This window comes from Euprymna scolopes, chromosome 5 (assembly GCF_053919585.1).
Source record: "Euprymna scolopes isolate OS-2025 chromosome 5, ASM5391958v1, whole genome shotgun sequence".
In the NCBI taxonomy this organism is placed as follows: Eukaryota; Metazoa; Mollusca; class Cephalopoda; order Sepiida; family Sepiolidae; genus Euprymna; species Euprymna scolopes.
This window is the reverse complement of record NC_136486.1, coordinates 71,274,348-71,418,526: the sequence shown is the minus strand read 5'-3', so window position 1 is coordinate 71,418,526 and position 144,179 is coordinate 71,274,348. Positions and strand designations below refer to the sequence as shown.

General features: G+C 33.8%; 1 protein-coding gene and 1 long non-coding RNA gene across 2 annotated transcripts; one reads left to right on the top strand and one right to left on the bottom strand.

Annotated features, from left to right (window-relative positions):
* Positions 1–28,550: 28,550 nt before the first annotated feature.
* On the bottom strand, positions 28,551–45,604 carry LOC145276837 (uncharacterized). Its single transcript, XR_013868037.1, has 3 exons — positions 45,082–45,604; positions 32,038–32,363; positions 28,551–29,698 (listed from the first exon to the last, which is right to left on the bottom strand). It is a non-coding gene; the product is annotated as an uncharacterized LOC145276837 (long non-coding RNA).
* Positions 45,605–45,614: 10 nt separating this feature from the next.
* LOC145276836 (uncharacterized) lies at positions 45,615–110,610 on the top strand. The gene is made up of 3 exons (XM_080128200.1): positions 45,615–45,637; positions 89,872–89,963; positions 101,912–110,610. Exons 2-3 carry the CDS (start codon positions 89,874–89,876, stop codon positions 102,785–102,787), a joined length of 966 nt encoding a protein of 321 aa, XP_079984326.1. The 5' UTR covers positions 45,615–45,637; positions 89,872–89,873; the 3' UTR covers positions 102,788–110,610.
* The last annotated feature ends 33,569 nt before the right edge of the window (positions 110,611–144,179 follow it).

Genomic DNA, 144,179 nt, shown 5'->3' with positions numbered 1-144,179 from the left:
CCCCTTAAAATTTATTGTTTAGAGCTCAAATCAAGTTATTAAGTTAGAGCCGTGTTCAAGGAACTTATATCTAAAATTTCAAGTGTGTAGACTCAAAATTGTAGGAGTAGTTTGGTAGAGTTCTCAAAGGTCAAATCGTTGAACTTTGACCCCTTAATCGCCAAATTTCTGGCCCGAAAACCGATCACATCGATTTTCCCAAATCTCAGTACACTGTATATCAAATTTCGAATCTGTAGGCTTAAAATTGACAGAGTTATTGCGTAGGGAAATGTACACAGATACACGCGCGCGCGTTCACTTTTATATATATATACTAGCATTTCGGCCCGGCATTGCCCGGGTGTTTGGATGTGTCTGTTAAACAAAAAAAAATGTGGAAGTAGGAAGGCAGGCTCGGACCCGTACCGTGAAGGAGGAAAAGAACGGGGTAAAAACCTAACGTCTATGCTGTTACGACCACCATTAAACCGGAAGTAACATTTTTTAAATTAAGGCTAGACAAACTAAAGGAGAGGATAACTTTAAAAAATATCGGCGAAAAAAGTGATTCCCCCCCCCCCTGTAGAAAAGTGCCTAGTTGAAAGAGAAAATGTTAATGTTTTTAGCCAATTTTTCGATATTTGTCGTATGAAAGGTCGAACTTTAAAACGATACTGATTTTGGTCAAATCCGTCGCCTCCATTGAAAGTTTTTTGCAGACATGCAAACATACATACATACATACATACATACATACATACATACGTACATACATTTATATATTGGTAACTAAAAATTTTCGATCCAAACCGATGAAAAAGCTTGCCATATCTCTGAATACACTTTATGTAAAATTTCAAATATTTAGACCAGAAATTGACCGAGTAATTTGGAAGAGACCGCAGAGGTCAATTTTTTTAACCCCTTTTTTTGACCCCTTAACATTTGTTCTTTTGGGCTCAAATCAAGTTATCAAGTTAGATCCATTTCCAAGGAACCTATATCTGTTTGGTAGAGTTCTCAAAGATCAAATCGTTGAACTTTGACCCCTTAACAGCCAAATTTCTGCCCGAAAACCGATCACATCGATTTTCCCAAATCTCAGTACCCTGTATGTCAGTTTTTGAGTCTGTAGACTAAAAATTGACAGAATTATTGCGTAGGGAAATGTACACACACACATACACAGACACACACACACACAGACGCGTTCACTTTTATATATATATATATATATATATATATATATATATATATATATATATATATATATATATATATATATACGGGCGGCAAAAAAAGTCCGCACTTGTAATTTTTTCAAAAACTGCAAATTTAAGCTAAATTTAATGTAACTATTTAAACAAATAATCATTTGATTGGCCTTTTATTCTTCTATAAATGTACCTGTTCATATTTGACTTTTAATTGAAATATTCTAGTGTTCAAGTCAATTAAAAAAATAACTTTAAATTGAGGGGACAAAAAAAGAAAGTCTGCATAATGAAAAATTGTTATTTAAATGTAACTTTAAGACATTTATGCAACACAAATACAACAGGAACACAATGAACTAGTAAATATTTAGTAGCATAACCATTCTACAATTTGACAGTCTGCAATCTTTTGGGGATTCTTTGAATTAGACTGCAACAATACTCCGGGAAAAGGGCATCCCACTTTTATTTCATTTTTGTCCAAAGTTCTTCCAGATTTTAAATTTTATTATTGCGTAGCTGCTGCTTGATGTAATGCCATACGTTTTCGATAGGATTGAGGTCTGGAGATTGTGCAGGCCAATCCAGCCACAGAATATCATGCTCTTCCAGGAACCTCTTGACATTGCCAGCTGTGTGAATGGAAGCATTGTCCTGGATGAAGACGGGATATCATCCAAATTCCAACCAAAGTAAGGTAGAAAATGTTCAATCAACATATTAATGCACTTGGCCGAATTAATTCGATCTTGCAATAATAATGCCCCATACCAAAAACTGAACCTCCACCACCTTGCAGCGTTGAAATTGAACACCTAGCATTAAATTCTTCGTCTTTCTTCCGACGGACGTACTGCCTACAATCACTGTCTAGCCTATTGAACTTGCTTTCGTCACTAAAAAACACTTTTGACCAATATGAAGAGTCATGATCTTCTTTGCATCTGACGAAGTCCAGACGGCACTGTCTGTTCTTTGTAAAGAACAGAAAGTGCCGCCTGGACTTCGTCAAAAATCATTGGCTTGCATCTTGCAACATATCCTCGCAAATTAAATTCCTTTAATTTGTTCTTGACAGTAGAAATAGAGCACTTTTTTAACAAGATTACACTGTTGTTGGGTTTGGGGAGCCGTTTTAAATCTGTTTCTTAGGTTGCGGATCTTGAAAGCATTGTCTTCCCTGTTAGAAGTAACTCTAGAACGAATACTGCCGGTGTTTTGGTGCTTTTGCGCAGTCTTTCGTACCGCTTTCTCATCACATTTTAATCTGCGGCCGATTTCTCGATTGGATAAACCATGAAGGTGATTAATAAGCTCCTGACGATCACTAAGAGAAAGTCGTGGCATATGGATTAAATGTTACATTTTATAACCTGAAACAACAACAATTTCGATTAGAGACGCTTTGTTGCTTGTTGGTAGATATTTAAAACTGATATAGGGGCGATAATTTAAGCTGGTTTTAAGCGAATTTGTTGCTGCGGTCTTTCTTTTTGCCTCCTCAACTTTAAGTTATTTTTTAAAATCGACGTGAACACTAGAATATTTCAATTAAAAGTCAAATATGAACAGGTAAAATTATAGAGAAATAAAAGGCGAATCAAATGAGGTATATGTTATTTAAACAGTTAAATTTAGCTTAAATTTGCAGTTTCTGAAAAAATTACAAGTGCGGACTTTCTTTTTGCCGGCACTGTGTATATATATATATATATATATATATATATATATATATATATATAGAGAGAGAGAGAGAGAGAGAGAGAGAGAGAGAGGGGGAGAGAGAGATGGAGAGAGAGCGAGCGTCGGGATGCGTTGAAAAGAAATCAATAAAGTGATCGATCGCAAATGTGGGAGCTAAAATACAAATAAAATAGTTGGTCATGACCTTTAACCTGTCACCATTAACTTTTGTGGTCTTAAAATGTCTAAATGTATCCTAAAAATAGTCAGTTGTTTGTTGTTTTATTGACACACAAAAGCTGTAAGGTCATTTCTTATCAGCAGAAATTTAATTTTCTGATTTCTTGCACTTCAACGTAGTATTTCCTTTGTAAATCATTTGTATACTCTTATTTAAAAAGTAGAATAATTTGTTAATTTCGAGAACCACAGATGTAGATATCTTTAAAACTTTTCGCTAATTGGATTCATCATTGGTTCATAAAATCCATGTAAGATCCTTGTTTCACCATTTTTTTTTTTTTGAAAACTCCGACTGCATTTGAATTACGATCTTGTCACACTTGCTAAAAATACTCTTATAATAAATAACGAATATATTATTTTAAAGTGTATTGTGTTCCGGTCCTTGGGCGTTGTTACTGATTTTCATTTTGACATTGTTTCTACCACTTTATAGTTAATGCGTAGGAAAATATTTGTCAAATTTCCTGGGGAAATTACACTACTTATTATTTGCATGAGAGAGTAAGTAACTACAATGAATCTAGATTGAATTAACGAACAACGAAAATTGCATTTACAATGACATATTACTATGCCAATTACCAACATCGTAAGTTATTTATTAAGATTGTTTCCCTCTTCTTTCTTTTTTAAAACAAATTTTCAGAAATAGAAATTGTTTTCTTTTCATTAACATAAGAAAAGTAAAATAAATTTCAGTGATATTTTTCATTTAAAATGCGTTCAGCTATAACAAAAACGTAAATCGAATACGTTATTACAAATTCGATTTTACGAAAATAAATAAAAACACATGACATCGTCAATAATTATATATCTAAACAACAGTATGTTTAAACTATAACAAAATATGAATCGCTTAAGTTCTTGTGGTTAACATAATCAAGTGTCATGATAGTGAAGTAAGAATTTCCGGGGTTAAACTGCTGTCAAAAGTTCACTACTCAAAACTCGACACTCTTTTGTCATAAAATTTCAACTCCAACACACGACGCTCTGCTGTTAAAACTTGCTACTCAAACATGCAAATTCAAACTAAAACCAGTCTCTGAAAAATTGGGCTTTTTATTTCAAACCGGTAGCATTTTATTTACATATTTAGTGGTAGTATCGCACGCATATAAAAAGAAAAGACAGCCATTTCTTTTCTTCATTTTTTTAATACACGGCACCTTCAGGTTGCACAAAAAAAGGTTTGTACCAATGTTTAAGGCGTTTAATAATAGAAGAGTATTTTATCTTGCCTTTGGTAGCATTTCAGACCTTACGCCACCTTGTCCGTTTCCCTGACTAAGGACAATATCTTGCAATGTGGCCAAACATTTCACACACCTTACTGTAGGTATCTCCTTGCAGTCTTTAATAAGGTTGCTCTTTGTCATCTGAAACACTGAATGCTTATTGATTCCTTATTTCTCTGTGTATTGCTTGGTGCATTCGCTACCACTGTTTCAGTCTCTCGAATTCTTTTGCTGACTAAAAGCCGTGCAGTCTGTAATAGTTTGCTTACGTTCATTCTCTCTACGCGAGGTAACTGTTGTAATGCTGTGAATTTCGTGATTAAAGCAAGTTTGTATGATCCAGCCGTATCCCTTGATATCATACTAGTCCAGCCAATATTTTGATTGTATTGGCGTAAACATCAACCTATTCTCTTGTCCACTTGACTTTTTTTTACTTTTTCATATACTTCAAAAGGTCTTTCGGTGAACGCCGTCACTAGTTTCATTTTTATCTATTCCGGGTCTAATTGGTCTTCTTTGCTTATCTCAGGGTAGAGAGTCAACGCATCTCCATGGAAAAAGAGGGGAATAAAACTCGTAAGGTAGTACACTTTTCTGTAACTTTTTGATGCACGCAACCACATTACCTTCTCTACTAAAAGGCGGTATCACATCTTTTCTTAATCTCATTAAGTCCTGATTCCATGATATCTTCATACCAAAGTAGTTTGCGGTTATAACAATCAAATGTTAGCTGTTTTACACTTGATGTGTTGTTAACTCTGGTGCGCTTCTCAGCAAGAATTCAACACAATCAAATTCATTACTCAAAACTAAACATTCTGCTGTCAAAAACTCTCAACTCCAAAACACGACGCACTGCTGACGAAACTTACTACCAAATCTAAAATCACCCCAGTCTGAAAATTCAGGCTTTTTACTTCAAACCGAAATCATCTTATTTGCATAACTTATTTTACTCTTAGGTAGCATTTTAAACCACAATTCTCTTGAGAAATCAAATAATAAGATGACTAAAACAAATATCAGTTCCAGCGACAAAAAGTAAATATTAATAATTCGGAGGGGGGTTAATAAATAAAACCAAATGATTAAAATAAACGATTCTGTTTCAGTGACAGCTATCTTTTTAATCCGCCGAGTTCGTTTACAATATAACGAAAAAGTAAATTGACTATGATATTGGCTAATAGATTGTTTCACTAAACCAATCGATATCCACTTTACGATATGTTTTTAATAGAATTTTAAAGTTAAATTCAATTTCTCTTTTTAACGGACAAAAAAAAAATTATTTACATTCTTGCGCGGTCCTAAAATACGCATAAATATTATATTTTATTTAATACAAAAACTGAGATATGTGCATGCGAGTATTATGTTTTTTTTCTAAACAGTTTTTGTAAATAAAAAAATATTCGAGCTGAGATCGATACCAAAACCCAAAGACACTGAGTCAAGTACGATAACCATTAGATCAGCTTGACCCGACTTACAAAGTGTTTTCCAACCCATTAATTTTTAACAAGCTGTCATGTGTCACAGACGCGCATGCGCATTTGTGAAACAGTTGACAAACTTCCACGGACCAATTTTTTAATTTTGACCCGTTAGCAGTTCTTTTTCTGAATGAAAACCGATTAAAATTTTTCCACGTATCTGAATATCTTATATACCAAATTTAAAGTCTATAAATAAAAAATGTATTGAGTGTATAGGTTGAGAAGTGTCCTCACACGCATACACCTTCTCATATATATATATATATATATATATATATATATATATATACAAGCAAAGATAATAGCGCTTCACGCGAGACTTTGCTATACGCTCGGATAGTAAGTGGATGTTGTAAGAGCAACTATTTCTTAAGGTGTTTAAAACATTTTAAAACATTTTAACTTCCTCTGAAATCAAACTATGAATTTAAAGCAAATATAGGCACCGCCAAAACTGGGGGGGGGGGCAGGTAAGTACTTTTTGACGGACCGTCTTTTTAAAAATCTACCAAAAATCAGGTAATTATCCGATCAATACGAAATTTTCAGTGATTATTAAGAGAAGAATGAACTTTATAACAGTGTACTTATTTTTCATAAACGATATTTATATATATATTTTTTACTTACAAACCCCCCCTTGTTTTGAGGTTGTACAAATATGCTTAAAATAATCATCTGAAACTGAACACAACATATTGTGTCGTTGTAAGGGACAGAAATATAGATTTAAAAAAAAATTGTTTGCATACCTTATTTTGACGTCTGAATATCAGAACTTCGATTGTGTTTAATTATCCCGCTTTTGTGTTTTGAAGTGTGATATTCGGTGAATATGTTAAGTAAAATAATTAATTTAAGTTAAGCAAAACAAAAAATTTTTTTTAAATATTTATACGAAAAAAAAACATTTTAAAATCTTTGATAAATAAATTAACAATTTTTTTTTTAGCGAGCCGAATAATGCATGACCAGGGCATGCTTTGAAGAATCGATACAAAAAAAATCGATAAATATTGTGCCCTTTGTGTTAAAAATAGCATCATTTTTTCGATCCCGTTTGAAAACGTTTGCCGCCTTTCGACTACGGTGGACCAAACGCGCTGAAATAAAAAAAAATTTTATTCTGCTTTAAATTGCCCCTCCCCCATTTTTGGGAGCCTGGCCCCCACACACATACACATTAAAAACCAAACTCATACAAATGGTCACCCATCTGGTACTGGCCAGCCTCAGCGTTAATAATACATTGAAATTTTCGTTACGGAAAAATAAGTTTTTTTGGCCTATTTGGTCTTCCATAGTTTGCTTTTTATCGAATACAAAGTAAACAGTGTCGATCTAGACTCTAGATCGACGCGAAGTAACTGGTTGCCTATATGAATAAGTGGAATTATTTGAAATCCAGGTACTTATATTATAATATTTTTGCATATTCTCATAGAAAATCATCCTAAATCTTAGTTAGACAACAAATAAATAAATGAATTATTTCAAAAACCTTTTTTTTTTTTAATATTTATGTACGTTTTTTGTGCAAGACAAAAAATGTCAATTGTTAACTTTTGGGGAAAATTTAACATTTAAAATTTAATTAAAAATAGTAGAAAAAGTTTTACATTATTCCGTTTTCTATATGATAAAATGCAGGGTTTTATCATTCTGGAAAAAAAAAGTTACTCAGAAATAATGGATTTTAATAAATGTAATTTCGTTTTAAAAAACAACAACTTGATTTTTGGTGCCATTTTTGGCGGTGCCTAAGCAAATAGATTATATCAAAATTGAATCTTTTGTTGTTACACATAAAAATTGAAACAATTACAAAGAATCACAATGCTTAACATTTGTTTAATTGATGGGGACGGAGCAGGGTGATCTGATTCAAATTCACAAAGAAGTTGGCGGCCCCCGGGATGGTAACCAACCCCAACTTGGTGTGCATCATCCCCAGATGAAGGAATTTATGAAGAGCGGCACAAAATATAACCTGAACCTTTGATATTGACCTTGAAAAATGGTGTGCACTATCCCTAGATCGGAGACCATCATCATGTCAGGTTTGGTTATGATTGGTCCAGTTGTGTGGGTTGTAGGAGAGTATAATATATATATATATACATAGTCTATTACCTTGACCTTTGACCTTAACATTGAAAAATGGTGTCCACCATCCCTAGGTGGGGGACTATCATCCCAGGTTTAATCTTGATCGGTTGAGTGGTGTGGGTTGTATGAGAGTTGCACACACAGACACACACACGAACGCTACTACTTTAATTATATAGATGAGTGTGTGTGTGTGTGTGTGTGTGTGTGTGTGTGTGTGTGTGTGTGTGTGTGTGTGTGTGTGTGTGTGTGTGTGTGTTTGTGTGTGTGTGATCAGTCTCATTAAAACCTGAAGAGATTTATTTATGTGGTCTGACTCCAGGAAATAATCATATAATAAACAGGATACACTGCGGTTACGGCTCTCGCCACCCAAACACACACACACACACACACACACACACACACACACACACACAAACACAAATGTCTCTGCCTGATCGTCGTCTGCTTCTATATTTGAAGAGAAATCGTTTGCTTGTTTTTCTTTATTTTTTTTTATTTTTTATTTTTGCAACGACGCCGTTTCCACTTCCTCTCTAAGATAAGGGAAGCGTGTGTTTGTTTGTTTTCAAGAAGATCACGTTTTTTTTTTCTTTAGTTATTAAAAATATTATTTAAACATGATGTTTAAATAATAAATAAATAGTTGTTCATGTATTTAAGATAAATTAACTCGATTTTTTTAGGTACGTGCAAAATGAATGCCGATGCTCAAAATGTGTAAACATTTTGATCCCTTCCATTTACTTAAAATTCACCAAAAATCAGGAAATTAACCATTTTTAAAGAAATTTCCAGTATTTATCTAATAATGATCACGGAATATAATGAACTCATTATTTGTACTTCAATCATAGTGGAAATGTATTATTTTGTTTAAACAAAAAACACCTTTACTAAAGCTTTCAATAATAAAAGAAAAATGAATGAATTTATTTGTACGTTTATATGAAAATAAAGCATCGTAAATTGTAACAATAAAAAAAAAATCATTTTTTCGGGAACATTACAAAACCCCCCTAAAGTCCGTATGTTACATGATAAGGGCTGTCCCCTTTTCATGTAAGTATAAAAATAGAGATTAGTTAAAATGAAAATGAAATAGCAATAGACGAAATTCGAACCTCGTAATTTAGGTTTAGAAATAGATTACGTGTGAGAATTTTAAAAAAAGGAATGTTAAACAAAACGATTGTTTAGAATAGAGATAAAATATTTCAAGAAAAGAATGTGCACTGTCAAGTTTGTTATGAAATTTTAAATTGAAAGAATGCAGCTATAAGACAATGTTTTTAACATATTGGAAAAATAGGTTACTGAGTATAGGTTAAAATTCCTTTTGTAGAAAAAGGAAAAGTTTTGGACACGCATGTCCAGAACACGTGAAAGAAGGCGTATGTTTTAACATGTGTATGACGTCACGGAAAATATAAAGTTCTAGTTATAGAGAAAAAACTTTAGAGTAAAAGAAGACAGTCAGAGAGAGCTAGTCAGTGAGAAACTCAGAGAGGGTCTGGGAATTCGAATGTCTAGGAAGCGAAACGATCACTTTGAACTAAAATGTGAAGCTTTGAATTCTTGGTGAGAAAACCACGGCCGGTCGTGTGAAGAATAAACTCATCTGTGTTTTTGTAAAATGTCGTCTTATCTTATGATTCTTACAAAAAGGTAAAGTGAAAATTGTATTATATATCTGTGTTATAAAATGTCTTTGCAGACACATCTCGACATCTCATGTCTACACAATGTCTGAACAGTGAACACTATCTCATCATTCTAAGAGCTTTCTTCTTCTACGCATCTAAGGAATGAACATTTAAAATATAGGAATCGTTATAAACGAACAATCTCTCTAAGTCTCTTACAACAACATCTCTCTCTCTCTCTCTCTCTCTCTCTCTCTCTCTCTCTCTCTCTCTCTCTGAGTCTTACAACATCATATGTAATAAAACTCTCTCAACGACAAACACTATAATAAGACCCTTTAATGAAACAAAATATAACACGTATTAATGGATTCGATATAACTGAAAGAAAAATTAATTTCTCGAACTACTGATATTATCATTAATTAGACATTTTTTATTTAATATTTTCACTCAAAAATTATAATTGCAAAATATATTTCCTCTTTTTCTTAGATTATATGTTTTGTCTTCTTTTTATATGTAAGATTTTAATTTTTATATAATCTTGAAAAATAAAAAAGTTGTGAAATAATTAAAAACAGGAACACTGAAAATAATTGAATTAATAATTAAATTAAAAGATGGTAAAAATTTTACAAACGTTCGCGATAGGAATGTACGGATGCACGACTGGGATAAAAAAGAAAACCAGCACACCCTATCTTCCTCCAATTACCTGATGTCATTTTCAGACAGGCTTTTAGACTTTCTAACATTTTGGGCTTTCGTAAAATCCATGCTTAGACGACTTCGTTTGTTTTTGTTTGTGGGAAGCCAGAATCTCTCGCTTTGGGGGGTTAATTAAGCTATTTTTGTACAAACTAGGTGTTTTTATTCAATTTAATATCTTAGAATTTTACTTTACTAATTAACTTTGAAATAAACCCAGAAAACCAATATTTATATTTCAATGAATTTTTACAATGAACTTATTTAACTTAAAAATTTAACTGAATTTGTCAGTTTCCGAATGTCGCAATGAAAACATTCATTTTCGCGTATACAAATATTTTTCCTTTTGGAAATTAACTTTAGGCTTTAATCTTTCAAATACAATTAAAAAGTAGTGAGAAACCTAAAAAAAAAATTATGATTAATCGGCTTTCAAAACTATGCCTCCTATCATTTTTCATGATTATGAAATATTCCCCCATCCTCCATACTCTGCTGACCTTGCACTCTCTGACTTTTACCGCTTCCCAGCCATGAAGTTGTTTTTGAAAGGAAAGCGCTTCCCAGATGATGCAGCCTTGATTTCTGAAGTCACGTCGTGGTTGGAGAACCAACCTGGGGTGTTCTACAAAAACGGTCTCCAGAGCTGCATCAAACGATGGGAGAAATGCATAACTCTAGGTGGTTCCTATGTAGAGAAAGACTAATAACTATGCGAAGTTTCGTTGCTCTATTCCTATGGGAAGTGGGTCAGGGGCATTACTTATTGTACGCCCCTCATACATTTTGTTTTTAAGTGCAACGAGGAAAACCACTGAGTTGACTATGCAAGATGAAATTTACCAAGTCTTCCTTTTTATGAAGTGTAAAATTAGGTCAAAGGCGATGGAGAATAAGTGAATATTGTTTTGCGCTTTTCACGAGTGAGAAAAACGTTAGGAAAACTAAAAGTGTTTTTTTAGGGTTTTTTTTACACAGGCATTATCAAGGCCAAGAGGCCACTCAAGGATAAGGGTTAAAAAGTGTACAGTAGAACTTGGACAATATAGTAATCATTAGTAATGGAAATTCGGTAAATTTGTTAACTTATATGGAACGGCTCATCAAGAACTTGTTTATGTTAGACTTGAAGACAACCATATTGTACGCAGCTGGAAAGCAGGAAAACGGAAGACAATTCCACAGGCGTGCAGTTCTAAGAAAGAAGCTTTGTTCATGGAATCTACGTTTAGGTTTAGGCACAGATAAAGAGTGGAGGAATTATTGATAGTGTTTTCAGCTAGACGAGTGTTTCTTGTGAAAGTTAGGCGAGGGGGGAGCCATAGACTGAAGCTCAGTCGAACACTTTCCATGAAAATAACGATACATCAGAGACAAACTCGCAACATCTCTTCTGTGAAATAGAGGTTGCAGGGAAGAGAAAATGACATCTCCTACGAGGCTACGAAGTCTATTTTGAACTCTCTCAAGGTAGAAGAAGTCCTTTCTAGCAGCTCCTGCTCAGATGTGGCAACAGTATTCCATCCTTGGACGTACCTGGCTCTTGTATAGATAGAGAATTGCATCAGCAGTGAGATATCTACTGGATCGATAGAAAGATCCCACCATTTTTCCAGCGGCCTTGGCAACAGATTTGATGTACATGTTCCACTTCAGATCAGGAGTAACGGTCAAGCCTAGAAGCTTGTCAAAACTTGAAGCCTCCTGAAGACGAGAGCCATTCATTTCAATTGAAGCCAGATGTGGATCAGAATGTTGATGATGTAAAGAGATAAGCTTGGTTTTAGATGCATTAAAAGTAACCAGCCACTCCTTTCCCCATTGTACCACGTGCTCAAGATCAGAGGAGAGAGAATGAAAGAGAACTTGGTCTTTTACTGTCTTAGATGTGCTACCATAAATGGTAGTGTCATCAGCATAAATGTTGTAAGAAATTTTGTATTTCTATACGTTAACAACTAAGAAATAAATGGAGAAAAATATAAACATTTATATATTTTTCGTATTATTTTTTTATACATACATATGTATACATCACAAGAAATACAATATTTATAACGTTTGAAAACAGTAAGTATGCTGGCATTATATAACCTGAAAATGATATGTCGTAAAACAAAAACAACCAACCATTAAGTATGAAGTAGTATGTGCCTTGTGTATTCACTGTTATAATTAAGCAAGTGTTAGATTTTTAGTAGAACTGTTAAGATGCCATTGAAGTTGCAAATTTTAATTGTATATTATTTTATTTGATTTGCAAATTTCAATAAATGATTAATGTTTATAAAAAACGTATGTTATGTATCTGAAATGAAAGCATTAAATAACTGCAAGAAAGAGACTCTATCTGCCATTAATTATCTTATTAATCAATGAAATTTAATGGTGAATATTTCCAAAATTATTTTCAATTAAATAAAATAAGATTAATTGACAAAACAGCAAAGTGCAACAAACCATGTAAAAATGTAGAGATGTTAAACATCGTCACTTTGTTCCATGGATCAGAAATACAAGTAGAGAATGCTACCTTTCTTCTAATGAGATGAAAACACGTAATGTACATCTTTTCCTTGATCCTTCTGGTGAAAAACACTTTGGAAGGTATATTTAAATTCTGGTTAGATGTTACCAAAAAAGAAAATTAGGTCGGGTATCGTAGGAAATTGATGAAATCGCTTTGAATTGTAAAATTACTGTAAATTACTGGCTAGCCAGATCCAAATATGGTATAGTCAGTTGCAATGATATGTATAAAGTTCAGATTATGGCTGACCTTATATATATGTGTGTGTGTGTGTGTGTGTGTGTGTGTGTGTGTGGTTGTAATGTGCGTGTGTGTGTGTGTGTAGAAATACAGAAATAGAGAGAAAGAGAGGAAAGAAAGGAGAAAGAGATGCATAGACTTTGGATATTATAACGAATGACCCATGTTTTCGCCAAGTGTAATCGGATAAAAATAACGATTTGTCGTCAAGTGTTTTTTCCTCTGAAACAAATTAATGAACATTTTAATCATATGGATGTTGTCAAGCAATACAAGTGGTAAGCATGGGAACGGAAAATAAAGAAAGGATCAGATCTATTTTGCTAGCATGGAGAAAAAAAGAACGTTCGTTGTTACGATACACACTCGTGTTCCTTTTCCTGTTTACCCACAATCATGTAAGTGGTGATGGCGCAATGGCAGCAAATATTGTTTGCTACTTAGTGTGCTATATTCGAAGTTATGACGTCAGAATTATTGAATCACATATACTACATGATGTTGGTAATTTTTACTTAGGCTAACCCTGTGAGTAAGTAATTCTAACATAATCAGCGAAACTAATGGCAACATCTGATTATATATATATATATATATATATATATATATATATATATATATATATATATATTAAGGGGATTAGAACAACAGTCTAAAGAGCAGAGTATATTTTAATGTATTAGTAAATTCATTAATAAAATTAAAATAAAAGAAAACAGTGTTTGTTGTAATGTAGATATATGATAAGCTCGATAGGCATATATATCCTACAACTATTTTAATATTGAGTAAGATGATTATAATCTGTAATTAAAATTAAAAATTAAAAATCGCTTTCACAAGGACGAACAAACAAAATCAATCAATTGTACGATCGTTTCGGGAACGATGTTTTTATTGAGATAGACAATAAGTCTTAGACAATAATTTTATCATTTAGTTTTTTGAAACAAAGTCTCCTCATCAGCAAAAATATTGGGTGGGTTTTTTTAAAGACACCAAAAATAAAATTAGTCTTTTTTTTTAAGTAAGGCAGATGTATCTGGAAAATATTTAAAATATAAAAGAAAACTAGTTACTTTTTTGATGTTGATGAACAAAGTAAGATAAAATGAAAATAATAATAATAAAAATAAATGGCACGAAAAATTACTGATATAACACTAGACTAAATTAATATAATACTGTTAGCGAGAAAATCATTAATTACCTTTGACAACAAATACTGGACCAGAAACAATACCCCTGACCATTTTAACTTTTTAATGGGTTCGACAGACTCAGCTCAGGTCAATAATAATAATAATAATAATAATAATAATAATAATAATAATGTTGTTGTTGTTGTTATAAAAAGGTGTTTAGTAAGGCTACACTAATAATATACGTGTCCTGGCGTTGTCCAGGTAGAATATAAAAGAATGAATTAATTTAATCCACAAGAAAGAAATTTAAAAATAATAAATATTTATACTTTTAGAGTGTGGCATCGTTTTCCTTTATTTCATCTGTTAAATCGATCGGCTCTTAAAATGGATGGCACTAGAGTGACAATCATGGCGAGAATGGTAATAACATGCACGTTGAAACAATGCTGCAATATATATGCTGGCGATACTACCATCTATGGCAACACATCAAAGGCAATAAATGACCAAGTTTTCTCTGATTCTCTCTCCTCTGATCTTGAGCACATAGTACAATGGGGAAAGAGGTGACTGGTTACTTTTAATGCATCTAAAACCAAGCTTCTATCTTTACATCATCAACACTCTGATCTTCATCTAGAAACAATTGATGAATGGCTCTCGTCTTGGGGAGGCTCCATGTTTCGACAAACTTCTGGGCTTGACCTTTACTCCTGATCTGAAATGGAACACGTACATCAAATCTGTTGCCAATGTCGCTGGAAAAATGGTGGGATCCTTTTACTGCTCCAGTAGATATCTCACTGCTGATGCAATTCTCTATCTAAATAAGAGCCAAGTACGTCCAATGACGGAGTACTGTTGCCATATCTGGGCAGGAGCTGCTAGAAGCAGCTTATCCTGCCTTGACAGAGTTCAAAATAAACTCTGTAGCTTAGTGGGGGATGCCCTCTTTTCTTGCCTGCAACCTCTTTCCCACAGAAGAGACGTTGCGAGCCTCTCTGCTTTATCGTTATTTCCATGGCAAGTGTTTGTCTGAGCTCCAATCTATGCCCCCCCTCGCCAATCTTTCACGAAAAACACCCATCTAGCTGAAACCACGGTCAATAATTTTCCCCACTCTTTATCCATGCCTAAACCGACACGTAGATTCCATGAACAAAGCTTCTTTCTCAAAACTGCATGCCTGTGGACCTCTCTTCCGTTTGTTTTTCAGCTGACAACAATTTGGTTGCCTTCAAGTTCAACGTAAACAAATTCTTGATGAACCGTCTCATTAAATAATCCAATTTACCAAATTTCTAATGCTAACGATTACTAAGAAATTATCACACTGACTACTGTACACTCAATAGCCCTTACCCTCGAGTGAGCTCCGGGCCTTGATTAGTGGTGACCCCTTTGTAAAAATAAAAAAGTAGGACGGCAATGCAGTGGCATGAGTCTGAGTGGTGCAGATCTTGGTGGAAATAGCAATTATTTGAATGAGACTATCGAAGACCAAAGTGGAGAAAGGTTTCATACCAACGTGACATCTAATACATGGACAAAAGTATTCCCACAAACATGCTGGATATTTACTTGTAACTTGTGTGTGTCTTCTCAACAGCAACATCAACAAAGGGAATCGAGTTAATTTTCCTGAACTTAAACTCAGATAAGGTCTAGGGTTGGCAACATATTTGAAACAACATGATCAGTGGGAGATTTTATGCTAGTATAGTTTTTAATAGACAACTATATAAGCCCACCCTCCCTATACAAATATACGAAATCATTGTGTCAATAACACAATATTTGATCCACTTAAATCTAGCAACACCTTGATTTTACAATGTTGGAAATTTAAATATATAAATGTTTAACAGTAAATATGTTAGAAAAATTTTTTTACAGATAATAATTTTGCTTAATTCTTCAATATAAAGGCATAAAGAACAGACATTTTGGTTTCAAGATGCTAGGCTTTTTAATGAACTGAAAGATGTTCTGGAGGTGTAGACACGCTATATTTATATAAATAAAACATATAATTTTACAGAAGTTTAAACTACATGATACCATTCATTCTTTTTTGCAGACTGTTATTCTCATCTTCATAGTTGTAATTGGTTTACCACGTTTTGGCCAACACATCCTTTGGCCTTTTTCGGGTGATTAACTACAACGGAATAGGGATGCTGAGTCTTATAACTTATCCCCAGTAATTACTGCCTTCCATAGTTGTTAGTCTCACCATGTTTTGACCAACTACCCCTCTAGCCTGCTTGGGTAGGATTGAAACCGCTATATTCAGACAATGCTCACCTGGAACCATAGTACCTCAACGCCTCTATCCACTGTGCCAGGGGAAAAAATAAAAAATAAAATAAAAAATAATAGATGATACCAGTTTAACGATTTAACAGGTGACAATGTTGACTGATTGAAAAGGATTGATTTTCCATGGAGACAACAAATAAATTCAGATGGAAAAGAAACAAATGGAGACAACAAATAAATTCAGATGGAAAAGAAACAAAAAAGAGAAAGGACAAAGAAAAAGAAAAAGTTAAGAAAAAGTTTGAACTGTGTCAGATGCTTGTAAAGGTTATTAAAAATGGATTGATAAAGAAATATTCTGTTTTTTCTAAAAAAACAAAACTTTCAGTTATTTTGGGCAATAAAACTAAATAGAATCGGATTATAAAGAAAATTATTCACTTCATTTGTGAAATAAAAATCGGCTGACGTTTTGATAAAAAAAGTAACCAGTATCAAGACATGTTAAGCATCTTTCATTGAAAGTGGTCTTGTCAGAAAATCTGCAGTTAGTTGATCTCACGGGAAGATTTGGCTATTCGCTTTTTTGGTTGTTTTATTATTATTATTATTATTATTAGAACCAAAATATATGGATCTTGACTGATATCTGAAACAAGGCGCTGCTGACCAAATTCTCTGAAAATATCAAGTGGTAAGAATTACTTGTTAAAGCCTAACAGGGGCCACACACATCATTGTCGGTGAAACATAATTGTTAATTAAATTGCTGCCAAACTTGGATAAACAAAAAAAAATTGTGTTTAATGCAAATTAAGGAAATGCATTTGTGATTTTAGGAACCAGTCCAAAGGGGAGGAGAGAAACTTCCATTCATGGTAGCATGAAAAATAGATAAAGAAGAAGAAACGATGGGCAAACCTAAAATCTATTAACCACTCAGGGCCTGATAATTTATTCTCCAGAGTTAGGAATTATAGAATAATAGCTGTACCTTGCCACGCGTTGCTGTGGCTCAATTTGGTGCAATGGAAAAATCTAAAAACAAATGCATGTTTCTTATATTCTTATTACAGAATTCGTGAATAAGCCACTCCAAAAATTGAAAAAGAGACGAAATTGAAAATAAAAATGATACTCTTTCAGAATTTGACCCTGTTCCTCAGGATCATGGCTAGGGTTTGACAAGATTAAGTCAAACATTGTTCAAATGTTGAAATGCTAAATCGAGTATTTTTGTTTTGTTTTTTTGTATAAAAAATTTAAGTTTTTAATTAGTATTTGGGTGAGGGGGTATTTTCTGTTTATTTTTTTTAACATTTGTTGACAAAAATTTATTAGTAAATTTGGTGTTTATGTATTTTTTGGTACCGCGCTATTTTTAAATAGTTTTTCCGAGTTAAATTCAAATTTCACGATATCTTTTTTTTTTAATAAATTGTTATTTGGAAGCACAGAATAATTACAAAACACCCTCCCCTCCCTATGGTAAAAATGGCTGAAAAAATAATAACGGTATTATTTCAGCACAACACCAAAATGTAGATGTACCGTAAATTTTTTTGGATAAAACTTTTCTGTACTTTCACCTAACAATTTACGATTTAATAAAAAGCATTCATATTTTCTTATATAAACACAACTTCTGTTTACAAAAACAGGTACTTGTGCACTTTTACCACCGTGCTGAAATAATAACGTTATTATTTTGAAAGCCATTCCTAACATGGGGTGGGGAGGGTGTTTTGTAACTATTTCCAAATAACGCGGTCACAAAAGTGCACAAGTACAAAAAAACATTTACCGCTGATTTTGTTAAAAAAAAAGTTTTCTTGAAAGAAAACTGTACTTTAATCTAACAATTTACTGTAAAACAAAATAAAAGCATTAATCAACTGACGTATACGAATCGGACCCCATTGCTAAATAGACACTGGCTACAATGTTGAACACGCAATCCATGTTGTTTCTAAATGGATTTTGCCACAGTTTTTTTATTTAAGAATTTTTGATAACCGCAGCATGCATTACATGTTCAAGACCTGATTAGAACAGAAATGGTTTTGTTAAAGTTCTGCACGTCTTTGTTTACTTCCAATTTCTGCTCCACAATCAATGCTCTGGAAAAGTCCCTTCTGGTTAATATCTACTCTTGACGTATGTAGGCCAAATTTCTTGAATTTAGCTGCTTTTTTTAAAAAATAATTTTGGCCTTTGTAGCCTTATTTTTAATTAAATTTAAAGAAATGCATGATACGGTTATCAAAAATTCTTAAATAAAAACAACAGTGTGGCAAAATCCATTTAGAACAGCATAGATGGCGCGTTCGTCATTGTAGCCGATGTCTATTTGGCACTTGGGGTTCGACTCGTGTATATTAGCCCATTAAACTTTTTCTTTTAAAAAAATAACTTTTGTTTGCTGAAATAAGGATAAAACACGTGGTATCTGTCCAATTCTCTTTAATCGTCCCCATGTGGACGAGAGCGATCTTACCGTGGAATGATAAAGTGATAAATTTCACGTCTCCTGCTTTTGGAATTCAGCCAATCAGTGCTCTTCTTATGCCAGCGTTTGCGATTGTATAAAATGGACGATTATTGCTGAGAACAAACGATTCCGAAAAACGTTTTTTTTTATATTTTAATATTTTTTCGTTTTAAATATATAAAAACACACTTGGATTATCTAAAAATGCTATCTCAAAATGTCAAAGCAAACGGGTCTGTAGTTTTTTTTTTTAGTTTATTGATTACAAACACACCAAGAGTATCATATATAGATAGATAGATAGATAGATAGATAGATTACCGATAATGTATTATCGAGAATTATGGATTAAATGCTATTGGAAAAGGTGTGGAGCTATATCCTTCTGATTCTTGATGTAAGACGAAACATACTGTGCTTCAGTGATTTCGCTCTGTTCACCCATTGATTCGACGCCATTAAGAGACTGACCCTTGAATTTATGGTTGAAATCACTAAACTTAAAAATCACAAAGAATTTAGCAAAGAGTGCCATCCAGACACGAATATTAAGAGCTTAAATCAAGAATTGTATAATCTTTCCATAAATAATTATTGTTACTTTACCTAAAAAGACCAGTCATCAAAGTGTTATTTTTTCTTCTTTTGGCTTGAAATGACCTTTACCCCACAGTGATACAGACGTTAGTTACTAGGATGATTTTCTCTCTCGATCTTTTTACAACATAGGAGAAGTGGTGATCTGTCGGACAAGACCTTTCAACAGACAGGGTCTTCGTCAGAGTGACCACAAATTACCAAGTGACAAAGTGGGACACAGAACGGCTGAATTTGGTGATGTCACTCACTTGACAACGTTAAAGGAGTATATATATATATATATATGTATATATATATATATTTATAAGAACAAGTAGTTAATAAAACATGTTAAAAAACACTTTGAAAAGAGTTAAAAACATATTTAATCTTAAAAAGGAAACACAAAATAAGTGGATAGTCCTTAATCCGCGGAGGTTACGAAGAAGTACTTTTCTTCTCATCAGAGGGTAGGATTTAGCAAAATGCGGGATCGGATTTTGCTTGCAAACGTATTTAATGAAACTACAAGCAAGCCATAGGTCTTACTTGGGAACAAATAGTGAAACAGATGGAATAGGGTGAACAAAAGGTTATTTCACGTGAATGGATAGTCTGGTGAAGGGTAAAATATCCAATAACAGTAAAATCCAAAAATCAAAAATCCAAAAAAGTTGGTTTCCACAAGTAAAATCCGAGGGAATCGCGTAATGGGAAGATGGTCCAAAGTAATCTAAAAGGCAGAAATCCGTTGAATAATTCACAAATGGGTACAAGGAAAAGAGAATGAGATCAAATAATATTATAAAAAGAAAGATAAGATGTGCATAGAAAAAAGAATTTAAAACGGCTGTCAAGGCTGATTTTAGAAGAATGAGTGAAGAAGAAGAAAAAATGAATGGTGATTGAGTAAATTTTGGAATAAAAAGCCAATGTCAAAATGACTCAGACAAGATGACGTATAAATGGCGCCAAATTTAAAGCAAAAAAGTGGTCAGCTAAAATATACAAGTTATTACTTAAGAATTAAATTATCAGCAGGAGTTATTAAGGGAAGCAAATGAATTGGGAAGAACGATAAGTTAAATACATACACATGTATATGCATACATATATATGAGTATGCATACATATATATGAATACATACAATTACACGTATACTACATATATATACATAACAAACACACCCACACATACACACACATATATATACATACATATAAGTAAATAGATGAGTAAATAAATAAATAAAGAGTTTAAAAAATTTTTTTTAATTTAAGGGAATAAATATCGATTTTAAAAAGCGGCTACCCCTTCCTCAAAATTATATTTTAAAAAATATCTTAAAATGCTCAGGGTTTTTAAAATAAAATAAAACCGATTTTTATAAGTTATGAACAAGCTTCTTTTTTTGTAGGAATTTTTGACACCCCTAACACGAAACTGCGAATAAAATATAAAAAAACTCGTAATTTCTCTTTTAAAGTGGGTTGTTTATTTTCTTTATGGATTATACTTCCAAAATAAACAATTAAAGTTGTATAAAAAGTTATAGAAATATTTTTTTTAAAACAGCAATGAAATTAATTGAATTTTACGAGTTCAGTATTTTTCAATTTTTAAACTTTAAAAATCTATAAAAAATTTTCTATTCATTCTATTTTTACGATATTTTCAGGGTCAATGTGAAATTTTATGCTCTTTCCAATAAACCGAATATAATATTTTAGACAAACGTTTTTTTTTTAAATTCACGCCCCCCATTTTGAAATGTCTATTAAAAAGTAAATAATTAATTTACTAATCAAAGTTTTATATATCATAAATTGAAGATAAAAGATCAATAAATAATATATTCAAATTTAAAACAAAAAAAAGAAGTATTTTTTAGAAATTTACCTGTAAAGTCTGAAGTTTAAAACTTCTTTTTTTAAACCACGTTGTTTTTTGTTTTTGGTTTTTCTTTTTTTTGTTTTTTTTAATGAAACCTTGGTCCTTGCCCCTTTAATTGAAAAAAAAAAATAGGGTTTGAATTACATTTTTCGAGTAGTTATAAGCTTGGAAAGACAGGGGTTCGAATTAATTCACGCCCTCCATTTTGAAATGTTTATTAAAAAGTAAATAATTAATTTACTCACCAAAGTTTTATATATCACAGATTGAAGATAAAAGATCAATAAATATAAAACAAAAAAAGAAGTGTTTTTTAGAAATTTACCTGTAAAGTCCGAAGTTTAAAACCTTTTTTTTTAAATCACATTGTTTTTTTTTTGTTTTTTTTTTTGTTTTTTTATGAAACCTTGGTCCTTGCTCCTTTAATTGAAAAAAAAATTAGGGTTTGAATTACATTTTTCGAGTAGTTATAAGTTTGGAAAGACAGGGGGTCGAATTATTCAATATTTTTCACAAAGTTTCTGACACACCCAACGCTTTGTACTACTGTCCTCATGTTGAGTGTTCCTATTTACTTGCCTCCCCTAGAGGGTAAAGTTAGACAAAGTCATTTTTGTGGGGAATATTTAGCTCCAACAAAGGGACACTCTGAGTGGGAACAAAAATAAAAATTGCCTCGGTCTAGAAATATTTCTCCTTCATTGAATGAGGAGAGAATAGATGAGGTGTAGCATCAGAACATTTTGTTAACGTTTCGATCGATGTAATCTCCGACTGAAATTCTGTACAGATTCAAAACAGTACAATTAGTACATTAATATTGTTTTTTTAATTTGAGTGAGGGATGAGGGTTTGGGGGCCCTCTTCTTAAAACAATATTTCCCGCAAGAACTGTTCTAAAAACATTTTTCAATCGATATTTATTCAATAGTTGCCCTTTTTTCCTAACTGGCTAAAATGGCCCTTTTCCGTTGCCCTTTCTTCTGTTGCTTTTTTTCTGTTGCCCAATTTTCTTAAATTCATAAGTTGAACGTAAAATGATCACCGGGCCATTCTAATTGTTTTAAAGTAGTTAATTAAATTTTTACCACTGACCACCCAAAGCCCAATCTGCAAAATCATAAAATCACAAGTAATCACTTTATTTTTCATAATTCTCACCTGGACTTAGGATTGGTAGTAAGAACAGGCTGTGTCTTTTATGACTTTTGTACAATGACATATTTTATACTACAGTTTGAACAGAAACATAAACATGGCCAAAATTAAAAACAAACAAAATCCGTTACATGTTCTTAAAACACTGTTTGTTTGTTTGTTTGTTGTTTTTTGTTTTTTTAGAAAGAAGTGGTCATTTTATGTTAAATTTATATGCGAAACTGTTTTTCAGATTGTTTACATGCAATGGCCTAAAAAATGAAGAATCAATTTTTCTTTTCACAACAAAAAAGTTATAATTGTGATTGGCAAAAAATGAAAACGGAAGAAAAACACATAATTTCATGAGAATACAATATTTTCACATACTGTTTTACAGGTAACTGTTAAATCTATTTAGATCTATATACTATAAAAGTGAACGTGTGTGTACATTTCCCTATGCAATAACTCTGTCAATTTTCAGTCTACAGACTCGAAATTTGATATACAGGGTACTGAGATTTGGGAAAATCTTTGTGATCCATTTTCGGCCAGAAATTTGTCTGTTAAGGGGTCAAAGTTAAACGATTTGACCGTTGAGAACCTCTACCAAACTCCTCCGCCAATTTTGGATCTAAACACTTGAAATTTTAAATATAGGTTCCTTGGACATGGATCTAACTTAATAACTTGATTTGAATCCAAAACAATAAATGTTAAGGGGTCATAATAGGGATCAAAGTTTAAAAAACTGATCGCTTTTTTTTTTTTTACTCAACATACACCTCCAAACACCTGGGCAACGCCGGGCTGAAATGCTAGTATCTATAAAAGTGAACGTGCCTGTGTGTGTGTCTGTGTACATTTCCCTATGCAATAACTACAGACTCGAAATTTAACATACAGGATACTGAAATTTGTGAAAATCTTTGTAATCGGTTTTTGGCCAGAACCTCCAAACACCCGGGCAACGCCGGGCTGAAATGCTAGTATCTATAAAAGTGAACGTGCCTGTGTGTGTGTCTGTGTACATTTCCCTATGCAATGACTACAGACTCGAAATTTAACATACAGGATACTGAAATTTGTGAAAATCTTTGTAATCGGTTTTTGTCCAGAACCTCCAAACACCCGGGCAACGCCGGGCTGAAATGCTAGTATCTATAAAAGTGAACGTGCCTGTGTGTGTGTCTGTGTACATTTCCCTATGCAATAACTACAGACTCGAAATTTAACATACAGGATACTGAAATTTGTGAAAATCTTTGTAATCGGTTTTTGGCCAGAACCTCCAAACACCCGGGCAACGCCGGGCTCCCAGGCTAGCATTAAATAAAAACACCCATAATTATAAAAAATAAATATAAACGATTTATTTAGGAATTGAAAGTGCAGGATCAGTTTCATACATAAATTTAACATAAAATAAGCGTCTGAAACATTCTAGTGTGTTAGGGCAGTTTACCAAAAACAAAATATTTTTCTATTAGAGATAAATTATGAACGTTTACTTGAGGGATGTCTACTTTTTTTAAATGATTACGCACAGTTTTATGGCATTGCCAATCGAACTGAAGTTAGTGGGAAGCAATTTAGTTAACATCCATAAAGAACTAGAATGGCTACGAATTGATTATTTTACGTTAAATTTATATTCAAAACTGAGCTTCCATTCTAAATACTAAAATGATTGCTTTTCTTTCCGTCAATTTTTTTTAGAGTTTCACCCGTAATCACCTACAGAAGTAATACTTCATTTTACGATGGGGATTTAGCTGAGAGTGTTAATCAACAAATTTATTTATTTTTTATTATTAAATAACAACACTCCGAATGCAGATGATGCCAGGAAGTTCTGAAGTGGGATTTTGATCTGTCAAAGAGCGATTTAATAAGAAGGCTAGCTGGTTGGGAGAGGTCAGAGAAAGGCTATCAGGAGTGAAGCAGATAAAGAACGTTTAGATAACCATTGGTGACTTGAAGGCTAGCATACGAAGGATGATAAACTGGAAGGCACCTGGTCCAGATAAAGCGATGGGCTTCTGGTTCAAACAGTTCCAATGCCTTTATTCACCTATAGCTGCTGCCCTGCAAAGGGTCGTAGAGTTGGAAGATGTCCTTTATTGGCTTGTTAAAGAAAGGACGACACTAATTTGGAAAGATCCGGCAAAGGGATCAGATGCCAGAAATTACAGACCAATTACATGACATATCTACCACTAAGCCCAAACTGGAAACTTAACTGGAATCTTTGCGGAAAAAATTTGTGGACAACTTGTGAGTAATGGTGTTTTCTCTGATGAACAGAAAGGGTGTCGGAAAGGCTCGAGGGGTACCAAAAAGCAATTACTGATGGATAAGGATACAGGATGCAAAGAGGAAGAAGAGGAATCTGAGTGCAGCATGGATCAATTACAAAAAGGCTTACGACATGGTTCCTCACTCATGGATCCGTGAAACACTATTGATGATGAAGGTTGCTGGGAATGTGATAGGGCTTTTGGAGACAAGTATAGCTCAATGGAAAACAGTGCTTACAGCAAACAGAGAGGTGCTGAGGTAGTTTGGTATTGAACATGGAATATTCCATTTCTTTTTGTAATGATAATGATGCCACTGAGAGAGAAAAACTGGGGTATAACTTTGGATCTGGTGGAAAACGCCTCAACCATCTACTGTTTATGGGTGATTTGAAAATATTTGGTAGAAATGAAAAGGAAATGGAGAGACTGGTAGAGCTCGTAGGTACATACTCAGAAGACATCGGGATGGAGTTTGGGATTAGTAAATGTGCTGGTGATGAGAAGGGGAGTAAAGGTTCATTCGAATGGAATAGTGCTGCCAAATGGAGAAATTAAAGAAATAGAAGATACAGGGTATAAATATTTGAGAGTGTTGGAGGGTGTAAGCATCATAAACAGAAGGAGAAAGTCAGGAAGGAGTATCTTAGAAGAGTGAAACTAATTGCGAAGTGTAAATTGTATGGAGGAAACCTAATGAAAGCAGTGAATGCATGGACAGTCAGTGTTTTGAGATACAGTGCAGGAATTTTAGAATGACAAGGAATTGATGCCATGGATATAAAAACAAGAAAAGTTTTAGCAATGTTTGGTATATTCCACATTCGAAGTAGCGTAGCGATGCTGTATCAAAAGAGGAAAGACGGTGGGATAGGATTGAAAAGTGTAAAAGTGTGTTAGAACTGAAGAGATGTGATTGAAGGAGCATGTGGTTAGGAGTGAGGAGTGGATGCTTAAGGTTGTGGCCATTGAAGTGGAGGTATGTGAGACCAAGGCTGATTATGTGAAACATATGGATAGAGAAAGGGCAGAGGAACTGGCTAGGAAGAAAATGCACAGAAGGTTCTTCCAGGATATAGCAAAAGTGGCTGATGAAAGATCATGGCAATGGCTTAGAGCTGGGTATCTGTCTAAGAGTACTGAAGCTTTTGTTTGTGCAGCACAAGAGCAGGCATTAGGAACACGATTGTTTAAAAAAGCGGTTCTAGGAGAGAAAGTTGCTGCAGAATGTCAGATTTGTGGTAAGACTCAGAGTCAATTGCGTACCTTGCAGCAGGGTGTAGTGTATTAGCCCAGAGAGAGTATAAGAAGGTTGCTGGAAAGTGGTTTGAGGAGGTGCCTGATGAAGTGAGGATGGAAATGTAGAGGTATGATGGGACAAAAGTGTTATAACGACCAAGCAATTGGAACATAATCATCCGGATTTGGTCGTCATTGACAAGGTCTCAATAAACTGGCAGATTGTTGACTTCTCAATACCCTGGGACAGAAATGTGAGAGAGAAGGAGAACGAGAAGTGGAGCAATTATACTCCATTGGCTTTGGATATAAGGTGTATACACGGGGTTAAAACACAAATAATCCCAATCGTAGTAGGTACACTAAGAGTCATCTGGAAGGACAATTGAAAAAACTACGAATCCTCAATGTTTTAGGCAGCCTTCAGACCTCTGCTATTGTAGGTACCACCAAGATCCTTAGGAAAACCCTTGATCTTTGAAGCTCCTGGTTTGGAGCCGGGATTGAGGGAATTCCTCTGGAAATGAATCCCATCCCTTTCCAGGGAGACGTTGATAAACGAAATCAGAATTATTATTTTTATTATTATTATTATCATTATTTGCATCTCGTTTTTGTTTTTGTTTTTTTACAGCAAAGCAAATCAGTTTAATAACCCAGTAAATTTTTATAATTAAAATAAAACTTTCATTTTATTAATAGTGATAAGACACTGAATAGTTAACAAGGCCCACGTTATCTCCCTGTTAAAAATGGTTTTCTAAATAGTAACATTATTATTTAGAAATTCGTTCATAACAATGGGAAGGGGGTGTTGTTAAATATTTTGTCATTACATCGTTTTCTCATTTTGCCTTTCAATCGTCGACTATGTTAAACTGTTTATGAAAACTTTCAAGTAGCATATAGCATGTTGTGCACTAGCAGATAACATCTGGCTTTGTTTTAAAATACAAAATAAATTTTTTGTTGTCTTACAATTTTCAATCAATTACAAGGAATATATTTGAGGAAAAAATATACATGGAAATTAGCGGTGCCTATGTAATAATTTAAAAATTTATAAAACACAACAAATCTCTAATGAAATATTTATAAATTTTAAAAGAATCGGAATCGGGAATCGTAGCTGAATCGGAAATTTAGAACAGAATCAGTAATTGTATCGGAATTGAGAAAAATTTTGGAATCGTCCCATCAGTAATATATAATATATATATATATATATATATATATATATATATATATTACTATTTGCTTTTGACCCATTTTTGACCCTTTATAAACAATTTTAACAGACTAAAGATCAATAAAAGAGCAGACCGTAAAAATCCAATCATTTGAGACCCCTAGCGCCTCTCTGCGACTTTTAGTTTCATAGTAGATGGAGTTTTAAAATATGGAGACAGACTGACAGACAAACTGACAGACAGATCGACATATAGCCGTTTATATATTAGATATCAATTCAAAATGTGAGCTATCTACATAAAATTTTACACTAAAACATGTTTGTTCAAGGGAAATAACTCAATATTAAAAACTATGTAATTATCTCCCTTAGATTAAAAACATACATGGTTTATTTAAATTAGCGTTAGTTAAGTGGTATGGTACGTTAGACAACGATTTTGAAACTGTTGCGATTGGCATTGTTAATGGAAATAAAAAATTAGGAATTAGCAGAAACATCGAAAGCCGTTCTTATCAAGGGGAGGTTTGGGGTGTTTGTTTTCGAAGGCCGCTGGGTACCCTTGCGAAAAAAAAAAAAAAAAACGAATTTTTATTGACCACGAAGAATCATATGCGTCTATGTAGAAAGGGAGATAATAGGAAAGACAAGAGTTATTGGACTTTCAACAGAAATATTACCCAAAACTTCATATGTAGCTGTAATCATTCTGGCCAATAAAATAGTTACAGTCTATGTTCTTGTTGCGGGACTATGGGTGTCGATATTAGTCCCGCAAACTTCAAAAAATAAAAAATAAAAGTATATGTGTAAAATGGAGTTGAACAATCAAACAAAGATGATCTAGGCGGAGAATAAATTTAATACAAAATTTTTTCTTTTAAATCATAAATAAGTGAAAAGAGAAGACCAGAAAGTGTCTTCTTAATTGAGTCTCCTTCTGCGACTGAGGTAATTAAATGTTGTTCATATAATGAAGTAGAAAATGTTCCTGCAACTGAGGTAATTAAATTAAATGAAGTAGAAAATTAAAAGTTCTCGGTTCGAAATAACCAGTCCTTTTTTAGGAAGAATTAAACAACATAAAAGTCTATAGGAAAATAATTGCTTAAATAAACACAAGGCCAAACGACATTTCTTTTAACAAAATAACAACAAAAGGTTTATTTAGAAAAGGCGAGATTGTATCTCAGACTGGAGAGAAAGAAAGAAAGATTTTTAAGTGTCGTCTGCCGTCAGACTGCAGTCCTCAACAAGTAGCAGTGGGAGGAGTGAGTGAGAGAGGTCTGTATAGGTGGCTTGCTGGCGTCCCTCTCTGTCGATCGCAGCTGAGATTCCAAAGGGCTAAAAATAGTTCTTAAGGGGACAACTAAAATCAATGCACCCTGCCAACCGATTGGTCAGTGCGGCCAAATCACTTTGGTACCGGACGTTGATCCGCTTACAGTAAATAGTTTGTTAACTGCTACAGTCCATCGCTTAATTTAGCAAAGAAATTTAGAAAAGGGTAAAAAGTCCATCTACCCGTCGAGAATCAAATGATGGGTGCACACATGTTTAACATCCTGTGCACGGAATCGATGTTGATGTTTACAGCATGCTGGTTGGGGTCGACTGATTAGTTTTGGCACAAAATGCCCTTTTTATAGATTTTTTTTAATTTGTTTTCTTCGTAATCCGATTGGATGAAGAAAATATCTTTGTGACGTAAGATGCTTTGGAAGACGTCCACGTAAAAAGGCAGAATTTATATGCCCACAGAATTTGTGTGGGTGTAGAAAAGGGAAATGTGTGTGTATTTGAAACGATCTTTACACAGCAGCGCGCATGCAAGTGGGTTTTACAGTTGGAGATCATACACACGTTGCACGCCATTATTCTGTTTGAGTAGATCCCGCCATTGTTTACTGAGTCAACAGCTGGGCTACGATATTATGAATCAAGCACTATAAAAAAAAAAAAAAGAGAACTCATTTTAAAGTAGAGTGAAATTTTATTTCACTATGTAAATTGGCATAAAATGACCAGAGTTACTGATCTCATGATATAGGCCAATTCAAAAATCTCCACCATTTTGAGTCTAAGGCTAATGTTGGGGATAATAAAGAGAATATATTGTTTAAGGGTCCTGTTTTTTCCTTTTAAAAATATATGACAAAATTAACGTCTGCTTACAAAAAATCGTTACTCGTTCTGTCTTATGATATCTGATCAAGAATTGGGTGATCAATAACGCTTTAATCGATGACAGACAGAGGCCATTTTACTGTTGTCCCAATCCAGAGTGCTGCATTTTGAAATGTTGAATTGTTTCACCGTGTGACTAATTCTGCCCTCCTGAAATGAGATGAGCAAATGATGTAAACATAAAAAACGTGTGAAATAGAAGCATAAACGATAATCATTTGACTAGAAACATCAGTGTAGTATCAGTTCAATCTCAAGAGGTAATCACTCCTTCCTTTTTTTGATTTATTGCCCATTGGTGTAATGCCTGTTTCGAATATTAAAATCAAGATACAAAGCTACTAAGCCTTATATCTAGAATCAGCATTCATTTCTCTCCTGTATGCAACAGGGTCCAATATGTTGTAGAACTCCAAGTTGTATCCTGGATGACTTATAACTAAATATCATGAGGACTACATACATTCAAACTGATTGCTCTCTAAATGATTCTACAAAAAATAACAAAAATATGTTGGTCATAAAAAGTACACTTAATTATAACTTAACTAACACTGTGGGTCCATTAACTAACTAAAATATAATATAGGCTTGAACTTTAAATTCTATATCTTCCTCTATTCAACTGGTTTCCACTCCCAAACCATCTCTAATAAAAAGGCACTCCTAATTAATTATAATGAACCCAATGAAGTACAGATGTGCCAAAAGTCACACTTAACTTTTAAAAATTGTATATTATAAGCAATCTTTCAATATCAATTTCCTCGGGGAGTGTTACTTGGTTGCAAACATCCTGGTCATGGCACCAGATGTGGTCCTAACTTTGTCATGATACTGGAGTGGTTGGGATTTCGTAACTATCACATAGGGTTTCGGCCATACAAACCGTTATTTGTGCCCCACATTGTGTCAGAATAGTTTTACAAAAGAAAGCCTGGGGTGATTCGGCCAAAAAGAATGTTTACTGCTTGTGCTGGGGTTACCAAAAAGATTTAGCAACTCCAAAAGAAAATTGGAAAACAACCGATCAACAACAATGACAGGGTTTATTGCAACACTAATGTGTTTCAATAATATGTGGAAAAAAAAACTTGGTCAAATACTAATGTGTTTCACTATGTGGAAGAAAAGCTTGGTCAAATACTAATGTGTTTCAGTAATATGTGGAAAAAAAAAACTTGTTCAAATACTAATGTGTTTCAATAATATGTGGAAATAAAGTTTATTGAAACACTAATGTGTTTCAATAATATGTGGAAAAAACAACTTGGTCAAACACTAATGTGTTTCAATAATATGTGGAAAAAACAACTTGGTCAAATACTAATGTGTTTCAGTAATATGTAGAAAAAAAAACTTGGTTAAATACTAATGTGTTTAAATAATATGTGGAAAAAAAACTTGGTCAAATACTAATGTGTTTCAATATGTGGAAAAAAAAACTTGTCAAATACTGGAGATACCAGGAAAGTATGGTTGACTGGTGAAAAGTCTTTGATAGTCAAATATGGTAGGTACAGCAGTGGCAGAATTTTTGGCAAGGAACTTTATTCTCGGTCAACTGAAAACGAACGAACTCGATTTCTCAATTTAGTGTTGTCTTTTTATGGATATGATTTTTGGCAAATGAGCTTTCTGGTTGGTTACCTAATTAGAACTATCGACTAATGGTTTGATGTCACAACCACCGAGGAGGGCAAGAGGAAACGCTCTTCCCCCAGACTCGTATATGATTGTTCATTCTAGAGAAGCCAATGGCTAGGGCCATAATTAATGATCTGGGTTTCAATTTCTTTGACCGCTCCCAAGGTTTTGTGTCAAACTTTGCACTCTATGCCCTCATCAGTTTGACTCAGTGCACCTGTCAATGTTTGATACTTTTGTGTTGTTTTCATTTTATTAAAATCTAAATGATTTTGTTTTGCTTTTGACAACACCACGCATCTTCTTACAATTGTTTTGTTTTTTGCAAAAAATTCACAGGTCAACTATGGTTGTTGTTTTTCAATATATTTGCATTTGATGACCTTTATCTTTTTTCTTTTTTTTTTCATGGATTTAAAAAAATCTGTTACATAATTAACTTATTACTTTAATTTGCATAATTAATAAAAGATCTGATTAATTTCACAAGTCAATTCATGACTATCGGAAATTTATCCTCTTTCAGATAAATTTGACGTGAAAATAACTAGCCTGCAAAAAAATGAAAGGATGAAATACAAAAGGGGGGGGGGTAAAGAAATAAAATATAAAGTCTTGTTTCAAAACGAAGAAGAGATTTTATTTACAATAAAATTAGTTGCAAATTCTTCCCTTTGCATTAAATTCAAAAACAAAGAATGCCAAGGTAACAACATATAATGAAAAAAAAAAACGTTGGTTCTTACATTGAGAATGTCGTATCAATGAACGATTACAATATAATTCAAATAGTAGTTCCTAATCATACTCTTATATGCAATAAATTTTAGGAACATACTCACAAATTGATGTCGGTAAGACACGTGCCTTTTTCTTTTTTTCTCAATTCAAAGTCCTTTAAAATTTTATACTCCTTCTAAATATGTGCAAACCATAGCCACGTAAATAGTCTTCAAAAGTATGGCTTGTCGCGTCCCAGTGTTCTGTTGCCGGGTATTCTTCTTGAAGGAGGGCTTGTTAAAATACCATATCTGCGCCAGGCAATGAATCTACGTCCACTCTCCACGTTGCTGGAACCAAAAGAGGCCGATTTTTAGTGCTAGGCTCGTGACGTCATCAAAAAGCTAGCATTGCTCTTTTCTTCAAATTAAAGGGAATTTCGTATGAACTGAAAATATACGAAACTAAGAATCATAAAAGATACAAAATACAGAAAATCAAATATAAGAACCAGAATAAAAATATAATAAATGTATAAACAGGGGGATGCATAATTATTGGTACAAAAAAATTCCAACATTCTCCCCTAAAAAGAAATGGCAGTCAACCTGCAGTTGAATGACACTTGTAAATTTTATGATACAAATTTTTTCTTTATATATTTACATATACCACACAATGTATGGTCAGAAGAACTCCAGGAAACACATACGAGAACAAAAAAGCAGAAAAATACAATTAAGATTATTCCATAAGAATTCACATGAAAACCTTCATGTTTTAGGTCTGAACAGAGGAGTACCTAACCAGATTCAAATTTAAAACTAATGATCAGATGCAAGGTCACAACAGAAGTTTGGACGGAGAATATTCCGCCAGATAATTAACTATTTGCATATAAAAGAGTATAAAGGCTTGAGAAGTTCACATAATTTACCATCCAACCTCCTCATCCCTATAGGATCTCTGGCGAACACCAAAATATCTCAGCTCCCTCATAACCAAAAGAGCCCAGTGAGATCAACACCAGTGCTACAAGAGGGTCGAATCTAATCAACCCTATGCTTTGATAAGTTCTTCAACTTGGTGGAATGAAATAAAACTGAAACTCAAATTCTGCACAAATTATGCAAAGCAGTCACAGTTTTAAACGTTTATATAGCTATATACATAAAGCCAAACAAACAAAGTTAGATATAGGTGTCAGAAACACCCAGGTATCTGGAGGTGCAATACTTATGGAAGGAGAGATCCAATCTTCTTGTGTCCAGCATTGAAACAAGCATCTCAGCATCAGAAAACTCACTTCTAACTAAGTATAAGATGGTCCTGAGCACCTCAGAAACACCCCAGGACAAATCGATCTTGACTTCGATAGCTCTTGCAATACCGCAGGAAGCTATGTCAAGGAAGATCTTCACAATATATTCAAAAACAATAACACCTCCATGTAACTCCAAAGCAGGAAGCGTTCTACTTAAAGGAGCAACTTCATACAATGAACGTTCCGTAAGTGATCTCTGCACAACATGACCTACACTCTCGTAGCAACTCGGAGAAGCTGAACTACACACCATGTAGTCAGCAAATTCGACAGGATCCATCATGGGATTCTTTATCGAGTTACACTCAACATGAATCTGGACGCCCCAGTCCAACTTTTCATGTAACTCTTCCAAAACCATTCTCCTCTTGGTTTTTACAAGTTGACAGGTGCATATATAGTACTTTCTGCCCTATACTCTTGATGGAGAATTTCTCTCCCAGTGCTAACATTAGCACTTAAAAAAGTGCACAAAACTTGCACTTTCACACAGGATTTGTGGCCTAGTGGGTGATGCCCTTTTCTCTTCCCTGCAACCTCTCTCCCACAGGAGTGACGTTGTGAGCCTGTCTTTGTTTTATCGTTACTACCATGGCAGGTGCTCGTCTGAGCTCCAATCTCTGGTCCTCCCTCGCCAATCTTTCACGATAAACACCCATCTAGCTGAAACCACTGTCAAAAATTTTCCCCACTCCTTATCTGTGCCAAAATCAAAACGTAGATTCCATGAACAAAGCTTCCTTCTGAGAAGTGTACGCCTGTGGAACTCTGTTCCGGTTGCCTGTTTCCAACCTGACTACAATCTGGATGTCTTCAAGTCCAATGTAAACAAATTCCTGATGAACCACTCCCTTAAGTAAGACACTTTATCAAATCTCCAATACTGGCGTACTGTACATGCAATAACCCTTATCCCCGAGTGGCTTCCGGCCCTTAATAAACAAAAAACCACTCCCTAAAGTAAGACACTTTATCAAATCTCCAATACTGGTGTACTGTACATGCAATAACCCTTATCCCCGAGTGGCTTCCGGCTCTTAATAAACAAAAAAAAAAAAAAAAGGATTGACTCCTCTCCTTTAACGACTGGCTATTGTCAGAACTACATGACCTGAGTAATACTTCACCATCATGACTAAGTTTCTCAGTATTCTGACAAGGTTGTGGTAGATAACCACATATGCGAGTTTTCGAACTAACATTGTTAGAGGGTAAAACAATCCCAACATTCCATGGAAATCCCTCCATGAATTTCTCAATATTCAACTGATTCATACCCACGCTTAACAAGTTGTGGACACGAGTGGTATCATTCATGATATCTGGGAAGCTCACTCCCAATACATTTTTCTTTAAAATATCACTGGCAAACTGCCCGCCAGAAAAATCAAACTTCAGCGCCTGACTATGCAGATCCTCTGAAGTGGCATTTGCAACACTGTTTTCCGACTGTGATGCAATATTTCCCAAGCCAAACTTGCCAGCACTCAGCAAACAGTCTCCAGAGTCTGGACATTTGGGCTTAGGAGTTGATAACTCGCCAAGCATCTCCTTGAGGGTTTCGAATATCACAGGGTTACACAAGGAATCACACTCCACTCCATCGGCCAACCTCAAGAGAATGAATCAAACCTGGGACGAGAACACTACAACATTAACAGCATCCGCAGGGAATGATCACCCAACAACTCAGTTATGTTATCTACCGATGATAACCATTCATCAACATCGGCCTTCATTGTCATAAAATAAGGTTTTGGCAATTCCCTTTGCAACCACAATAAATCTAAGATGATGATAATCTTCCCTAAATAAAACTTTTGTTTCCTTACAAAGAATCCGGAAGAACGAGTGACCAACATCGTACAGCGTTTGTTTTTTTTTTCAAAAATATGGACTAAATCCAAACAAATAGAAAAAACAGGCGTTCAAATATTATACACAAAAAAATGCACACACAAGGGTTACAAAAGTATATGCATAAAATTCCTTCCTCATAGCACAAAACAAACAAGACTAATACAGTATATTGAGCAGTGAAAATATCAAAGGATACAATCCTCAGTTACAAATTAAAAGGGTCACTATGGCTCAAAATTAAAATTAAGTGGATTTAAAATTCAAACTTCTATATGGAAGTTAATTGACTGGAAATGAAGAATAACGTTTAACACTCTTTATAGCAATATCCTCACCGAAATGCAACTTAGAAAAAGAGTGGGAAGAGAGTTTAAATATACAACTACGTCAGGGGAGGGTACATGCCACTAATGTCAGATGTGTATCTTCGAATGAATCCAAATAACTAAATGCAAATACGGGCTAAGGCTAAGAAAAGGTAACTTATTTTTTCACAAACTCTTAGTATAACACAGACCGGTAAGCAAATGGGTATGAACTCGCTATTGAAAATTATCATAAATATCTTCAACATATAAGAAATCCTTTTTCACAATAAAACACAAAAGTAATCGCACATATGCGAATTCAACAAGTTTTAGGTAAAGTAGACTTTAACGCATAATACAATATTTGTAATAATATCGTCCGGTTAATTCACAAGAGAACGCTTGTGTTCATTATAAATCAAAATATATATACTTATTCCTTTTTTTTTTAATATATTGGGGAAAAATACGTACATACAACTAACACTGCTTTCGGACACAGCATACCTATTTACTTGCCTCCCCACGAGGGCATAGATGAAGATCGGTTCTTAAAGTGGAGAAAATCCAGCTTCTAAAAGATATCGGACATGTCGGATTAGTACGAAAAAAATCAAACTACCTCACTCTAACAGGATCTCCTATTCACTGACTAGGGACAGTAAATGCTATAGTTTCTCCCAAACGTAAACTGCAATACCCATGGGATTTCAACTAATACAAGTAAAATGTAAATTATATTCCGAAAGAGGATTATGAAAGTTACAACTTCAATTCTAAAGGTAGAAAATGGAAAGTATATACGTATTACTTAACCTCTTTTTATTGGGAAAAATATATACGAAAAATATATACGAAAAATATATATGAAAAATATATACGAAAAATATATACGAAAAATATATACGAAAAATATATACGAAAAATATATACGAAAAATATATACGAAAACTATATGAAAAATATATATGAAAAATATATACGAAAAATATATATGAAAAATATATACGAAAAATATATATGAAAAATATATACGAAAAATATATATGAAAAATATATATGAAAAATATATACGAAAAATATATATGAAAAATATATACGAAAAATATATATGAAAAATATATACGAAAAATATATATGAAAAATATATACGAAAAATATATATGAAAAATATATATGAAAAATATATACGAAAAATATATATGAAAAATATATACGAAAAATATATATGAAAAATATATATGAAAAATATATACGAAAAATAGTGCGCTATACTAGACGTACGTAAAATATATTAGAAAGATATAAATAAAGACATTAGACGTACATAAAAATGCTAAATTCAGAAATAAACTAAATATAACATTCTAATCTCTGTACAGACGTATTATGTTAAATTCGGGAATTTTTAGTTAGGCCGAATGTCGAATGTTCGAAACATGCACAGAATTACAAGTCTGCTTAACTCAATGGAGATAGTAGTCGTCAACTCTTTAAAGGGACGTTAAGATATGCACTAAATTACAACTTAATGTAGGAAGGGAATTTAGTAGTTGAAATATCTATACAGACCAGTTCTAAATACAGGCGAGAGGTACGGGGAGGTAAGGAAGGGTCAAGAAGGTGGGCTGATGAGATAAAGTTAAACCCCTCTTACTGACCTAACAGAAAGAATTAAACATGTTTCGAAATAACGTTTCATACAGTGCAAATAGTAACCTTAGTTCACTAAATCAATTCGAAATAACCGAACACTTAATTTGAAAAGCATTCCGAAATAAGGGAACATTAAATTTGTAAAATGTTTTTACAGAAAGAGAATTAAAACGTATCTCGATGAAAAACTTTATTTTCAAAATGTTCCGAAAAAGGAAACAAAAAATTTGCAAGATGTATTTAATAGGGGGACAAAATTTGCAAAATGCCTTCAAATAAAAGCAGCAAATTTACAAAATGCTTTTAGATAAGGGAAAACAAATTTGCAAAATGCTTTTAGGTAAGGGAAAACAAATTTGCAAAATGCTTTTAGATAAAGGAAAACAAATTTGCAAAATGCTTTTAGGTAAGGGAAAACAAATTTACAAAATGCTTTTAGATAAGGGAAAACAAATTTGCAAAATGCTTTTAGATAAAGGAAATCAAATTTGCAAAATGCTTTTAGATAAGGGAAAACAAATTTGCAAAATGCTTTTACAGAAAGAGAATTAAAACGTATCTCAATGAAAAAAGAATACAGTTTATTTTCAAAGTGTCCCAAATAAGGGAAGGAAAAATTTGCAAATAACACTGAAAATGGTAGTGTCATAGTAGTACTATGTTGGTAAGTTAGAACGACGACAAGATAGTCAACATAACGTTCATTTGGGAAGTCTCAATAATTGCTTAAATTATGAAAACATTGGTAGAAATCCAATAAATGTCATATTGGATTCTATCAGTATTTTGTTTTATTTTCATGATTTAATCGATTATTAAAGGTCGTATAGAATGGGGTTGTATGGAATGGGGTTGTATGGAATGGGGTTGTAAATGGATTATAACATTAAATGCTACTAAGACTAAGTTTCTTTCTTTTAACAATTACAAAAAAACCCTTCTCAATCACCAATTGCCAAAACAAATAACCCCTACCCAAGAGTTAATCATTCAAACTCCTCAGCTTAACATTCACAGGCAACATTAATAGGATTAAATACATTGAGGATATTGACAAGGCTGCTGCAAAAAGGTTGGCTCCCACTACCATACTAGAAAATTATTCATATCTGAGAGTACCCTATACCTCTACGAAGGTACCATTCGCCCATACGCTGATTCATCTACCATTAGTCTCTCCCTCTTAAACAGAGTTCAAAAACGAGTTTCCAATCTAATAAGTTCCGCACTATCAGCCAAACTCCAACCGCTGTCCTCACAACGTTGTATCCCTGTAATATAAGTACTTTAATAGAATGTGCTCCGATGAAGTCAGAGCACTTGTACCTTCTTGAAGTACATACTCCAGACTAATCTTAATAGGAGCAAAACCCACCCGTTCACTGATGCGTACATGCCAGAAAAAACTCCTAAAGGTTTCTTTCCTCGCACCGCTACCTTTTAGAATTCCCTCCTTGTTTCCTGTTTCGCCGACTGTACTGACATGCAACAGTTTAAATGTAATGTGAACAGACATCTCGTTACTTAACTTCACACAATTTCTTGTTAGATATTATCTCAAATAATTTACATTCAAGTGGCAATATGTCTTGTTTGGGGGGGGGGAGTAAAGAAACAAAATTCAATAAACCTAGCAAAATTCTAACCTCGATCGTGATTTTAATTTCTACATTTTTTTTTTCTTTTATATTCATTAAATTTCGATATAATTTGATTTTGTGTGTGTATATAAAAATAATGTTCTAAATTCATTCTCTCATAAAAATATTTTTGAAAATTAATGTTTATTCTCATTCAAAAGTATTTATTCTAGAAACACAAACAAATTTCTAACAATAAGTTTTATAACAATAACAAAATTCACTGCTAGAACCGGATCTCTGTATACATACGCTTAGGTTTGTCCGGTACCTGACATAAACTGACAGATTATACCAAGTGTTGCAGAGCAAATCTTAAAAATGCTAGGAAACACTTAAATATTTAATACAAGTAATGCTAGAATAACATTGTAAAGCCATGATATGGGGGAGGTCGAAAAATTGGGACTAGCTGGATCACATATGGACAAAAGGAACACACTTCCCTTTGTGGAACGAGGTCAAAATAATTGACAGAGATTCATATGGAGAGTCAGGCAACTCAAATCAGCAGCACATATGCTAAAAAAAAGAAAAATTTACTAAGCAGATGAAGTATTTAGGAGCTTCTAATTGTAGGAAAAACAAAAATTGTACACCCTTAAAATTTTGGCGATGGAAAGGGAGATAATCCCTTGTCAATCTTTATTAAAGTTGCATTCCCTTTGTCAACGAATTTTTTCACATATACGATACCGTAGCCCAGGGTTGCTAGGTTGGCTTTTTTAAAGGCCAAATTTCGCGAATTTGGCCTTTTTAAAAGCAGTTTAGCCTTCGAAATTTCTGTTTGAACCTTTTTCCAAATTTGGCCTTTTACTGATCATTTTATATAAATATTTATTTAATAGCAATTATTAAAGAAAAAGTCATAATTAAATAATTTAAAAAGTAGTTTACATGTCAAAACTTGTAGATTTTTTTTTCATTTTGGCTTTCTTTTTTCTCGATTCATGGATTTGCATGAGGAAAACAGCCCCAGAATCAACATCTGCTAATATTTGTCATATCAGGAAAAAATCTTTTTTTAAAGACTAAAGAGCTGCACTGAGGGAAACTCACACCTAAATGTTTAATTTTCATACTTACTTACGTTTATCTGGAACCGCTGAGACAGTTCACAATTGAGCATAAAACTGTTCTGGGGACATATTTTTAGTACTGGCGTCTTGGTCCTGTCCAGTCAGGTCACTGAGTTTTAGTTTTCCCTTTTATTCTTTTTTTTCATTTCAATAAATATTCAATTAATAGTAAATGAGATATATATATATATATATATATATATATATATATATATATATATTCATTCCACGGATTTCTACCTTTTAGATTACTTTGGATAATCTTCCAATTACGCGATTCCCTTGGATTTTACTTGTGCGAATGGAAATTTAACTAACTTTCTTGGATTTTGCATCTTTCTTTAAATTTTGCATGTTTTTTAACATGTTTTATTAACTACTTGTTCTTATATATATATATATATATATATATATATATATAACCAAAGAAGAAAACAGTGATCCACACGAACTGTCAAAACAATTGATAATGCATCACCAGAGTTTGTATGAAAAGCTTTTCAACAAAGATGGAACATGTAAAACATTAGAAAATGTTGAGTTTGGTGCTAGTTTCAGAAATCCATAAGTTCACATTAACTGCTGATGCACAAGTGGACAAAAACTACAAAAATGTAAAAACTAAAATTGAGGTGTAAAGCTATGTTGCAAGAAGCCTTACATCAAGTAGAAAAAAGAATTCCCAAAGCTGCCAACATGTTTAAAGGACTTTCATTTCTAAAACCTGATAAAGTTCTTAAAGATTAAGAGCAAAGTTTGAAAATTTGCCATTTCCACATATCACGGAAAATAACTGTATAATTGAGGCACAATACAGAAAAGTTTGTTTGGTGGAATTGTGTGAAGAACCATATTTTGCAGAGAATGGAATTCCTCCAGATTCTCTTAAATTCTGGCAGTTTGTGGCCAAACATGATAATTTTAAGGAACTTGCAGCATATGCTTTAACATCCCTGATAACACCCGCAAGTAATGCAACTGTTGAAAGAATGTTTTCTTTAGTTACTGCTATCAGAACAAAGCCTTTTAACAGAATTCAAAATAAATTACCGGATGCTATTGTAAGAGTTCGTTCTTACCTTTTATATAACGATACTTGTTGCAAAGACTTTATATGCACAACTAAAATGATAAAGCTACACAACAGTGACAATCTTTATAGTAAAGAAGAAAGCAACACCACAAATAATAATGAAATTAAGTATTTAGAAAATGTTCTCCACTATTTGCCATGAACTTTCAACATTACCTCTTACTTCTTTGCCATGTTATAGACATTTTCAGGAAGAATTATGTTTTTCTTCAATACGTGCCTTTTATACAATGTCATTTTACTCCATTGGAAAATTATTGCACTTGCAGTTCTGCAGCTTTCATATAAAAAATCAAAATCAAAATAACTGAACAAGTTTTTTTCTGTGACATCTTTGCTGTTGCGCCCATTGCCAAATCCAAAGTGACAAAGGTTAAAATTAAGGCTAGTCAATCGAAAAGAGGGGATGACTTTCGAAAATATCGGTGAAAAAAACGACCCCCTCCTCCCTGTAGAAAAGTGCCCAGTTGAGGGTGAAGGAATTAATGTTTTTAGCCAATTTTTCGATATTAGTCGTCTGAAGGGCTGAGCTTCAAAACGATATCAATCTCTTGAAAATCCTTTGCCTCTGTCGAAAGTTTTAGACAGATATACATGCATACATACATACATACATTTAAACAGACAGGTGAGATTTATATTATAGATTTATAGTAATCATATGTAGTAATATATATTTATATATATATATATATATATATATAAATAATATGTAGTAATAGTGACATTTTATCTAAAAATAAAAGGCAGGAACATTTCACAACAATCACGGCTCACTTTGAAACACCCATGCGTGTGAAGAACGCATAGGAACGACGTTATGATGCGACCGCTGCACACATAAAACAAAAGGAACTATGTTACGCTCCATTGTGTATAAATAAAGTAAACAGGCTGGAGCTTCGAGAAAGCTTGTATATAAAGATTTGCCTGCCAAATCAAACCAGTTTTCTCTTCAATTTCCTAAGTGTTAACACGATTTCAAGTAAACTTTGTTCCTATCTATTCATATCTGTTGCACACAAAATCATGATGGGTGTTTACCCATCATGATTTTGTGTGCAACATTGAGCAAGGACTTAAATTTTATCTTAAACAATTTTATTCCAAACTACTGTTCTATGATATGAACACACACACACATTCACATATATGATTTATGGACTGTTCTTCTCAAAAATAGCCACTTACGACACACTTATCATAAAAACATCAGTAATTTCAAGCCTCGTGCTAATCTCACAAAATCCTCACTTTACTAATTCTTCATCACAAGAAAACACTTGTCGTGGTTTCAAAATCATCACCTCCATTTTCTTTCTTTCTTCGCCCCCCCCTGTTCTCTTCATTTTCCCTTCCCTTAAAAAAAGGACCCGATTGGGTAACACAAGCTAAATATATGAACATATCCGGGTTCAGTGAATTCATTCACCTTCCCTTTCTCTTTTCGTCATCGATTTCGCTACACATGTTGGAATTCAAATATATCAACAAAACGCCAATAAAACAGGCAATTGACTTTTTACTTTTTAGACGAAATTAATTTAAATGGAATCAACAAACTCCTAAGCTACGTTTGATTGCATAAATTTCGTTCTAGAATTAATTAGAGTCGTTTGTTTGTCTTATTGGCAGCGACACCACTAACATCACGCTGGTCAAATGAATACAGTCAGCCTCAGCCCAACCAGGCAAATTTTGGACCTGGCCGCCGAGGGAGTCCCTTCCTTAACACTGACCCCTGAGTTTTCAGTGTCCACCGTCCGTTCCGGATCACCCTGACGTCCAGCTGATTGTTCCATACTCAGCGAGGAGCCCTGAACCACGCTATGTCTAGAGCACCTGTACCAGACCTTAGCCTCCAGTGATATGCGACCTTCCAGGCGACAAGCATCCAGATCATACGATTTTTCTCTCCCTTTGCAAATAAAAGGCAAACCCTCGTCTTTAACCAAGTAACCTGTGTCTGTCATTCTTCTTAGCCTTTTTGCTCTTTACTTTTTGCCTGTGTCTACCTTGTTAGTTGTTGGGTCGACTGCCCCCGGACGACCGGCCCCGCAACACACTTATGTTGTAACAATTTAAACTAACATTCCTAACACGTAAATAAATGTTGTCTGTTTCATGTTGATACAGTGATTTCATGTTCTTAGTTGAGAGTCGTTATTTTCTGGATTTCATTTTTTATCTTTATGTAAGGATGTGGATTGGTACAAAAATCTTTCTCTTAATTGGCAATCCCATTAAATTTACCTTTAATGGTCCCGCGGATACACTCCTACTGTCGACTATAATAAAATTGCAACACCTGCAACTTCGGTCCTAAAAATTAATGAACCCCAATATAGATTGGTGCTCCCCGACTTGCATCCAAATAGAATATATATCCAAAATTACGAAAAATCATTGAGTAGAAAGTTTTTTACAGCTAAACGTCATTTTTACAAAAAATGGGTAAAATCGCATTCTTCTTACGTTATAAAGTAGACGGTAATAATCTACATACAGGAGACACAACTCTGAAAGGAAGGTAAAACTTGCGGAGAATGCTCTGTTTTACGGTTGTTTCAAAAATGGAACGGAATTTAAATTTCATTCCGTTTTAATCTTTTTTTGGGTTTGTATTACTGTACACATAGATTCGAAAAAGTTGTCAAAAAACAAATATATAACAAATAAATGTTATCAAAGGCAAGATAAGTTACTTTTCTACCTAACTGGATATATTTTTTGTGTTTTTATTCAATGTAACATTTATTCAGCTCGAAAAACATACAGTGTTTACCGATGTATTCGAAAATTCAAGATGCCGTCTTATTCTCTCTTTAACACTGTAAGTGTGGGAAAAGATGTTATAAATAAAAAACCGGATAAAATACTGTTAAAAACTCGCTCAATATATGTTACCGTGACATAGGTTGACATATATTCGGCGGGTTTTTAATAGTATTTTGTATAGTTTTTTTTTTATAACACCTTTTTCCATACTTACGGTGTTAAAGAGGGTGTGAGACGCCATCTTGAATTTTCGAATACATCGGTAAACACTGTATGTTTTTCGAGCTGAATAAATATGTTACATTGAATAAAAACACAAAAAATATATCCAGTTAGGTAGAAAAGTAACTTATCTTGCCTTTGATAACATTTATTTGTTTTTTGACAACTTTTTCGAATCTATGTGTACAGTAATACAACCCCCCCTTTTTTTTTAATTCCACATGCGTCCCAAAAAATAGAAAGTAATTGATAAAATAATAAAAATTAAGTTAAAAAAAAAATGGATAGCACGATCATCAATCTGTGCACAAGAGTTGCACAGTTGCACATATAAGAATTTTTATGCAATGAGCAACCGGTTATTAAACAAGTTCACCGTACAACTACAACATTAAGACACAGACAGAGGCCAAAAGAGAAACAGCAAAGCAAAAGGAAGAATGACTCGAAATAGGGAAGGGGGGAGGGGTTGCTATTTTTAGCACAAGGTCGAGGGGAGAGGCGGTAAGTAAAAGAAAGAAAATAAACAGAATTCTAGGATTGTTGACATATCGGCGTGGGTCAAAGTATTTTATTCAAACATTCAAAGATAACATTTGCATATATATATATATAATAATAAAAAAAAAATAAATAAATAATAATAATAAAATAAAAAAAAAAAATAAAAAAAAAATAAAAAAATCGGTTTTTAGCTTTAAAACAAACTGGAGTAAGTTTACATTTCACTTCAACAAACGTAAATCAATTCTTTTCGGCTTGGGTACGTACATCCAAAGATTTTTCGGCAAGACTGGAGTTTAGGTGGAAAAATAATCTCGAACCCTTTATCACATAAAAGGAACTAATTTCCCGAATCACCGGTACGTTACTATGTCAATAATATAGGTATTTCAGAAGTTGTTTTTGAAAACAACTTAAAGAAGCCCAACTTTTTACTTATTTATTTTAAAACGTTTCACGATCTTTTTTTCACGATATCTTTCTTCTCTCATTTTTTACTTCTTTATTTTAAACAACATTTTTTGATTTTAAACAGAACGTTCCACGATATCTTAAGCACCTTTTTTTTTTTAGCACGGTAACAAAAATACATAAGTACCGAAGGTTTTATAATTAATAAATTTAAATTTGAAATAGAGAAATAATAACTTGCAAGAGATTACGCGTGTTTAATATTAATTTGTATCGTTTATAAATACTCACGTAATTTAATAATAATCATCACGCGATTCAATTTTTAATATGAAGTCAGTCCTGAGTATTGTATTGCCAAATTGTTTTTCCCTGTAAAAAAAAAAAACGCTTGAAATTTTTTTTCGGAGAACTTCATTCCATAACGGATACGTACAATTTAAACTTTTTTCGATATTTTCATTTTTTAATGTCTTGATTAAACTGTACAAGTACCCGTTGAAATAAGACAACTTCGAGGAATCGTATTTTTGGTACTTATGCAGAGAGTGATCCGGACGTAACTCACCGGACGCTCGGCTTGCCCCGTAAAACGACGTCAACAGCCGGAGTTAGCCGAGCGTCGGCGAGGAAAAGCAAGCCGAGCGTCGGCGCTGAAAACATAACAAGAAAAGAGAAACCTACCTTAATGTAAAATTTGTTAAAACTTTTATTTACTGTAACGGAAAACAAATTTTTTTTGTATTTTTTTTTTTTTTTTTTTTTGTAAATGTAAAGTGTTTTTATATACAAGAAAGTTATGTTTTTTTTTTTTTTTTTTTGAAGAAGAAGAAACAGCGAAAAAAAGGTAACAAGCAAAATTTGTTTTTTTTTTACAAAACATGTTTTTTTTGGGGGGGGGGTTAGGGTTAGGGTTATTTTTTTATTTTTTTAAGAATAAACAGCGAAAAAAAAAGTAACAAGCAAACTGTTTTTTTTTTTTTTTGTGCAAAACATGTTCTTTTTTTTTTTTTTGTTAGGTGGTTAGGGTTAAGGAAAAACCTGGTAAAAGAAAAATGCGAGGAATATTTACTGTTGGTATTTCCTCAGACTGTTGGAGGGACACGACTATGAGGGACAGGTTTTCTTTTTTGCAAGCAAACTCCTTTCCTGACAAAATTCCAGGACACTGGGGCCTGGGCGCTGCTGTTTGCAATTTTTTCCGACAAATATGTTAAGTTCATATTTCCTTCCATAGGTACGCAATTTTAAGGGTTGTTAAATAAATCTGAAATTGTAACGGTTGTTGTTAAATAAATCTGATTCTGTACTGTTTTACTTTTCTTCTTTTTCCTTATTGTCGTCTGCTGCTTTGAATTTTTTTTTCTTGCGTCGCGCACGCGCGTAGCGTTGACAACCGTCGAACGATATCGGCGACGCTCGTTGAAAACCGTCGAACTACATCGCCGACGCTCGGCTAACTCCGGCTGTTGACGTCGTGTTACGGGGCTAGCCGGGCGTCCGGTGAGTTACGTCCGGATCACTCTCTGCATAAGTACCGTATTTTTTTATTTAAAAATTGTTAAAGCTTTCACAACAACTAAAAAAATATGCACTTACTGACTGCGCTATTTTTAAATCGTATTTCAAAGTTTAATTAAAGTTTTATGATGTTTTTTTTTATTTTTTTTATTATTCAATTGTAAGGTTAAAGTACAAAACACCCTCCCCATTTTAAGAATGGCTTTTTAAATAATAACGTTATTTCAGCACGGACTGCAGTACTGCACTGCATGACTCATGCAGTGCATGAGTACCAAAAAGAAGTTGCGACAAAGTTTATACAGTGTGGTATTTTTTTTTTTTTTTAACTAGTCCCAGCATAGTATACCCCCCCCCCCGTTCAGAACGCCTTTCGGAATAAACACCCGCCAATCTCCCCATGTTAAGAACGGCTTTCGAGGTTGGGGGGTGTTTATTCCAAAAGCCGTACTTAACATGGGGAGGTTGGGGTGTTTATAATACGCTGGGGCACGTCGTAAAAATTTACCGACATTGTTATGTTGGAGTTAATCCGAGAATGGATGAGAAAGTACGAGAGAATACAGACTTTTTATTTACAAAAGACGCCATGACAGAAAAAAATGGACAAGTAACTCTTCCGAACTTCCGATTTGTCCAAGGGACTTAAATGTAGTTTTAAAAAAACTAGAAAAATGTGCCGTTAGTTGCAGAGGAATTGTAACTTTTAAAGAAACCTTTATCAGGTAAATACTCCACCCTCGAAAATTCCTTTAAAATTACCACTCTCTCAAGTTTTCGGGGTTGCTGAAAACGAAAATAACGTTTAAAATTACGGCAAACGAATAGTTTCCAAGATATGAAGTAATTTTCGTTCTAAAAAGGTGGGGGTGGGGGGTCACTTTTCTATAATTTAACGTAAAACGATCACTCACTTTGTGGCCACGTTTTTTTTTGGGGGGGGGGGGCTTTCTTTCCACCCTCGGAAAATCCTTTAAAATTACCACTAAAATTCCAGGAAACAAGTAGTTTCCAAAATATGATGAAATGATGCACTCACTTTATGGTAATTTTTTTTTTGGGGGGGGGGGTGCCGGTTGTTTTGTTTTTGTTTTTTTTGTTTCGTTCTTTTTTTTTTAAGGGGGATACAGAACTTGTATAGTTTTTTAACAGGTGCTTATTAATTACTCGTTTTAACATAAGTAACGTGCCGACATTAACCGAGCAGAAGAACTGTTTAATATTTTACAAAAATTCTGTTTAGATTTGATGGGATGTTTCGATTTCTCACTTTATGTACGGAAGTATCAAAGTGACAAAAATAATTATTTCAAAAACGTAAAAACACATTAGTAATCTCGATACGATGAATTTTTGATGAAGAATTACTCTACCCTCGAAAATTCCTTTAAAATTTCCACTTTTATAGGTTTTCGTGGGCGCTGTAAACGGAAATAACCTTTTAAGGCAATCTCCAAAAATACCGTTAGGGCTTACAACATAGCCGCCAGAAGAGTCACGTGATCCGGTTGATCCAAAACATGAATCGCCGTATTATTACGAAACCGGAAAACGCAAATTTAAAGCAAACTTTGACAAACAAGCATAATAATTAAGTACAAAAACAGTTTTTCAATAACATAATAATAAATAATTTATTTAGAACGGTCATTTAATTTTTTGTTGAGAAACAATCACAGTTTGTTTTTTAAAACAGTGTTTATAAAAAATATTTTATTCAGAGTTTTTCATGAAAATGGTATTTAAAACAAGGTGTTCATTTTTTTTAAGATGTAATGTTATAAAAATATGATGTAAAAAAAAACAATTTATATTTTTAATTTTCATTTTATAAATTTAGACAGAATAGATGGAGTCGATGCAACAAATTAGCTCACAAAATTTATTTGGGCCGACTCTTTCACGCCACATAAATTCATTTAAATATGAAGTGAAGAGAGCCCTTGATGTACCGAATTGACGACAAAGTTTTTTCTTCGCTCGCATCCACGTATTTTCAATAAGTTGAGTATTTATAGTCGCGTCGTTAGGCTCCACAAAATTTCTTTCGTGGACAACAACATCGTGGCTGTAAATACCAAAGTCAATGTCTGCTACGGTTGCATAAGCGCTCCACCCATCGCTTATTATACGAGTCCCGGGTAAGATCCATTGGCGAATTATAGGGACCAGAGTTTCACGTTTTCTGTCTGGAACCTCGATCAAAAGGCAATTCTTAGAGCCTCGTTCGATGGCGCCGAACACCCAATGGCTACGTCGGACAGTTCCTCTGTGATATTTCCGAGGGTAAAAATGGCTTTCATCAATTTCAACCTCTTTTGGGGTCCAGGTCTCATCTACACCCCCCAATTGAATTGGGTTTTGTTCAATGTACTGAGTGCACACTTCCCTCAAAAAGTTGCACCAATCGCTCACTGTGTTGGCACTCACCTCACTTTCTGTTGCCATAGTTTTTTGTGGAAAATCCATGCTCCACATATACATAATTATTACAATGGTTCTTAGATTGAGGTTGCTTCTTTTAAAAAAAGAGTTTGTTCTAATTGTATTACGATATCCATCGTTTCGGCAACGCCATCTCCAACCATCCTTGGATTCGGAATATCGAGCCAACATGCATGGTGACCCACAAATTTGACAATTGCATGAATTGGCTATCAGACGTCTCTGTGCAAGCCATGTCAATATGTGCACGTCATCTGGCATTGCTAACATTAGCCGAGACAATGTCATAGTTTCGCCAAGTATAGCGTAATTGTCATGAACACAAGGAACGAGGAACAAGGGTGATACGTTAAGGGCCATTGATATTTTTGTAATTCTCTGAGGTAGGTAGCAGTTCCAATTTCAGGAATCGTTGTGGTTCAATTCCAGGAATTGTCATGGTTCAATTGCGTTCCGTCGACCACTCGACCACTTGTTTGTTCTGAATAAAATACTTTTTATAAACACTGTTTTAACTAAAAACAACCTAAGATTGTTTCTCAAAGTTTGCCTATTTTTATAACAACATTATATCAACAAAAAATTAAATACAAACAAATTGTGATTGTTTGTCAAAGTTTCCCTTCAAGGCTGCGTTTTCCATTTGCACGATTCATGTTTTGGATCAACCGGATCACGTGACTCTTCTGGCGGCCATGTTGTAAGCCCTAACGGTATTTTTGGAGATTACCCCTTTTAAATATACAGCAAACGATATGAAGAAATGTTAGTGGTCAAAAGGTGGGTATTCACTTGTTTGAATTTAGGAAAACTCGTCTCCGGAAAACTCGTCCCCTTTCGCTAGGTAGGAAAACTGGTCCCTTATCGAATAAATATCGATTGAAAACACATTTTATGATCGTTCTTGCAGGAGATATTGTTTTTTAAAATAAACTATAACCCCCATAATATTTTTTTAAAATATTTTTACTTGTTTAATGTTTTTTTTTTTTTTTTAAATAAAATCGATTTTCTAAGTGTCCGTTTTCTACCTAACTGGCTAAGTTCTTAGTGGTTTCACTTATTTTAAAGCGTTTATTATGTTCATAAACGAGACCGCATATTTTTTTTTATATTAATATAAAAAGAATTTACTTATATACTGTTGTTTATAAAAGGGTAAAATCGATTTTTCTACCTCGCCGACTATGTTGTTTTATTGGGATTTCCCAAACGTTTGAGGTAACAAAGTAATGTGACAACGTCAAGAAGAAAGGAAACACAAACACAGTTAAATGTTATGAAAAAACTGTATTTACAAAAAGGAAAAGAAAGGTGTTGCAAACAATTGGGTTTGCGGGAAACTTATCTCACAGATGTGATGTGTCCGTTTATCAATTAAATCTTTCCTGTGTCCTTAGTTGGTATGAAAGAGAAAAGGTGCGGCCTTGGTCTGTGCTGCTATTACGGCTATGGACTCCACGTGCGTCCCGTATTTCTGGTGGCGGAGAGCTGGCGAAATGGATGTACTCGCAATCAGGTCCCAACCGCAAAGAGGCCGAAAGTTCGAAGGGGCCGCGCAAATAGGGGTCGGGGAGGAAACTAGAATGGCAGCCCGTGATTGGTTGTTTTTCATCCAATCACAGGGCACCACACTAGTGACTCCGTAATAATTCCAATATTCTCCCCCAAAACAAAATTGCAATATGAAATCATTGCAACATAATTCTCTGCAGTTACAGGTCCTTATGCTTTTAAGCTGGAGGTTCATAGCAGGCTTATTGTAAGGCACACTATCCCATAATGAAAGGTCGCAGAAACTTGGATTTGCCTCCCTTTGAAGGCAAATATGGCCCATAGTAAAGTTCATAGGAAAATTGATTTTTTTTTTTTAAGGCAACCATAGCCAATAATAAAGTTCATAGGAAAATTGATTTTTTTCTTTTGAAGGCAAACATAGCCAATAATAAAGTCCACAGGAAAAATAGATTTTATTTTGGAAGGCAAACATAGCCAATAATAAAGTTCACAGGAAAAAGATTTTTTTTTTCTTTGAAGGCAAACATAGCCAATAATAAAGTTCACAGGAAGATTGATTTTTTTTTTTTTTTTTTTTTGGAGGGCAAACATAGTTCACAGGAAAATTGATTTTTTTTTTTTTTAAGGCAAACATAGTCAATAATAAGGTCCACAGAAAAAATAGATTTTTTTTTTTTTTTGGAGGCAAACATAGCCAATAATAAAGTCCACAGGAAAAATAGATTAATTTTTTTGAAGGCAAACATAGCCAATAATAAAGTCCACAGGAAAAATAGATTAATTTTTTTGAAGGCAAACATAGCCAATAATAAATTTCACAGGAAAATTGATTTTTTTTTTTTTTTGAAGGCAAACATAGCCGATAATAAAGTCCACAGGAAAAATAGATTTTTTTTTTTTTTTTTTTTGAAGGCTTCAAACTAGAATATAGAAGAGGTGAAGATTGTATTCACAAAGAGCTTAAAGGTTTGAAAGAAGTGAGTGTAGTGATTTATTTTGTATGTAAAGAATTCTCATTTTGATGCAATAATAGGACTATAGAAATTTCATCCCTTCAATAATAAGGTAGGATATCATTAACAGTTATTATTTTTTCTTCTTTTTACAATAAGTACCTATAAGCTAAGGTATGTGAAGATTGTTTTAGATAAACTGAATTTAATAGTATATATAGGGGTTAGTAAGAGAGTTTTTACTACTTTTTACATTTTTAGTCCTTTTAGGACGTTGTTTCATTGGAACAGATGAGCTGTTAGTATTTGGTACATCATTAGAAGATTTTGAATTTGCAGCATCAACTACTCCGTTTTGCACTGAAAGTGCAATTCTGTGATTGGAAGGTACAGACTTGATTTTGTCATCATGCCAGGGGAGTTTTACATGATACGCATTATTTTTAAATTCAATGGAATTTTCAGATTCCATAATTTTACTCTTGTCATAATTGCAAGTAGCCTCGTCTTCCGATGATATACCTAGAGAATCTACATCAAACATTTTCTCTAAATTTCTTTCTACTTGACTCTCATCAAATATTTCAGCAAGGGGATCAGGGTAACTCTTTATCGGGTTCATTACAAAATTTACCCTAATGTCTGAGCACATAGAGTATTTGGAGACTATGGCATGATAATTGTGGAGATCCTTATTCTTCTTAGGATTACACTGTTTATCATACAAAAAATGTTGGCAATTGCCAAACGGGGAAATGCCTGCAGGAAACTCCCATGCAGAGTCCTGCATGCAGTCTATCATTTTGATGTTCTTCATGAATTGAATCACATCAATGCCTAAAAGGCCATGTACACGAATGTCATTTTTTTCGTGCAAAAAGGCCAAGGTATAATTTAAATTAATTAAATTTTTCTTTACAGACTTAAAATTATCAAATCTTAAGTTCATATCGAATTCATCATCGATAAGAACTGGTAGAGACAAGAAACTACCCTTAGTTACCTCTATCCCCACTACAAGTTGGTTGAATTTTTTTGTTTACGACCCTAAAAAGGTTTTTACCTCGTATTCAACTGGAGTGAGGAGAGATTTATAACACCCTAATCTTTCAATAACACTCCTGGAGAAATAGGTTCTTTGACTGCCTGTATCAAAGAGGCAGTTAAATCTATATTTTCATTTTCCTTTAAAAACGGTAATTACCACTATCGGCAAAATGTAAGGTTGTTCCTGCATGCTAGTGTTAGCACACACGTGCGTGGAAGCAGTTGGACTGTTTCCACCCTTATCTGTTTCATTACAAAGTGGGGTAACGTGGCCTCGGGATTTACACTGTGCACATCTCCGAGGTAATTTATTTCCTTTGCCATAGCAGTCTTCTGTTCTATGATTGGCACTTGTACAAAGGAGGCATAAGCCCATTTCTCTACACCTAGAACGTCTCGACTCAAGGGAGAAATATTTTGGACAATGGTTCATAGTGTGTCCATTGACGCTGCAAAATCTGCAATGCTTAGTAACTTTGCTAGATTTTATAGCAAAGTTTTCCAACGTTGGGACACCCTTCCTTACATTATTATTTTTATTATAATTTCCTTCCCTAGATTTGAAATTGTCTTGGTGGGAATTTGGAGTTTTTTTAAAACTCGTTTTTATCAAGGTTTTTATGACCTCATTATAATTATCAAAGATCTGATTAATTTTTGGATAGTTACTATCAACTTTTCTTATTATCTCTTTTTGAAGAGTTGGGGGTAATTTCGAAAAAATTACATGGCTAATCAGTTCGTAGCCAGGAGTGTTTTCTCAAAAAAAATCCAGACCATACGAAGTCTTTAATTCAGCTAGGTCAGCTTTTATTTCTGACAAAAAACTTTTTATGTTAGCAAACTCTGGGTCATATTTAGGAGTATTACCCAGCAGTTGTTTAAAAATTTCATCGATAATGAGAGGAATATCCAAAAACTCCCTTCTCAATAAATTGATGACCACTTCAAAGTTTTCATCTTCTAACGAGAGGTGAGACACTAACTGAGATGCGTAACCTGTCAAAAAACTTTTTAAAAGTGATAGTTTGGCTTTTTTTGAATGTACGGCGTCCACACAATTCTCAAATTGAGCTAGGAAATTTTTCAATTCAAATTTACCAGCTCTTATGCCACTAAATTTAGTACACTGCAACCGTGGGGCTGAAACGCACGCGGCTGCGAGTGACATTTGTGGATTTTGTACTAGGACAGATTCTTTATTGAAAGGAGAAATATTCTCTTCCAGTTCAGTGAGCCTTTTGAATATGTTGTAAACGAACTCCGCCTGTAACTTTTCATCTTCCAACATACCGCTATCTTCTAAATTTATATCGGCCTTTTCACAGGCTTCACTTATTCTATTATTAATTACGTCGACCTCCGTCAACCATTTGTTAATAAGAATTTCTTGCCTTTTAAAACAAATGTTATTGAGCGACACTTCTGCTGACATTAAATCAACAGCAGAAGTTATTTTCCTTTTAAAGAAATCTCTATTAAAAATCAAGGCTCTAACGCCCTTTATCTGTTTAAAATCATTCATACTGCTGAGAGCAAATATCTACAAGCAAAATAAAGGAAAGAAACGGAAGGAAAGAAAGAAAAAAAGGGGGGACGGACGAAATTAACCTCTATAATCCCAGTAGTAACACCAAAATAGCATAGGCTTGTATTCCCTTCCTCAAGCGACGTCACGGTTGAATTGAATTTACACAAATCTATTTTGTGTTAAATTATTCCACGTGTTATTTTTAGTCTCTAGCCTAAAAGGCTAGTTTCAATTGTTTGTAAATTATTGGGATTTCCCAAACGTTTGAGGTAACAAAGTAATGTGACGACGTCAAGAAGAAAGGAAACACAAACACAGTTAAATGTTATGAAAAAACTGTATTTACAAAAAGGAAAAGAAAGGTGTTGCAAACAATTGGGTTTGCCGGGAAACTTATCTCACAGATGTGATGTGTTCGTTTATCAATTAAATCTTTCCTGTGTCCTTAGTTGGTATGAAAGAGAAAAGGTGCGGCCTTGGTCTGTGCTGCTATTACGGCTATGGACTCCACGTGCGTCCCGTATTTCTGGTGGCGGAGAGCTGGCGAAATGGATGTACTCGCAATCAGGTCCCAACCGCAAAGAGGCCGAAAGTTCGAAGGGGCCGCGCAAATAGGGGTCGGGGAGGAAACTAGAATGGCAGCCCGTGATTGGTTGTTTTTCATCCAATCACAGGGCACCACACTAGTGACTCCATAATAATTTCAATAGTTTAATTTATTTGGAATCGTTTATTTGGGAAAGAAAAAAAACACACAGAAAACAAACAAAAACATGTCGAGTGTTACGTGAGAACGAGAAATAATGTCCGGTATATCACATCTTAGGGGTCTTGATAATCGCTAAAAAATAGAAAATTAAAGAAATTACTGAGGGAGATTTGGTTTCAAAAAGAAAATAATAAATTTTAATATTTTTTTAAATATAATTTAGAGAGGGAGAGGGGGGGGGTAAAAACTATATCTCCCTCCGAAAAACAACCAACAAAAAATAAAATTAAAAAGATTCTTGATAAACAATAGTGGAGTTTTCAATAAAATTGATTAATAAATTTATTTAATGATTACTTTTTCTCTTAATGATTGATTTTTGAATTTTGAAGTAAAAATTAAAAAAATTAAAAATGAGTTAACGAGAGATTGTTAGCACATGGCATCTCTCGCGCCAAAAACGTATTTCGTTTTTAATTTATTAGTTAATTTTTGCAAAATTTGACAGGACGACAATAAATGTTGATAATTGATAAAATTATAATTTTAAATAACGCATGAGTGCATGTTGTATGAGAGAAAACAAAAACATAACAACAACAAAAAAACTATCATAATTAAAAAACCAAAACAAAAAAGTAACGAAAACTCGAATCGCTCCCTGTTTTTTAATTTTTTGGTCTTGTTTTTTATTATTGTTTTTATGACTCCAAAAAACATCGTTAAAATAAGAACAAAAAAAAATGTGTAATTAACTTTGTATGGAGATAATAAACGCTTTAAAAGAAGTTAAACCACTAAGAACTTAGCCAGTTAGGTTGAAAACGGACACTTAGAAAATCGATTTTATTTAAAAAAAAAAAACCATTAAACAAGTAAAAATATTTTTAAAAAATATTATGGGGGTTATAGTTTATTTTAAAAAACAATATCTCCTGCAAGAACGATCATAAAATGTGTTTTCAATTGATATTTATTCAATAAGGGACCAGTTTTCCTACCTAGCGAAAGGGGACTAGTTTTCCGGGCACCCACTTGTTTATAATGTAATCTCAAATGGGCACCCACTTTATGGCCACATTGGGGGTGGGCAATGTACAGTGAACACAATTTAACGTAAAATACTACTAACTTTTAATATTCCAGGAAACAAGTAGTTTCTATGAGCATGGGCGGTGACTGTTGGTTAATGTTTGGTGCTTAGTTTAATTAACCGTTTTAACGTAACGCAAACGCGCCAAAATTAACTGTGCATTTCTCCGTGAAAGCTGTGTGACAGAACGGTAGTCAGTTTCGGTTGTCTTCCCTTTCTCCTTATGCCAGGCAGCCTTATCTCCCTTTTGTATTTTTGACATATTTCATTTCAACTACAAAGTGGCCAGTATGTGCTACCATACTTGCAAAATAGTAACATTTCATTCATGCATTTTGCCCGATTACTAAAAATTGGCTGGACCAAATGTTGATTTTTTTTTTTTTGTTAATTCTCTTAAAGAAATACATGAATTTTTGATTTAATATATTCTACTTTATCGAGTGAATTTTTTTTGTTGTTTTTTTAAATATCTAAAAAAAAGAAAACATTGAATGAAATAGAAAAAATTGTTGTTAGCGTCCAATACTTACTGGACAATATAAGCAAAACATAAGCTTCCGATTAAAAAAAAAAAAAAATCAACCTCGTTTAAAAAAAAAAAAAAAAGGTTTTACACTTTGGACTTTACAGGTAAATTTCCAAAAACAAACACTTTTTTTTTTTTTTAAATTACAATATATTATTTATTGATCTTTTATCTTCAATTTGTGATATATAAAACTTTGGGGAGTAAATTAATTATTAAAATTTTAATAGACATTTCAAAATTGGGGGAGGGGGTGAATTTAAAAAAAAACGTTTGTCTGAAATATTATATTCGGTTTATTGGAAAGAGCATAACATTTCACATTGACCTTGAAAATATCGTAAAAATTGAACCAATAGAAGAATTTTAATAGATTTTTAAAGTTTAAAAATTGAAAAATATTTAACTCATAAAATTCAATTGATTACATTACGTAAAAAAAAAATGGCTGAATGAAGGCGCGGCGGCATTTTGTAAACACCGTTTTTTAAAAAATAAAAACTATTTCTATTTTTAACAACTTTAATAGTTTATTTTGGAAGTATATTCCATAAAGAAAATAAACAAAATAGGTTTTATATCTTGTTAGGGGTGTCAGAAATTCTGATGCACCTAGTGCTACCCCACTAGCGAAATACGCATCAAATCCGATGTTGAACGTTGTTCCACTGAGGAAGAATTTATTATTTTTACAATGTAAGAATTTTTGCATGTGTGACCTAGTTTTTTTTGTTTTTTGTTTTGTTTCTGGGGTTTATGTAATTATTAACAGGAAAATTGGTGAAAATCAAAATAGAATCCGCGCTATTTTTAAATATTATTTTCAAGTTTAAAGTTTTACGATACCTGCATTGTTTATTATTGTGAGAAATTCCATTTACATTTGCGATCTTTTTGTTTAGGCCGCCCACACAGTTTCACGGCCGTCATTGGTTAATTTTGAAGGTGATTTACTTGGCGCCTTTTTTTGTATCATGCTTTTCTTTTTTTTTTGTCAGTCCACACAGGAACTTGGCAAGGGATGAACTCCAAACCAGCAGCTCCCAGACGTGCAGGGAGCTATGTAAATTTCTTCATGTTGTATCACCAACCAGTTGGTGAACAAAGGATCAAATCTCTACAAGCAGAGAAAATTTTATATTGCTGAAATTATCCTAATTACAGGATGACATTCATGAACATTTCTTCATGTTAATATTTACCAAATAGCGGATCTTATCTCAATTCAACTAGAGTCCCAAGTGACTCGCATTATGCCTAATTATAGGCACCAACATTCCCGCCGAGTCCACCATGAATATACATGGATCCTTTTGAGGAACAAAGAACTAACACTCCGAAAATAGGAGTTTATAATACTGGCTCCATGTGTATGGAGGCAAAACTGGCCACCGTTTTGCAAATGGCCTTACCAGAACCAATAAACTTTCATTGCTGTTACTTTTGAATAAATTTTGAGTTGAAAGGTATATCTTTACATTCTATGGAGGTCAGGTGCAAACGAACACTTCATAATTTATTATACCATATTTCATCAAACTGAAACATAATTATCAAAGTATACTTACGCAGATAGATATGAAAAGTCTTTATTAAAGTTTGTGCCTATTTCCATTCTATGGAGGCCAGACGCGAACGCAGACCCCACAGTTTTAATATACCATCTCTATTTAAGTTAAAACATACTTATAAAAGTATTCTTATGTACATCTATATCAAAAACACTTGTAAACGTTTTTTAATTTTTTATTTCCATACTTTGTGGACCAGGCACGAACGTAGACCCCACAATTTTAATGAACCGCCGTTCTGCCAGATCAAACATACCCATTCCTGTGTCTCGATACATCTTCTATCATATGTAATCAGTTTTTTAAAATAGTCAACCATATAGGAGCCTATTCGTGACCACACACACACACACACACACACACACATTCAGCTTTATATAATTTATATATATATGACTTGGGTGCCATCAGCTAGAATTGAAACCAAAAAATATGCAGTTGGAAAATAATGAAGTGTCAAAAAAAAAAAAAACATTCGACTTGGCAGGTGCCCGTTTTTGACGAGTTAATGACGTCAACTTTGAATGCGGGACAGTGATTTATTAGTATTTATTTGCTTTCCCACCAAAGCAAAATGTGACATGAAAAAAAGGGAAAAGGAGCACTCGTGTTGGGTCCAAAAATAGTAATCGTCCCAGTATAGAGGGTTTCCACTCCATTGACTGGGACAAATTACCTTAAGTGCAGCATCTGCAGAACAAATACTACACTTTGATCCCGGCCCGAAAAAGCTTAATGCACATGCGGCGATCGAAAATTGTTGAATATTTATCTTTTGAAAGTCGTGCAAATTAAATAGACAGGCGACCCCGGTTGTTAACTCGTAGATATTATCATTTAGGCGCGATATATAAAAAGTTTTTTTTAAGTTGTGAGGTGACAGATTGCTTCTCTGAAAAAAGCCTTTCTTAGGGACATACACGAAACACACACAAAGATTTTCGCTTTTATATATATATATATATATATATATATATATATGTAGGGGACTAAAAATTAGAGGACACCGGGGAGGAGTAATCTGCCTTTGCTCTAACGCTGGTTGGTTTTTCCCTTTGGTCACGGGCAGACGTGTTGCTTTTTCCCTCTCAAGAAGAGAACCATCGTTCCACCACAAGGTGAGCTCTGAGAACTTTTTCCACCAGTCGGTGAGTCTTATCGAACTGTCGCTATTGTATTGTGTTTTATTGTTGTTTAAATGTTTGTCAGTGTATAATAAATGTGTAAACGTAATTGGGCAATTGTGTTTATTCATATATTTTTTGTTTAGTTAAAACTAACAAATTGGTGACTCCGAGAAAATATATATGTACACGCACATACATAAGTTCTGTTAAAAAAAAAAGTAAAATAATATTTTTATGAACAATAAGAAAAAGTTAGGATGTAAATTTTATTTCTAGAATTCTAATTATTATTCCCTAAATAAAAATTTGTAGGGTAGCGTAATTAAGATAGCAATACGATTTTTCTTCTATTCTTTACATATTTTTGTCGATAGAATAAGGATAGAACTAGGGTTTTGTTTTAATCGTGCACAACAAATGCAACAAGTTTTTTTTCGAAACTAAATTATCCCTTATAGGAAAATTTCGTTCCTGAAACGGCTGTCGGTATTCCTGTCAAATTCGGCGCCTGATACAGGATTGGCTGATATGGGCGAGTACGTTGCGTTCTGTCTCTGTGCCCCCTTACCCTCCGTGTTGTATTATTACTATTCCTTTCTTTCCATGCCCTGCTGCTAGACTGTTGTAGTTTCCAGTGCGGTAAAATAAATAAATAAATATATTTTTTTAAAATGGCGACAACTTGTAACATTAATGCCTCGTTAGTTCGCGACGACCCTGCTTTGTTTTTTGCTCAACTCGATTTATTTTTCAAACAAAAATCGATTGACAACCAGGCAGAGAAATTCTGTTACGTCGCATCCATTTTACCACAGGATACAATTACTGAGGTAAGAGAGTTAATAATCTCTCCACCTACAGAAAAGCCGTATGATGTACTTAAGGAGAGAGTCACACCTGCTGTGACTGTTTCCACACATAAGCGTATTTCGCAGTTGTTGGAACAAGAGACCCTGGGAGATAGCAAGCCGTCCCAATTTCTAAAACGGTTACAAAAATTAGCTGAAGGTGCGATGGATAAAAGCATCGTTAAGCATATTTTCCTCCAACGGATCCCGACGGAGTATAAGGTGGCTATCGCTGCTCAGGACGAGTCTACGCCGGTGGAACAACTTGCCGTCATAGCAGATCACATTGCAGACATATTATCCACACAATCGTTTGCAGTATCCAGCGTGAAGACCTCTGGAAGAGACGAGCTTCTGGAAAAATTAATGGAGGCCCAAAAACGGTTGGAAGCCCATATGGACAGAATGGCGAAAGACATCGCCAGACTATCATTAAAACAGAAGCAGGGACATGGCAGCAGAGCAGGTCGCAGCCAGTCCCGGGAACGCAAGCAAGAAGCTATTTGTTGGAAGCACAAGAGATTTGGCAAAAATGCCAACTCTTGTATTCCACCTTGCAACTATAAGGGGAAGGGAAAAGCCTAAACTGACAGACGAGAGCGGCATCAACTCTCGGTGCATCCTGCTCTGGCCGCCTACTTTATGTTGCAGATAAAAATACAGGCATCTCGTTTTTGGTGGACAGTGGGGCACAAGTTTCCCTTATCCCGGCAACATCAGTGGACAAAAGGTCTCCTCCCTGTAAATTTACACTGCGAACTGTAAACGGTTCGATAATACGGACTTATGGGGAGAGGTGCATGGACCTTAACTTGGGTTTACTCAGATCGTTTATCCACGTTTTCATAGTGGCTGACGTAAGCAGTGCTATACTGGGTACTGACTTTCTGCAAGCATTTGGCCTGGTAGTAGATATGTCAGGCCAGTGTCTCCGAGATCCAAGCACACAACTTGCAGCATGTGGGGTGGTGGGGACTGGCACACCATTAGGTCCACAGGTAGCACATGCAGACCAGGACGAAGCCTTCCTGAGTCTGTTGAAGGAATATCCTTCAATATCGGTCCCCTCCTTTCACAAGGAAGTGTTACCACACACTGTAACTCATTACATTGAGCCAAAAGGCCCACCCGTTCATTGTAAAGCCAGATGTTTAACACCTGAAAAAATAAAGGCTGCGAAAGCAGAATTTCAGCAGATGATGCAGCTTGGCATAGTTCGTCCTTCAAATAGCGAATGGGCCTCGCCTCTTCATCTTATTAGTAAGGGTCCAAATGCATGGCGGGCATGTGGGGACTACCGAGCTTTAAATGCCGCTACGAAACTGGATAGGTACCCAGTACCACATATCCAAGATATAACAGCAGTGGCCCAGAATAATAGGGTATTTACTAAATTAGACCTTATTCGGGCATACCATCAGATCCCTGTGGAGCCCGAACATATTCCCAAAATGGCAATTACCACACCGTTTGGAATGTTTGAATTTTTGCGTGTTCCATTTGGTTTATGCAACGCAGCTCAAACGTTCCAATGCTTTATAGACCAGGTTCTGCGAGACTTGCCATTTGTGTGTGCATACATAGATGACGTCCTCATTGCTAGCAGGAATAGATAGGAACACATAGATCATGTGCACCAAGTATTCGATCGCCTGAACCAATATGGTGTTGTTTCAAATCCATCAAAATGTACTTTTGGTCAATCCGAGGTTATATTTTTGGGGCACCATATTTCAGAGAATGGAATTTCCCCATCCCCAGAGACAGTCAAGTCCATCCGAGATTTCCCTATCCCTGCTACAATGAGACAGTTGCGGCAATTTTTAGGATTAGTTAACTTCTATCGTAGGTTTCTCCCTCATGTTGCCCAACATGAGGTTTCTCCCTCATGTTGCCCAAGTGTCAGGTATGCTGACAAATGTGAAGAACTGCAACATTACACTATCGGAGGAAGCAATAGCAGCATTCAACAAAGTAAAGGCCATGTTAGAAGACACCGCAAAGCTGTCCCACATTCAACCCGATAGTGAACTTTGCCTGGCAGTAGATGCATCTGCAACTGGAATTGGAGCGGTCCTGCAGCAAAAATGTAATGGGAACTGGCGACCTATTTCTTTCTTCTCCAGGAAATTGACTGACGCAGAAACACGATATAGCACATTTTCCAGAGAGTTGTTGGCTTCGTTTTCCGCAATAAGACATTATCGGCAGCTCCTAGAGGGACAGCCATTCTACTTGGTGACTGACCGCAAGCCTCTATTAGGCGCTCTGCAGTCCTCCTCAGACAAATACTCTCCCCGAGAGGTTCGTCAGTTGGACTATATCCTACAGTTTACGTCGGATGTCAGACACGTGAAGGGAGCTGACAATATACCAGCAGATACACTGTCACAAGGAATAAACTCCTTCACATTGGGACCTTCCATCGAAGCCAACACCTTAGCTATGGAGCAAGAAAAAGACGAGCACCTGCAGAAGCTTCTGCAGAATAATGGAACATCACTGCAGCTGGTGAAAATGGCACACCCCAACAGCCCTAGAAAAATAGTGTGTGATATCAACACTAACAAACTGTGCCCATATGTTCCAGCATCCTTAAGGAAAGACATATTCAACGCGGTACACGGGTTATCACACCCAGGGGTCAATGCGTCGATACGTTTGATGACAGACAGATATGTCTGGCCGAGGATGAAAGCAGACGTGCGAGAATGGACAAAGAAGTGCGTGCAGTGTCAAAAGGCCAAGGTCGGTCGACATACACGTGCGCCAATAGGCACATTTCCAGTACCTGATGAGAGGTTCAAGCACATACACTTCGACATCACTGGTCCATTTCCGACATGTGAAGGCCAATGCTACCTTTTGACATGTGTCAACAGATTTTCAAGGTGGTTTGAAGCCTTACCAATGCCGGATATGACGCCATACACAACAGCCAGAACTTTCCTCGCTGGATGGGTAGCAAGATTCGGTGTCCCGGAAAATGTGACAACGGACAGAGGTAGACAGTCCGAGTCCGAACTGTTTCATAAACTCTCAGGACTTTTGGGCACCAGAAGTATACACACGACAGCATACCATCCACAAGCAAACGGAGCAGTCGAACGTCTACATCGCAGCCTAAAGGCCTCTTTACGTGCAGTGCTTACCAGCAATACAAAGTGGTTAGAACACCTTCCTCTAATTTTGCTGGGTTTGTGCACAGCAGTGAAGAAGGATATGAATTGCTCAGCAGCAGAAGCGCTGTATGGTACCACACTATGCCTGCCAGCACAATACTTTTGTGATACACCAAATAAAGTTTGGGACCCTGCATCATTTGTTGATAGACTGACAAAAACCATGGCCAAAATGGCATATTCTCCATCAGGAATAAACAAGTGCGCTAACACATATGTGCCAAAGGCACTAGAGACATGCACACATGTGTTTGTTCGCGATACAGCTAGGTCGCATACCTTGCAACCACCGTACCGCGGGCCTTTTAAAGTCAACAAGAAAAACAAGAAGTATTTCAGCGTCCTCATTAAGGACAAAGAACAAAATAGCTCAATTGACAGGGTGAAACCCACAACACTCGAGGATGCATATTTAGAAGTAGATCCCTCACAAAGGATGCCAGTCGAAGTGACATTGGAAAAACGCCCTTATAAAAAAACACGTTCGGGCAGACAGGTAAAATGGCCTGCCCATTTAAAAGACTTTGTCTCTACATAAAAAAAAAACAAAAAAACAATCCTCTCACAACATTCAATTAAAAGTGCTCCGTATTTTTTTTTTGGGGGGGGGGATGTTGTAGGGGACTAAAAATTAGAGGACACCGGGGAGGAGTAATCTGCCCCTGCTCTAAGGCTGGTTGGTTTTTCCCTTTGGTCACGGGCAGACGTGTTGCTTTTTCCCTCTCAAGAAGAGAACCTTCGTTCCACCACGAGGTGAGCTCTGAGAACTTTTTCCACCAGTCGGTGAGTCTTATCGAACTGTCGCTATTGTATTGTGTTTTATTGTTGTTTAAATGTTTGTCAGTGTATAATAAATGTATAAACGTAATTGGGCAATTGTGTTTATTCATATATTTTTTGTTTAGTTAAAACTAACATATATATAGATTAGAAACTCTTCAAACATTGGGGGAGGCACTTAAAGCATTAAAAAATAACAACATAAATGCATAAGCACCAAAATTTTTTTTGTTTTTGTATTGCTTTGTTTTCATTTTGCTTGTTTGTTAAATCCGGCCAAAAAAACAAAAAATAACAAAAGAATGCAAAAACAATAAGAAAAGAATCTGTGAACTTGAAATTTTTATTTTTAAATAAAAAATAACGCAGGTATCATAAAACTTTAAACTTGAAAATAATATTTTAAAATAGCGCGGATTCTATTTTGGCTTTCAACAATTTTCCTGTTAATAATTATATAAACTCCGGCAAAAGGTTATACACGCAAAAATTCTTTCCTTGTAAAAATAAATTCTCCCTCAGTGGAACAACGTTTAACATCGGAGCCGATGCGTATTTCGCTAGTGGCATAGCACTCGTGTACGTCGGCCGAATGAAGTTGTAATGACTTTTTTTGGTAAAATTTTACTTTAAGGCCCATCTCGCGTTCGTATAGAACAAAATATTTTTTTTGTAGATTTCGGTGTGCTAAAAACGAATCTGCAAATCGTTTCTGTCGCAAAAAATAGTTTTCATGTTATGAAGAAATTCCTTTTTTGAAAAGTCACTTTTCCATATAAATTTAACTTAAAATGAGATCCCACTTTCTTGCCACCCGTGAAAGGGGGCATTTTTTTTGTGTGCTTATTGGCTAAAAGTTTTTTTTTTTTCTTTTTTTTTTTTCTGTTTTCATCTTTCAATAAAAACACAAGGAAATTAAAAAAATAAAGAAAAATCGGTATTATTTTACTTTAAAGCCCTTCTCACATTCGTATAGAAAAAAATATTTTTTTGTAGAGTTTGGTGTGCTTTAAAAGAATATGGTAATGGTTTCCATCGCAAATTTACCGTTTGCATGGTATTAACCCCTGAACTCTGGGACTATTTTCCATTTCACAGCCTAGCCTTCGTTTACGCTACACACGAGCATAAAAGAAGGCAGTTATATGTGCACTTGCATACCAAACTGCCTTGTCACAGTGTAGCATTGGGGAAAATTTAAAATTAGATGAAAAGCAAGTAGTTTTCCAAATATTAAGCCATGTAATTCTGTTATCACGGGTGGCCATTTTTGTACATGCAAGCACGCACATATTTTTGACATCAAAAATATGCACGTACAAAAATGGCCACCTGTGATAACATCGAATTACATAGCTTAATATTTGGAAAACTACTTGCTTTTCATCTAATTTTAAATTTTCTCCAATACTACATTGTGACAAAGCAGTTTGGTACGCGAGTGCACATTTAACAGCGTTTGTTATGCTCGCGCATAATGTAAACGAAGGCTAGGCTATGAAATGGAAAATAGTCTCAGAGTTCAGGGGTTAATACCATGCAAAAGAAATCAAACAAAAAAACTTTTTAGCCAATAAACACACAAAAAAATGCCCCCTCCCTCTCTGGGGCCAGAAATTGGGCGCTCATTTTAAGTTAAATTTACATGGAAAAGTGATCACCCACTTTTTGAAAAAGTAATTTTTTTATATCATGAAAACTATTTTTTTGCAATGGAAACTGCAGATTCGTTTTTAGCACACCGAAATCTACAAAAAAATATTTTGTTCTATACAAACGTGAGACGGGCCTTAAAGTAAAATAATACCTTTTTTTTTATGTAATAATTTCTAACCTATTAATAAAATGTCTTCAACATTGAAAAGAAAAAGTTAGGTACTTCTACACTATCAGAACGCAATTTCAGCAATCGTGATAATTTCACATGAAAATGGTATCTACATATTCCTTGTATTTTTGAGATGATTATATCCAAAAAGTACGAAAATCGATGAGGTAGAAAATTATTCATTAAAGAAAATAGAATTTGAAGAAAACGATTGTATTTACTTATGTAAGACAAACTGGAGGTAATTTTCTGTTTCGATTTATTTTATAAAAACAAGTCTGCTGCAATTTTTCACTTGCTAACACGATTAAATTTTTTTTTTTTTTTTTTTTTAATAAATCAATAATATTCAGGTAATTTCGACTGCATAATTTGGAAGTTAACATTGTAATTTATTGAAATTGACAAAAAAAAAATATCAGCAGAAACCATTATTTAAAAGAAAAATTTTTTTTACCAGAAATCTCCATTTATCGACTACAAAATTTTGTTCTGATAGTGTAGAAGCGCCAAAAGTAGCGATAACTTTTTTAGGCAGACCTAAATGAGAATCCCCCCCCCACCTATAATTTTTATAGCACATTTTAGTATGTAGTATAGTTTTTGAGGTTGGGATTGTTTATTCCGAAAGCCGTTCTTAACATGGAGAGGTTGGGGTTGATTATACAACGCTGGGTTAGGTCATAAAAAATTCCAACTGCAGAATACCAGTTAAAATTATGGGGGAGGGGCGATTCTCATTGAAGTCTGCCATTTGCTATATAAAAATAATTATATTAAAACAAGTGTTGTGGTTTAAAAATCACCGTCTCCATTTTTTTTTTCTTCCCCCCTCCCCTCCTTTCCTTAAACAAAGAACACAAAAAGCTAACGACCAATATCCGGTTTCAGTGAACACATTTGCTTTCCCTTTCTTTCTACTCTTCCCTCCTTTACGCACGTCGGAATTCAAATGTATTAAGCTTAATGTTAATAATTCAAACAATTGACTTTTTACTTTCAGACAAAATTAATTCAAATAGAATCAACAAACTCCCAAGCTACTTTTAATAGTAAAACTTTCGTTCTGGAATTAATTAGTCGTTTTTTGTCTTGTGGGGAGCGACACCAATAATATCACTCTTCCCAAATGAATACAGCCCACTTCGGCCCAGTCAAACCGGCTTGGCCTGGGAGTAAAAGGAGGCTCCCGAAGTATGACTGACCCTACCAATCATATCGACCGAATTCACCAGCTGAAGGATTCGTAGCAGCCGTCTCAGCAGCAGTTCAAACAGCCCTTATCAGGGCTAACAAGTTTTTCTACCACTAATCCGATTTACTACTGCTTGCATCCTGAGACCCACCAGCAACGAACTTCACTTCACTTTCCAGCTCACTTCTGCAGCCTTCTAGCCCTTGGTGCCTCCAGATCACTCCTGCGACTTCCAATCAGTGTCCTAAAAGTGTCTTGCTAATTAGTTCTTATAAATGTGAAAGTTATTTAGATTGTTCGTTGGATTGAAAGGAAAAGCAGAGAATGTCCTTTGTTTTCTCATTAAGAAAACAGACTTACTTTTTCTATGTGATAAGAGAAAGAAAGAGGAAAATAAATGTCTTTGTGCGTGGCTGAATATCTGCATTATTATGTGTGTGTGTGTGTACATGTGAATAGGTGTGTTTTGTCATGCTGGCGAGAACAAGTAGCAACGATGACGTTGGTAAGAGAAAAAACAGGTGGAAAGCCCATGTTTGCTTGCGCAGCTGAATGTCGGCATTAAACTCTCTGTGCATACGTGCGAATAGGTGTGTTTCGTCATGCTGACGAGGAAGTAGCAACAAAGACGTTGATGTAAAGAGAGTGAGTTCGCATATCATTTATATATTTTTCAATAGGCTCTCAGACAGTTGGAAAAAATGTCTGAAAATTGAGTCTTTCTTTGAACATTGATTGGTTTAAAAGTGCACGTCTTCTTTTTCACATGGTATGCTTTCAACTATATCCGCCAAACACATTTTAAGTTTTCTTTCCCTGCAGAATTTGCGTGGCCATATTTAAAAAAAAATCTTTGTACCTCTGAAATTTATTCATTTCTTTTTGCGCACATAATTAGGTTTTTATTTATTTATTCTTAAAACAAGAAATGAATACATTTGTTAATGCATTTAACCGCACAAATACTCCCCCAAGATTGGAAAAGTTATAAATATTTTTAAATATAGATTCCTTCAAATGTTTCAGCCAGTGGACTTTCCTACTGATGTTTGTCATAGGTTTAGCATTTGTATCTTTTTCTGCTGCATTCCCTTGTTTCATGGGAGTTTGTTCTGGTGGGGAAATTATCTGAGGGTATTCCTCAATGTATGCTGGTTTAATTTGGTCGATTGCGATGTTATCTTTCCTTTCTTTCCGCAGGACAGTAAAATATTTTTACACCTGTCCAAAACTTGATAAGGTCCTGAGTAATTTGGACAAAGTGGCTTTTTTTTTTTTTTTACTGCGTCATTCCTGATGAACACATATTTGCAAGTGTGAAGGTCGTTCGGAATCTAAGTTTGTTTGGCAGCCCTCTTGAATTGAGGAAAGACATTTTGTGTTTTAACTCTGTCACAAATGTAGTTGTGGGTGAAATGTCTGTGTTCTCATTAAAATATTGTCCAGGTAGTGTCACTGCTGATCTGAAAACTACTTTTGCTGGTGTGCTTTGCAAGTCTTCTTTTCTTGTGTTTTGAATTATTAAAAGAATTAACGGTAAATTATCTGTCCGGTCTGTGTTGTTAAGACTCGTAGTCAAAGTTTTTAGTTATCTGTGAAAGCGTTCGACAAGCCTATTCAAGCAGGAGTGACAGGCTGTGGTCTTTGTATGGTTTGTTCCCAATAATTGCTTAAATTCTGTAATGAGGACCGATTGGAATTGTGAGCCTCTATCCATTGTGATTACTGAAGGTACTCCAAAGATCGGTATCCAATCCTGTAGTATAGCTCTAGCTATTGTCGCAGCCGATGTGTCCTTGACGGGTATGGCTGTAGGCCATCTGCTAAATCTCTTGACTATGGTGAGGATGTGGGTATGTCCTTTTGAGGTGGGTAATGGTAAAAATCCATGAAAAAATCTGTCGCATACTGAGATTAATATTCAAGGATTTCTCTTCATACATTGGTATTTTTGTGCTATTAGTTGCTTGGGGGTGGTAAGACTGGAGTAGTTTTTGAATTTGACAACGGTGGTATCATGGTTATCTCCACTCCAGTGTCTATTAAGAAGTTATACTTGTGAGTGTTATCACAAAGATAAAATAGACGACCTTTTGTAGAAAATCCAGCAACAGTTGTCATCTCTACTATCTGAAATGTTCGTTTCCCTGTTTCTTAGTGTTAAAGGAACAGGGTTAAGTACAATCTCGCTTCGGTACCAAATTTTTCATAACAATATTTGCTCGTTCTCTCCCTGTGCTGCTTCGACCTCTACCAAGACTGTCTTCTATAGTTAGGTTGTTTATTGAGTGGGTACTGACGGTCTCTCTGTAGCAAATCTTGTAACTGTTGTGAAAGTTTTTCAATTGCAGATTTAAGTTCATTAAAATCCTTGTCTTTTGTTTGTCATGGTTGTGATAGGACAGTTCACTTTGCGGTTTTGAAGATTTTCATGTATTCGGTCTGCCATGTCCGCAAGTTTGTGAGTTTTTGTTTCTTTCGGCGTGGGTGCGAGAATTTGTATCATTGTATTGGGTAGTTTGTCTAACCATAGACTCCTCATAATGTTTTCGGACATTTTGTTCTCACCCAGTAATGTTTGCATATGCCATAATAGTTGTGAGGGGGGGGGTATGATCTAATTCGACCCGCGTAAAGAGATTGCGCAACATTGTCTCGTTGGATAAGTCAGTCCATTTCAATATTGCCTCCTTAAGCCAGTCATACGGGTTGTCTCCTGGTACATTCTCCAGTAAATATTACCTCTTCAACGCAGTTTCTTTGTAGCTTTTCAACTAAGCAACAATATCTGGTTATCTGGGACGTAATCTGTTTCACGTTGAAAAGTGCCTTGATTTGGATGAACCATGACTCTATATTAGTGGGATCGAAGACTGGTATATTCAGTGATAACCAGAGATGCCTCAGCCCGTGGTGATTCCACTTTCTTTTCCTTTAGTTCTGTTTAAAAGTGATTTTGAAACCTTTAAACTGTTGATTATTCTATTGAGTTCGGGACACTTGGTGTTGAGATCGAAAACTTTTGGTCTTAGTTTAGTTGCAAAGGCTTGTAGTTTTGAGGTCTTTAAACTGCCAAGTAATGTCAGAAATTGTAGTGGACCATTTTTCGAAGGTTGCATGCTTGAATTTACGTTCAGATTCATTGTAGTCGTGTGTTTGTTTCACGTTCTTGGTCACCAACTTGTAGTGGTACTCAGGTCTGATTACAACCCTTTTCCACCACAAATAAATAATTAAAAAAAAATCAAACATGTGAAATAAACTTTATTTACACAAAAGTAATAAATAAAAACGAATCATTTTTCAGTGTCGAAAAAGTGTCTTGGTAGACAGTTCTTATAAATGTGAAAGTTATTTAGACTGATGTTGGATTGAAAGGAAAAGCAGAGAATGTCCTTTGTTTTCTCACTAAGAAAACAGGCTTACTTTTTCTGTGTGATAAGAGAAAGAAAGAGGAAAGTAAATGTCTTTGTGCGTGGCCGAATATCTGCATTATTGTGTGTGTGTATGTGTGTGTGTGTTTGCGTGTGTGTGAATAGGTGTGTTTTGTCATGCCGGTGAGAACAAGTAGTAATGACGACGTTCGTAAGAGAAAAGAGAGGTGGAAAGTACATGTTTGCATGCGCAACTGAATGTCTGCATTAGTCTCTCTGTGCGTGCGTGCATACATGCAAATAGATGTGTTTCGTCATGCGAAGATGTTGACATGAAAAGAGAGAGTGAGTGAGTTCACTCCTCATTTATATATTTTTCAATAGTCTCCCAGGTGAGTTGGGAAAAAAGTTTGAAAATTAAGTCTTTCTTTGAGCGTTGATTGGTTAAAATGTGCACGTCTTTGTTACATAGTATGCTTTCAACTACGTCCACCGAACAAAACACATTTTAAGTTTTCTTTCCCGCTGAATTTGTGTGGGCATATTTTAAAAAAATTTTGTGCCTCTGAAATTTAATTTCTTTTTGCGCGTGTAATTCGGTTGTTATTTATTTATTTGTTATTTTTAAAACAAGAAATGAATGCATTTTTTAAATGTGTTTAATCCGCATAAAACTAAATAAAATAAATGTAGGTCGATAAAACTTTCAACATTTTTTAAAGATTAAATAATTAAAAAATAGTCATTATAAAATTCTGTTACTTATTTCACTTACCTTAAAGTTGTAAATAAAATTGGGTATAAAATCAATATTATGTTAGAAAAAAAAAAAACACTTTTTCTTGATTAAATTTTAATTACAAGTTAGAAAAGCATTTCATCCACGGCATGAAAATTGTTAAACAAAATGTTTTTACTATAGGCTTTAAAAATAAAGGTACAAGATTCAATTTGAAATTTATTTATCTTCAAAGTGCACTTTTATAAATTTTACAAAGTAAGGTATAAAAATTTAATTTAAATTGAATCAAAAATTACCTTGGATTTATTTTATGTAATGTACATTCTGCTGCACTTTAAAAAAAAATCATTGAAAATTTTATATCTATATCATTAATTGCTAGATGAAAGATAATGTTTTTTAAATTGCAATAAAATGTAAATTACATAAAATAAATCCAAGGTAATTTTTTTGATTCAATTTAAATTAAATTTTTATACCTTACTTTGTAAAATTTATAAACTTTTACATTAAAAAAAGTCACAGCTTTTTGTTTTTGCACTCGTTCAGAATCGATTTTTAACTAAAAGCAATGTTATTTAATTGGCTTGTCGAAATTAGTAACATAAAAAATGTCGAAAAATAATAAAGTAGAAATTTAATTATTAATTAGAATAGTTTTCGAAATCATCATTGTATGAAATCAGAGGATGTAACTACAATCTGTCTTATTGCAGCAGGCTGCTTGAGAGTATCTTCAATTTAATTAAAGAACTTTACTTAGTTATAAATAATTTAAAAAAAAAGAACGAAACAATTCTAACAGTTATTTTGAGAAAAAGAAGAAAAAAAATTCAACAAGTTACCTAAAAATATGTTCACTTTGTTATTTATTTCATGTTTTTATTTTAATAAATTCTTCCTTGCTTCATTCATTTCTAGGAGTTATTTCCCTTGTTTAAGTTACAGTTCAAAAATAATAATTGCAAATCAATGGATCGTGAAAATGTGAAAGTACATATTTTATGTAATGTAGTAATGTTACTAATTACAGCATGACAATAGCATTAGATTTTAGTTGAAATTCAATTTTTCAATTTCCATTATTCCGATTTTTTTTTTTTGTTTTTTTTACTAGCATTAATTTCTTCCCTTTCACTACTATAATGCTCATGAAAAAAAACAAAACAAAACAAAAAGACAAACAAACTTCTGGCGAGTTAAATGAGTTTGCAACCTTATTTTTTTATTTTTCTTTTCATAAAAAGTACAATTCCTTGAAGTTGTGTTAGTTTCTGTGTCTTAAATTATCTTTTGAAAAAAATCTCTTAGCCAAACAGTTATCATCCTTATATCAAGGATTAATTATGCAAAAGAGCCAATACTTAGAAGCTTGACTGTCAAGGACAGCCTAGGGGTCAGAGAGATGCTTCAGGAAGATTTTGTGGTTGGAGTAGTTCTTTCAGCAGGTCATTAAATCGAGTTAGGACATCACAAGAGGCTGAAATAGCGGTTGAGTAGGAATCAGAAGTACATTTCGAGAAACTAGGAACTACGGGGAATGTGAGTATTAGTTTGAGAAAGATTATCTGGAACAAGTTGTTGGGTTTACATTAAGTAGTTCACATTGTCCTGAAAAGGGCAGGTTTTCACTTGTGGTGAACAGTTGCTGAACAGAAAGTGTGTAGTAGCATCTGTATTCCTCTGAGTAAGATTGCTTGAAATGAAGAATAGGATCACGAGGTCTGATATAAAAAAATACCAACATCTTATAATTAACTCGGTTTTGTTTGACAGAGTAGGAACCAGAATGTGTTAGCAATACATGCACATAAGACGGCAAAACTGGCTCAGCTAGCAAACATTGGCAATAGAAAGAGAATTAAGATCCAGAATTCCGTTTTGTTTTGCCATGCTATAAGAGACAAGAGATTTTTGCTATTTGATCTCCACAGCAATTATCCATTGTTTATATTTGCAAAATAGTTGAAGTTAAGCAGGCGTACTGTTTTCCATAATGCCCAGGGTGTTGCTACTTGCGTCTAGGTATGCATAATGCTGCTTCGATCGTCTGTGTATCACTATACAAGTTTGGACATTCTTGTGTCAGCCAACCAAATGCTGTTTTAATCACTAGAAGAGATTGCATGCAAATACAAACAAAAGTAGATACCAATCATGTAATTGTTACAAATTGTCAATGAATTTAATTATTTTTGTGTGGATAAAATTTGTCATTCATTATTTTGATATTGTCTTTCCCTTGTTGCAGTAAGAAAATAGACACTGGTAGAAACATGGCAAACCAGAGAGAAAAAACGAAGCTTAATAGCATAAAATAAATGTTGTATTGCATCATAGGTACAAGAAGAAATGGGGAAGAATGAGAGGAAGTTTATTAATGATGAAAGACAGGAATAAAGTACCTGAACAATAGAGATTGGATTGACAAGAATGCGGAAACAGGAAAGGCTAGATCAAAAGGAATGGACATTTTTGGAAACTGATTTGAAGGGCTGGATCAACAGGGATGAGGAAGCTGGAAAGTACAGGAACTGGACTATTAGCTGGATTGGACACTAAATCAAGAATTGTATACAAAGTTTGAGAAAAGATGCCATAAAGGCAAGTGGCAGCATCAATGGAGGAGATTGCCTCATGCATCGCGGTCAAGGACAAAGCACATTGTCCCAATATAATGAGTCATTCTTTTAGTGTGTATTGATGACTCCTGCTGGCACAAAGCATTGATCAGATCTGATTGATTTGGTTAAGTAACTATATATGAGCAAAAGGAAAGAAAATGTGTTTATTTCTGTCACACAGATTGAGGCACTCAAGTATTAAATATCTGGTTTATTAGATGTGTTGAGTCGTAGAGTCAGCAAGCCAAGTATTAAAATATCCACTAAACATTCGTTTTTTTTTGTTTTTGTTTTTAAGTATGCCATGTCCTACATTTTGTTTTTAAGTATGCCATGTGCTACATTTTGTTTTTAAGTATGCCATGTGCTACATTTTATTTTTAAGTATGCCATGTCCTGCATTTTTTTTTTTAAGTATGCCATGTGCTACATTTTGTTTTTAAGTATGCCATGTGCTACATTTTGTTTTTAAGTATGCCATGTGCTACATTTTGTTTTTAAGTATGCCATGTGCTACATTTTGTTTTTAAGTATGCCATGTGCTACATTTTGTTTTTAAGTATGCCATGTGCTACATTCCTAAATATTGAACAATTTCTGTTTTAAAAACAAATCTTTTGTGTATATGAAAAGATATTTTCTCCATAAGTAATCTGAATGTTTTTCTTTATTAAATTTAAATATGAAATAAAAAATAAAAGTATCTCTCTTTAAAGCAAATATAATGATAAAAAATTTTCTTTCTTTTTTGTTGATAGTTTTCGATTGTACTTTGTAGCATATTAAAAACAATCTGACTTGTTAAAAATCTAAACGATAATGCAATTTTTGTATTATGAAGAGTAAAACTTTTACCTTACGACATATTTTTATTTTATATCTGTGATTAACCAAATTTTGACTTTTTAATGTTAAAAAAAAAATCATTTCAAACATAAGTTTTAAAGTGAACAGCAAAAATAGTTGTGGTAAGCAAAAACAAATAACTTTTCTTGGTTTTGAAAAAGTTGATTCGGTTTAAAGCATAGAAACGTAAACAACCCAATTATTCTTATTTATCTTGTCAATTCAATTTGTTTCAAAGTTTAAATGCTTATCAAAATAGAAGTTATTATCCCATTGCAACACGATTATACAAGAAGTCAGTTTAACTGTTCACTCCTAGAAGATCCACACTCCCAAGCATTCTCTGAGAAAGGGTTTGTTTATTGCTAATTGCTAGAGGTACCCTTACCTGGATGCTGACTTGGCTGTTGAGGCATTTTTGTAGGACAGTGCACTTCTCTTATAGTGTTGGCTTATCAAAGCCTATCTGATCTTGTGTGTAACTCTGACCTGGAGAAGAGATAGATAAGTGTTGTTTATATGAGTTGAGACTTCATTTTCAACAATCCGTCAGTGATCTTGCTTCTGTTACACTGAAGTATGCTTCTCCTCAGTCTTAGTTGATCTACTTTCCCAGACTTTATCCTCTCTTTGAGAACTAGTTAGTTTATTGCTTTTCATGAGGTGCCTTTACTAAAGAATGCTGACAGGGCTGCTTGGATATTTTTGCAGGTAAGAATGCACTTCTAGTGTGCTGGCTTTTCAAAACCTCATCTGATTTCCTGGAGAGGAGATAATAAAAAAAAGAGGATTGGATGTTGAGCAAAATTTGCTGTGATCACACTCATTGGCATTCCCCAGTAAAAGTCTGTTATAACGAACTAAATATGATAAATTGATTAAGTGTATATAAGAAATGTGTTACATACTGGGTATATATTTGCCATAATTATATATGCAAAATATATACACGCAGTGGTGTATATATGCATATCTTTAGATGTATCTATAAAGTAAATATATATATTTATCAAATGTGTGTGTTGGGTGTTTAACACATATACAGTTCAGTAATAGGACAAAAACATATGAGTGTAGACAGTTCTTTAAAATGGACTGCTAACTTGTATCCGCAAATTTTATGTGTAATTAAATCAAAAACAGTATAAAGCATAAATAAAGAACAAATAAAGCATAACTTTTTACATTTCAAATGTCTTTATTTTTGGATGCATATCGGTTTGAGTTGTACTGCAGGATCATATATTCTTTGGGATTATATGGAATTAGTCTGCTGCAGTTCCCAGAACCGGCTCCCTGGCCCTCCGTGGACTACATGATTTAATATCATGTATTTATTTCCTGACTCTGACTTTTCGAATTTCCATGTGTTCCTAACGAGAAAAAGAGAAAGGGTTATTGCCCTTGAACTGGCAAAAGAGTTATCCCCCTTGGGGGGATGAGGCAGTCGGCCATGACACTCGAGAGAGAACACAAGACAGTTCCAATCATTACGCATCCAGCGGCTCATCTATTTAAATCTCTTTTAAATAAAATTGTTAAATGTTTCCCCTTGGTTTTGTATCATTTTTACATGGCGATTTCACAATCAATTTTCATTCTAAACACGTAACAATTGGCAACGATGTTTGTTTTTGTTTTCTTTGAACACACATGAGAACTAATACATTTACCAGACATTTACATTAAACGTTAAAAAAAACAAAAAAATTAAAAAAAGAAATGGATGTTACCATACAACAATTAATGCAACAACAGTTACGCTTGATGGAACTTTTTTCAGAGAGACTTTTGTTTGTATTTGCATCTTCAACACCAATTTCGGAAACAAAACTCATGACATCGGCGGAATCGATCACAAATTCCATCACAGAATTCCATTATGATCCAATGGCTGAATCAACGTTCTATACGTGGTTTTCACGTTTTGAGGACCAGTTTCGGGTGGAATTCAAGGAACAAGCTGACGACTGGAAGGTCAGACTTTTGCTATGTAAACTTGGGTCGTTGGAACACGACCGGTATGCTAATTATATTCTCCCAAAACACCCACGTGACTACAACTTCGACGAGATCATACAGACATTGAGGCAGATAATTGGTGAGCAAATTTCATCATTCAAAATCAGCTTCAATTGTCTTAATATAACGAAATGTGAGTCAACTGATTTTTCGACTTACACAGGCATTGTAAATAGAGAATGCGAGCGGTTCAAAATAACGTCCACCAGACGCTCAATTCAAATGTTTAATTTTTGTGTGTGGCTTGAGATCGGAGGGGGATGCTGATATTCATACACGGATTTTGTCAAAAATAGAGCAGAATCCAGACATAACTTTACAACAAGTTGCCGTGGAATGCCAGCGTCTCGTTAATCTGAAGCATGATTCAACAATGGTACAACGATCGACAGCTACCACAGTTAACACTGTTCAAAGACAAGAGCATCCCACCCCACGGACGTCAACAACTATCAAGCCACCTTCAGCTTGCTGGAATTGTGGCAGATGGCATTTTGTATGGAACTGTACATTCAAGACACACCCCTGTCGCAGCTGCAACCAACTGGGTCTTAAAGAAGGATTCTGCACCCCATACGGACAAAGATCAACGCAGAGTATACAAACCTCACATAACAAACAAATACAAACAGTCTGGTGGCAACTTTTCTCCCCAGCCCAAAATCAAACCAAAAATATGTGGCTGTACAGTTGAATGGGCATCCTGTTCAGCTGCAAGTGGACACTGCCTCTGATATTATACTCATTTCAAAATCACTATGGGAAACCATAGGTTAACCTTTGACACAAATGAGTCATGTAGTGCAGAGTACTTCTGAGGATTGTGTCCACATCATGGGTGAACTATCGGTTATTCTTAAGATGAAAGATAAAACATCATCAGGTACCATATACATAGCAGACTTTAAACATAACTTGCTTGGACTTGATTTTATCAAACCACTATTTCTCCTTGATATTCCACTCAACCAGATCTGTAAGGTGATATCCAGTCTATCACCTCAGAACAACAGCATCAACCAGACCAAAGACATTATAAATTCATTCAGGCAGAGGCTACACTATTCCTCAAACCATCTGCTAAACCAGTGTTTCGACCCAAACACTCAGTGCCATATGCTGTAATGCCACTGGTGGACCAGGAACTAAAGCAACTCGAGGACATGAAGGTCATCATACCAGTGACATATTCACGGTGAGCAGCACCTATCGTAGTAGTGAAGAAAGCTGATGGCTCAATTCGGTTGTGTGCAGATTTTTTGACTGGTCTCAACGCATCACTGGAGGATCACTAATATCCGTTGCCAATCCCAGATAATCTTTATACCGTACTTAATTGTGGCTCATGCTTTGCGAAATTAGACCTCACAGAAGCTTATCTTCAAGTCGAATGGCGGAAACCTCAAGGGAATTGCTTACCATCAACACACACACAGTGGACTTTTTCAGTTCACTCGTTTACCTTTTTGGGGTAAAAACAGCCCCTGCAATATTTCAGCAGATCATGTACATAATGCTCCCTGGAGTGGAAGGTACAGCTGCATACTTAGATGACATCCTCATTGTCGGGCAATCCAACCAGGAGTTGATAGAAAGAATTAGCATCCAAGACTTTGGTTTCCAACTCCGGCCTGAAAAATGCCATTTGTAAAATACCTTCCGTAAAATACTTGGGATTTATCTTTGATGATCAAGGGCGCCGACCAGATCCTGCTAATGTGGCAACTATTCAACATATGTCACCCCCACGTTAGTAGTTTACGTGCATTTCTGGGACTAGTGAGTTACTATGGGAGTTTCTTGTTGTCACTCAATCAAAGTTCCACTCAACAAACTATTGACAAAAGACACAAAATGGTCCTAGCCCATGGACTGTCGAAAATCGTTTGATAAAATCAAAGCACTCATCAGATCAGACCTACTGCTAACACACTTGGACCCAAATAAAAAAACAGTTGTGGCAGCAGATGCATCAAACCATGGTGTGGGAGCAGTGATCTCACATATATTCGCAGATGGAAGTGAGAAGGCCATCATGCATGCATCCAGATCTCTGACGCCTGCGGTGGAAAAAGAAGCACTGGCACTAATCTTTGTCATAAAAAAAATTCACAAGATGCTTTTTGGTCGTCACTTTACACTGCTGACATACCACAAGCCACTTCTATCAATATTTCGCTCAAAGAAAGGTATCCCAGCATATTCAGCCAGTCGATTGCAATGATGGGCAATCATTTTACTGCGATACGATTTCAGTAGAATAATATCATTACTCATAAGAACACAGTCGGTGTTAGAGAAAGATACCGTCATTGTTGCCATCAGTGTCGAGGATGATTTTCCACGCACACTTACAGATTGTATCCGGATAATTCCAGTGACAGGAACTGACATCAAACGAGAAACACGTCAAGATCCAATGATCCAAAAAGTGTGCAGATTTCTCCAACATTCATGGCCTCCTAAACTCATGGGAGACCTCCAACAGTTCAAACGCCGCAGTGACTCTTTTTTTGTCATTGATGATTGTCCGATGTTCGCAGATCGTGGTTGTGCCTGCTAAGCTCAGGCAAGCAGTTCTGAGACAATTACATTTGGGGCATCCAGGCATTAACCGAATGAAATCAATAGCCCGCAGCATGGTTTATTGGCCTAATATAGATAGACATTGAATGTACTGCTACACATTGTATCCAATGTATGGAAGCACAGAAGAACCCATCTCGATTTGTGGATTCTCGCTGGACATACCCAGAACAACCATGGTTCAGAATACATGTAGACTTTGCCGGTCCAATCAATGGCCTTAGTTTCCTTGTAGTGGTGGACGCCGATTCAAAATGGCCAGAAATATTTTCAGCTAACACTCAATCCACAATAACAGTACTCAGGCGGTTATTTAGTTAACATGGTTTGCCAGAGACTATAATATTGGACAATGGATCACAATTCACATCAGTCATTCAAGCAATTCTGCAAATCGTGCTGCATAATGCATGTCCGATCACCGCCTTATCACCCTCAATCTAATGGACAAGCCAAGCGCTTTGTGGATACATTTAAACGGGCACTACTTAAAGCGAGGGGAGAGGGAACAACAGATGAAATCCTACAGACTTTCCTCCTTTTGTATCGAACAACACCCAATGGAGCAGTGAAGAATGGTCTGTCACTATCAGAGGCACTCATGGGATGAAAACTTTGTACCACAATGGACACGTTACGGCCCCAGCGACAAAGGCAACAACCAGGCCCTAACGAAAAATCAATTCCAGTTGATATGCCAGTGTTAGTATGAAACTACAAATCTGGCCAGGCAAACTGGGTTCCAGGCATCGTTTGCAAAACAAAGGGACACTTTCTCTATGATGTTCAAGTCGGGAATCAAGTCTGGGTACGACACAAAAATCAAATATGTCCCAGATACACTCGACGCAATCTAGGGGACAGCACACCAACCATTCCATTCAATCTGTTAATGGACACATTTGAACTGCCATCGGCATCACCTCCCATGCGAAGAAATGTAAATAAGAAGGTTGAAAGACCCTACAGGACTTGATCAAAGCGTACTCGCACTCAAGTAAGGTATCTCCAAGTTAATTCTAAATGCACTCGCTACAGCTAAATACTTACAGGGGAGATGTTAGGGTCCACCTAACGAGAAAAAAAGAAAGGATTATTGCCCTTGAACTGGCAAAAGAGTTATCCCCAATTGGGGCGACGAGGCAGTCGGCCATGACACTCGAGAGAGAACACAAGACAGTTCCAATCATTACGCATCCAGCGGCTCATCTATCTAAATCTCTTTTAAATAAAATTGTTAAACGTTTCCCCTCGGTTTTGTATCATTTTCACGTGGCGATTTCACAATCAATTTTCATTCTAAACACGTAATACCATGTTACCTATATCCATCCATTTTCCTTGTTCACAAAGCTTCATTGCATTATCTTTTTGTGTTTACAAGTAAGGTCAACTTTTGTTATTGTTCCCAACCTATTATTATTATCCTAAATTCTTAATTCAAATAGATTGCCATCTGTTTATAATTCCATTCTTGTCACTTTTGTGTTTGAAAATTCCTCTTAATATTTACTATTTGTTTTCACAATTAGTTTTCTGTCATTCTTTCTGTGCAACTATGCAAACTGCATATTTTAACTAGCTAACATACTCACTAACTTATAGTAGGGCCCCAATCTGATCCATATGTAAGCACATATTAAAAATACATTTTTATATTGTATATATTTTGATTAAAGTTAGGAATAATTAACTCTTAATAACTCAAAACTGAAAGAAAACACTGTCAAAACCAGAATTAAATTCTCTATTTAATTAGTCAAATTTTAATGGTTATATCACGTTTTGTGTAAGATTTTTTTTCATCTATAAAATCTGTCTTTTCAACACTAAACCTTTTAATGATGGCCACAAAATGTCCCCAGGTCTCAAAGAAGACAGATTTTTATAGAAAATATGTAATATAAAAGGAACTTTGTATGTGTGTTCGTTCCCTCTGGACTTAAAAATGGCTTTGCCAAGTTTTGTGAAATCTCCAGGCTTACAAACGGTGCTTACCTGTAACACCAGCCTTTTTTCATGTTCCTCCTGGACAGAAGGACCATTTCACTACCATAATAATGAGTCAGCAGCAGTAGCAGCTCTAACCACACCCCTTTTACAGAATGAAAACATAACTGCCACCATATCAACCACGGTTACATCAACTACAAGGTGGAACGATAAAATTGTCACCCTAAAGAAAACAACGTTACAACTTTATTTTAAAACTTTTGAAAAAAATCAATTCAGGTAACTTGATTCTGTAGTAGAGCTAACATTTATTCAAGCCTCAATAACGGCCTCGATACGGGTTCGGAACTGGGCGCATGTCTTTTCCACAAGTGCTGGTGGGAGCTCAGTAGATGGCATCGATCAAGTTGGCTTTTGTGTTGTGGGAGGTCATGTTGGTGATGTTCTCGGCATATGACCAGACAGAATTGTCCAGCGGGTTCAGATCAGGGGAGGAGGGGACAGTGGGAGAAGAGTACAAAGTTATAGCACTCTTTCTGAAGCCAAGCCTGGGTCTTTGACTTGTGGGCTGGCGACAAGTTTTGCTGCCACACCCAGAGTCTGCCAGCCGCCACATGACTGTACCAGGGGATCACCACACTCTTTAGCACATCCATGTACACTTTGGTGTTGATTTTCAAGGCGATTTCAAAGATGTGAGGTGGCATGATGAGGCTTTCACTTGAAAGCACACAAAAGACGATAACCGTGACTGTGCCCTCAAGTGTTGAACCATCTGGATTTGCATTTTGAGGGTGCTGGCAATGGTCCTGTTGTCATAGCTTGGATTGGTAGGGAGCATGAGTTGTACAGCGGTGCATCTCTGATCTCGCTCGTTGAACCTTGTGTCACTTTCAGACATGACGGAAGCCTTCTATTGCTCATCAGATTTGCACACAATTCATCAACTAGTAGATGGTTTGCAATTAAAAAAGAAAACCGGTTTTCATCAAACAAAAATGGAATTGTCTTTTTTAGGACGAAAATCTTATCATTCCATTGTTTACAATCAGATTCGGGAGAACTTATGTGGATGATAGCATTGATCACCGTTGGTCTCATGAATGTAATTGAAAGTATATCACATGAAAACTATTTTTAGTTTTTGAGTAAATATGGTGCTGGGAGTCGATTTTGAAAGACAAATTGAATTTCTTGTATAATTATTTATGTGGATGTAGCTTATGTGTTTTCTGCATGCTGTTGTCCCGCTAATATAAAATTTGGCTAAATGTCAATCTTATAAGCCTAAAGATATCGAATGGAAACGTCTCCGCCTCTATTGGGATCGAACAGATTTATAATGCAAAGGGGAGTAACTCTTTGCTTCTTTGGGCAAAGTCGCCTACCTTTGTCTGTTAGTCCTAAACTTTAATTTCTCGTGATTTCTTGCGAGATGAAGAACCGGAAGTGGAGTGGAGGGGAAAAACAGTGACTTTGAAAATGGCGAGATGAACATCATTCCCGTTCATCGATTTATCATATTTGGACTTTTAACTTTCATCTATTATGTTTGAATTGTAGTGTGTGCATGTCTCTTAATAATAATTAGTGAAATGTTTCATTATTTGTTCGTAAGTGTCATGTTTCTTTCCTTATGAGCTGCTACATACTCAACATGAAGGGCGGGACGCCCTGCAGTAAGATATTTTATGTCATATTAATCTAACGCATCCCACGGTATAACATCCTCAAAATCAAAAAGTGACGCTGGCTGTCAAACAATAAAATAACAAAATATTTAAAGCAAGAAAGAAAAAAATGTACAAATTTATATCAAAAAAATATTATTTTGACGAATATATATATACTAGCAGTATTAGCTTTCAAGGGGTCAAAGTTTAAAAGATGTCAGATATTTTACACTTTGAACCCTTAACATTTATTATTTTGGGCTCAAATGAAATTAAAGTGTCTGACCCATGTCCAAGTAACCTACATCTAAAATTTCAAGTGTTTAGACCCAAAATTGGCGGAGGAATTTTGTAGAGTCTGCTAAGGTCAACTCAGTAAACTTTGACCTCTTGCCAGATGAATTTTCGCCCCAAAAAATGATAAAAGGCTTGCTGCATGTCTGAATACCTATTATGTAAAATTTCAAATATTTAGACCCAAAATTGTCTTAATAGTTTGCTAGAGACAGCAAAGGTAAAATCTTTTAAACTTTGACCCCTTGAAAGCCAAGTTTTTAACAAAAAAACAACTAAAAAACTTGCCCTATGTCTGAATACACTTTATGTAAAATTTAAAATGTTTAGACCAGAAATTGTCTGAGTAATTGGGTAGAAACTGCAGAGGTCAATTTTTTTTTTTAACTTTGACCCCTATTATGACCCTTTAACATTTATTGTTTTAAGCTCAAATCAAGCTAAGTTAGATCCATGTCCAAGGAACCTATACCTAAGATTTCAATTGTTTATACCCAAAATTGGCGGAGGAGTTTGGTAGAGTTTTCAAAGGTCAAATTGTTGAACTTTGACCCTTTAACAGCCAAATTTCTTGCCAAAAACTGATTACAAAGATTTTACCAAATCTCAATACCCTGTATATTAAATTTTGAGTCTGTAGACTGAAAATTGACAGTTATTGCGTAGGGAAATGTACACAGATAGACACTTTCACTTATATATATATATATATATATATATATATATATATATATATATATATATATATATTTGATCACTGTCTGTCTAACGTAATGAACATTTAAATTAAAATGTTTAAAATTCAACGCTATTTCATACGGTTAATAGTAGCCGAATGGATACGGCCTCCGCTAATCGAGCCAGAGATGTCTCGTGTCGCGGGGTTCGAATCGTTCGACTGGTAGTAATCGTGACACCCTGCACTGAAGAATCCCAAAAGGATGAAACACTAGTGTCTGTAGGTATTTAATTATTATAGTAAAAAAATAATTATGACAGCCCCTTTAAGAAATTCGTTTCTTATCGTTGAGCACTTTCTGTTGAATTAAAAGTCAGTCAATTTAGCTCTTATGCGTAGATCATCGTATAACGATTTGATCACTGTCTGTCTGACGTAATGAACATTTAAATTAAAATGTTTAAAATTCAACGCTATTTCATACGGTTAATAGTAGCCGAATGGATACGGCCTCCGCTAATCGAGCCAGAGATGTCTCGTGTCGCGGGGTTCGAATCGTTCGACTGGTAGTAATCGTGACACCCTGCACTGAAGAATCCCGAAAGGATGAAACACTAGTGTCTGTAGGTATTTAATTATTATAGTAAAAAAATAATTATATATATATATATATATATACTAGCAGGCATTGCCTGGTCATAAAATACACTTAAATATATTTTAATTCATGCAGATTTTGTATCTATTATTATAGAGCCAATCCTCTATTAATTATTATATTGTACCTAATATATAGTAATGATTTCATAAAAAATAATGACTTGGGTGCTGTCACCTAGAATCGAAATCAAAACATTTAGTGCTCCAGCCTTAGTTATTACTATTTCAGCTACCAACAGATGGATAAGAAAACAATAAAAATTAAACAAATTCAGCATGGAAATATATATTTACACATGTGCAGAAGTAACAGGTTTAGTCGACTTACTTTTGCCAAGTTCAATGTCTTTTTTTTTTTTTCTCCAGTTTTGACCCTTTACCAGCTACTTTTTGAGCTAAAAGAAAAATCAAATTTCCTAATCCCCTATATATCAAGATTCAAGTCTGTAGACTAAAAATTGAGAGGAGTTTGTTAGAGACCGTTTCATACACATATATAAAAAGTCACTAATATATATAGATATATATGTGTGTGTGTGTGTGTGTGTGTGTGAAAGAGAAAAATAAATACATGTTCATGTGTTAGAACCTTTTCATATTAAATGCTACACAATTATGCACAGGACTGAGCGTAATAGTTAAATGAAATCAATCATCCAATAAGAAGCCATAAAAAAGAATAATTAATTAAAGTTCGTTTTTCAAAGCAATATTCAAATTAGTTAACCTTTATAAAGTAACTCACATATCCATGACTAGAAAATTTGGTTTAATAATTTTTAAATAGAAAAAGTACACTTAATGTCAAGTCAATGCCACAAAAAAGCTTAAATATATGTTCCCAGACTTTTTTGTGTGCCACTTTTATTGGTAGTACACACATAAAACTAAGTCCCCTTTGAAGTAATCTCCTCTGGCTGCAATGCACTTGTTGTTCCATTCCAACAACTTCTGGAAGTTCTCTTGTATGAGCATGTCAATGACTCTTGTCACAGCCTCTTTCATCGCCTCGATTGTTTCATAACAACAGCTTCTAAGGTTTTCCTGGAGTCTAAGGAATAACCAAAAGTCACAGGAAGCAAAGTCTGGACTAAGGAGAGTGAGGAACTGTTTGATGCCCATTTTAGTCAAAGTCTGTGAGAAGTATGGAGTACCCTTGAGGCAAACTGAGCGCAAATTTTCTGCATCTTCAATTCCTTGCAAATAATTGTGTTTACAGTTCTCACACTGACATCAAACTGTGCATTTATTATCTCCTAGACACACGATGGTCTTTATCCATGAAATTCTTTATTTGTTGAATCAACTCTGGTGTTCTGACTTCCTTACTCCTCCTACACCTCTCATCATCCCTCACAACCTTTCTTTAAATCTCTTATGCCACTCAAAATCTGATGCTTGATTTATACAAGATTGTCCAAAAGTAGTCTGGAGCATTCCATATGTTTTTGTGCCATTTTTTTCCAAGTTTAAAACAATTTTATTGCATATCGTTTTAAGGTGTCCTCACATCCAGTTTGCATTTTTGAAATTCATCTGCGACAATCAGGCTTTAGTAAGGTGTGTTCCAATTCCTGTTGTAGCTATTCATTTGAACCTGAAATCATAAAAATTGGTCAGTCATCTCATAGTATGTATAGCAATAACATACTGATGTTTCCATAGTCTACAACAATTTTAAATATGTGTACAAAAACGACTGAAAACTTATTTAAGCTACCTCGTGTATATATATATATATATATATATATATATATATATATATATATATATAGGAAGATTATTTTCATGAGACGAGAAAATAAGTTTGTTTAATTATTATTTTTTTTTGTTTTGATAATTATTTTCTTTATTTCTTTTTGTACTAGTACAACTTTTGAACAAACTTGTGTGTAAAACAAGTTTTTTTTAAAGATATTTTTTGGCAGGGTGCGGTTAAGATGAAAAAGATAAATTGTTTTGTATTATTTCATATTTTTATCTATATTTATTAGGGTGAAAAAAACAAACACACAAAGTCTTTTACATGTTTTTCCTTCTTTTAGGAGACTGAATCATTTGTCTTAAAATGCTGAAATTCATTGTTTAAATCAATTGTCTTCATAAATTTAGCAATTTACTCAATTTGCAATTGCAAACTGTTGTCTGCTTCAATCTGATTGGCTAAGTACTTTGTCATCTTTTAGCTGTTTATGTAAACTGCCGAAAGATGCGGACAAAAAGTTTGTTTTAGTATGGTTTACAAACAGTTTCTCTATGAAAAGTGACATTTTTTTTTTTTTTTTTGATTTTTGGAAAATTATTTGAGAGGTCAATTGTTTTATTAATACATTCTGCACAATCTAGTTATCCCCCCGATATATATATATATATATATGTAGCAGTACACCAGAGACATTGAAATAAATAACATTCTAGTTATGTGTGCATTTGCCATATACACCCACGCAAATTTTGTGGAAATAAAAAGTAAAACTTTGTCTTTTTGTGTGGATGTAAGACAGAGCATACCATGTGGCAGGGTATCCACTTTCTGTCCAATCAATGCTCGAAGAAAAACACATTTCTGAAATCTTTTTCTGACAGCTTTGCTAGAGCCAGCCAAAAGCATATAAAAGACATCGCACGAAGATCAACTGTCCTTTACCTCGTTTCTCCCTGTTGGCTAGCAACACCGCCCTAGGACTTTGCTCCCAGCTAACCAACATGACTTCAGGCGTCATGCACCTCTTTTCTCCTTTTCAGCTAGCCGCCGTGCTTTGAATACAGGTGATGCCACATGAAAGACAGAAATGCATTACCGCTAATATTAAAGTTCCAATCTCACTGGATTAATTCCTGAAAAATAACCTTTTGTCATCTCAGATACATTTATGGAGCAAAATTATGTTACTGGAACTAACCGATTTAACAAATGTTTAATTTCTTTCGTAATAAAAAGAATTTTTATTTTTAAACATTATTGCCTCAGTCAGAGGAGGATTTCTTTTTTCCCCTTTTGGTACAGTTTTTACTCAAGTTCTATCTGATTTAAGAAATATATATAAAGTCCTCATGACTATGGTTGATTCCAAAAATCTAACTCTTATTTCCAAGAACTATGAACATCTTGTCTTCAATGACTTATTTTTCTCTCATGTGTCGACACATCACACGCGTATAAAATGCAACAAAAGTATGATTTATCTTGTTTAATAAAACCTTATTATAAACGTTAAAGTTCGTTTCACCATTATGCTGATTCTAACACTTATTTTTTTGTTTATGTTGTGATGCTAGCATCGATGAGGATCTGCCATTCCTTGTTATCACACTGGCGACACTAATACACACACCTCAGCCATTACGCACACACACACGAACATGTCATTACACCTGAACAATTATAGTAGATATAGATTATCAAAGTCATACTTTTTGCCTAAAATTCTTACAGATTTGTATCCTGCACTAGCTGTGTCAGAAATCGCCATTAAAAATGCGTGATAAAAACTTGAATAATTCGAAACTTATAACTACTTGAAAAATGTAATTCAAGCCCTAATTTTTTTTTTTCACTTAAAGGAGCAAAGACCAAATTAAAAAAAATAACAGGTTTAATGGCAAATTATGCAATATTTGTTTTTCTAAAATCGGTTTTATTTAAAAAATGGTTTAAAGAAAATCAATGAATTTTAACTTAATTCGATATATATATATATATATATATATACATTCCAAAAAATCACTTACCTATAAAAAAATATTAATCAATGGGTACATCAATTCTTAATTGTTAAGAATTTATCCATATTTATATTTTGTCCTTTTTAAATAAAATACTTTTAAGCAAGGATTAAAAAAAACCGAGATCAAATGTTTTTCAGTTGAAATAAAGGGAGACAAATGTCTGCTTTTATTCGAGTTAAGAACTACAGTGGCCTGTAAGGGCCAGAATTAACCTCCCTTTCTATTGCTGGCTGTAAACAAAAGTTAGTAAATATGGGCCACTGTATATGAAAAATCAGTTTTTGCCGTTAAAAAACACAAACCAGTCTACCGATTTTTTATTTTTTATTTTATTCTCTTAATGAAATACATGAGTTTTTGATTTAATATATTTTATTTCTTCTTTATGGAGTGAATATTTTTTTTTTTAATATCTAAAGAAAAAACAAAAACATTGAATGAAATAGAAAAAAATTGTCGTAATGATACGAAATTTTCCGAACAATATAACAAGATTATAAGGTTTCACTTTAAAAAAAATTCAACGTCGTTTAAAAAAAAAAAAATTTAACTTTGAACTTTACAGGTAAATTCGCAAATAACTGTCTTTTTTTTTGTTGTTTTAAATCAGCTTATTTTATTTATTGATCGTTTATCTTCAATTTGTGATATATAAATTTGAGGTGAGAAAATTAATTATTTTCATTTTAATAGACATTTCAAAATGAGGGCGGGGGGTGAATTTAAAAAAAAACGCTCGTCTAGAATATTATATTCGGTTTATTGGAAAGAGCATAAAATTTCACATTGAATCTGAAAATATCTTAAAACTTGAACTAATTTTGATAGATTTTTAAAGTTTAAAAATTGAAAGAAATTTAACTCGTAAAATTCAATTGATTTCATTATATTAAAAAAAATGGCTGCATGAACGCACGCAGGCACTTTGTAAACACTGTTTTTTAAAAAATAAAAAATATTTCTATTATTTTTTAAACAACTTTAATAGTTTATTTTGGAAGTATATTCCATAAAGAAAATAAACAACCCACTTTAAAAAGAGAAATTATGAGATTTTTTTTAATATTTTATTCGCAGTTTTGTGTTAGGGGTGTCAAAAATTCCCCCAAAATTCGGATACACCTAAAAAATCATCAGACCCCAGTCCCTGTTGATTTTGTGGTGACTGGTGGACTGGTAGAGTGAGTGGTGGCCTTACCTTCTCTCTTTGAGAAGACTTTAGTTTATTGCTAATCGCCCGAGGTGTCTTTACCGGAATATGCCGACGGGGCTGCCCAGGCACTTTTTGCAGGGGACGCTGATTTCTCAATCCCACTTCCCGACCCTGGTGTCTAAGTTCTTGCAGTGGTAGAGAACTAAGCAGCAAAGAAAGCAGCATTCATGTTTTAATTTTTTTTTTTGTAATGATTATGATCCTTATCTTCCATTTTAGCGATCAAAATTCAACATAAACAAATTATTACAAAACAAAATTTCTTGGATTTTATCATATTAAATTTTGTAGTTTTCTTCCATCTTATTTCTATCAAACGATTTTACGGTCAATATTTTTTAGAAACGTTTCCCACATCTATTGCGAAATCGATTGTTGTTGATCATTGATTCAAGGGGAGATAATTTGATAAGCCATAATCGGCACAACAAAAGAAATCTAATTGAATAGAATTGCGCTCCCCTGCATTGTACTTACATTATTTGGGGAATGTTTCATTTTAATTATTAATTTAATTATTAATTAATTAAAATAAATAAGACGAACAGTAGGCAGTGTATCGCCTTTGTTCCTATTTCCACTGTCAGAAAAGGGAGTCATCTTCGACGGATACGGAAGAAACCGACGCACATTATTTACTACTAAACAATAAACATGAATGGACGATTGGACGACAATAAAATGCATATGACTGGATTTTTTTGAAAGTTAATAATAAATTATAATAACACGCGTTTGGGTATATTACGGGCTTCCTGTGCTATTCTTACGGTAAGTTAATATTTACATTTTTTTATTTGTTTATTTAGATATGTCGATAATGACAACGTGTATCCGACTGGTGCCCAAACTACAGTCTGTGTTACAAAATGCTTGGCGAAGCAAAACGATGCGTGGTTTTGTAAGTGGCTTTATTTTATTTTATTATTATTATTTTTTTTTATTGTTGTTGAACTGAAAAAAAAATCGGGTTTGTATTACTGTACACATAGATTCGAAAAAGTTGTCAAAAAACAAATATATAACAGATAAATGTTGTCAAAAGGCAAGATAAGTTACTTTTCTACCAAACTGGATATATTTTTCGTGTTTTTATTCAATGTAACATGTTTATTCAGCTCGAAAACCATACAGCGTTTATCGATGTATTGGAACATTCAAGATGGCGTCTTATTCTCTCTTTAACACGGTAAGTGTGGAAAAAGATGTTATAAATAAAAAACCGGATAAAATACTGTTAAAAACTCGCTCAATATATGTTACCGTGACATAGGTTGACATATATTCGGCGGGTTTTTAATAGTATTTTGTATAGTTTTTTATTTATAACACCTTTTTCCATACTTACGGTGTTAAAGAGGGTGTGAGACGCCATCTTGAATTTTCGAATACACCGGTAAACACTATGTTTTTCGAGCTGAATAAATATGTTACATTGAATAAAAACACAAAAAATATATCCAGTTTGGCAGAAAAGTAACTTATCTTGCCTTTGATAACATTTATTTGTTATTTGTTTTTTGACAACTTTTTCGAATCTATGTGTACAGTAATACAAACCCCGAGAGGAGTCAACAGAGCAAAATAAAGGATGAAAAAACAAAACAAATAAATGTTACAAAAGGCAAGCTAAGTTAATGTCTCATATATATATAGATAAGTTTTTTTTGTGTATTTTAACTAATTTTGGTATTTTTTAGATTAGGTCCGCCTCCACAATTTTCTTTTAAATGACAACTATTTAGGTTTTCGACTATGAGGAATAATACGAAAATCGCATTGAAATTTTGCAGAAATAAGTAGTTATTGAGATATAAAAAGTTGTATTATGCATTGTATTCTTTGGCGGCTATCTTTTTTACGCGCGTGCAGTGTCAGTCATAGATGAGTAGATTTATTTATAGCGCGCACGCGTGTAAAAAGATGGCCGCCAAAGAATACAATGCATAATACAACTTTTTATATCTCTATAACTACTTATTTCTGCAAAATTTCAATGCGATTTTCGTATTCAGCATAGTCGAAACCCTTTAAAGGTCGTCATTTAAAAGAAAATTGTGGAAATGGACCGAATCTGAAAATTTCCCATATGAATATGGCTTTAAGAGACCATCATTTTGCTCTTCATTTCAACTTGACTATCTTCATATTTTTAAGTAAAATCACTTTAAAATAAGTTAAAGTGATTTTACTTAAAAATATGAAGATAGTCAAGTTGAAATGAAGAGCAAAATGGTCTCTTAAAGCCATATTCGAGCCTCGATGATTGGCCAAAAATTAAAAATTAAACAAAATACTGCTAGAATATTACATTTTCGTACTTTTCATACTTTTTCACTATTTGCTTAATTTTCGATTTTTGAGCGATTATCAAGGCTCTACTTGGGCCAAGATTAAAGTGTAGTATCTGTTCTTCAGATGATGCACTTCAATTTCTTGTTTTGTCAATGTAGGAGAAATCCTTCATGACTGAGAAAATTAAAAATTTTTATTTCTTTTCTCCACGTTAAAAAACGACCCTGGTGTCTAACTGTCCCGTGGGGAGGCATTGTAAATAGACTAAGGCTTAAATGAGACCATCGTTTTTGTTTTTTGTTTTAATTGGACTGACTTTATGCTACTTTTTATTTTTAAGTAACTCTTTATAATAAATTAAAACCTAAAAAAAAATATATATTCCAGTAGGTAGAAGAGTCACTTAGCTTGCATTTGATAATATTTATTTTTCTGTAGATATTTATTTATATTTTTACATAATTCAGAATGTATAATTGTATTTGTACACATTTTTATTTTGGTAGTTTTGGACAGTTTACGGACTCTGCTGAAATAACTATATATAAAAACCAAATTTGGTTGTAAAAATAAATAAATAAATAAACTTCTAGATAAATGACTAACTAAACGATTAAGATTTTTTGAAAACGCATTAGACATTAAAAGTGAATATTGTAATGTATTTTAAAAGGTTGGCATGCTGAAGATATTCAAGTAAGAATCAATAGAGAATTAGGGGAACCTGAGGGGGGGGGGGTATTAGGCACCATGTTCTGCTGATTATATGTTCCATCTCCATAAAAGTTAGTTTTCAGTTTTATTGACTACCATGAGCAAAATACATTTGTGATGACTTATTTAAACAAGTATTGATTTGTGTTCATCAGAAATGAATATTTTTTTATTGAATATTTTAAAAACTCGGGTTAGCTTTCAAAAACTTTCAGTTTCTTGGGGCATTAAGTACCGGAGCTGTATGTAATAATCACACATACATTCCTTATTTTGAAATCTTGATGTGATACAAGGAATCCTAGATATCACACCTGACCTACTTAATGCCATGCCCTCTACTAGCTCTGCAACATTCCTCAGTGTCAGTATCTCCAGATTGTGACACTGGGGATCTTGATCATGATGGTAATTGTGTGTCTCCGAGTCTAGTGTACTTCGAACCTTGCTTCTCTACTTTCTTTTCTGTCACATGCTGTAGTAGCAAATATCACCAGGGGTTTGTTGATACTTTCTTCTGGTGTGATGATCTCCCCTTATCGATCATCGTATTGTGGCTGAGATTAAAATTGGCGAGTAGTTGTTTGGGATAGAAGTCTTTCAAGAGTTGGACAAAGGGAGGCAGATATGTCTGAGGATGAATGTTCTGTAGAGGTAGCTGAAGATGAGGGTCCTAGAGTATGGGGCAGTACAAATACTGGAGAAGCTGGTGTGAAGGAAGATGTGGAGGGCTCTGTTTGAACAGCAACAAAAGACTGACTTTTCACTGTGACAATTTGAGGATTGAAAGGATAGATGCCTGTGCAACTGAATCCTGTTTTGATGATCTCTGGCTTAAAGAATTTATTTGTATTTACATAAGCATCATAGGAAAGTTCTTTTTTATTGGTCCTATGTGGGATCGGGAAAACTTCACGAGAAGGAACCATCTCAGAAGTGAATCTCCAACTCCATCAGTTTGATGCATTCATCAGTCTCATTTTCCCCAGAGACAGCACTGTTTCACAACATGTTCATTGATATGGATTTCCTCAGATGTTATCCTGAACAATGATTTTTATTGATTTCAAACCATCTGAATTGTTCAGACGATTCTTTATTTACATGCAATCACTCGTGTAGTGATTAGTTTTTTATTCAATTGCATATAAACCAAACATGTTGAAATTCCCATAGAGATATATCAGGCAATTAGAACATTACTTTGCATGTTCACCTCTTTCCTAATTTCTACCCATCCTTAGTTTGACACTAAAACAAACAGTTCCAGTTGAGTCGTCTATGTAAAATGTAAACGGCCATGTATTGCCATCTTGTTTGTCATCATAACTATGTCAGTATTAACAATATTTCATTGCTGAACGAAACAACTTATGTTCCTGTGTTAATGAAACTGTTAAATAAATTGGTTTAATTAAAGAGATGTTAGTATTTTTTTATATGAAACTCTGTTGATCATCTTTTCCTTCATCATTTCAATCAAGGACAGTCAGCTTCTTGAAATTAAATTTAGATGTAACTGATTTTTGGGTACTCTTGAAGAACCAGATCCGCTGGATTTTCCATCAATTATGGCCTAGACTTGACGGGCAATCATTGGATTAAGCCGATCATTGTTTAAATGTTGAAACGCTAAATCTGCAATTTTTTCTTTCTTGTTTTTGTTTTGTATAAAAAATGTAATTTTTTAATTATGTTTTAAATGATGGGAGGGGCATATTTTTTCTGTTTATTTTTTTTAATATTTGTTGAGAAAAAAATAATTTGTAAATTCTTTTCTGTACTTTCACCTAACAATTTATGGTTTTCATAAAAATCATTCATCTTTTCTTATAAAAAACACTTTCTATTTACAAAATAAACCTTTACTGCCAATTAAAAAAAAACGTAAGTTTAAAAAAAAAAAATGTACTTTCACTTAACAATTTACGTGACGACGAAGTTTTGTAACTATTCTGTGCAGTGTGCTTCCATCTAACAATTTAATAATGAAAAAAAGATATGGCCAATTTGAATTTTAAACTGAAAAAAACATTTAAAAATAGCATGGTAACAAAAGTGCATCAAAGTACAGTAATTTTTTAAATTGTTTATTTATTGTATTTCTATATATTCCGGTTTGTTTTGAAATTTCTGTGTCTGTTACTTTGCTCAGCTTAATCCGGTGACTGCCAGTTGAACCCAAACCATAATTGACAGAAAATCCCGAGGATCCATGTCAAATTCTGAAAAAGTACCGATTTTTGTTCAGTTATGAGTTTGAATTAAAATCTGATTAGACATGAGCTTCATTTCCATTATTTTTTGGATTCCCTCAAAAGAAAGAAAAACTACAGCTTTTACTAGTTGATGTATTCCATTGTGAATAATGTGAAAATAAACCCGTGAGTTGTTTAATGTTTTGTCATCACAAAGATGCAGACGTCATTAGTGTGTGTGAGGGAATCTGAAATGTTTTAAAAAATCAAAATCCAACAGGTTTCGATTGGTAAAATTCGATGATAAAACTTTTTCATCTTGCATGGTGATTGAAAATGGAAGAAATTCCCATAAAAATCCAAACAAAACCATAAATTATCTTAAGCTTAATATCGAATTTGAACTGCAGGGTTATGTAAAAACAGTCTTTAATACATCAGTTTCCCTAAATTATATATATATATAATATATATATATATATATATATATATATATATATATACGTTTCTAAATTTTTGAGATGAGGATTAATTATCCATATTATTTGGACTACTTTTCTCATGTTGAGTGTTATTTCCACAACATTTTGTTCAATGTGAACTCCGATCTTTTTCAAGTATTTCTTATTAAATTCTGGAACCTACACAGAATTTTGAACAGAACCCTTTGTTTAATACACCGAGTTAGCATGCTATTGTTCCCTCAGCCATAACTGGTTAGAAGTTCTAAGTAATTCGCAATTGTATTTTGAGTGACGATTGAAGAAGAGTTTAACTTTTACAACTGAATTTTACCAGCACTTTATCCACTGTACCACAGGTCATTGCGGAAATTTTTATATGACGTTTGGACAGCTTTAACCCGGTTTTGTTTCCAGATGGGTATTTTTACTACTTATATATAATATCACTTTTTTTATTATTAGATATGCATATTTTTTTCTATTTTATTACTACCTACTTATTACTATATATATTATTCAATATTTATAATTAATGGCTCCCATATGGTGTTAAATTCTATACTAGATCTTCCACCCAGCATACATGCTGATCTATTGAGTCGACTTACTCTCCAGCATTCTTCTCCATCTATAATTTTTATTCCGTTATGTAGTAGATGGAGTACTTGGTAATATTCATTTATAAAGTTACTCTTTTGAAGGTTGAAGATTCAAACCGCAGTGCGATCGACACTCAAAATATAATTCTGAATTATTTAGAACACCTACCCAGTCATGGCTGATGGAACGGGAGCATGCTACTACCATAGATTAAAAGTTCTGTAAGAAATTCTGTGTAGATTCTTGAGTTTGATAGGATACACTTGAACAAGGTCGAAGGCTACATTGATCAAAACATGAAAATAACACTAAAGATAAAAACAATATCCCGGAAAATCCAAATATATATATATATATATATATATATATATATATATATATATATATATATATATATATATATATATCATATTGTATTTAACTAATATTTAATTATTAATGTTCATTACCAAGTTGCTATGCTTCAAACCTGATTGTAATTAATGATATAAATGTCGTTTGTAATGATTCAAAGGATTTCTTTATGCAGGGTTATCTCTCTTTTACATTATATAGGAATTATCTCCCTTGTATCTGTTCCATAATTTCTAACTAAATATATTTTAAGTTCACATAATTTGAGAAATCAAACTATTTAAAATGTTTTTTTGTTATTATTTAGAAAAAAATATGGTAACACATATAGATTAAAAAGAAATTATTTTATTAACACTTTTTTAGTACACATATTTTGATTCAATTTTTTTTTTTTTTTTTTTTTTTTTTTGGTGAAATTGAGCTTTAAGGGTCCTTAAAAATTTAACAGTATGGAATAAAATGACTAACCCATAAAAATGTATCAGACCGACAGACAGTAAAAGATTAAAATAATTTTATTTTTTTTATATTGCTACCCCAACTTATGGTCAGTAATAGGATTAAGGAAGAGCATGTTTTGTTATGCCTTTTAACACTGAAATCTTGATGTGAATGTCTGAGATTTTTGGAGCAAGATTTTGGCACTGATGTCGAGAAAGTTCAATAACCATCATGGCAGGGTAAAATCTGATTCTGAAAACTATTTAAACGAGAATAAAATTTACATTTAAAAGTTATAAAGAAAACATGTTCTTCCTTACAAGTAACCCTAAATGTGGCAATTTGAAAATACTAAATTAATAAATGAGTTTTATGGAGCTGTTAAAAGTCAATTTACAATCTATGTGACCTTTAAATCAGCGATCAGTTTAGCATGTAAAACAAATAAATATACTAACATTTCTTTCAAGTTTAACTTGTGGCAAGTAAGTCGTATTTTTATTGTTTATTTTGATAAGATTTAGATGTAAATAAAATGTAATAATTTCTCTTCATGAAGTTGCAATACTTTAGTGTTATTTCAGTTTTTATTTACAGCTTTCTTTAACTTTGGTTACTATTGTCAGTAATGGATGATTAACTCTTTAATATTAGTGTTTTTCGACGTAATGCACATAATATTGTGTGGCTTTATGCAATAAAATCAGTTTTGTTTTAAAGATGGACAGACTCTCAATAATACGGCAGACTTCAAACCTTTTTTAAAGAAAAAAAGTTTTTTTTTTTTTAATTTTTTTTTTTTTATTACATTTTCACCCCAAACAAGGCAAATTGCCACTTTGGTGTAGGGGGCTACTATCAGGGGCAACAACTACTGGGGTACTATGTAGGGATCTGGGCAGCAAGGTGTCGGTTCACGTTACACTTGAACTTCTGCACGTCAGTACTGTTGGGGAAGCAGGGACCTGGAATGGAATTCCAGAGTCTTGCGGTTCTGGGGAAGAAACTATTGGAGTAAAAAGATCTTTTACATCTAGGGACCTCTACAGTGTGGGGGTGGGATCTAGTAGCCTGTCGGGTTTGTCGAGGGTGCTCGCATCGTGGGGGCACAAGTGATTGCAGTTCGTCAGAGCATTCACCACTAAAATACTTGTAGAAAAGGCAGAGGGATGCAACATTTCGTCGATGGGACAGAGGCTGAAGCTTAGATGCCAGTTCAGGGCCTATCAGGTTTGCGACTCTCTTTTGAACCTTGTCAAGGAGCGAGAGACTAGTAGCAGATGCACCAGCCCAGATGTGGCAGCAATACTCCATACATGGGCGAATGGTGGCCTTATAGAGGTACAGGATACTTTCGGGTGTTAGTAGTTTTCTAGCACGGTAGAGAGAGCCTACCTTTCTTGCAGCGGCCCTGGCAATGCCTTCAATGTAATTGTTCCAACTCATGTTTCCTGTGAACGTTAGGCCAAGGAGTTTGAAAGATGGACTCTCAGATAAAGAGTCGTTGGCCATTGCTATGGGTGGTAGAGAGGGTTTCTTGTAATTATTGAATGAAACTAGTTTAGTCTTGGCAGCATTGAACGCGACCAACCACTTTTGTCCCCATTCCACTACAGATTGGAGGTCTTCCTCTAGTGTTTCTGACATTTCTTTAGAAATGTGTTCATTCGTCTTCCTGTCGTGTCTGCCATAGAGTGTAGTGTCATCAGCATATATACCCATCTCAGAGGCAATGTTGTCGGGGAGGTCATTTATGAATATCAGGAACAATAGAGGTCCAAGGATAGAACCCTGGGGCACTCCCGCATTTATATCATATTGTTTAGATGTGCGACCGTCGAGGACTACCTGGATTTTTCTCTTATCTAAGAAGGATTTAATTATGTTAAGTATTCTACCAGTGATACCGTATGATCTGATTTTACTGAGGAGACCCTCATGCCATACCCTGTCAAAAGCCTTAGATATATCTAGAGCTACCGCTCTGCCTTCCCCCGCTTTGTCCAGTGAATGGTATATACGTTCAGAGATCACAGTGAGGATGTCTGCTGTGGAACGGACTTGTCTAAATCCATATTGTTTGTCAGTCAGTAGTTTAGCATCTGTAAGATGATGGACTAGAGCATGGTTAATTATGGTCTCAAATATTTTGGCAAAAAGTGGGAGGAGGCTAATGGGGCGATAATTTGATGGGTCTGTCCTTTCGCCAGAATTCTTGAATACTGGTACCACAGAAGCAGTTTTCCAACAGCCCGGAAAGCAAGCTTCATTAAGACATTTGTTCTAGAGTTTGGAGAGAACTGGAGCTACTTCGGCTGAGCACTTTTTTAATAGCACAGCTGGGATAAGATCGGGTCCACATGCTTTTGAGGTGTCAAGGTTTTTTATGATAGCATGCACCTGAGCAGGGGTGGTTTTCAGATCGTCTAGTGTGGCGTCTGTCCGCATAGGAAAGTCAGGTAGGGGGTGGTTGGAAGGGTCCAGTGTGGAGTTTGAGGCAAACCGACTGGCAAGCATGTTAGCCTTGTCGGTTGCTGAGGAGACAACCTCGTGATTGTTGGTTAGTGGGGGAATTGTTGATTGCCCATTATTTACTACACTGTTGTAGATTTTCCAGAAGTCTCGAGTTCCTAGTTTTTGTGCTTCGATGCGCTTTTTAGTGGTTTCCGTAAATTCTCTCTTAGCTGTCGCTATTTCTTTCTTAACGTTATTTCTAGCTTCTATATACTTCAGTCTGTTTGAACTGGACTTATGTCGGTTAAACCTACGGTATGCATGCTGCTTTTGAGTAATGGCAGTTGCACAAGTCGACGTAAACCATTGGGGAGAGTGGGGCTTACTATAAAATTTCCGCATGGGAACATGCGCTTCGATTGCAGTTTTGAACCAGTCAGTGGTCTCGTTTGCACATTGTTCAGCAGGGAGAGAGAAAATATTTTTCCATGGAGCATCTCTAATTTGTTCCCTGTTCTACTGTCCTATGAATCCTATTATGAAGATTCAATACTTTAGCTGTTGGAATGAACCTTATATGTACACAATAACGTCTCTGTCATTTTGTATGTTTTTATTTTTTTGGAAGGTAATGGGATTTTGGATTTTTTCATTCTGATTAATTTTTATTCATCGAAAGATGATTTCATTTTATTTATTTTGATATGATTTGCAACAATATTTAATCCTTTCTCTTAAATTTATTCTTTTGTATCGTTAATAGTTTTTTTATTTTCATATTACTTCAACTTAGGTTACTATTTTCAATGACGGGTGATTTATTTTTCATGTTGGTATTTTTCAACTTAATGCACACAATATTGTGTGCCGCTATGCATATAAAATCAATTTCATTAAAAAAAAAGTAGTGCCACTTATCAATAGGTGGTCTTAATATAGTATTTTAAACGATAGTATAAAGGTTTCATAGAGTATGAATTGACTTTTAACAGTTTTGTCATACTTTACTGAATTTTGTATGTTTTTATTTTTTGAAAGGTAATGAAATTTTGATTTGGTTTAATTATTGTTTCCATTCTGATTAATTTTTATTCATCAAAAGCTATTAGGTTTGTTAGAATTTTTCATGTGTTCAAAGCATACATTTTTAAACACCATGAAATGTATTTTCTGGATCAATAGCACACAGTCTTCTAATTTTCAACAAAATTTGGGCGGTTATAATTTGGTGCCTAATTGTACTACCAAAATAAATTTGGCATGTTTATGTGCCAACATTAATAGGATTGATATGAGGAGATAACATTTTGGTTTGAAATACCTACTTAAGTGTTCAATTGTGTTGTTTCATTTCTTTTACATATAAGGATAAAACTGCAATTAAAGATCGTCTTAAACCAATTAATTTAACATCAAACCATATCTTTACTTAAGTATAACTTTACTGCATTTATTTTGTAATGCACAGATTAAAAAAAAACAGCAATTTTCTGTTGACTATACACATTCTTTTAATTTTATTAAAAAACAAGTGCAATAAAACAATCTTTTCTTAATTAATCATTTCAATTTATTTATGAAATTCTAATGATTTTTATCTAAAACGTATATATCATAAATATTTAACACATATAAATTTTATTATCACCATTTTTAATTCGAGCAATTATTTATTTAAAACTTAAATAAAATTTAAAGCATCAAGTAAATTTCATTCAAAACTAAATGATATTCATACTCCTGAAAAGCAACAATCGATTAAAACTTGAGATGCTTCATTTGGTAAACATTTCTGATTATTTTTTTATTACATTTACTAAGTTTATTTTATTTTAGTTTTAGGTATATTGACATTATTTCATCATTTCATAAGTGTTTTTCTTCCTGACTTCATGCATAATAGTCAATTAAACCGGAATCACTTTTCATGATCGCCACTGCCTGCCTCTAACACTGCCCTCAATTTTAATTTTAACATTTTTGTTCCCTCCATTAATTTTAGTTTACTTTTCTCCATCTTTTCTGCTTTTGGTCACTGAAGTAGAAATTACCTTCTGCTAAAAAAACATGTTTACATAACAATATTTGTGTTTTCTTTAATTTTATTCAATATTGATTATCATCTTTCTTAAAACCCACCACCTTGCTAATAGGTTCATTCTAGAAGGATATCGCCTCCTCTGACAGAGGGAGAAAAGAAATTTAACTCTCTCCCGAAATAAGGCTCATAAACTATTTGCTGTCAAGTTGTCAATTGATTTGTTGCAATATTTTTGCTGTCTGCCAGGACTTACCTATCTAAATTTGTGTAACCAAAAAACAACTCCAATAAAAATGAACAAATTGCAAAAATCTAAACATTTCCATTTACAACCTATTTGTGTTTGTTTTAGCTTTTATGTTTCATTTCTTACAAAACATGCTGCACCTTTTTATTTTGTTTCTTACAAAATATACTATACTTTAAACCTTACATTAAGTCAGTGTGAAACAACCTTCAAATTGAACAAAGAAACTCGCAACTCTTTGAATCAAGGTTGTTGATATTTAATAGAATTTATGAATCTTATTTCAGAGGAGGAGGGATGAAAAGTTTTTTCCAATTTTAATCCTATTTTAATCATGCAAATTAGTTATGGTTGATCTCTTTATTTTAATTTAGAAGTTAATAGTTATTTTTAAAGTTAAATGATTCTTTTATATTTCCTTGGGCAATATCAGGACATAGGTCCTGCTAGTGTATAATATTTGACCTTATAATAATAACCTTAATAATAACCTTATTTTATAAAAATATCTTCTTTGTGATCATTTTATGAATTAAGACAATTTCTAGTGTATATTTTGACCATTTTACTACAAACTTTGTAATATTTAAAAAAAAATATTTACTAAGAAAAAACCCTAAAAAAAAAATAAAACCTCCGATTGATTTAATGAACCTATATCAGGATTTAAAAATCACTGCCCTGCACAGAACTGTCAATATTTCATCCGATGGTCTACTTCAATCGACATTGCTGTGGTTTGGGAATTAACATTTTGCTAGGAAACCCAGGCATTTCTGACTTGAATTTTTTGTTTAAAAATCTGTAGTGTTTCAGTCACAAGATGTTCATGAAGCAAAGTTTGAATGTACTCGTTTCTAATTAACTTTATCTCCCTTTTTGTATAGCCTCCAATTTTAATATTATATTCTAGTTTCTATGTCCAGACGCTGGAGTGCAAGTGTGAATATAATATAGTGTATTGGTTATTATTATTATTTTGGTAATTGAACTAAATGTTGTATTTAATGTTTTTTTTTTTTTTTTTTTTTTCTACAGGAGCGGAGTAACATAATGGCTGCTAATTTTCAAAAGTGTTTTGGAAACAATAGACATGGGATCACTGTCGACAAATCTATGGGAACCAACGAAGCCTATTCAATGCAATCCTCTCTGGAATATGTGAAAATGTCTGAACATGTAGAATTATGGAAGCTGAAATCTGGTAACTCATCCTTACCACTGGTCTTGCTTTTTCCCTGGTTGAAAGCTAGAAGGTCAGCCATACAAAAATATGCAAATCTTTATCATCAACGTGGAATGGATGTACTTGTAGTAAAAGGTAGGATGAAGCATTTTCTATGGCCGCCGTATGCTTTTAAACTTGGCCATGAACTTGATAAATGCCTCAGAGATATACCTTCTTATGAGAAATTCTTTGTTCACTGTTTTTCCATTGGTGCTTATAATTACACGATTGTGCGAATGAATGCAAAATCTGGTGTACCTTGCTTTCCATCAGAAAAAGTTGTTGGTCAGATATTTGATAGCATTGTGATTGGAACTACTGCGAATATGACCGAAGGTTTGGCTATTTCAGTTACAGCCAACAAACTGCTGCAGCGAACAATACAAAGTACGGCTGAAGCTTATATTCAGCTGACTAGCAGGAAAACACAAGATCTGTATGATGAGAGCATTCAGTTTTGTAAGGAGAAATTCTTACCCGTACCATCTTTATTCTTTTATTCTGACAACGATGTGATGTGTAATGTGGATTCAATGCGTCAATTTTTGGCATTTCAAAAAGAAAGGTATGGCGACGATATCTGGGAAAAAAGTTGGCCAATATCTATCCATGCTGGTCATCTTCGCTCCCATGAAGAAGATTATCTTTCAATGTGGAAAAAATTTCTTGATAAATTGACTCTTTAAATTTTTACTGCAGCAAATACAGATTAATCTAACTTCAGCAAACTCTGCCAAATATTTTAATGAAAAATGAATTCTTTTAATTCAATTAATAGCAATTTCATACTATTTTTTTTTCTTTACATCGAATAAACTAAAATCAAGCATTATTGAAAAGAACATAAAAATAAAGAAATATTATTTTTTAATTTTTAAAAATTGGTCTGTTAGAACTGGAATTATGACCATTCAAAGTATCAAGAAATGCCTGGTTTACTGGACATTTTGTCTTAAGTCAGTTTCCTAAACTAATTAGCATACTTCAGTTTCATTTTAACAATTGTAAATAGAAAGCTCATAAAACAGCTAAGAAAAATGGTAGGTAAAGCTTTATCATCATATGAAGAACTATTCTGATGGACATTATCATTTGTCATTATCATATCATGAAAAATCCAAGATGGCGACCAGGAAATCGAAGATGGTGACCACGACATGATTCAAAGAAATTATTAACAAAACATACCCTTATAGCATATCAAATTAAAAGAAATTTTGTACAGATTAGAATTATGTTTTCAAATACATTAAAATAATTAGCATAATTAAGTTCATTTTATTGGTTTTAAGTGGAGACATCATAAAAACAGCTAAATAATGGTAGGTAACGCTTTATCATCATGTGAAATATTATTTTATTTTATTTTTATTTTTTTTTACACGGTGGTCACCACTTATCAAGGCCCGGAAGCCACTCAGGGATAAGGGTTATCCCTGAGTGGCTAATAATAGACATGGGATCATTGTCGAAAAATCTATAGGAACCAACGAAGCCTATTCAATGCAATCCTCTCTGGAATATGTGAAAATGTCTGAACATGTAGAATTATGGAAGCTGAAATCTGGTAACTCATCCTTACCACTGATGCACATTATCATTTGTCAACATTACACTGTGAAAAATTCAACGTGGCGACCAAAAAATCCAAAATGGCAACTGGGAAATCCAAGATAGCCACAAGAACACAATTCAAAGAAATTATTAACAAAATATGACTTGACGCATATCAAATAAAAGGAAATTTTGTACAGATTACAATTGTTTTCAAGTACATTAAACTAATTAGCATAATTAATTTTCAGTTTAATGGTTTTAAGTTGTTGTGACAATTATTGAATGTACAAGTTTTTATTTTTACGTCATTGTCAAGACTTCAAAAATTTCAAGATATTGCGGCAATTTTTTCTTGTTCTCGCTTGTCACCATTTGTTTTTTGAACAGAATAAACATAGCACCAAAAATTTATTGAGGAAGGTAGAGGAGTAATTTATCTTGCCTTTGGTAACATTTATTTGTTATATATTTGTTTTCTGACCACTTTTTCATACCTCTGTGGATTGTAAAACAAACCCAATAAATGTTATCAAAGGCAAGGTAAGTTAATTTTTTATTTAACTAGATAAGTAGTTTGTACAGTTTAACTCATTTAAAAGCATTTTTTGCTTAAGTAAAAAAAAAAAGTGTTGTTGAGTGAAAGCCGTTTGAATTAACAAGTTTTTTAACAAAACAAAATTATAGCACTATTTTTGTAATACTACTTTTCAGTTAAATTCAAGTTTTACGCAATATCCTTTATTACATTGTTAGGTAAAAATACAGAATAGTTATGACCCCCCCCCATGTTAAGAATAGGTTTCTAAATAATAACGTTAATACAATATAATTATTAAATTGTTAGATGAAAGTACAAAATAGTTACAAAACACCTCCTCCTCATGCTAAGAATGGGTTTCTAAACAAAGCATTTTACAAGTTTTGGGTACTCTGTTTTAAAGTCTTAGAAAAATTTACTTAAATTAAAACTTTACCAAAATTCAGGAAATCAACCAATTTAAATGACATTTTCAGTACAAATTAAGATTAACAGAATATAATATAAAAATAACATTTTTGGATGTCTTGTTTGTTGTATTAAACATTCCAATCCCATTTAAACAAGTTTTTCCTTTAGCTTTATACAAATAAATTTTTGGTACTTTTGTTACCATGCTGAAATAATATTATTATTTAGAAATCCATTCTTAAGATCTGAGGGGAGGGTGTTTTGTAATTATGTATTTTCACCTAATAATTTAATAATAAAAAAAAAAATATTTTAAAACTTGAATTTAACTTAAATACTATTTTTCAAAAACTAGAACGGTAATATAAGTGCAAAAGTACCAAATTTTTTTTCTATTCAATTTTTTGGTTTGAATTGAATATTTTTTTTTTTTTTCCGACGCTAACATAGAATATTATTCTTTTGATAATCGATAACTGATGTTTTCTAATAAAAAAAAAATGTTTCTAAGCAGATATTTTGTTATGAATTTACATGGTAACATTGCACATCACTCGTGACTAACACCACTATAAAAAAAAAAAAATCAAATAGTCGCGCTCACTATCATTTCATTCGATGCGCACGTAAAAAGTTCTTAGCCAATTCTTTTCAAATTTTATAACAAAAGAAATAAATATATTGGCATACATACAGTTTGAACAAAGTTTTATCTTGATTTATTTTGATACTAGAAAGCCTCAACTTCAAGATGTAAAAAATATGCAATGTCATCAACTAGTAGAACTTCCATGTCGAGTATTTATATGAACAAACCTAAAACACGTGTGTCTGAAAAGTCATCTGCAGCTCGCAAACAAACCATGGCAGCGTTTTATTGTTAATAGAATTAAATTGCGATTTCTTAGAATATACAAATCACAACAGAAATATTAAAAAAACATTTTAAAGAAAATTTATTTTGAATCCAGTCATAAATTTTATATTGATTGATGTAGAAGAAATCTAATTACTGATTTAAAAACTATGACTGTCAGATTAAATAGCAGAATGTGTCTTGTCCAGTGCTAAACGGTACCTCATTTGGTATTACTACATTTAATGTTTTGATTATTAAATTAAAAATGTTCATATGAATTGTATTATCGTTTGCATTACAATAAAGTAGAGATGCATATTTGGCCATAATGGATGGCGTCAAAGACTATGAAATATTCTGTTTCAGGATTCACAAGGACCCATGGCATAATGGATAAAACTTCTTAGAAATAATCAGCTCTAAGTGTCTCCAGGAGATTGGAAGCTCATTCATTCCTCAATATGGCCGATGGTTAAGAATGCAATTATGAGTTACTTAAAACTTCTATCAGTGTTTCATGCATGACGACAATATTACAATATTACAATAGCTGATGTAGCAAAAGCAAGTTACATCTGTGGATTAAATAAGGGATTTTATTTGAAATTTTTGTACAGATTCCCAAGTTTGACAAGATGCACCTGAAGAAGGTTAGAGGTTACATCAGCTAAAACCATGCTCTTCATGGGTTTTACTGCAAATAATTATGTCATCTAAATAGGAAAAGGTTTCAGATAATTTGTTATCGGAGATAAAAGAATTCATAAAACATTGAAATACAGAAACACCATTTGTGACTCCTATAGGTAGTCATGTAAATTGATATAAGCGAGTTCCAACAACAGGACAATTTCAGTCTGGTAGTATGCTTCAGATAAGTCAATTATGCTAAAGATATGATACTTGGCTATTTGATTTACAAGATTATCAATTCGTGGTAATGAGTATGCATCAAGCAATGATAGTTTGGGAGAAATCAACTACAAATCATTTCTTTTTATTATGTGAAAAATTTGCAATGATTTGGGCATGCCACAGAAAATGACTTGTTTCAATTATATCATCTGCAAGCAGTTGTTGAATTTCTTTTTCAATGTATTGAGTATCCTCCGCATTATAATTCTGAGACTTAGTAGCAATCGGTTTGCAATTAGGGGTCAAGTTTTGGAATACTTTAACAGGAGCACAATTGATTTTAGTTACAGCGCTAATATTTAGACTATCCTGTGGTCAGCCAAAAGAAATGCATTTTTAAGAGTATAATATCCATGCATGAATTAGGGAGTATTGTGAAGTCAATACTTTTATACTCCATGCCATTAAATGTAATATTCTCAGTGCAATATTGAGATAGTTTGAGGGAAAGGGTGGTTGATGCCATAGAAATTACAGAATCCTGTTTCTGAATAGACAGATTCAAGGTTTTAACGAGACTAGCACTATTAAAATTATCGGAGCTGTCTGTGTCTATAAGGATGGTAAGTAGTTTACCTTTTAATTTTACCATTTTAGTAACAAGACAATTATCAACATTGTTAGCATGGGCTACAATAACAAATGAAGTAGAATGTGAAGGTGTTGTCTTAGTAGAATGACAGACTTTGGCAAAATGGCCGAGTTTGCCACATTTTTGACATTTTATTTGAAGCAGGACAATGGCGGTGATCATCCTTAGGGTGATGTTTCCCTCCACAATTGTAGCATCGGTCATGAGTACAAAGGGCAGCTGATACCTCCTACAGAGTCACACTGCATACACGGGTCAGCGTTTTTAGTAATAGTATTGGCGGCAGAAACAATCTAAGAAGTATACGACTCGGCACAAAGGTGAGTTTGTTCCAAAGCTGTAGCACATTGTGTAATCTCCTGGAGAGTTGATATATCATTTTCAGATAGTCGGGCACATATCACAGAAGACCGAAGGCCATGTATAAACGCATCACAGACATATTAATTCTTGTAAGTAACTGGAGTAACATCTCTGAAGCAACAGTTAGCGACAAGGCGATTCAATGTCTGAAGGTACTGGTTGATGGATTCATTTCCAGTTGTAGATGACTTGCATGAATAACGTTTGGAGGTTTATTGTAAACGGTTTTTAACAATGCAATAGCATGTTCAAATCTAGAACAACCCTCGATAATATCAGCAACAGTAGCACTAATGTTAAAATAAAAGACTAAGTTTATCTGGATTTGAATACTCAATGGTAGATAAATAGTAAGTAAAGTTTTGTACCGTAGTTTCCAGAGTTTGCTAGCCTGAGGGTCTGCAGAAGATATGTCGAACCTGTCAAATCAAATGACCTTCTCCATGAAGAAATTAATAAAAAAAACAATTCAGTTGAATGAATTGTAGTGTATTATAGTGTCATTAAAACAAAGAAGACCATAGCAAGGCTTTATTCAACTGACTTGTACATAATTAATTTAACTGAGGCAAGAGGCCAAAAGAATATATACAAAAATAAAAAGGGTGTATTTAAATAAAAAAGATCACGTGAGCAAGAATTATAATAGTGTTTTCTTTTTTAATGAAACTACAACAGAAAGTTATTCCCCACACTCCATAAAAATTGTATTACAGTATCAACTGACTCCATACTCAATAGTCGTGTCAAGGAAGATGGGAAGACGGAGGAGATTAACAACTTACTAGACATCCATATGATGAATGTGAAGAGAACTGTGACCTTGGAGAGGTTTATTGCCACCCAAATTCCAGTGAACGCTAATGATTGTTGCCAGTGAGTAATTAATGGTAAAAGGCTGTTGCGACAATGCAAATTCATTTACAAATACCCTTGCAAAAAGTGGTGAACACTGAAACTCTATGGACATTTCCCTGAACACAACAGGAATAAATCTTTGATGGTGGACTGTGTTAAAACTAGAGAATAATGACGACAACAATAACATTGCGTTTCTGAATTTTTGAGATGAGGAATGGTTATTTGTATTGGATTCTTGATACTGTTATCGTCTTGAGTGTCATTTTCATGTTTCGGTCAGTTTAACCTTCGACCTTCTTCAGGTGTATCTTGTCGAACAACGAAATGTTTCTGTTGAACTCTGGAATCTGCACGGAATTTTGAACAAATCCCTTTATTTACTTCACGGAGGTAGTATGCTCTCATTCTGTCAGCCATGACTGGAGAAAGGTCCTACATAACTCGAAATTGTATTTTTCGGTCACAGACAGTTAGGATTAAACCTTCAATCTCCGGGAGTATATCACATTATTATTGAATTTTTCCAAGAACTTAAACCACTGCACCCATGGATCTTTGCAGAAAATTCTATGAATTTTAAGAGGCTTAAATTTACTTCTATTTCTAGATGTACATATTACTATTTATTGCTACATATCATTACTAATATATATATTATATACTAGCAGGCCGCCCAGCATTGCCTGGTCATAAAATATTTGATTAATGCAGATTTCATATTTATTATATTATATTGAACCAAATATATAGTAATGATTTTAAAAGTTAAAAATGACCAAAGCGTTTAGCCTACAATTTACTTTTTCATTTGACATTAATGCTTGAGATATGAAGATATGTTTGTTGCAAGGCTAAAAATTTAAACATGAACCAATAGCTATTAAATGTAATAGCTATTAGTTCATGTTTCAATTTTTATTTATTTTATAAATGCATATTTGTAATGCTGTCATTCGACCTTCACCTGGCAAATTCCATTTTTAAAATTTTTTACACTTTTGCCCACATTTTATATATATATATATATATTTTATATTTATATATTTATATTTATTCTCTAAGCTCAAGGAAAACCTTAGAGGCTATCGTTGTGAGACAATTTCGGAGATGAAGAGGCTGGGGCGAGGGTCATTGATATGCTCACACAAGATGACTTCAATAGGTCCTTCCAGAAGTTGTTGGAATGGTACAAGTGCATTGCAACCAGAGAAGATTACTTCATGTGTGTACTATCAAGTGCCCATACGAAAAAGTCTGGAAACTTATTAAAGTTATATAATGTGTGTGAGTATTGAATGAACAGACAGAACTATTTTTAGAACACGTTACAAATGCACAATATTTCATAATTTAACATGTTTTAAACACAGTTTTATATGTTTATTTAATGGTTTTAAATTCTTAATAAGCTTTCAAGATCTTTAATACCAATTCACACACAAACACACGTGTGTGTAATGTTGCTATTTTCTTCAGCTTGAATGTAATAATGTTATAAACATCTTTCCTCATGACTTTACGGAGGGTTATCTCCCTTTTTAAATAAAATAGAAGTTACGTCCCTTGCATCTGTTGGCATTTGTCATCCGTTAAAAAAATGTATTTTCGCTTGTTTTTCATTAAACCAATGGACATGTTTAACTAAATGCCGTAGTATTTTAAATTCGCATAATTTGAAAAATCAAAATATTTAAAATGTTTTTGTCATTATTCAAAAAGAGATGTATACAGCAAAACAATAATAATCACTTTATATATACACACGCACACATCTGTGTGCGTCTGTGTGTGTATTATTTCAACAGCCAGACAACGTCGCAGCTCACAAGAGCCATGACAGCAAACAAACTGGAAGTCAAAGACTCGAGTTTCACCCTCACTTGGGCTCATCTATTTGACACCTCGAAACTTGGGATTCAAAATCCGAGCCTCTTATATGCGAGGCCAGCACTCTACCAACTTGGCAAACATGCCCCACACACCAGAAAGTCTTCCAACAGATCAAGAAAACTGCGTCAAAATCCGACAGTGGAAAGAACCTACTTCGTCTCTAACGGTTGGCTTGATCTGTGAGAGTTGGCAGACTTTCTTGTGTGTGCGGCACGTTTGCTCAGTTGGTGTAATGCTGGCATCGCATGCAAGAGGCTCGGGTTTTGAATCCCCAGTTTGGATTTGTCTAAATGATGAGCTTAAGTGAGGGCATAACTTGGACTTCCGGTTTGTTTGATGTCATGGCTCTTGTGAGCTGCAACGTTGTCTGACTGTAGAAATAATTTTATATTATCTCAAATTCTGAATATTTATATATATAAATTTTATGATTTGAAAAAGTTAATCTTCAAATACAGAATTTTTATTGTTTGAAAACAAAGAATACAATTGAATAAATCTGTATCCTTTTTCTGCCTCAATATCCCATTCTCCTTATTCTATGAATCTAAAATGTTTTAAAAACTTTAATTTTCTATGTTTATGGCTTTTAGCAAATAAGGTGCAAACCAATAAAAAAAAAATTGCTAATATTTTTCCCTTGAGGAGCTGAATAAGCATCGAAAACTCATGAGTTAATGAAATAGATTTATTCAATTATATATATATATATACATAGACCATGAAACGAGGACGCGATAGAGAAGAGCTGAACAAAAAAGAGAAACGCGTGTGAAAACAATGATTACGTCTCATGAATTGTGATTTAATTGTACCGTTTAAAGAGAAAAAACGAGATTTTTAGTTGTTATAAGTAGAATATTGATCGAACTTTTAAAAGAAGGGGAGTAAACACTACACTGTTAGCTTGGGCCGATCTGTCATGTTGGTTGTCACTTGTGAGTTAAAGTGAATGACTTTTAAATTGATTCAGAAGCAGATTTCATATTGTTATGCAATTGAAAGATGTGTGAGATGAAAAAAAAAAGAGGGACAGAAGATAGAGTGTAGGGGGACACTGACATGTTTAATTTTTGTTGTCAGGACTGACAGGGATGCGAATTTGGTAGGAAATAAAAGAAAACATGGAACTGGGATTTTGCGAGAGGAAATTTTTGGGGACAAAGTGCCTCATTAACTGTGGTCACTTTGTGTTATGAGACTGAGAGAGAGAGTAAAGAAAGGAGAAATGTGTAATCGTATTTTTCTTTCTTTCCGTTTTTGAGAGACGAGGGAATTGTACAGTTATGTGAATTTTTGACAGCTTCCCATTCAATTGAAAAACAAATAAAAAATATCCTTTCTCTATTGAACTTTTCAGTTTGAAATAATTTTTATTTTATTTTTTTTGCATGATTCCAGACAGAAATGTTTACTAACATCAAATATTGAATCGATATCTAGAAACAAAAACAAAGACAGGTTTTTGTTTTTAATTTTATTAAAGAATATTAAAAATATAATTATGTTGCTATCTTCTTCAGCTTGAATGTAACTAATGTTATAAACATCTTTCCTTATGACTTGCAAAAAAAAACCCAAACAAAATCAAAAAATACCCAGCTATGTACGATTGATTGATTGTTGAAAATCGTTTTTAGCCGGATAATTACTTCACGTTACGATGTGGTAAATGAGAGAATTATTTATTGATTTTTTTTGGAAGTTTATGCTTTGAAGGTCTGGCATGAGTTATTGTGAATAACCGATGAGAACTTGAATTTAGATGCTAATTAGCTAATTTACACAACATTCTTAACAAAACGCAACATCATTATGAACACACACACACACAAAACCCAAGAAACCAACTCAGTCTAGTTCATAAACATATTTTGAGTTATAACGTCTATTGTTTGTAAAACGAGAGAAGATAAAAAAAATCCTTGACTCCAGTAAAGCAACTGGCCCTGACGGTATTCCGATTATAGTGTTGAAAAAGCTTCAACTAGAACTTGCCCCATACTTACAAAAATGTTTAAGCGTTGTCTTAAGAAGTGCTTTCCAACACCCTGGATAACCTGTATTTAAGAATTCAGGTGATAAGTCCTCTCCCTCTCATTACAGACCAATAAGTCTCCTGTGTGTCATGAGTAAGTTGCTGGAATCCATATTAAATAGAGAAGTACTCAACCATCTCAGCAAAAATAACCTTCTTAGTGACATGAAATATGGTTTCCATTCTGCAAGATCTACCGCAGATCTGCTAACGGTTATATCTAATAGGATTAGTGAATCTCTTTACAAAGGCTTCCTTTGTAGGGCAATTACTCTTGACATATCAAAGGCCTTCGACAAGGTATGGCATAAAGGCCTACTTCACAAGGTTTCCAGCTACGGTATAACTGGAAATGTTTTCTCAATTATTAAATCATTTCTCTCTGATAGGCTCATAAGAGTAGTGATTGATGGGCAGAAATCAGAAGCCCACAATATTAATGCTGAAATCCCTCATGGGGGTCAATCCTGGGTCCAACTCTCTTCCTGATCTACATCAATGATATCCCAAAACATACTTAAATCATTCGTTGACATCTATGCTGATGACACGACCATCTATGGCAACATATCAAAGACTGTAAATGACCAAGTTCTCCCTGATTCTCTCTCCTCTGATCTTGAGCGCATGGTACAGTGGGGGAAGAGGTGGCTGGTTACTTTTAATGCATCCAAAACCAAGCTCCTATCTTTAAATCATCAACGCCCTAATCCCCATCTGGCATCAATTGAAATAGATGGCTATCGCCTTGGGGAGGCTCCATAGTTTGACAAGCTTCTGGGTTTGAACTTTACTCCTAATCTGAAATGAAATACGTACATCGTCTGTTGCCAAGATCGCTGGAATAATGGTGGGATCCTTCTACCGCTCCAGAAGATATCTCACTACTGATGCAATTCTCTATTTATATAAAAGCCAAGTATGTCCAAGGATGGAGTACTGCTGCCACATATGGGCAGGAGCTGATAAAAACAGCCTATCCTGCCTTGACAGAGTACAAAATAGGCTTAGTGGGGGATGCCGTCTTTTCTTCCCTGCAACTTCTCTCCTATAGAAGAGACGTTGCGAGCCTGAATTTGTTTTATCATTATTTCCATGGGAAGTGCTCGTCTGAGCTCCAATCTCTGGTCCCCCCCCTCGCCAATCTTTCACAATAAACACCCGTCTAGCTGAAACCACTGTCAATAATTTTCCCCACTCTTTATCTGTGCCTAAATCAAAATGTAGATTCCATGAACAAAGCTTCTTTCTTAGAAGTGCACGCCTGTGGAACTCTTTTCCGTTTGCCTGTTTCCCACCTGACTTGGATGCCTTCAAGTTTAACATAAACAAATTCCTGATGAATCGTTCCCTTAAGTAAGACACTTTATCAAATCTCCAATACTAACAATTACTATGATACTATCCCATTGATTACTGTACATGCAATAACCCTTATCCCCGAGTGGCTTCCAGGCCTTGATAAGTGGTGATCACCATGTAAAAAAAACATATTTAAAAAGAAAAGTATGAAAACATCATTTTTGCGTCATAATTGCACCACATATTTTGAATTTTAACGCATATTGTTTGTTAAAAAAAAGAACACGAAAATTATTTTCACATCATAATCACACCACATATTTTTAATCCTTACAAAAGAAAAGAACACAGATATTATTTTCATGTCATACTCGTGCTGCATATTTTGCATTCTAACATCTATTGTTCATTAAAAAAAAAGCACAAACATTATTTTATATCATAATCGCACCACATATTTTGAATTCTACTATCTCTTGTTCGTTAAAAAAGAAAAGAGCAAAACCATCCTTTTCACGTCATAATCAGACCACATATTTTGAATTCTTACACATATTGTTCATTAAAAAAGAAAAGAATAAAAACATTGTTTCACATCTTAATCGCACAACATATTTTGAACTCTAACGTTTCCTTTGAAAAAAAATGCATATATATATACGTACACATATAAATATATATATGCATATATAAATATACCCATATATACATATTTCTACGTGATACAATAACTGTATTCATATCTTTGAAATAATTGTTAAGGCAGGCGATGCAACTCGTACTTAGAGTTAGTAGTAGGATAAGTAATTTATTTACAACTTTTCAGAAATTAAGCCCTCTTCCCCAGTTAAGCAATAGGCAGCCATTTCTTTTTTATCCTGCATGTAAATATTGCTTTAAATGTGAAATTATTTTGAAATGATAATAATTCTGATTTCGTTTACCAATGTCTCCCTGAAAAGAGATGGGATTCATTCTCAGTGGTCTTTCCCTCAATCCTGGCTCCAAACCAGGAGCTTCAAAGATGAAGAGTTTTCCTAAGGATATTGGTGATACTTACAATAGCAGAGGTCTGAAGGCCACCCAAAACATCGGAGATTTGTAGGTTTTCAAATGTCTTTCCAGAGGACTTGATACTACACTTAGCATACCAACTGTGACCGGCATTATTTGTGTCTTAACTCCATGTATACGCCTTATCTTCATAATTGCTCCACTTCTTGTTTTCCTTCTTTCTCACATTCCTGTCCCAGGGTTCTGAGAAGTCTACGATTTGCCAGTTTTTTAGACCTTGTTAATGACAACTGAATTTGGACGGTTATTTTCCAATTGTTTGGTCGTCATGACACTGTTGTCCCACCATCTACAGTGCCACCCTCACTTGTTCTCATTTCGTCAGACACCTCCTCAAACGACTTTCCAGCACATTTCACCCCAACCTTCTTACAAATCTCCCAGTATATCCGAAGCCCCATGCGATCACATCTTTTGTGGTACTCTCTCTCAGTCAATCCGCTACACACTGCTGCAAGATGCGCACTTGACTGAAAATTTTCCAAAAATCTGGATTCTGCAGCAAAATCCTCTTCTAGTATCATATTTTTGAACAATCACGTTCCTAATGCTCTTGTGCTGCATAAACAAAAGCTTCAGTACCAGATACCCAGCCCTAAACCATTGCCATGATCTTTCATCAGTCACATCTGCTACATCCTGAAAGAACTTTCGGTGCATTTTCTTCCCAGCCAGTTCCTGCCGTTTCTCTGTCCATACATTTCACATACTCAGTCTTGTCACAACCTTGAGCATCCACTCCTAACTTCTAACCACATGCTTCTTCAATAACGTCTCTAACACAATCTTTCACATTTATGAATCCTCTCCCACTGCCTTTTCTCTTCTGATACAACTTAGCTACGCTATTTGTAATGTGGAATATACCAAACATTTCTAAAACTTTTCTTATTTTGATATCCATGGCATGCAACTCCTTGTCAGATCATTCTTAAATTACCGCACTCTACCTCCAAACTCTGATTGCCCATGCATTCACCGCTTTCATCAGATTTCTTCTATACAATTTTGACTTCGCAATTAGCTTTACTCTTCTAAGATACTCTTTCCTGACTTTGTCTTTCATCTCTCTGTTCATGATGCCTATACTCTCCAGCACTCCCAAATATTTATACCCTGCTTCTTGTATTTCTTTCATAATTTCTCCATTTGGCAATGCTATTCCATCTTTACTTCTTGTCCATGCTACACTACAATTCTTCTTCCTCTTTGCATCCTTCATTACTGCCTTATCAATCATTAGTTGATCCTTGGTACCTCTCTAGCCATGCCGGCACTCTTTCTGTGTTGACCAGGGAAAACACCATTACTCAAAAGATGTTCATAAACTTTGGGAAGATTCCGGTTAACAACTTCTACATAAGTGGTAGACATGCAATCGGTTTGTAATTGCTGGCAGCTGTTCCTTTTGCACGCTCTTTCTTCTTCTAACAACAAAAAAAAAAGACAGTTTTAGCATGTTAAAAGTATACCGTTCTGTATGGAAGGAAGATGCTCCCTATTTAAATTTGCAGAGGCGAAAATCTTCCCCTAGAAAAAAAAAAATAAAGGATACTTACAAAAAATCGATTATATTTGTTTCATAGCAATGGAATGACATTCTTTTTAAAATAATTATTTAAAAATCGAAGGTTGTTTAAAATTAGAGGTAAGAGAATCTAAACCAGTGTGGCTAGATCAGAACCCATCCTAAGATCGGGATCAAACCAACAAATATCAGATCGATAATCAATAGTTGTAACAACCAGATAACTTAGACGCTGAGATAATGGTATACACAGTTCTTTTACATTGACCACCACTCGCACAAAATACTCTATTTTGTTTATTTACAAAGAGTTTTGCATTATGCCAAAGTAGTTGTAGTCAATATCATTAACTACAGTTTCTACCCGACGAATGGGGTTTATGTAGTCGTTTACATTTCGTTGTATCGAAGCTTTTAACTGTTGATAGAGCAGCAGCCATTACTAACTTGTGAGTTTTCTTAAATGAAATTCATGTGACGGAATATTAAAGTGACTGCATATTCCATGGTTCACTTTCACCTTTGCAACAATTTATTGGCTTTTGTGATAAGAACATTATTCTACCATCTGAAAAACACACATTGATTGTCTGCTGAATGCATCATTTCATTGGCCAATTATGATCCAATCCCACAAACTAGGGTGGAAAAATATGCGAAATATAGAACATTTTTTGCCTTTTACTCTTGTTTTATATATATATATATATATATATATATATATATATATATGAAAGGGAAAACCCCACTCTTTCACTTCTTGGAATTTTACTTAGAAACAAAGTTTTCTTGTTTCTCACACATTGGCTCATGTTTGTTCAACTTGATGCTATTCTCGATTATTTGTAACTCTCCCTTTTTCTTTCTTTCCACAGCTACACGGTAAATAATATTACTATATCTGATTATATCCATTTTATCATAGTAGACTAATAGAGTAGTCTAAATTTTACTGAGAATGTGCTCAGATTATCACATAAGGAGAGGTAACACATGAGCTTAGCCTACAATCCTATTTCGTCTTCAATCATTTTTTATCATATTCATTCGTAATTGCTAAAATATCTTTGTCATTAAATACTTTTAAAAAGTAGATGAACCGTAAAACATACAAGTCTAATGAATATAATCTCAGAAAAAGTTTTTTTTACCATTGGGTGACTGCTTATCAAGACCAGGAGTAACTCAATGGTAAAGGTTATTGAGACATAAATTTCTTGACATTAGCTTTGAATATGATCAAGTTGTAATCAATAGGGAATGAATCACATGATAATGTGTTTCATAGACGAAAATCCTTAGGCGGAATTTTCATGGCCATACCTGAGGCACTTGGTGGGAGAAAAGAAAACCTTTTTTTTGTTGTGGCAGCAAAAGGTGTTCTTGTTCAAAAGTCTTACAGATTAGGAATTAAAGATTGGATATAACAGTAGCTTGAGAGTTTAAACTTATGATAAAAACATACATGACCTTTAAATGAACAGAGCTAAAATAATGCACGAAAACAACAGAGCGATTAAAAATAAAGTCAAAACATCTTGCTTGATGATGACATGTCTTCAATGTTTTATCATTTACAGCACTGTAAAATTACATATTGTCGTCCGCCATGGATGAAGAAAGGAAATGAAAAAGACAGCCGATCTTCTTGTTCCACTTCCTTTATTCTTTGTTACATCGTATTTTGAAGTCCTCCATAACGTCATATTCTGACACTTAACTCAAAGGTTACTTTTTAAACTTTACTAAATTTTGAAATTTTACATGTTCGTCCTACACAAACATAACCTCACACCTTACAACAATAGTAAAGTTTTTGTTTCGCAACACATCTAATAGGTGAGCATAATATAAATACCAGTATTTATATTATAGATAATTTAATCCCAACTGAATAAAAAAGCTCAATACGCAGTATAGAGTAGAGCTTATTATAGGAGAAAGAAAATTAAAACTCTAAGTTGAAATTTACAATCAAAATTTATTGTTCGACTGAATACTCGAAAAAATAATTTACAAAGTCCTTATTCCACCAAGTTTAAAAGAATGCTATTCTTGCTATTCTTCTCATCAGAGGACAGAAAGAAATCAGCAATAGATTTTGATTGTGAATTGCAACTTAGTTTTAATTTTCTTTCTCTTATATACATATAATATATAATATAAAATTTTCTTTCTCTTTTATATATATATATATATATATATATATATATATATATATATATATATATATATTAGGCAAACATTTGCTTTATTATACCATTTTATTTTTTCCAATTCCTCTAATTCTTTTGTGTCAAAATAAAACATAATGACTGCTCTATATGCATAACTACCACTTCCAATTCTTTGAATCATCTTCATGATTTGTATTGCATTTAGCATTTTGTTACTGGTTTCATGCGTGATGCTATTTATTGTAGGTTGCTGGGTTGAAATAAAAATAACCTCGACTATTAAAAATAAATGCAAGATACAAACGTTTCATTATAACATACTGAAACAAAAACATAAATATATACACACACAAACACATACACTTACACTATAGGATGCACAAATACACACCTACAAAACTCACGCTAAAACTCATTATAAATAGCACTAAGCTGCACCCATTTATAAAAAGTAAGAAATAAATACACACAAAAAGACTGAAACACACACACACACACACAAACGATCATCACACAAAATATGTCACACCACAATGAAAGTCATAGATAATATATTTTTAACAAACTAACACACACTGAACAAATACTTACAGAATAAACACAAATACTTCACAAAAACTAAAACTCATAAAAACTAATAAATCTGCGACCCTGCATACACACACACAGGTGAGAGAGGCAGACACACACGTACACACACATCTAACAAAGAGAAGGATGTATTTACTAATAATGAATAATAATGGTCATAAAATTAATAGACCCACAATGTTTTTATTAATAGAAAAGTAATTTAAAGAGGGTGAAAAAAGCAAACATGTGTCACATTTAAACATCTTAGAACTGAATATAAAAGAATAAAAAATTTAATGTTATATATATATATATATATATATATATATATGAAAAAGAAGGTTGTAGTTTGCTTGAAGCATTGTGTATAGTGTGAAAGGAGTTGTGTTTGAAGGTTATACCAATGCAGTTCATGGGAAACCGTACACACGAGTTAGTATATATAAGGAATCACTAAAGAATCACTACTAATAAAAGAAATATAAAACCAAAATAAATAACATGGTTCTCTCCAGAATGTGCTGCTGCCATTGCGCACAGAAATCATTTTTTCCATTGCTTCCAATGTAATAGATGTATGGAGACTAAAGTCACTTTCAGGACTGCCAGCAACCATTGTAAGAAAGTAATAAAGAACGCAAGAGAGTTGTATGCTCAGTCCGTCAAGCCCAAAGTAGCTGAGCAGCAGCTTGGTTCCCACCAGTTTTGGCAAATAGCAAACAGAATCCTGAACAAAAGCGTGTGCTCTATCCCAACTATCATCAATGGACCTGAGGTAATCTCGTCAGCTTCAGATAAAGCCAAACTCTTTGCCAAGAACTTTGCAGCTAATTCTACCCTTTGCGACCAAGGCCGCCAACCCCCAATATTTTCTCTTGTATCAGAAAACACGCTATGTGATATACAAATATCTGTATGTGATGTTGCCAAGCTAATCAAAAACCTTGATTCCAGTAAAGTAACCGGCCCTGACGGTATTCCAATAATAGTACTCAAAAAACTTTAACTAGAACTAGCATCCATACTTACAAAACTGTTTAAATGTTGTCTTAACGAGAATTGCTTCTCATCACCCTGGAAAATCTCATCAGTATGCCCTATATTTAAGAATTCAAATGATTGCTCATCTCTCTTTCAGTACAGACCAATAAGTCTCCTGTGTGTCATGAGTAATTTGCTGGAATCTGTGTTAAATAGAGAAGTAATCAACCATGTCAGCATCACACAATATGGTTTCTGTTCTGCTAGATCTACAGCAGATGTACTTATCTCATAGGATTAGCGAATCTCTCAATGGAGGCTACCTTTCTAGGGCAATTGCTCTTGACATATCAAAAGGCTTTGATAGGGTATGGCATAAAGGTTTACTTCACAAGATCTCCAGCTATGGTATAGCTGGAAATGTCTTTTCAATTATTAAATCATTTCTCTCTAATAGGCTCATAAGAGTAGTAGTTGATGGGCAAAAATCAGAAGCTTACAGTATTAATGCTGTAGTCCCTCAGGGATCCATCCTGGGCCCAACTCTTTTCCTGATCTACATCAATGATCTTCCAAATCACATCCTTACATCATTCGTAGACATTTATGCCTATGACACTACCATCTATGGTAGCACATCTAAGACCGTAAATGACCAACTTCTCTCCGATTCTCTCTCCTCTGATCTTGAGCATGTGGTACAATGGGGAAAAGAGTAGCTGGTTACTTTTAATGCATCTAAAACCAAGCTTCTATCTTTACATCATCAACGTTCTGATCCCCATCTGGCATCAATTGAAATGAATGGCTCCTGTCTTAGAGAGGCCTCATGTTTTGACAAGCTTCTGGGCTTGACCTTTACTCCTGATCGGAAATGGAACACGCACATCAAATCTGTTGCCAAGGCCGCTGGGAAAATGGTGGGATCCTTCTATCGATCCAGTAGCTATCTCACTGATGATGCAATTCTCTATCTATATAAGAGCCAGGTACGTCCAAGGATGGAGTATTGTTGCCACATCTGGGCAGCTGCTAGAAAGGACTTGTCCTGCCTTGATAGAGTTCAAAATAGACTTTGTAGCCTCATAGGAGATGTCCTTTTCTCTTCCCTGCAACCTCTATCTCACAGAAGAGATGTTACAAGTTTGTCTCTGCTTTATCGTTATTTTCATGACAAGTACTCGACTAAGCTTCAATCTATGGTCTCCCCTTGCAAACTTTCACAAGAAACACTTGTCTAGCTGAAACCACTATCAATAATTCCCCCCCACTCTTTATCTGTGCCTAAACCTAAACGTACATTCCATGAACAAAACTTATTTCTTAGAACTGCACACCTATGGAACTGTCTTCCGTTTTCCTGTTTTCCAGCTGACTACAATATGGTTGTCTTCAAGTTCAACGTAAACAAGTTCTTGATGAGCCGTTCCACTTAAGTTAACAAATTTACTGAATTTCCATTACTAACGATTACTATATTGTCCAAATTGACTAATATACACTCTTAACCCTTATCCTCGAGTAGTCTCTGGGCCTTGATAAGTGGTGATTCCTATGTAAAAAAAAACCAAAAAACTGCAGCCTCCTTATAAAAACACAACACACAGTATTACATACGAAATAAACATTTTCAAAAAATCGATATAAACTAAAATATAAACGATGCAGCGAATTAAGGCATTTTATCAGCCGGAATAACACTGGAGGGTTAATTTTAATCAGTAATATCTTGAAATTAAATATTTGCATGAAAATAATACAAAAGCTAGTAAACTTAATTTTATATACCTCATTTTATAATAATCTCATATCATAGAGTAAGGGAAGTTAATAAAAAGGATATAGAACTTCACATCCAAATTGCACCGTAAAATCCAAAGAGAATGTCTTTGATAGCAGTGAGGTAATGTGATCCAATCTGTATTTTGAGTAATCTACATCACAATGTAATAGTCCGAAATAGGCATTTTCCTGGAAATTTTCTTTGTTTATATAATGAGTCCGGTAAGTAAATTATATAGGTCCAGTGGATCTGTTTAATAATATATTTAATGTTTGTATATAATTATAGAACATGAGCTTCAAATTCCACTCCAAAATAAGTTCAAATTGTGAATAAAATAAAATAAAACTGCTTTCTGTAGACAGGCTAGCAAATGAAATGAAAAGAAACTGAACTGATATAAAAAATGAAAAGGAAAAATAAATAAAAATAAAATAATAAAAGAATAAATAAATAAATAAAAATAAAATAATAAAAGAATAAATAAATAAATAAAATAATAACAGAATGAATAAATAAAAATAAAAGAATAAATAAAAAAAAGAAAAGAATAAATAAATAAAAAATAAAAGAATAAATAAATAAAAATAAAAAATAAAAGAATAAATAAATAAAATAATAAAAGAATAAATAAATAAATAAAAATAAAAGAATAAAAGAATAAATAAATAAAAATAAAAGAATAAATAAATAAATAAAATAATGAAAGAATAAATAAATAAAATAAAAGAATAAATAAATAAGAATAAGAAAATAAAAGAATAAATAAATAAAATAATAAAAGAATAAATAAATAAATAAAAATAAAAGAATAAATAAATAAATAAATAAAAATAAAATAATAAAAGAATAAATAAATAAATAAAATAATGAAAGAATAAATAACTAAAATAAAAGAATAAATAAATTAAAATAAAAAATAAAAGAATAAATAAATAAAATAATAAAAGAATAAATAAATAAAAATAAAAGAATAAAAGAATAAATAAATAAAAATAAAATAATAAAAGAATAAATAAATAAATAAAATAATGAAAGAATAAATAAATAAAATAAAAGAATAAATAAAAAAAAATAAAAAAATAAAAGAATAAATAAATAAAATAATAAAAGAATAAATAAATAAATAAAAATAAAATAATAAAAGAATAAATAAATAAAATAAATAATAATAAAAGAATAAATAAATAAAAATAATAGAATAAATAAATAAATGAAATAAAAGAAAAGAAAATGCTTATGCATAATAAATTAGCGAATAGAAGAGAAGATAAAAAGGGGAAAAGATTAAGGAATAGGGAGAGATAGAAAGTTAATAATGAAAAAGGAATTGAAGGTGGGGGGAAGAAGAAAAAGTGATCGAGGAAGAGTTACTAAAAAAACGAAATCATTAAACTTTTACAAGATAAATCAGATCAGATCAGATCAGATCATCTAGACAGATCCAAAATGCATGAAGGAAACAGAAGGAAAAAAAAGAAAGCAAAAAAATAAAACAACAAAAATCATGCCATGTCATGTAGAAATTTCCCACTTAAATAAGTTTAACTCAAATTAACTCCAAATTAACTCATCTAATATATACAGTAAAATTCTCGCTAATTTTATATGTATTGACAATATCCTTTATATGACAATATTAAACTGAAAAAAAAAATAATAATAATAACTAGTGGGACCTGTGGAAATTCCACAGTGACATTTTTCATATGTAATATATTGTTGCTGGGCATTATATGAGCGTTCTGTTCAGCATGAATGAAGGCACAATCATCTTATTCATGCCCTTATATTAAAACTGTATCCCCCCTTACTAAAATAATAACTTTGATATATTTCCTGGGCTGATTATTTCATTACAAACACACCGGTCAATTAACTCACATTTCATAATTTTTCATAATTATTGAATATGTTACGATGTTCGACAATAATTTTTCATAATTTTAACCCACATTATAGCCCCTCCCCTTACTAAAATAATAAATTTAATATATTATATGCGTTGATTATTTCTGAATGAATGCAAGTAGTTTGAAATTCTTACTTTTATTATGTTTGAGGTTGCACCTATGTAAAGGAATGTTTTCAATGTTTTATCATTGTTTTGTGGTTTATCCCCCCCCCCAGTATTGGTGAATCTTATATTGGAGAGTTGAGTTGAGAAAGGTTCTGAAGATGTGTAATGCAAGTGTTGGCTAATCTTCTGGTTTTTATTGGGAATAATATTATTAGATTTGCCATTCTGGTTGTTGTTGTTGTTGTTGTTGTTGTTGTTGTTGTTATTATGAACTTGTACTCGAAATGTTTTGATTATATTCATTATTTTCTCCATTTAATTTGTTGTTCGCATGTTTCAGCAATTGCGTAAAAATGAATACCCTCTTAATAACGATTCCATGGAATCGTTATTAAGAGGGTATTCATTTTTATTTTGGCAGTTACATTTGTTGCTAGGTATTAAATCCAGGGGAATATTCTGAGCTTGTTTGATTTTTCATGTTATTTTCAAAATTATTGTCTGTGCTAGATTAGGCATTGTAGAATATGATATTTATATAGAGTTTTTGTTTAATATTATACTATACTTATGCAGGTATTTAAAGGATTTTTCTACTATTCTAAAGAATTCTTTGGGTATGTTAGTTTTTACATTGGAGCTGAAAGGAGGATTTTTACGCCTTACTTTTCTATTTTTATTAAATTGTTTTTGGCTTGGTATTGTATAGAGGGCCGTATCCTTGTGATGAGATGAATATTGTTAGGAACATTTTGTCTTATTTTGTTGTTATTATTAGTTTTTATTGCCATATTATGGGTAATTACTGAATTTAACTTTTTCACTAAAGGTTTTTTTTTGTTATATTCTATATATTCTTTATATCCTGAGTTTCTAAAAGCATTGTTGTAAAATGTCGATACTTGGTCAAAAGCTTTTTTGTCAGCTGATTTGAAATTCTTTTGGAGATGGAAAGAACTATTGACTTAATTGTTGACATACGATGATTAGATTGTTTGTGGACATAAAATTGGTTTAGATTTTGTTTATGGTAGGGGGATTCAGAACATAAATTCAAAGAGATGTCCAAAAAATTGGATGCTTTTTTATTAGGGTCAACTTCAATTGTCAATCCAAAGTTTTTGAAAAATTTGTGTAGTTTTCTAATAGTGTTGTTGTATTGTCTTAGTCTTGCGGGGGTAACGAATAATGCATCATCTCTGTAGATTCCTCCTTGTAGATTGTTGAATTCTATATTAATTTCTTTTAATAGAAGAAGCCCCACTAGGTCGGTAACTTGTGCAGAATCCGATGATCCCATTATTAAATTGAAGTCAATTGGAGTATCCGTCCTGTCCAATATTTACCATCAAATTTTATTAAGGACCGTCTAGCTAATAGGATTAATTTTATTTCTTAATTCGTAATGTCTGAATGCTTTTTTGAAAATATTAATGCCTTATTTAATAGTATTAGGGAGATTGAGTGATAGTAATTATTTATATCGAAAGTGATAAAGCTTAGTCGTTGCTTTTCCTTAAGTCTTAAAAACCATTTTATAACAGAGTCAGTGCATTACCAAAGTGGGAATTTTACTTTCTCTCTAATGGAAGGTATGATTCTATCTAGGATTTTCTTACCTACTAGACCAATATCCGAACTGGATGAACAAATTAGTCTAATGGAAGGGTTATCATGGAAGTTTGGTTTATGTCCTTCAATGTAAGTCTGGGAGTGCCAGGGGTAACAATTTCTGTATATTCATGGATATTCATAAGGTTAAGTCAGTTTTTAGCTTCTATGTTGATTTCAGGGGCAGATTTATAGGATTTATTTAATTCTTTATATATAAATTTATTGTAATTGCTATATTCTAGTTTATAATAGTTTTTTGTTTTATCAACTGGAACAAATATATGTGAGCTTTTCTTGACTTTAGCAACAAAGCTATTTATTTTCCTAGTAACACTGTTAGGTGTGTGTTTGTGGTTCTTAAATTTTATATTTTTGACTAAATGGGATAGTCCTTATAGAATATTACTGCCAATAATATTTTGTAAGACATATAATCACAGGTTTCCATACCAGTTGATTGTTAGATAATTTTATATATATATTATATATTGTTTTGGATAAGTTTTGGTTTCGATTTCGATTCAAGCTGATGTATCCAAGTCATATGGATATATATTTTTTAAATCACAACTTTATAATATATAAGAATCGGTAAAACATTAACTCTATAATAATCTGCAAGAATTAAAATATCATATTTAAGCATACTGGCTAGCTTAGATAAATCCTTTTGCAGTTTCAACAAAAGATCTACAATAATATCAGAGTGTCTCCATGTATGCTGAACATCTACAGAATACCAACATCAATATATTACTTATGAATGAGTTCCCTATGGAATTTACACAGATCCCGATTGTATTCTAGAAACGTATTATGGTTTCATTTCGTTTTTAATTGGGTTTATAAGTCTATATGCGAGTACACTTCTAAAATGAGTTATGTGGTCTTTCAAGTTAAGGATGTCCAATTTTGTCGATAATTAGCTGGTTATGTAGTCAAATTCCTTCATGACAGACAATTTTTATTTTTGTTCCTATCCAGAGTGCCCCTTATTGGGAAGCTGGATTTTCCTCACAAGATTATATGTTGAAATATTTAAATAACTATTACCTTTACTACAAAAATGACATTTGAAGGTTTGGTTTTCTGTTCTTCTATGTTCATTTTTCCCCATGCTTTTCATCAAAATGTGTAGCATATTTTCATCAGTTACATGATCAAAGAATCCTATACTCCATTATAGTCTTCATTTTCATATCAGTGCAGAATACATGAATATGGAAATGAAGTTCACATAACTACAAAAAGACAATCATAGTATAATGTGAATATTGGTTAAGAACTAAGAAAATATAATAAACATGTACGATATCAAAACAGGATGGTGATGAATTTGGAAGGCGACATTATTATTATTATTATTATTATTATTATTATTATTATTATTATTATTTCACTCACTAGGAGTTGTCTCATAGGCCATCATCAGTGATCTCTCACTGGCAATAACCTGTGGTATTCGCGGGAGACCGCGTCACAACAAGTTTCCTCAGATTTCAAATGTTCTCCACCTCTTGACCACTTGTGCAGATGATTGAACTTATCACAACAGCCGTTTGCCATTGATTTCTCGTTGGCATCAGCCATTGGTGTTTCCTAGGGTTTGGGTGACAAAATGCCCCCCCCATTCCAATGTACCAGATGTGAACTGCACACTTCCAGTGAAGATCTGGTTAGTACTCTCTCACCTAGGTCTTTCCATTCTCCCTGACCCTTCACAACTAGTTGATGTGGCACCAGTTAATGTCATCTACATCAGTTTTTTTATTATCATTGTTATAATAATAATAACAATAATAATAATAATAATAATAATAATGGTGCTTGTGTAGTGCGCACACCGTGCTATATTTTAGATAGTATTCCAAGTTAAATTAAATTTTTATGGTATTTTTTTTCATTAAATTGTTAGGTGAAAGTGTGGAACAGTTAGGAAGCCCCTCTTCCTGTTAAGAATGGCTTTCTACATAATAAAGTTATTTCAGCAGGGCGCGTACAGCATTTACTTGTACTTCATGGGGAACGTGGACCCTGCATAAACAGTGTTTTTATTTAATGATTGCTCCCTGTAAGCACATGTGCGAAAGGTTTTCTTTGGTTTATATAATCACAAAAACTTTTTTGCAGGTACTATTTGAGGCCAAAAAGGGGGGGGACATTATTTGAATATGTATGAAAAAATAACAATCTTTAGAGAAAATAATAAAAAATATTAAAATGAAATAAAATAAAAACAAGCACAAAATAAAAGTATGAATCACATTTACCCTCAAAAAACGAAAAACAAAAAAAGAAAGTTTGTGTTCGTCATATCTCAATAGAGAACATAGAATTTCCTATTTCATTTCCCATTTCAGTCATGTAAATTATTTACAGTTGAAAGTTTATAAAACAAACAAACTTTAAGTTTTAAATATATTTCAAATAAATAAATTACGCCCGGTGCCTTAATATTGAATTCATTGATAGTTTTGGTTTTAAATAATAATAATAATAATAATAATAATAAAAACTGTCTTTAAAATATTTGAAAATACTCAATGAAAACTTTTATTTATTATTAAAAGAACGGACTGAAAAAATAATCTCATATAAAAATTGTTTGTTTTGCAGTTTAAAAAAATAAATAAAATGAAATATTCGATTTTCTTCGATAGACATGCAAGAAAATTTCCAAAACACGTTCATTTACTGTTATAATTTGTTAGATTAAAATTATCCCAATGTACAATTATATAATTATCCAAATGAAGAATTGTTCTTTCTCTTTAGAAAAAAAAGAAAATACACATACGTTTAAATTACCATAAGGGGCAACGAAAAATATTTTTTATGGCTATTTAGCATGTAAGGGGCAACGAAAAATATTGTTTAGGGCTATTAGAGTGGTCACATGGTTGAACACAAGAAACTTTAGGCACCATATACCTACATGTTGATCTGGTAATGACGTCACACTGTCATGTTTATTGGCCTTTACTACTCTTGGTAACCTCAACTAACGTGAATTTTGCCGATGTGAATTATGCTGACGGGAATTATGCCGTTATAGGTATGGTATAAGGCTAATTGATATTTGTTGCTAGCTATTTATATCATATTTTTCACCTTTATAAAAGTCTTATCTGTGAATTTGTATTGTTAGATTTCAGTATTTTTTAATCAATAGATAGGTTTCGCTGTGTCATATGAAATGGCTCTTGGAGATTATATGTAGCAAATCCTATTCAAAATCCTCTATTTCATCGACTTGATTGGAGTATTTGCTGAACTTGAAGCTGTTGATATTTGTGTTGTTTGTGTCTTCCATATTGGTATGTATAGAGTATTAGATGTGGAAATATCTTTGCTAGTCTCACATATTTATTTACCTTCTTGACAGACGTTTTCACACAAAAACCGGTATGATTTTGGGAAGCATCTCAGGCGATTATAAATAAACTACTGCCTTCCCAGAGATAAGGTAAAGCCTGGGAATGTGAATCTCCTAGAACTGAACAAAGTCATACCTCAGACCGACCACAACAAACCGACTATCAGACTGATTTGTATCATAATGATACGACGACCGCTTCCTCGACTGCTACTGAAAGAAATCAATCTCCACTGAGCTAACTACTTACTATATGAAATCAACGAGAGACTCAGCCCTTCTCTCTAAAGAAGATTAGGCGTCATTTGAAGGGAGCATAAATTCTCCGCCAAACGACAAAAACAGTTTATTATTACCACGTAATGTTATAATACTGTTGTACTCTTATAGAGCCGAACAAATAAGAGGAAGAGAAGGCAATTTAACAAGAACTTGTGTCTGAACAGAAAGTACCAAGTAATGGCTTGGGAGCGGCTGCTTCCTCACTACGATTCTCTTCTTACATCAACGTTCATAAAATAAGAAAGAGCAGCAAACGGAAGATCCCCACAAGAATTTACGTTTAAAAAAAATAATGCAAAAAATACTGGAAAATCGATGTATCAAATATGAATGACGATTCTTATAAAGAAGATGATTTGATATTTTCATAATTCGTCTATTAAAATGTTATCATATTTTTTGGAAATTGCACATATATTAAAAAAAAACGTTACTAAAAACACATAGTCTCAGTAGCATTGTATACATGGCATCTATGCTGTCTCTTAATGTGATGATGATGTTTATTCATTCTTGTCAGTGAAGACCACGGCTATCACTAGTTTATAGTTGATTGGATTTTAGTGGGTCGAAAGATGACTTGTCAAGTCAATGAGGGCTTGAAAGTATCGACCACAGGTGAAGCACTCATGGTCAGTAGCTGTCATTGAGGTGCTTGGTGTCCTCAACCTGCGGAGTGTGCGCTTCCTTCTCTTCTCATCCAAACGGTTTGTTTTTGCTTCCATGAAGCCTCTGTTGATTGAACCACACAGTTTACATCTTTTCCTCCCTACGATTCGCTTCATATGCCTAAGGCTTTTACGGACACCTTTAGATTGTCTTTATGTAACGTAGCCGTTACCGTTGCAAATGGACAAACAAATAAAACATAAAATAATAAAAATCCGGGTCGGCATTTGTTCTTTTTCAACGCAAGATTTTTATTGCCGTTATTTTCAGTACCACTAAAAAAAGTTTCTCGATGCCACATGTCCATTTTAACCTGGATCGAGTTTCATTCTTTCCGATCACAGGCTGCAGCCATTTCTCACCTGCATTTTACATGTTCATTCTCTTTGACGCCAACTTTGTTTCTCTCCGAGCACGTGTAGCATTTTTTATTTTTTTTCCTCCCTCTTCTCACACACACTTCCTACTTTTCACAAACGCGTTTTCTGCTATTATCGCTGCTGCTACTAATCTCTTCGCATGCTGGTCATCGTTTGCTGCTGCTGATGCTTTCTACGTGCTCCCATGCACTATGTTATATTTGAAGCGTTTCTTCTGGCCGCCTACATGCTTTTTTTTCCACCCGAAAGTTGCTATTTTGAGAGGCGCTCATCTGACATACGCGCAACATATCCAGTCCAACGAACTTGGAACTTTTGAAGCAATGTAAAGATGGTAGTTTGACCCTTTCAAAAAGATCAGTGTAAAGGGATCTTGGCTTGTCATTTGATGTTCATGATTTTTCTAAGGCAGGCCATGTGAAAGTGATTCAGATTCTTTGCATGTTTCTTAGGATAGCCTAAGTCTCACAAGCATACAGCAATGAAGTGATGACAACAGCTCGATACACTTTCAAGACAGATACTTCTGCTGTCCCAGACGTTGCCGCGTAACCATCCAAAAGCAGAGATGGCTTTGGCTAGCCTGTTGTTCATCTCATCATCAATGTGGACTACATTGCATAAAGTACTGCCGAGATTGGTGAACCTGTCACGAACTCGAACGTAAACTGTTAATAAAACATCTCGAGTAATCTACTGATTACAGATGCATAATTGATTTTTCTGGGAGATCAAACCTCATAAAATGATTTCGAAACACGCACGCACACATACACGCTGGATATATATATATATATATATATATATATATATATACGAAGGGCATGCCCAAAGTAATATATATTATTACTGGATTTCGGCCGAATAGATCAGGGGGATTGCAAAGTGCATTGTGATATTGACTGAACTAATGCATTCATGACCTGTAAATTTCATCTTTCTGTTGCAGATATTGACGGTGTGAGATTCTAAGAAAGCAACACAAGTCATAGATATACTGAGATGCATCATTGAATTTCTGGCAAAAGTTAAAAAAGAATGGTGATGACTGTGGAATAATTAATGGTGGAAAACAGAATGTTGCTCGGTTTAATGGCACCACTCACGTGTTTGTAGCTCTTCAACTTTTTTCTTTAAAAATAGGAGGCTTTACTTTTGGAACACACACACACACACACACACACACAATATATATATATATATATATATATATATATATATATATATATTTAAAAGAGTGTAGCCATCAACAATTGTGGGTTTTTCAGCCTTTTATCATCTTTTATTTTAAAATATTTTTATAATGCGTTTCAAGCCGTGTTCAGCTCTCTTCAGATATTTTTATATAAAGTTTTTTTTAAGTGAAAGGTTGAAATGTTATTTTGAAGAACATTTTACATCTGATAACACTGAATGTGTTTTCAGAGAAATGCCAGTCTCAGACTTTCTGTCACTAATAGTCAGTGTGTTGTGGAGTGCAATCAGAGTTATGTTCATTTGGTGGGAAGAGGGGGAGGGTTATGAAGCCGGATAGGTGACGCCTGGTCGCGCATTTTGAAAATCTGGGTACTTTTTTTTTGTTTATATCTGTTAGAAGCGCTGAGTGAAATTTGAAGAATAAAATATGTATTAAGTACGTTTGAAGCCAAAACTGCAACGTGAAATTTTTTATAAAATAAACGAGTGTTTATTTTTTAAGAAATATATTTCGGAGTAAGACTCCTTTATCAATCTTTTTTTTCTCTCTCTTTTTCTTCGACATGATGTCAAATGGCAGATAGTTCGATGAAGAGTCCACGTGATGTTGTTAACTGCGTGTTTTTATGAAGCCGGAAAGGTGACGCTTCTACACACACACACACACATATATATGTATAAATATATAAATATATATATGAATAATGGGCAATCAACAATTCCCCCACTAACCAACAATCACAAGGTTGTTTACTCAGCAGCCGACAAGGCTAATATGCTTGCCAGCCGGTTTGCCTCCAACTCCACACTGGACCTTTCCAACCACCCCCTGCCTGACTTTCCTTCGCGGACAGACGCCACGCTAGACGATCTAAAAATCACCCCTGCTCAGGTGCATGCTATCATAAAAAACCTTGACACCTCAAAAGCATGTGGACCTGATCTCGTCCCAGCTGTGCTATTAAAAAAGTGCTCAGCCGAAGTAGCTCCAGTTCTCTCCACACTCTACAACAAATGCATCATGTTTCCGTGTTTTTGGAAAACTGCTTCTGTGGTACCAGTATTCAAGAATTCTGGCGAAAGAACTGATCCATCAAATTATCGCCCCATTAGCCTCCTTCCACTTTTCGCCAAAATATTTGAGACCATAATTAACCATGCTCTAGTCCGTCACCTTACAGATGCTAAACTTCTGACTGACAAACAATATAGATTTAGACAAGTCCGTTCCACCGCAGACATCCTCACTGTAATCTCTAAACGTAGATACCATTCACTGGACAAAGCGGTGGTGGGGGGGGGCAGAATGGTAGCTCTAGATATATCTAAGGCTTTTGACAGGGTATGGCATGAGGGTCTCCTCAGGAAAATTAAATCAGACGGTATCACTGGTAGAATACTTAACATAATTAAATCCTTCTTAGATAAGAGAAAAATCCAGGTTGTTCTCGACGGTCGTACATCTAAACAATATGATATAAATGCAGGAGTGCCTCGGGGTCTATCCTTGGCCCTCTATTGTTCCTAATATTTATTAATGACCTCCTCGACAAAATTGCCTCTGAGATGGGTATATATGCTGATGACACCACACTCTATAACAGGCATGACAGGAAAACAAATGAACACATAACTAAAAACATGGCAAAAACATTAGAGGATGACCTCCGATCTGTAGTGGAATGGGGACAAAAATAGATGGTCACATTCAATGCTGCCAAGACTAAACTGGTTTCCTTCAATAATTACAAGAAAACTTCTCTACCACCAATAGCAATGACCAGTGACTCCCTATCTGATAGTACATCTTTCAAACTGCTTGGCCTAACGTTCACAGGAAACATGAGTTGGAACAATTACATTGAAAACATTGCCAGGGCCGCTACAAAGAAGGTAGGTTCTCTCTACCATGCTAGAAAACTACTGACACCTGAAAGTATCCTGTACCTCTATAAGGCCACCATTTGCCCATGTATGGAGTATTGCTGTCACATTTGGGCTGGTGCATCTGCTGCTAGTCCCTCGCTCCTAGACAAGGTTCAAAAGAGAGTTGCCAATCTGATAGGCCCTGAACTGGCATCTAAGCTTCAGTCTCTGTCCCATCGATGAAACGTTGCATCCCTCTGCCTGTTCTACAAGTATTTTAATGGTGAATGCTCTGACGAACTGCAGACACTTGTGCCCCCACGACGCAAATACCCCCGGCAAACCTGAAAACAGCTAAATCCTACCCCTTCACAGTAGAGATCCCTAGATGAAGAGAGCCTTTTACCCCAGTAGTTTCTTCCCCAGAACCGCTAGACTTTGGAATTCTATTCCAGGTCCCTGCATCTCCAACTGTACTGACATGCAGAAGTTCAAGTGTAACGTGAACCGACATCTTGCTGCCCAAATCCCTACATAGTGCCCCAGTAGTTGCTGCCCCTGATAGTAGCCCCCTACACCAAAGTGGCAATGTGCCTTGCTTGGGGGGAAAATGTAATATATATATATATATGTATATATATATATATATATATACATATATATATATGATTGTTGAGCTGGATTAAATCCGACGATATGAAATAAAATGGAGGTGGAAGGACCTGGATACTCAACGTTTCGCCTGATTTATGCGGGCTTCTTCAAGAGGGATGGTCATTGACGAGAGAGTCGGAGGATTGGGGCTATATATAATGATGTGGGTGAGCAACGTGTTTCCTTATGTAAATTAGATATCATATATACATATATACATTTTATGAGAAAAAAATAAATTAGAGTAAATTAGTGTAGTGGATTACGTCTAAAAGTCAAAATATCGTAGAGATTAAAAAAAAAAAATTACATAAGGAAACACGTTGCTCTCCCACATTATATATAGCCCCAATCCTCCGACTCTCTCGTCAATGACCATCCCTCTTGAAGAAGCCCGCATAAATCGGGCGAAACGTTGAGTATCCAGGTCCTTCCACCTCCATTTTATTTCATATATATATATATATATATATATATATATATATATATATATATATAGTGCTTCTAACGGATATAAACAAAAAAAAACTACCCAGATTTTCAAAATGCGCGATCACGCATCACCTATCCGGCTTCATAAAAACCCTGTAGTTAACAACATCACGTGGACTCGTCATCGAACTATCTGCCATTCGACATCATGTCGAAGAAAAAGAGAGAGAGAGAAAAAAAAGATTGATAAAGGAGTCTTACTCCGAAATATATTTCTTAAAAAATAAACACTCGTTTATTTTATAAAAAATTTCGCGTTGCAGTTTTGGCTTTAAACGTACTTAATACGTATTTTATTCTTTATATATATATATATATATATATAATGAAATAAGAATTACAATTAAGTTTACCAAATGATCCAAAATAGCAAAACTAAAGTATATTATAAATATTAAAGAATTAATATTTATAAAGTAATCTCAACCAGATGTAAAAGCTCGATAAAACTAAATAGGGGATAGAGTTTATAATAAGAACAAGTATTTAATAAAACATGTTAAAAACACTTTGAAAAAGAGTTAAAACATATTTAATTTTAAAAAGGAAACACTAAATAAGTGGATAGTCCTTAATCCGCGAAGTTTCGAAGAAATACTTTCCTTCTCATCAGAGGGTAGGATTTAGCAAAATGCGGATCAGGTTTTGCTTGCAAAAGTATTTAATTAAACTACAAGTAAGTCATAGATCTTACTTGATAACAAAAAGTGGAGCAGAGGGAATAGGGTGAAGAAAAAAGTGATTTCACGTGAATGGATAGTCTGGTGAAGGGTAAAGTATCCAATGACGGTAAAATCCAAAAAATGCAGAATCTAAGAAAATTGGTTAAATTTCCATTCACACAAGTAAAATCCAAGGAAATCGCGTAATTGGAAGATGGCCCAAAGTAATCGAAAAGGTAGAAATCCGTTGAATAATTCACAAATAGATACAAAGAAAAGGGAATGAATTCAAATAATATTATTAAAAGAAAGATAAGATGTGCGTAAAAAATAGAAGTAAATTTAAACTCGACTCTCGAGGCAAGGCCATAATTTCAGCCAATCGAAACGCTGTTTCAAAATGAAGTCATGATAGTAAAAGGAGGTAGGGGTGTCAGATTTCTTTTTTCCCAGACGTGTATCCATACATTCCTAATCTGAATGTTTGTATCAATTTTTTATCATTTTTAAATTTAATTATTTTTTATGTTCCTATTTTTAAATTAATTCTTTTGAAATTATTGTTCGAGATTATATAAAAATTATGTTACGCCAAAAGTTTCACATTCTTGCGAGCAAGAAAATTACTAAAATCTTGCATATAAAATTATGCGAAATCTCTAATTCAAAAAAAAAAGTAGAAATATTTTTGCTATTATAATTTTGTGTGTGTGAAAATATTAAATAAACAATGCTTAATTCAATGGTAATATCGGTAGTTCGAGAAATTCATTTTTCTTCGAGTTATATCGAAGTCATTAATACGGACTTTAATTATTATTTAACATGGGAAAGTGGGGTTTAAAATAACTTAAACGTAATACAGAAATGAACGATGTAAAAAAAAAAGCAGACAGTATTAACAATTGTTTATTTGGATAATTTAAACGCGGAAAACCCCAAAAGAACAATTGGGACGCTGAAATATTAATGTTATTATTTCGAAATTATTATTTAACATGGGAAGAGTGGGGTTTAAAATAACTTAAACGTAATACAGAAATGAACGATGTAAAAAAAAATAATAAAGCAGATATATCAAAATTTGAATTTAACTATAATAAGTATTATGTTATCTGTTCAGTGCACATTTATCTATAAGTATGGCCAACCACTTATAATTCAGTAACTGTATTTTGTTTTCAAAAATAATAAATAAACAGAACGACTCATAGAAATCTATCTATATTCTTTTTTCATTTTAATATACTTTCATAGAAATTTTCTGTTATGTAAAAAAAACAAACAATTTTCTTTACGTCACAAGTGTCACGCTCATACATGAATTCTATAGCTAATATAACATACTGACCCAACGGGTCACGGGTAGTCTAATCTAGTCTAGTCTAGTGTATATATATATATATTCTCAAGCAAATATTATTAAATGCAACGGAGACACTTTGCTTTACGATTATTTAAAAAAAATTTTTTCGATTGTCCGTATAATCTTTTTTGTATCAAAATCAAAAATATTAATAGAAGTTCCATAGTTTTACTGTCACGAGCGCTTTTGATTCGTCCACGAATCATCATCAGGTGTTGAAGTAAAAGTCCGAAGGAACGAAAATGAGAATTAAAATGAAAACTAAAATATACAGTAAACGGCGATAAGTTAAAATATATAGAGTCGATGTAAAGTCGATTAAAAATATAGGTCGATTAAAAATTCGAATATTAAAATCAGCAAGTTCGTGGACACCGTTAACACCGTCCAATACGAACTATGCAAGACATTTTAGGACGTTACTGCTTTTCTCGAATGCGATATCATTAAATGTGTGTTGTGTGGATTCGTGTTATAATGATTTATTATGATGTAAAGAATATAGATAGATTTTCTATGAGTCGTTCTGTTTATTATAATTGATTATTTTTGAAAAATGTGTGTGGGTGTGTTGTTATTGTAAGAGTGGTCGTGTTATTTTCGTTGATTCTGTTATTGAAAAAGTGGTTATATAGCTTGTATTGTTGTGCAAAACTGTGAGGATAACCTTCGTATTATAGTGGTTTTATTTGCTGATATTAGTAGTGTTCGGAGTATTTTGATTGCATTGTGTATTTAGCAGCGCACATGCATATATATATATATATATATATATATATATATATGTGTGTGTGTGTGTATTTTTTAGCATTATTTATTTTTTCAATTTTTATAATTATCATTTTGCATAACATTTCCCCAATGTACATTCCATACGAATAACTGACATTTCAATTCTTCGTCTAACCATCTATTTGATTCTCATCTCCAGTTTTTTAATTATTCGATTAGTTTTCTTATTTTGTACTTCCAAAAAAACTAACTGAAGAATAAAACTAATTCAATAATAAAAGAAAAACTAATTGAATAATATAAAAAGAAGAAAATTAAAAAAAGGCAGCTGAGAACACACATGTGAAGTTAACTAGACATCAAAAGAACTCGTGCCAAATTAAACGCTTGATTATAAAAATCAAAACATTATAAACATAATTATTATTACTGCAATTAAAGCAAATAATTATATTTAAGAATGGAGGTTTTATTAATTATATACATTTGAGATTATTATTATTATTACTGGTATACAACTCTTAAAGTTTCAAGTAGTAAATAAGTAAAAAGAAGAACGGCCGTGATGGGAGTTGGGAGTGAAGGTGGGGGAGTGGACAGGGATGGGGGATGAGTAGAAAGGGGAAAGAAATGTTTTAAATATCCGTCAATTAATTATTTATAGGTTTCTCCTTTCTTCTTTTCCATTTTCCTTCCTCTCCCTTTATATTTTCTTCTTTTCTTCCTTACGTCCTTTTCTTTTCTTCCCTATCTCTTTACAAATGTATATCTATGCTAACGACAAGATTCTGTTATAAAAATGCTTTTAATATGACTAGAATTTGCCGTGGTCAGAAAGTATACAACTTACGTTGCTCTCTTGCTTGTCCCCGCTCCATTACTATCATCCCTATCATATTAAAAGCATTTTTATAACATAATCTTTCCGTTAGCATAGATATTCCCAAAAGTTTGTCAAATTTACACTCCCATGCTAATTGTCCCTATATGCAATGGTATGTTTGGAATTTAGGGCGGCTATGACACACGCATACATATACCGTTTCTTTCCAGTCTTTCATTATCTCTATCTCGGCTTAAACACCCCTATATCCTTCCCTCTTTATTCCTATATCCCAACACAGACCTTAATCCACACCTCCATTTAGTCTTCTTTACATACAACCAAATCTTATTCCTTGTTTCCATTTTTATCAACATTCGACGGAATCTCCTGATATTGACTCCCTATGACGTGGAAGACCTGATATTTTCATTGCAAACTTTGCTTTCGTATAAGCTGTATCGCCTGAAGAAGTCTCTAGTTACTATTAATTAGCTGACCGAAACATGCTCATGACTGTGTAGCAACATATTACTGCTTATGTAAAAACAAATAAAAAGTATATATATATATATATATATATATATATATATATATATATATATATATATATATATAAGGCGATTTTTGTGTGTGTAAGTTCGTTCCATATGGATTCAGAAACGGCTGAACCGACTTTTTTGAAATTTCACTTAAATGTACTTTATGATAGGTGTTGTATCGGAATGCCCCGGTAAGTATAAAAATTCAATAATAGAAAAAAATCGAGTAAAGAAGGAACAACCTACTGTTATCCAAAGTTAACATTCTGATACAATCTAACATCAAAAGTTCATTTACGAAACTAGAGCAGATAGTCAATCGATTTGATTAACAAATTGGTGATTTCATTGATTTCAATAACAATAAAAGTTTTGAAAGTATGGAACATTCATTGTAATTATTCAGTCCTGGTCAACATCGGGTCTTCCTATTAATCTCTCTCTCTCTCTCTATATATATATATATATATATACTCTGATAAACTTGAGTTTTTTATGTATTGATATTCATATTAAAAACCCTTTTTTCTATTTATTTACAGAAATACAACTTTATTATATATTGGTCGTGGAATTGCATTCATGTGTGAAATATCTAGTTAATTTGCATATTCTTTTAAACGTTCATTTTAATTAATTCCCGAATATTTTTTTTCGGTTTTCTTATTGAATGATCATCTTCAGTTAACTATTACGTGTAATTATATTCATGCAGATATTCTACATGATTTATACTTGCGTAATATTGGCGTAAAAAGGTTAGAATAAACACAAACCTTTTTCTATATATATTTATGTATGCGTATATATATTTGCCTAAAATTTGTTGCCTCCCAAACTTCTCTGTCAGGTTTTTAATCTACAAACATGAAACTTAATATATAGGGTATTCGAACCCATGCGAAACTTTTTATTTTGGTTTTGGCCGGGAAAATCAGTGCAAAAGTGTGAAAATGAAAAAGAATGAAATTTGCCAGTGAAGGTCGAACGATGGCATTACGAATATGCATGCGTGACGTAATAGCTATTAGTTCATGTTTTAATTTTTAGCCTTGCAACAAACATGTTTTCATAGCTCAGGTATTAACGCCAAAGAAAAAGTAAACCGTAAGCTGGCGTTTTGGTTTCGATTCTCGCTGGTGGCGTATGAGTAATTTTTTTAAAAACTTTTCAAATCATTACTATATATCGGGTCTAATATAATATAATAATAAATATGAAATCTGCATTAATCAAAATATCATATTTAAGTCTATTTTACGACCGGGCAATGTCGGCAGCCTGCAAGTATATCTATAAAAGTGAAATTGTATGTGTGTGTACATTTCCCTATCAAACTACTCTGTCAATTTTCAGTCTACAGACTCAAGATTTGACATAAGGTGTATTGAGATTTGGGAAAATCTTTTTTAATCGGTTTTCAGCCAGAAATTTGGCTGTCAAGGGGTCAAAGATGAACGATTTGACCTTTAAAACTCTACCAAACTCCTCCGCCAATTGTGGGTCTAAACACTTGAAATTTTAGATGTAGGTTATTTAGACATGGATCAAACCTTTTCATTTGATTTGAGCCCCAAAACAATAAATGTTAAAAGGGTCAAAATTGGGGTCAAAGTTAAAAAATAATTTGACCTCTGCGGTCTCTACCAAATTACGCAGCCAATTTTTGGTCTAAACATTTGAAATTTTACATGAAGCGTATCCAGACACAGAGCAAGCTTTTGAATAGGCATTTGGGCGAAAATTTGGCTGCCAAGGGATCAAAGCTGAAAGAGTTGACTTTTGCAGATTCTACCAAACTCCTCTGCCAATTTTGAGTCTAATCACTTGAAATTTTAGATGAAGGTTACCTGGATAGGAGTCAAACTTTTTAATGAGCACACACACATATATATATATATATATATATATATATATATATATATATATATATATATATATATATATGCTCATAAACTTATGAACAGTACATAAGGCTCGAGCAAAGCCGGGCTGAACTACTAGTATGTATAAACAGCAAATCATTATCCAAATATGTCTGGTTAAATGGAGATTTCGTTTTTCTTAACTTTTCTTCCAATTTTTTCGATTTGACGAGCAATTCTTTTGGTATCTTCTAGTAAATTATGGACTTGAGTGATCTTGTATTTTTTTCGAGTATTTTCGATCCATGATCGACATCAGAAGTAGTATTTTTGCTGTTGTTGTTGTTGTTAAAACCTCCTATAATTTTTAACTCAAAAGATTAAAGAGATACGAAGACGGGAGTGGTACTATTAAAACGGGCGATCTTTTATGCTCCAGAATCTTTTCTTTTTTATCCACCATCCTTCTCAATGCACTTTGTCAGGAATTCAATGACGCGTCTCAGCTTCTGACGCACGTCCATAGCATGGGTGACTTTCTTAACGTTTCACACCGTCAATATCTGCAACAAAGAACTGAAACGTTTAAGTCGTGAATGCATGTTTTGTTATCACATCAATGCAATTTGCTATGTAATCTGACCTATTAGGATAAAATAAAAAAATAAGAATCATTACTTTTGGAACGGCCTTCGTATATAAATTTCAGAAAACGTGCAGAAAATTGTGGTTTGGTTTTTATTGTACTGAAAGGTAGATAGTTTTTTTTTAATCATAAGCGGAGAGAGTCTTTGTGTTTTTTAAAGAACAAGTGATGTTTGTTTTGATCGCAAATCTTTCATTCAGTCGAGAAACCAAGTATCATTTCGTTTCGGATGTTACAGACCACATATCGAAATCAAGCTTCGAAGACAAGAAGACGATCACAATCTTGCATGCAGGCACATATTTTTACTTGTGTAAGTGCGTTCGATCAGTTTCTGTTGGACGGAAATGGAAACACGTGTTTGATTGTCGAAAAACACATTACTAAGGTTGATTTTACAACTTATTTTACGCAATCAAATCATTAAAACACTGAAATTTGAATGTTTCCGAATCATATATATACATACAACATACATATTTATATATAAAACAATTAAAACTGTTTTCCATAAAATATTTGTGCATTTTAGATTAATTAGACTTCGGCTAAAAAAAAAAAATCAGCAGCAACGTCGTATAACAACAAAAGCGAACAAAATATTTTAAAGATCGTAAATGATGAGAACGCATCGTCCCTATTAATGGCGGAAAACTGATAGGGGACACAGTGTTGATGCCAGTTTATCAAAGTTTTTTTTATGGTTTTCGATTACTTTTTGATTGTATTTGAAAGATTAAAGCCTAAAGTTGATTTCTAAAAGGAAAAATATTTGTAAACGTGAAAAAAAGTTATGTTTTCACTGCGATATTCAGAAGCTGGCAAATTCAGTTTTATTTTTTAAGTTCAATAAATTCATTGGAAAAATTCATTGAAAGATAAATATTAGTTTTCTGGGTCTATTTCAAAGATAATTAGTAAAGTAAAAACTCAAGATATTGGATTAAATAAAAAAACGTCTTATTTGTATAAAAATATCTTAATTCGTCCCCCCCCCGCTCCTCAAAGTGAGAGATTATGGTATCGCGCAAACAAAACAAACGAAGTTCTCTGAGCACGGTTTCAAACGAAGCCTAGAATATCAGAAAGTTAAAAAGCTGTCTGAAAATGACGTCAGGTCGTTAGAGGGAGGTAGGGGATCAAAACCGACTGGTTTTCTTTTTTCTGTGACAACAGTCACGGAAACAAGCGGCTAAGGGTGGCGTGTGCGACGCTCAAAACTAGAAACTCGACCGATAGAACACGAAAAGCGACATATGCTCAACTTCGATCACGTCTTAATTTGCATATAAAAAGCCGGTATTTCTTTGGAGGAGGTCATTTTTATCACTCGGTGTCATTTTGTACGTACTTTGCGTATCAGTGGGGGGAACGACGGATTTTTTTCTTCGTACTGTTAACTCGCGTGTCAAAGGGAGAAAAGAACGGCGGATTTTTTAATGCACGAAACGGTATTCGGCAGCTTAAAACATGAATTTCAACACTTCAAGCTATTCCATCCATTATCATGGCAATAATGCGGCTAAGCAACGTCATGGTGAAAGCATTTACTGACGAGGTAGACGTAGTAGCATGGCTGAAGAAATTAAGGTTGGTCGTGAAACTCCAAAATATGGATGATGTGGCTAGCCTGTTGTCATTGTATCTGAAGGGGGATGCATTGACCCTCTACTTAGAAATGAGCAAGATTGACCAACTGGACGTCGAGCGGATAGAGACTCGATTAAAGGAGACATTCACGGATGGTGAATTCACAGCGTACAGGAAGTTAACCATGGTGAAATAGGTTGGTGATCAGGTGGACGCAAACAATATCAGACGGTTGGTTGGGCTTGCTGATTTTGAATGAGTCGAACTAGAATAACTTGTCAAACTGGTGTTTGTCACAGGATTCCCTGATACCAGTTTAATTGAACTCCAGCAGGCACCAAAAATTGAGACCCTGACCACGGGAAACCTAAGAGTAAGAGCGTTGACGTCAACCAGAGACCAAAACCTTCACATGATTGCAGCCGTAAGTCCATCAAATGGTAAATCTGCTGTTTCTATCGGGAATAGCCCTAGCACAGGAGTAAACTGCTTCAAATGCGACTGCAAGAGTCACATAGCCAGAAATTGCCGAAGACGTGGAACCCATTGTTACCGATGCGGGAAGGATGGACACTGAGTGCAGGACAGTTCGGGAAACAAGAGGACGAGGCATAAGCACCAGCCTGCTCTCCCACCAAAATGTAAATGCGGCGCTCCCGGAGATTGTTGTATCTACATACATTATATAGAATATGTCCTAGATATGACATAAAGCTACATTAACTGAGGCGGTTGCAGTCTGCTATTTTTTTTTGGAGGGGGGGGTGAGTTATGAAATAAATCCAGAATTGGCTTTATTCTAACCCTAAGTGACCATATGTGAGTGTCCACTGTCTTCATTTTTCTGTTCACCTTTCTCGTCGGAAATGCAATTGAAAACAGCGCCTTATATTAGGTGTATCAGAATTTTTGTAGGAATTTTTGACACCCCTAACACGAAACTGCGAAAAAATATAAATAACTCGTAATTTCTCCTTTAAAAGTGGGTTGTTTATTTTCTTTATGGATTATACTTCCAAAATAAACTATTAAAGTTGTTTTAAAAGTAATAGAAATCCTTTTTTTTATTTAAAAAAAAACAGTAATGAAATTAATTGAATTTTACGAGCTCAGTATTTTTCAATTTTTAAACTTTAAAAATCTATTAAAATTTTTCTAATTCTATTTTTACGATATTTTTAAGGTCAATGTGAAATTTTATTCTCTTTCCAATAAACCGAATATAATATTTTAGAAGAACGTTTTTTCTTTTAATTCACGCCCCCCATTTTCAAGTGTCTATTAAAAAGTAAATAATTAATTTACTCACCAAAGTTTTATATATTACAAATTGAAGATAAAATATCAATAAATAATATATTCAAATTTAAAACAAAAATGTAGTATTTTTTAGAAATTTACCTGTAAAGTCCGAAGTTTAAAACCTTTTTTTTTTAAACCACGTCGTTTGTTTTTTCTTTTGTTTTTTTTTTAAATTAACCTTGGTCCTTGCCCCTTTAATTGAAAAAAAAAAATAGGGCTTGAATTACATTTTTCGAGTAGTTATAAGTTCGGAAAGACAGGGGGTCGAATTAATTCACGCCTCCCATTTGAAATGTCTATTAAAAAATAAATAATTAATTTACTCACCAAAGTGTTATATATCACAAATTGAAGATAAAGATCAATAAATAATATATTCAAATTTAAAACAAAAAAGTAGTGTTTTTTAAAAATGTACCTGTAAAGTCAGAAGTTTTAAACCTTAAAATAAAAACAGATTTTTTTTTTAATGAAACCTTGGTCCTTGCTCCTTTTAATTGAAAACAAATAGGGCTTGAATTACGTTTTTCGAGTAGTTATAAGCTTCGTAAGAAGGGG

Excerpts from the sequence above, each read along its gene's own strand:
- LOC145276836 (XM_080128200.1), top strand. The coding sequence starts at position 89,874 with ATGTCGATAATGACAACGTGTATCCGACTGGTGCCCAAACTACAGTCT. Across the intron at positions 89,964-101,911 it reads GCAAAACGATGCGTGGTTTT|GAGCGGAGTAACATAATGGC; the intron begins GTAAGTGGCTTT and ends TTTTTTCTACAG.